Below are 127,383 nucleotides of genomic sequence, written 5' to 3' on the forward strand. Positions count from 1 at the left end.
CCTGGGACATCTTTTCCCATCCATTTACTCTCAAACTTTCCATATCCTTTTATATTCATGTGTATCCCGTAGTGCATACGTGGTTTTGTTTTCTGATACAATATAATAGTCTATCTTTTAACTGGTAAGTTCTGTCCATTAACAGTTACTGTGACTAACTCACACTTCTGAGCTTCCTCCTACCATGTAGTACTTTAATTTTTTTCCTTACCTTTTCTTTTTCTCTTGTGTGCTTTGTGTTGAATGGAGTGTTTTTGTTTCTGTTTTAATCTCACATTTTACCCACCTCTATTCATTCAGAAATTATACGTTCAATTTCTAACTCTTGTAGTTTACCATTCACACGTAAAATCTAAAATTACTCAATTTGTTTTTTTTATAGAATTTTTAAAAATTAATTTATTTTTGGCTGTATTGGGTCTTCATTGCCGTGCGCAGGCTTTCTCTAGTTGTGGTGAGTGGGGGCTACTCTTCGGTGTGGCACACGGGCTTCTCATTGCTGTGGCTTCTCTTATTGCAGAGCATGGGCTCTAGGCGCACGGGCTTCAGTAGTTGTGGCATGCGGGCTCAGTAATTGTGGCTCACAGTCTCTAGAGCACAGGCTGAGCAGTTGGGGCACACGGGCTTAGTTGCTCCATGGCGTGTGGGATCTTCCCAGACCAGGGTTCGAACCCATGTCCCCTGCACTGACAGGCGGATTCTTAACCACTGTACCACCAGGGAAGTCCTCAATTTCATTTTGAACAGCTTTGCTTTGAACACTCTGATTCCAATCATCCCTTTCTAGTCATTTTATATATACATTCCAGTGTATACATATATACACTATTATTATCCATTATTTCTGGCTTTAATCCCTAAAGTTAGACACTATTATTATTGTAATGATATATACAGACAGTTGATAATTTACTTATGTATTTGCCAATTTCTGCACTCAGAACATACTCCTTTTTGGATCTTAGACCATCCTTCTGGCATCCTTTTCCTTCTTCCTGAAATAACATCCCTTAAAAGTTCTTTTGGTAGTAAACTCTATTTTCACTTATCAGAAATTGTCCTTATTTGCCTTTTATCTTGAAAGATCATTTTCTGAGTTGATATTTTTTTCTCAGCAGTTCAAACATATGCCTCCACTGATGCTGTTAAGAAGTCTGCTTATTGTTGCTTCATAGGCAGTTTATTAAATTGTAGTTCATTTTTTTTTTTTTTTTTCAGTATGTGGGCCTCTCACTGTTGTTGCCTCTCCCGTTGTGGAGCACAGGCTCCGGACACGCAGGCTCAGCGGCCATGGCTCACGGGCCCAGCCGCTCCGTGGCACGTGGGATCTTCCCGGACCGGGGCACGAACCCGTGTCCCCTGCATCGGCAGGCGGACTCTCAACCACTGCGCCACCAGGGAAGCCCCTGTAGTTCATTTTTATATGATCTGAATATTCTGTCTTGCTACTATGTTTTTTAGTGTTCTGTAGTTTCATTCCAGTGAGTCTAGGTGTGGATTCTTTTTATTTGTCCCCTTTGGTTCTTCATATATCTGTAGATTCAATTGTTTCATAGAAACAAATTTTATGGAAAATTCTTAGCTATTCTCTCTTCATTCTATCTAGGACTCTAATTAAATTATATGAGATCTTATTACATCCACAATATCTGTAAACTTCTCTCAATTATCTGTTACTACATAGTAAACCACCCTAAAGCTTAGTGGCTAAAAGCCAACACCATTTTATTTGTTCACAATTTTATGGGTCACTGCTTTGGGCTGATCTCACCTGTAACTCATGTGGTAGCAATCATCTGGCAGGTCTATGAGGACTAGATGATCTAATATGTCTTTGCTTACATGTTTGGGGATATGCAGGCTATTGGCTACTGTGCTTCAGTTCTCCTCTAAGTGGGCTCTCCAAGAGGCTGTCTCAGGCCCATTCACAATAAGGTTTCAAGGTTCCAACTGAAGCCAAAAGAGGGTAAGCCCAAAGTACAAACAGTTTTTAAACCTCTGCATGTGATGTGTTCCATGTGCCAAAGCTATTCAAATAGCAAAGCCAGCTTTAAAGACTGGAGAAATAAATTCCAGTAAATTGATGGGAGGAACAGCATAGTCACAGTGCAAAAGTCTGTGCATACAGGGACAGGAGGGATTATTGTGGCCATCTTTACAAATAAGGTATCACAAATCTCTTTCATGGGAATTCCCTAGTGGTCCAGTGGTTAGGACTCCGTGCTTTCACTGCTGAGGGTCCGGGTTCAGTCCCTCGTTGGAGAGCTAAGACCCTACAAGCCGCACAGTGCAGCCAAAAAAAAAAAAAAGAAACAAAGCCAAAACAAATCTCTTTCATATCTTGAACCTCCCTGTATTTCTGCTGAGATGTATTTATTTTTTATGTGAAATGCAGCCAAATGCAATTCTGAACAATATAGAGGTACATAACTGAAATTCATTTTTTTACCTAGCTTGCATTAGCTAAAATGGATTGTTACTGGGAGAAATCCAAGCATATATAATGACTCAAGAATTTTATTTCTTCTATAACAGTGCTGGGCAAGTGAATAGGTCCTTGGGCCAGTTTTCATCCATGTGGTCAGTCAGGGACCCAAGCTGATAGAAACTGCCATCTTCAACATGTGACTTCCAAGTTTGCCCTAGAGGTGGTGTCCATACTCTTTTCCCCTTCTAGCTGGTGGGGGTGGAGGTTTTTATGGGCTAGGCTTGGAAGATGTAAGCAGTTGACACATCATTTCTGCTCACATTTTATTGGTTAGAACTTAGTCACCTGGTCACACCTAACAGTCAGGAAGACTGGCAAATGTTGCCAAGCTGAGGGCCCAGGAAGAGAAGAACGGGGAGTTAGGTGAGTAGCTAGCAGTCACTGCTTCCTACCAAGAAGATTTCCAAAAAGAATCTTAGAAGTTAAGTATAATACTACCCAAGGAGAAACTCATTCAAATGGTTTAAAATGTGACATGGGGGCTTCCCTGGTGGCGCAGTGGTTGAGAGTCCACCTGCTGATGCTGGGGACACGGGTTCGTGCCCCGGTCCGGGAAGATCCCAAATGCCACGGAGCGGCTGGGCCCGTGAGCCATGGCCGCTGAGCCTGCGCATCCAGAGCCTGTGCTCCGCAACGGGAGAGGCCACAAGAGTGAGAGGCCCGCATACCGCAAAAAAAAAAAAAAAAAAAAAAAAGTGACATGAAAATCTAGGACAAAATTAAATTTGGCTCTGCCACTTATTAACTATAAGAACTTGGTTAAATGACTTGAGTTCTCTAAGCCTCCACTTTCTTCACTAACATAATGGCCATAATAATAGTATTTATCTCAGAATTTTTTTCTCTTAGAAAAGTGAAATAAATGCGTAAAAACTCTTAGTTAGGTACTCAACAGCATATATCCAAGGACTCAGTAGATATAAGCTATCGACATTGATAATATTATAATGGGTACTTGTTGAGTCACTGGTGTAGTATTTCCTGAATATCAAACATATGAATGCCTACCAACACCAGACATATTTAACATAAAAAATAAAAATTTTATATTGAAACTTAGAAGTAATATTTTATCAACAAGTGTATTTTAGATGGAAATATAAGAGTTCTTTCAAATAGAAGAGTTACTTAGGTTATGTAGAAAGCATCTGAGTCTTTAAGGAAGTATTTCCAAAAGAAGATCTAAGGGGACTTCCCTGGCAGTCCAGTGGTTAAGACTTCACACTTCCACTGCAGGGGGCACGGGTTCAATCCCTGGGCAGGGAACTGAGATCCGGCATGCTGTGCAGTGCAGCCAAAAAAAAAAAAGGATCTAAGAAGTTGACAGGTATTTAATCAAAAGGAAAACTGTTTGTATAGACTGGTTTAGAAGGACTCTATGGTAGTCACTGCTTTCACAATCTTAAGGCCAGTTTCATTCCTTACCCCATCCAATTCTGCCTATAATTGGCAAATTATATTGATTTTTATTAAGTTTAGTGAACTGACACTTTGCACATCAAAGAGAGCAACTTCCTAGACATCCCTTTAACCAGGGAGCCCTTTCCCTCCAAGACCCTATAGGAGAGCTTCATGGCAGCTGCCGGTCCCTCCCCCTGTGTCTCCTACTTGCTCGCCTCCCCACGACACCTTTATTTTTCCTTTTTCCTGTTACCCTGGATCTTCCCTTTTGTGTTCCTCTATCATTTTCTCTTGTAAACAAGATAACTTTCTCATGCTTTTGTTGCATCCCCTCTATTACTCCATTCACCAACACAAAGGAGCCTCCTAAGAAGGTCTGAAAAGGACAAGCTTATATGTAACTATTGATATTTTTGGAACCATAGTTAAAAAGAAAGCTTAATGTGGAAAGTTAATCTTCTCGGCAGACGTCCCCAGCAGCCTTGATGTGAACCTCTTGGTCACTCCTGTTCGCTCACTGAGCACTATGGCATCTGCCACAATCTTCTCATGTTGACTCCTGCCGCCCTCGTCCTTTGGCCTCTCCGTTCCTTAAGATTCTTGTCTAAAATGACCTGCCCCTGCACTCCATGCAATGTCCTCCAACTCCTATGGCCATACCTGAAGCTGTTCCACCTTCAGAATTCCTCTTTCAGAAATCCTACCCTCAAACCAATTCCTCCTACCTTTCTAGCTCAGTCTCATCTGTTCCCACTATAACCATTTGCCAGGCTCATAAGAACTTCCAATGCTTTACCTTTTTATATACATTTCCTCTCTCCATGAGCCCCACTCTTGTTGTCTTAGACTCAGATTCCATCATTTCACTCAGTCTCTTGCAAATAACAACCTGTGCTTCCACTGCATTTGTCTGGCAAAGTGTTACTCCTGCAAAAATCCAACTGTCTTTCTCTGTGCCTACCCCAGCTCTGGTGCCTCTGAAAAAAATTACCCAATGGGGCAAATGTGTAACATTTAAATTAATGAGTTCTGGCTTCATTTGGGCCCTCAACATTGCCCCCGATTCTCCCATTTCCCTCTAGCCAATTCATTCTCTCCAGTAAGCCTTTTCTCCTCTAGTCAACCTTTAACCCTACCACCTCCCTTCATGCTTAGTATTTGTTCCTCTTCCTATTTTTTTCTGAGGAAATGTTGAGAGTGAAACCGCCAAAACTCCTGCCCTCCAACCTACAACCTACCTGCATCTGTGTCCATCCTCTCTTCCTCTTAGACTAAGGAAGATGTCCCTCCTCCTGAGATCTAACTTCTATGGCCTCTTGTCTTCCAAGATTCTTATATTAGCCATTATTTCTCTCTTTCTGTGCTCAGTCCCTCCCATTAACATTTACAAATACTCTCTCAGCTTAATTCCTGAGCCTTATTTCCAAACAAACTGCTACTGTCCTGTCTCTTCCTCTTAGCAGCCAAAGTTCTAGAAAGAATTATCTAAGTTTGTTGCCTCAATTTCTTCTCTTCCATGTGTGCTTTAAGCTACTTTATTTTTATTTTTGTTTACATCTTTATTAGAGTATAATTGCTTTACAATGGTGTGCTAGTTTCTGCTTTATAACAAAATGAATCAGTTATACATATAGATATGTTCCCATATCTCTTCCCTCTTGCGTCTCCCTCCCTCCCACCCTCTCTATCCCACCCCTCTAGGTGGTCACAAAGCACCGCACTTATCTCCCTGTGCTTTGCGGCTGCTTCCCACAGCTATCTATTTTATGTTTTGTAGTCTATATATGTCCATGCCACTCTCTCGCTTTGTCACAGCTTACCCTTCCCCCTCCCCATATTCTCAAGTCCATTCTCTAGTAGGTCTGTGTCTTTATTCCTGTCTTACCCCTAGGTTCTTCATGATATTTTTTTTCTTAAATTCCATATATATGTGTTAGCATACGGTATTTGTCTTTCTCTTTCTGACTTACTTCACTCTGTATGACAGACTCTAGGTCCATCTACCTCATTACAAATAGCTCAATTTCGTTTCTTTTTATGGCTGAGTAATATTCCATTGTATATATGTGCCACATCTTCTTTATCCATTCATCCGATGATGGACACTTAGGTTGTTTCCATCTCCTGGCTATTGTAAATAGAGCTGCAATGAACATTTTGGTACATGATTCTTTTTGAATTATGGTTTTCTCAGGGTATATGCCCAGTAGTGGGATTACTGGGTCATACGGTAGTTCTATTTGTAGTTTTTTAAGGAACCTCCATACTGTTCTCTATAGTGGCTTTACCAATTCACATTCCCACCAGCAGTGCAAGAGTGTTCCCTTTTCTCCACAGCCTCTCCAGCATTTATTGTTTCTAGATTTTTTGATGATGGCCATTCTGACTGGTGTGAGATGATATCTCATTGTAGTTTTGATTTGCATTTCTCTAATGATTAATGATGTTGAGCATTCTTTCATGTGTTTGTTGGCAGTCTGTATATCTTCTGTGGAGAAATGTCTATTTAGGTCTTCTGCCCAGTTTTAGATTGGGTTGTTTGGTTTTTTGTTATTGAGCTGCATGAGCTGCTTGTAAATTGTGGAGATTAATCCTTTGTCAGTTGCTTCATTTGCAAATATTTTCTCCCATTCTGAGGGTTGTCTTTTGGTCTTGTTTATGGTTTCCTTTGCTGTGCAAAAGCTTTGAAGGTTCATTAGGTCCCATTTGTTTATTTTTGTTTTTATTTCCATTTTTCTGGGAGGTGGGTCAAAAACGATCTTGCTGTGATTTATTTCATAGAGTGTTCTGCCTATGTTTTCCTCTAAGAGTTTGATAGTTTCTGGCCTTACATTTAGACCTTTAATCCATTTTGAGCTTATTTTTGTGTATGGTGTTAGGGAGTGATCTAATCTCATACTTTTACATGTCTGTGTCCAGTTTTCCCAGCACCACTTATTGAAGAGGCTGTCCTTTCTCCACTATACATTCCTGCCTCCTTTATCAAAGAGAAGGTGACCATATGTGCGTGGGTTTATCTCTGGGCTTTCTATCCTGTTCCATTGATCTATATTTCTGTTTTTGTGCCAGTACCATACTGTCTTGATTACTGTAGCTTTGTAGTATAGTCTGAAATCAGGGAGCCTGATTCCTCCAGCTTCATTTTTTGTTCTCAAGATTACTTTGACTATTCGGGGTCTTTCATGTTTCCATACAAATTGTGAAATTTTTTGTTCTAGTGCTGTGAAAAATGCCAGTGGTAGTTTGATAGGGATTGCATTGAATCTGTAGATTGCTTTGGGTAGTAGAGTCATTTTCACAATGTTGATTCTTGCAATCCAAGAACATGGTATATCTCTCCATCTATTTGTATCATCTTTAATTTCTTTCATCAGTGTCTTATAATTTTCTGCATACAGGTCTTTTGTCTCCTTAGGTAGGTTTATTCCTAGATATTTTATTCTTTTTGTTGCAATGGTAAATGGGAGTGTTTTCTTGATTTCACTTTCAGATTTTTCATCATTAGTATATAGGAATGCCAGAGATTTCTGTGCATTAATTTTGTATCCTGCTACTTTACCAAATTCATTGATTAGCTCTAGTAGTTTTCTGGTAGCATCTTTAGGATTCTCTCTATATAGTATCATGTCATCTGCAAACAGTGACAGCTTTACTTCTTCTTTTCCAATTTGGATTCCTTTTATTTCCTTTTCTTCTCTGATTGCTGTGGCTATAACTTCCAGAACTATGTTGAATACGAGTGGTGAGAGTGGGCAACCTTGTCTTGTTCCTGATCTTAGTGGAAATGGTTTCAGTTTTTCACCATTGAGGACGATGTTGGCTGTGGGCTTCTCATATATGGCCTTTATTATGTTGAGGAAAGTTCCCTCTATGCCTACTTTCTGCAGGGTTTTTATCATAAATGGGTGTTGAATTTTGTCAAAAGCTATCTCTGCATCTATTGAGATGCTCATATTGTTTTTGTCCTCCAATTTGTTAATATGGTGTATCACGTTGATTGATTTGCGTGTATTGAAGAATACTTGCATTCCTGGAATAAAGCCCACTTGATCATGGTGTATGATCCTTTTAATGTGCTGTTGGATTCTGTTTGCTAGTATTTTGTTGAGGATTTTTGCATCTATGTTCATTAGTAATATTGGCCTGTAGTTTTCTTTCTTTGTGACATCCTTGTCTGGTTTTGGTATCAGGGTGATGGTGTCCTCGTTGAATGAGTTTGGGAGTGTTCCTCCCTCTGCTATATTTTGGAAGAGTTTGAGAAGGATAGGTGTTAGCCCTTCTCTAAATGTTTGATAGAATTCACCTGTGAATCCATCTGGTCCTGGACTTCTGTTTGTTGGAAGATATTTAATTACAGTTTCAATTTCAGTGCTTGTGATTGATCTGTTCATATTATCTATTTCTTTCTGATTCAGTCTTGGCAGGTTGTGTTTTTCTAAGAATTTGTCCATTTTTTCCATGTTGTCCATTTTATTGGCATAGAGTTGCTTGTAGTAATCTCTCATGATCCTTTGTATTTCTGCAGTGTCAGTTGTTACTTCTCCTTTTTCATTTCTAATTCTATTGATTTGAGTCTTCTCCCTTTTTTTCTTGATGAGTCTGGCTAATGGTTTATCAATTTTGTTTATCTTCTCAAAGAACCAGCTTTTAGTTTTATTGATCTTTGCTATCGTTTCCTTCATTTCTTTTTCATTTATTTCTGATCTGATCTTTATGATTTCTTTCCTTCTGCTAACTTTGGGGTTTTTTTCTTTTTCTTTCTCTAATTGATTTAGGTGCAGGGTAAGGTTGTTTACTCGAGATGTTTCCTGTTTCTTAAGGTGGGATTGTATTGCTATAAACTTCCCCCTTAGAATTGCTTTTGCTGCGTCCCATAGGTTTTGGGTTGTCGTGTCTCCATTGTCATTTGTTTGTAGGTATTTTTTGATTTCCTCTTTGAGTTCTTCAGTGATTACTTCGTTATTGAGTAGTGTATTGTTTAGCCTCCATGTGTTTGTATTTTTTACAGATCTTTTCCTGTAATTGATATCTAGTCTCATAGCATTGTGGTCGGAAAAGATACTTGATGCAATTTCAATTTTCTTAAATTTACCAAGGCTTGATTTGTGACCCAAGATATGATCTATCCTGGAGAATGTTCCATGAGCACTTGAGAAAAATGTGTATTCTGTTGTTTTTGGATGGAATGTTCTATAAATATTAATTAAGTCCATCTTGTTTAATGTATCATTTAAAGCTTGTGTTTCCTTATTTATTTTCATTTTGGATGATCTGTCCATTGGTGAAAGTGGGGTGTTAAAGTCGCCTACTATGATTGTGTTACTGTCGATTTCCCCTTTTATGGCTGTTAGTATTTGCCTTATGTATTGAGGTGCTCCTGTGTTGGCTGCACAAATATTTACAATTGTTATATCTTCTGGGATCGATCCCTTGATCATTATGTAGTGTCCTTCTTTGTCTCTTCTAGTAGTCTTTATTTTAAAGTCTATTTTGTCTGATATGAGAATTGCTACTCCAGCTTTCTTTTGGTTTCCATTTGCATGGAATATCTTTTTCCTTCCCCTCACTTTCAGTCTGTATGTGTCTCTAGGTCTAAAGTGGGTCTCTTGTAGACAGCATATATATGGGTCTTGTTTTTGTATCCATTCAGCCAGTCTGTGTCTTTTGGTGGGAGCATTTAATCCATTTACATTTAAGCTAATTATCTATATGTATGTTCCTATTCCCATTTTCTTAATTGTTTTGGTTTGTTATTGTAGGTCTTTTCCTTCTCTTGTGTTTCTTGCCTGGAGAAGGTCCTTTAGCATTTGTTGTAATGCTGGTTTGGTGGTGCTGAACTCTCTCAGCTTTTGCTTGTCTGTAAAATTTTTAATTTCTCCATCAAATCTGAATGAGATCCTTGCTGGGTAGAATAATCTTGGTTGTAGGTTTTTCTCCTTCATCACTTTAAATATGTCCTGCCAGTCCCTTCTGCCTTGCAGAGTTTTTGCTGAAAGATCAGCTGTGAACCTTATGGGGATTTCCTTGTATGTTATTTGTTTTTTTTCCCTTGCTGCTTTTTTTTTTTTTTTTGCGGTACGCAGGCCTCTCACTGTTGTGGCCTCTCCTGCTGTGGAGCACAGGCTCCAGACGTGCAGGCTCAGCGGCCATGGCACACGGGCCCAGCCACTCCGCGGCATGTGGGATCTTCCCAGACCGGGGCACGAACCCGCATCCCCTGCATCGGCAGGTGGACTCTCAACCACTGTGCCACCAGGGAAGCCCCCCTTGCTGCTTTTAATATGTTTTCTTTGTATTTAGTTTTTGACAGTTTGATTAATATGTGTCTTGGTGTGTTTCTCCTTGGATTTATCCTGTATGGGACTCTCTGTGCTTCCTAGATTTGATTAACTATTTCCTTTCCCATATTAGGGAAGTTTTCAACTATAATCTCTTCAAATATTTTCTCAATTCCTTTCTTTTTCTTTTCTTCTTCTGGAACCCCTATAATTCGAATGTTGGTGCATTTAATGTTGTCCCAGAGGTCTCTGAGACTGTCCTCAATTCTTTTCATTCTTTTTTCTTTATTCTGCTCTGCAGTAGTTATTTCCACTATTTTATCTTCCAGGTCACTTATATCCGTTCTTCTGCCTCAGTTATTCTGCTATCGATCCCATGTAGATTATTTTTAATTCCATTTATTGTGTTGTTCATCATTGCTTGTTTCATCTTTAGTTCTTCTAGGTCCTTGTTAAATGTTTCTTGCATTTTCTCTATTCTATTTCCAAGATTTTGGATCATCTTTACTATCATTATTCTGAATTCTTTTTCAGGTAGACTGCCTATTTCCTCTTCATTTGTTAGTTCTGTTGGGTTTTTATCTTGCTCCTTCTCCTGCTGTGTGTTTTTCTGTCTTCTCATTTTGCTTATCTTACTGTGTTTGGGGTCTGCTTTTGCAGGCCGCAGGTTCGTAGTTCCTGTTGTTTTTGGTGTCTGTCCCCAGTGGCTAAAGTTTTTTCTGTGGGTTGTGTAGGCTTCTTGGTGGAGGGGACTAGTGCCTGTGTTCTGGTAGATGAGGCTGGATCTTGTCTTTCTGGTGGGCAGGTCCACGTCCGGTGGTGTGTTTTTGGGTGGACTTATTATGATTTTAGGCAGCCTCTCTGCTAATGTGTGGTGTTGTGTTCCTGTCTTGCTAGTTGTTTGGTATAGGGTGTCCAGCACTGTAGCTTGCTGTCGTTGAGTGAAGTTGGGTGCTGGTGTTGAGATGGAGTTCTCTGGGAGATTTTCGCTGTTTGATATTATGTGGAGCTGGGTGGTCTCTTGTGGACCAGTGTCCTGAAGTTGGCTCTCCCACCTCAGAGGCACAGCCCTGACTCCTGGCTGCAGCACCAAGAGCCTTTCATCTACATGGTAATGTGGCTTCAGTTGGAGGCCTCAGTTTCTTGCCACGTGGATCTCTCCTTAGGGTTGCTTGAGTGTCCTCATGATATGGCAGCTGGCTTACCCCCGGATGAGTGATCCAGTCCACGGTCCCCAGGACTGTCGCGGCTTCGGACGCTGGGGCCCCTCCAAAGCCGGCAGCCTCAGTGAGGCCGCCCTCCCCTTGGGCTCCAGGGCAGTTCTGTAACGGCAGAGGGAAGAGACCCTGAGCCGGGAGTTGCAGCTCTGTGGAAACGCGATCTCCGTTCTCTGAGCCACTTTAAAACAACTTTGGCCCCTCCCACTAATTCAAAATGGTGATTGCTCTGAAGTGACCAGTGACTTCCATGTTGCTGAATTGAATGGACGTCCTCTGGTCCTCACCTCACTTGACTCTCAGCAACAGTCAAAACTATTGCCCACTCTTTCTTCCCTCATTCTGTCTTCCTTGGGCTTCTTCCACAGCTACACATTGTCTTGTTCCTCTTATCGTGGCAGCTTCTCAGTACTTTGGTAGCTCTTCCTCCTCTAATGGACCTTTAGATGCTGGAGTTCCCCAGGAATTGGTTTCACTCGTTTTTTGTTTTCTTTTTCTCGGTTTGCACTCTTTCTCTAAATGTTTTCATATACACAAATGGTTTCAAATATCAGTTTTGCAGTGTGGCTCATGGTCCAGCCTGTACCAGGATCACTTGCAGAGGGTGAAGTGGGGCATGAGGCGGAGTGGGAGAAATGCGTGTTAAAATTCAGATTCCCTGGCCCCATTCAGGGCCTACCAAATTAACTTTGTGGGCGGAGACTGGGAATCTGCATTTTAAATTCATTCTCCAGGTTATTCCCATACCAACTAAAGTATGGAACCACTAATTTGATTTGTCACATTAACAAGGACAGCACAATATCTCCATCTGCTGACTTATTAAAATCATTGCCTTATTTTCTCAAATGTTAGGAAACAAAAGTCAGAAAAACAGGAACAAAGTAAGGAACAAAAGAGATGAAAGAATTATCTGCCTCATGAATAACCAAGATTGGATTATGTCAGCTTTTGACTTTCCTAGCTCCAAATGAGAACTGTTCTATATTTGGGTTTCAATTTTGAATCCTTATCCAACTGAATAAAAATGTAAGAATTGGAATGACTATTTCATCACACACAGCCTCTTAAAATGCAGCATTTTATTTTTTTTAGTTATTTCTGAGATATACATTTTAAAGTAATAATTAGAATTATGACTTATAACAAAATACCAGAACATAGAAGATTTTTAGAAATTTCATGTAATGTCTGAAACATTTATATTAACATATTTCTATACAAATAACTCAAAGAAAGTTTAGTATTAGTTGTTTTTTGTGTGTTTGCTTTATACTGCAGGATCTTATTAGTAATCAATTTTATACACATCAGTGTATACATGTCAATCCCAATTGCCCAATTCAGCACACCACCATCCCCACCCCACTACGGTTTTCCCCCCTTGGTGTCCATACGTTTGTTCTCTACATGTGTCTCTCAACTTCTGCCCTGCAAACCGGTTCATCTGTACCATTTTTCTAGGTTCCACATACATGCGTTAATATACGATATTTGTTTTTCTCTTGCTGACTTACTTCACTCTGTATGACAGTCCCTAGATCCATCCACGTCTAACAGATGACTCAATTTCATTCTTTTTTATGGCTGAGTAATATTCCATTGTATATATGTACCACATCTTCTTTATCCATTCATCTGTCGATGGGCATTTAGGTTGCTCCATGAACTGGCTATTGTAAATAGTGCTGCAATGAACATTGGGGTGCATGTGTCTTTTTGAATTATGGTTTTCTCTGGATATATGCCCAGGAGTGGGATTGCTTGATCATATAGTAATTCTATTTTTCGTTTTTTAAGGAACCTCCATACTGTTCTCCATAGTGGCTGTACCAATTTACATTCCCACCAACAGTGCAAGAGGGTTCCCTTTTCTCCACAGCCTCTCCAGCATTTGTTGTTTGCATATTTTCTGATGATGCGCATTCTAACTGGTGTGAGGTGATACCTCATTGTAGTTTTGATTTGCATTTCTCTAATAATTAGTGATGTTGAGCAGCTTTTCATGTGCTTCTTGGCCATCTGTATGTCTTCTTTGGAGAAATGTCTGTTCAGGTCTTCTGCCCATTTTTGCATTGGTTTGTTTGTTTTTGTAATATCGAGCTGCATGAGCTGTTCATATATTTTGTAGATTAACCCTTTGTCCGTTGATTCATTTGCAAATATTTTCTCCCATTCAGATGGTTGTCTTTTCGTCTTGTTTATGGTTTCCTTTGCTGTGCAAAAGCTTTGAAGTTTCATTAGGTCCCATTTGTTTATTTTTTTCTATTTCCGTTACTCTAGGGGGTGCATCAAAAAAGATCTTGCCATGATTTATTTCAAAGAATGTTCTTCCTATGTTTTCCTCTAAGAGATTTATAGTATCCAGTCTTACATTTAGGTCTCGAATCCATTTTGAGTTTATTTTTGTATATGGTGTTAGGGACTGTTCTAATTTCATTCTTTTTTTTTTTTTTTTTTTTTTTTTTTTTGTGGTATGTGGGCCTCTCACTGTTGTGGCCTTTCCCGTTGCGGAGCACAGGCTCCGGATGCGCAGGCTCAGCGGCCATAGCTCACGGGCCCAGCCGCTCCGCGGCACGTGGGATCCTCCCAGACCGGGGTACGAACCCGCGTCCCCTGCATCGGCAGGCGGACTCTCAACCTCTGCGCCACCAGGGAAGCCCTAATTTCATTCTTTTACATGTAGCTTTCCAGTTTTCCCAGCACCACTTATTGAAGAGACTATCTTTTTCCATTGTATATCCCTGCCTCCTTTGTCATAGATTAGTTGACCATAGGTGCATGGTTTTATCTCTGGGATTTCTATCTTGTTCCATTGATCTATGTTTGTGTTTTTGTGCCAGTACCATATTGTCTTGATTACTGTAGCTACATAATATAGTCTGAAGTCAGGGAGTCTGATTCCTGAAGGTCCATTTTTTCCTTCAAGTCTGCTTTGGCTTTTCGCGGTCTTTTGTGTCCCCATACAAATTTTAAGATGATTTGTTCTAGTTCCGTAAAAAATGCCATTGGTAATTTGATAGGGATTGCATTGAATCTGTAGATTGCTTTGGGTAGTATAGTCATTTTCACAATTTTGATTCTTCCAATCCAACAACATGGTATATCTCTCTATCTGTTGGTATCATCTTTAATTTCTTTCATCAGTGTCTTATAGTTTTCTGCATAAAGGTCTTTTGTCTCCCTAGGTAGGTTTATTCCTAGGTATTTTATTCTTTTTGTTGCAGTGGTAAATGGGAGTGTTTCCATAATTTCTCTTTCAGATTTTTCATCATTAGTGTATAGGAATGCAAGAGATTTCTGTGCATTAATTTTGTATCCTGCAACTTTACCGAATTCATTGATGAGCTCTAGTAGTTTTCTGGTGGCATTTTTAGGATTCTCTATGTATAGTATCATGTCATCTGCAAACAGTGACAGTTTTACTTCTTCTTTTCCAATTTGTATTCCTTTTATTTCTTTTTCTTCTCTGATTGCCGTGGCTAGGACTTCCAAAACTATGTTGAATAATAGTGGTGAGAGTGGGCATCCTTGTCTCATTCCTGATCTTAGAGGAAATGCTTTCAGTGTTTCACCATTGAGAATGATGTTTGCTGTGGGTTTGTCGTATATGGCCTTTATTATGTTGAGGTAGGTTCCCTCTATGCCCACTTTCTGGAGAGTTTTTATCATAAATGGGTGTTGAATTTTGTCAAAAGCTTTTTCTGCATGTATTGAGATGATCATATAGTTTTTATTCTTCAATTTGTTAATATGGTGTATCACATTGATTGATTTGCATATATTGAAGAATCCTTGCATCCCTGGGATAAATCCCACTTGATTGTGGTGTATGATCCTTTTAATGTGTTGTTGGATCCTGTTTGGTAGTATTTTGTTGAGGATTTTTGCATCTATATTCATCAGTGATATTGGTCTGTAATTTTCTTATCTTGTAGTATCTTTGTCTGGTTTTGGTATCAGGGTGATGGTGGCCTCATAGAATGAGTTTGGGAGTGTTCCTTCCTCTGCAATTTTTTGGAAGAGTTTGAGAAGGATGGGTGTTAGCTCTTCTCTAAATGTTTCGTAGAATTCCCCTGTGAAGCCATCTGGTCCTGGACTTTGTTGGAAGATTTTTAATCACAGTTTCCATTTCATTACTTGTGATTGGTCTGTTCACATTTTCTGTTTGTTCCTGGTTCAGACTTGGAAGGTTATACCTTTCTAAGAATTTGTCCATTTCTTCCAGGTTGTCCATTTTATTGGCATCGAGTTGCTTGTAGTAGTCTCTTAGGATGCTTTGTATTTCTGTGGTGTCTGTTGTAACTTCTCCTTTTTCATTTCTAATTTTATTGATTTGAGTCCTCTCCCTCTTTTTCTTGATGAGTCTGGCTAATGGTTTATCGATTTTGTTTATCTTCTCAAAGAAACAGCTTTTAGTTTTATTGATCTTTGCTATTGTTTTCTTTCTATTTCATTTATTTCTGCTCTGACCTTTATGATTTCTTTCCTTCTGCTAACTTTGGGTTTTGTTTGTTCTTCTTTCTCTAGTTCCTTTAGGTGTAAGTTTAGATTGTTTACTTGAGATTGTTCTTGTTTCTTAAGGTAGGCTTGTATAGTTATAACCTTCCCTTTTAGAACTGCTTTTGCTGCATCCCATAGGTTTTGGGTCGTCGTGTTTTCATTGTCATTTGTCTCTAGGTATTTTTTGATTTCCTCTTTCATTTCTTCAGTGATCTCATGGTTATTTAGTAACGTATTGTCTAGCCTCCATGTGTTTGTGTTTTTTATGTTTTTTTCCCTGTAATTCATTTCTAATCTCATAGCATTGTGGTCAGAAAAGATACTTGATATGATTTCAATTTTCTAAAATTTACTGAGGCTTGATGTGTGACCCAAGATGTGATCTATCCTGGAGAATGTCCCGTGCGCTGTTGGGAAGAACGTGTAATCTGCTGTTTTGGATGGAGTGTCCTATCAATATCAATTAAATCTGTCTGGTCTATTGTGTCATTTAGTGCTTCTGTTTCCTTATTTATTTTCATTTTGGATGATCTGTCCATTGATGTAAGTGAGGTGTTAAAGTCCCCCACTTTTATTGTGTTACTGTCGATTTCCTCTTTTATAGCTGTTAGCAGTTGCCTTATGTATAGAGGTGCTCCTATGTTGGGTGCATATATATTTATAATTGTTATATCTTCTTCTTGGATTGTTCCCTTGATCATTATGTAGTGTCCTTCCTTTGTCTCCTGTAACATTCTTTATTTTAAAGTCTATTTTATCTGATATGAGAATAGCTACTCCAGCTTTCTTTTGAGTTCCATTTGCATGGAGTGTCTTTTTCCATCCCCTCACTTGCAGTCTGTATGTGTCCCTTGGTCTGTAGTGGGTCTCTTGTAGACAGCATATATATGGGTCTTGTTTTTGTGTCCATTCAGCAAGCCTGTATCTTTTGGTTGGAGCATTTAATCCATTCATGTTTAAGGTGATTATCGATATGTGTGTTCCTATGACTATTTTCTTAATTGTTTTGGGGTTTTTTTTGTAGGTCCTTTTCTTCTCTTGTGTTTCCCACTTAGAGAACTTCCTTTAGCATTTGTTGTAGAGCTGGTTTGGTGGTGCTGAATTCTCTTAGCTTTTGCTTGTCTGTAAAGCTTTTGATTTCTCCATTGAATCTGAATGAGATCCTTGCTGGGTAGAGTAATGTTGGTTGTGGGTTCTTCCCTTTCATCACTTTAAGTATATTATGCCACTCCCTTCTGGCTTGCAGAGTTTCTGCTGAGAAATAAGCTGTTAACCTTATGGTAGTTCCCTTGTATGTTATTTGTCGTTTTTCCCTTGCTGCTTTCAATAATTTTTCTTGGTCTTTAATTTTTGCCAATTTGATTACTATGTGTCTCGGTGTGTTTCTCCTTGGGTTTATCCTGTATGGGACTCGCTGTGCTTCCTGGACTTGGGTGGCTATTTCCTTTCCCATGTTAGGGAAATTTTCGACTATAATCTCTTCAAGTATTTTCTCTGGTCCTTTTTCTCTCTCTTCTGCTTCTGGTACCCCGATAATGCGAATGTTGTTGTGTTTAATGTTGTTCCAGAGGTCTCTTTGGCTGTGTTCATTTCATTCTTTTTTCTTTATTCTGTTCTGCAGAAGTGAATTCCACCATTCTGTCTTTCAGGTCACTTATCCATTCTTCTGCCTCAGTTATTCTGCTATTGATTCCTTCTAGTGTAGTTTTCATTTCAGTTATTGTATTGTTCATCTTTGTTTGTTCTTTAATTCTTCTAGGTCTTTTTTTTTTTTTTTTGCGGTACTCTGGCCTCTCACTGTTGTGGCCTCTCCCGTTGCAGAGCACAGGCTCCCGACGCGCAGGCTCAGCGGCCATGGCTCACGGGCCCAGCTGCTCCGCAGCATGTGGGATCTTCCTGGACCGGGGCACGAACACTCGTCCCCTGCATCGGCAGGCGGACTCTCAACCACTGCGCCACCAGGGAAGCCCATCTTCTAGGTCTTTGTTAAACATTTCTTGCATCTTCTCGATCTTTGCCTCCATTGTTTTTCCGAGGTCCTGGATCATCTTCACTATCATTATTCTGAATTCTTTTTCTGGAAGTTTGCCTATCTCCACTTCATTTAGTTGTTTGTTTGGGGTTTATCTTGTTCCTTCATCTGGTACATAGCCCTCTGCCTTTTCATCTTGTCTGTCTTTCTGTGAATGTGTTTTTTGTTCCACAGGCTGCAGGATTTTAGTTCTTCTTGCTTCTGCTGTCTGCTCTCTGGTGGATGAGGCTATCTAAGAGGCTTGATGGGAGGGACTGGTGGTGGGTAGAGCTGACTGTTGCTCTGGTGGGCAGAGCTCAGTAAAACTTTAATCCACTTGACTGTTGATGGGTGGGGCTGGGTTCCCTCCCTGTTGGTTATTTGGCCTGAGGCAACCCAACACTGGAGCCTACCTGGGCTCTTTGGTGGGGCTAATGACAGACTCTGGGAGGGTTCACGCCAAGGAGTACTTCCCAGAACTTCTTCTTCCAGTGTCCTTGTCCCCACGGTGAAACAGAGCCACCCCCCACCTCTGTAGGAGACCCTCCAACACTAGCAGGTGGGTCTGATTCAGTCTCCCCTAGGGTCACTGCTCCTTCCCCTGGGTCCCAATGCACACACTACTTTGTGTGTACCCTCCAAGAGTGGAGTCTCTGTTTCCCCCAGTCCTGTCGAAGTCGTGCAATCAATTCCCACTAGGCTTCAAAGTCTGATTCTCTAGGAATTCCTCCTCCTATTGCTGGACCCCCAGGTTGGGAAGCCTGACGTGGGGCTCAGAACCTTCACTCCAGTGGGTAGACTTCTGTGGTATAAGTGTTCACCAGTCTGTGAGTCAACCACCCAGCAGTTATGAGATTTGATTTTACTGTGATTGTGCCCCTCCTACTGTCTCATTGTGGCTCCTCCTTTGTCTTTGGTTGTGGGGTATCTTTTTTGGTGAGTTCCAGTGTCTTCCTGTCGATGATTGTGCAGCAGCTAGTTGTGATTGTGGTGTTCTCGCAAGAGGGAGTGAGAGCACATCCTTCTACTCCGCCATCTTGGTTCCTCAAAATGCAGCATGTTATGGATTTTCGAAGTTAGCTTTCCTGGGGTTGGCTAATAAAAACCACTCTACTTTCCATTAAAAATTTAACATGTCATTATAATTCTACCTAATATTTATCATTCTTGTTATAAAAATATTCATTCTAAAACAATTTTTAGAAGATAAATAATTTATGAAGAAATGAAATTCACTCATAATCTCATTACCAAGAGACAATACACAATTTTAAATTTGGGATATTATTTCCTTTCTTCTGTAGATAAATGTATTTCCCCCCAGATAATGTAAAAGTATATCTTGACTTTTGTACCTGCCTTAGTTTACTACCAGTTCTGCAATTTATTTGTCTGTTTTTAATTATATATTTTTACCTCTTTAAAATTTGGCAAAGGCTTCAGGATCTTATTGACTTTGATCATACTTAAGAGACTGCCTAATTCAAGTCTCAGGGCTAATTCTTAGAAGACCACATCGTTAATACTCCTCCATATATGTCATTTGCGCATTTATTCCCTCTAATTACCTGGATTCCTGACAAAATGTTTTCTTATTTTCTTTTTTTTTAATTGTTGCAACATTGAAGTATAGGTGATTTGTAATATTGTTTTAGTTTCAGGTGTACAGCATAGTGATTTGGTATTTTTGCAGATTATATTCCATTATAGGTTATTACAAGATAATGGGTATAATTCCCTGTGCTATCCAGTATATCCTTGTTGCTTATTTACTTTATATGTAGTAGTTTTTATCTGTTAATCTCATACCCCTAATTTGTCCCTCCCCACTTTCCTCTCCCATTTGGTAACCACAAGATTGTTTTCTGTATCTGTGAGTCTGTTTCTGTTTTGCATATACATTCATTTGTATTATTTTTTAGATTCTACATACAAGTGATATCATTATAGTATTTGTTTTTCTGTCTGATTTATTCTCTAGGTCCATCCACGTTGTTGCAAGTGGCAGTATTTCATTTTTTTTAAGCTGAGTAATATTCCATTATATATATATATATATGTATATATACACCACAACTTCTTTATCCAGTTGTCTGTTGATGGGCACTTGGGTTGCTCCCATGTCTTGGCTATTGTAAATAGTGCTGCTATGAACATTTTGGTGTATATATCTTTTTCAGTTAGTGTTTTCATTTTTTTCTGGATATATACCCAGGAGTAGAATTGCTGGATCATATGGCATTTCTATTTTTAGATTTTTTTTTCTTTTTTTTAGGCCACACCGTGTGGCATGAATAGTCTTAGTTCCCCGACCGGGGATCAAACCCATGCCCCCTGCATTGGGAGCGTGGAGTCGTAACCACTGAACTGCCAGGCAAGTCCCTATTTGTAGATTTTTGAGGAAACTCCATACGGTTTTCCATAGGGTCTGCACCAATTTACATTCCTACCAACAGTATATGAGGGTTCCCTTTTCTCCAAATCCAATATTTGTTTTTGTAGACTTTTTGATAGCTATTCTGACAACTATGAGGTGATATCTCATGGTGCTTTTGATATGCATTTCTCTAATAAGTAGTGATTAGCATTTTTTCATGTGCCTTTTGGCAATCTGTATGTCTTCTTTGGAAAAATGACTATTCATGTCTTCCCATTTTTTGATTGGATTTTTTTATATTGAATTGTATGAACTGTTTGTATATTTTAGATACTAACCCCTTGTCAGTCACATCATTTACAAATATTCTCTCCTATTCTGTAGGTTGTCTTTTCAATTTGTCAATGGTTTCCTTTGCTGTGCAAAAGTTTAATTAAGTCCCATTTGTTTTTGCTTTCATTTCTTTTGTCTTAGGAGACTGATCTAAGAAAATACTGCTACAATTTATGTCAAAGAGTGTTCTGCCTGTGTTGTCTTCTACGAGTTTTATGGTTTGAGGTCTGGCATTTAGGTCTTTAAACCATTTCAGTTTATTTTTGTATATGGTGTAAGAGAATGTTCTAATCTCATTGTTTTACATGTGGCTGTCCAGTTTTCCCAGCACCACTTGTTGAAGAGACTGTCTTTTCTGCATTGTATCAATATACTTGCCTCCTTTTGTCATAGATTAATCGACCGTAGGTGCATGGTTTTATTTCTCGGCTTTCTATTCTGTTGCATTGATCTATGTGTCTGTTTTTGTGCCAATACCATGCTGTTTTGATTACTGTAGCTTTGGAGTATAGTCTGAAGTCTGGGAGGGTTATATCTCCAGCTTTGTTCTTTTTTTCTCAGGATTGCTTTGGCAGTTCAGGGTCTTTTGTGGTTACATACAAATTTTAGGATTATTTGCTTTATTTGTTTGGAAAATGTGCTGGGAATTTTGATAGAGACTGCATTAAATCTGTAGATTGCTTTGGGTAGTATCGCCATGTTAGTAATATTGATCCTTCCAATCCAAGAGCATGAGATATGTCTCCATTTCTTTGAATCATCTTCAGTTTCCTTAATCAATGTTTTATAGTTTTCAGAGTATATGTATTTCACCTCCTTGGTTAAGTTTACTCCTAAGTATTTTTTTTTTGCGGAACGCGGGCCTCTCACTGTTGTGGCCTCTCGCACTGCAGAACACAGGCTCTGGACGCGCAGGCTCAGCGGCCATGGCTCACGGGCCCAGCTGCTCTGCGGCATGTGGGATCTTCCCGGACCAGGGCACGAACCCGTGTCCCCTGCATCAGCAGGAGGACTCTCAACCACTGCGCCACCAGGGAAGCCCACTCCTAAATATTTTTTTATGCAAGTTTAAATGGGATTTTTAAAAATTTATATTTCATTATTAGTGTATAGAAATGAAGCAGTTACTGTATAGTAATCTTATATCCTGCAACCTTGCTGAATTCATTTATCCTAATTGTTTTGGTGTGGAGAATTTAAGGTTCTCTGTAAAAGTATCATTTCATCTGCAAGCAGTGACAGTTTTACCTCTTCCCTTCCAATTTGGATACCTTTTATTTCTTGTCTGACTGCTGTGGCTAGGGCTTCCAATACTATGGTAAATAGAGGTGGTAAGAAGGGTATCCTTGTTTTGTTCCTGAATTTGGCAGGAAGGCTTTCAGCTTTTCATCCTTGGGTATTATGTTGGCTATGGGTTTGTTGTAAATGGCCTTTATTATGTTATGTTGCCTCTATACTCACTTTGATGGGAGTTTTTATCATGAATTGATGTTGAATTTTGTCAGATGCTTTTAGAGATGCATCTGAGATGATCATGTGATTTCTGTCTTTTGTTAATGTGGTGTATCACATTGATTTGCATATGTTGAACCATCCTTGTTACTCTGGAATAAATCCAACTTGATCATGGTAATGATCTTTTTATGTATTGGTTGGATTCAGTTTGCTAGTATGTTGTTGAGGATTTTTGCATCTATATTCAAGATATTGGCCTGTAATTTCCTTTTTCTGTAGTATCTTTGGTTTTAGTATCAGAGTGATGGTGGCCTTGTAGAATAAATTTAGGAGTGTTCCCTCCTCAATTCTTTTGGAATAATTTGAGGATAGGTATTAGTTCTTTTTTATATGTTTGGTAGAATTCCCCTGTGAAGCTGTCCAGTCCTGGACTTTTGTTTGCTGAGAGGTTTTTTTTTTTTTTCTTTTTTTAACAGATTCAATTTCACTTCTAGTGATTGGTCTGTTCAAATTATCTGATTCTTCTTGACTCAGTCTTGGCAAGCTGTACATTTCTAGAAATTTGTCCATTTCTTCTAGGTTGTCCAATTTGTTGGCATATAAGTGTTCATAGTATATCATCTTATGATTTTTTTTCTCTTTGGTATGGGTTGTTATTTCTCCTCTTTCATTTCTTATTTTATTTGGGTCCTCTCTCTCTTCTTCTTGGTGAAACTGGCTAAAGTTTATCAGTTTTATTTATTTTTTCAAAAAAACAGCTCTTGGTTTCATATTTTCTAATTGCTTTTTTGATCCCTATTTTATTTCTTCTCTGATCTTTATTTCCTTCCTTCTGCTGACTTTGGGCTTTTTTTGTTCTTCTTTTTCTAATTCTAGGTTGTTTGAGATTTTTCTTGCTTCTTGAGGAAGGCCTGTATCACTATGAACTTCCCTCTTAATATATAGATATGACTTTTGCTATATCCCAGAGATTTTGGAAAGTTGTGTTTTCATTTTCATTTGTCTTGAGGTATTTTCTGATTTCCTCTTTGATTTCATTATTGACCCATTGGTTTTTTTAGTAGCATGTCATTTAGTTTGCACGTGTTCCCCGCCACCTTTTTTTCTGTAATTGATTTCTGTCATCCCATTGTGATCCAAAAAAAAGCTTGATATAATTTCTATGCTCTTTAATTTGTTGAGGCTTGTTTTGTGACCTATTATGTGATCTATCCTGGAGAACATTCCATGTGCACTTGAAAAGAATGTGCATTCTGCTTTTTTTTGGATGTAATGTCCTTGAGATATCAATTAAGTCCAACTGGTCTATTGTGTTATTTAAGACCTCTGGGTTGCCTTATTCATTTTCTGTCTGGATGACCTGTCCACTGATGTCAGTAGGGTGTTAAAGTCTCCTACTATTATTGTATTACTCTGAATTTCTCCCTTTATGTATGTTAGCATTTGCTTCATCTATTTAAGGTGCTCCTGTATTGGATGTGTATATGTTAACAAGTATAATATCCTCTTCTTGTATTGATCCCTTTATCATTAATGTAACGCTCTTTTTTTGTCTTTCATTACAGCTTTTGTTTTAAAGTCTATTTTGTTTGATATGATTATTGCTACTCCCACTTTCTTGTCATTTCCGTTTGCATAAAATATCTTTTTACTATCCCCTCACTCTCAGTCTGTATGTCTTTTGCCCTGAAGTGAGTCTCTCCTGGGCAGCACATTGAAGGGTCTTGTTTATTTATCCAATTAGCCACCTATGTCTTTTGATTGGATCATTTAGTTCATTGACATTTAAAGTGATAATTGATAGGTATGCATTTATTGCCATTTTATTCCTTGTTTTCCAGTTGTTTTTGTAGTTCTTCTCTGTTCATTTCTTCTTTTTGTTTCTCCCATTGTGCTCTGATGGTTTTCTTTTGTAGTATGCTTAAGTTCCTTTCTTCTCGGTTTTTGTGTATCTACTGTAGGTTTTTGATTTGTGGTTACCATAGGGTTCATATATATTGACCCACAATTATATCTACTTGCTTTAAACTGATAATCATTTAAGTTCAAACACATTCTAAAAGATCTACATTTAAATTTTTAACTTTTTAATTGAAGTATAGTTGATTTGTGTTAATTTCTGCTGTATAGCAAAGTGATTCAGAAACACACACACACACACACACACACATTCTTTTAAAAATTCTTTTCCTCTATGGTTTATCACAGTATATTGACTATAATTCCCTGTGCTTACAGTAGGACCTTGTTGTTTATCCATTCTATACATAATGGTTTGCATCTACTAACCCCAAACTCCCAATCCTTCCCTCCCCAACACCCCCACCCCCTGCCTTGGCAACCACAAGTCTGTTCTCTGTGTCTGTGAGTCTGCTTCTGTTTCATAGGTAGGTTCATTTGTGTCATATTTTAGATTCCACATATAAGTGCTATCATATGGTGTTTGTCCTTCTCTTTCTGACTTACTGTGATCATCTCTAAGTCCATAAAAGGTCTACATTTTTTATTCCCCTCTACCGTGTTTTTTCATGTCATATTTTATATCTTCATGCTTACCCCTTTACTGTTTATTGTAGTTATAGTTGCTTTTCAATTAAAAAAAAATTTAAATCTATCTACTGGCTTACTTAAGTGATCTACAATCCTTACTACATATTTGCCTTTTCTACTGGGATTTTTCCCTTTCAGAGAAGACCCTTCAACACTTCTTTCAAGGTAGGTTTAATATTGCTGATTTCTTTATTTTTGCTTATCTGAGGGATTCTTTCTCTCTCCTTCTATCCTAAAAGATAATCTTGTTGGGTAGAGTATCCTAGGTTGCAGGTTTTTCCCTTTTAGGACTTTGAATATATCAAGTCACTCCCTTCTGGCCTTGAAAGTTTCTGCAGAGAAATCAGCTGATAACCTTATGGGGATTCCCTTGTATATGACTCTTTTTTTTCTCTTGATGCCTTTAGAATTCTCTTTTGCCATTTTAATTATGATATGTCTTGGTGTGGGTCTGTTTGGGTTCATCTTCTTGGGGACTTTCTGTGCTTTCTGTACCTGGATATCTGTTTCCTTCTTTAGGTTTGGGAATTTTTCAGCCATAATTTCTTCAAATACATTTTCAATCCCCGTCTCTCTCTCTTCTCCTTCTGGAATCCCTATAATGTGAAAGTTGGCATGTTTTGTACTATCCCATAGATCTTGTATGTTGCTTTCATTGTTTTTGTTTGTTTTGTCTGTCTGCTCTTCCGACTGGGTGATTTCCATTATTCAGTCTTTCAGATCACTTATGTGTTCTTCTGTGTCAGTTGGTTGTCTATTCACTGCTTCTAGAGTGCTTTTTATCTCGGAAATTGAATTATCTATTTTTTTTTAATTAAGTCCTAAGTTTCTAGTTCCTTGTTAAAATGATCTGTGCTTAGATTGATTCTCTTAATTTAGTTAGCATTTTTGTTACCAACTTCTTGAATTCATTGTCTGGTAGACTGATGATCTCTGTTGCATTATTTTTTCAGGGGTTTTCTCTTGCTCTTTCAATTGAGAGTAGTTCCTCTGCCTTTTCATTTTACTTGACTTTCTCTAGTCTCTATGAATTTAGGTTTAACAGTTATCTACTGTCCCGAAGGGGTGTTTTTATGTAGGAGCATCCCTGTGTAGACTTCATGTGCCCAATGTCTTTGATGGGAGGGCTGGATTTGATGTGGATGCCAGCCACATCTTTCCTCAGGGTGTGCTGTCCACTACCACTTTGATAGGGGCTGTGGCTGGTGTTGCTAGAGCTAGAGTCTGCACAGGGTGTGAGGCGGACTTCCTCTTGCTCAGTGGCAGGGGCAGGGCCTGCTCCCAAGTGGCCGGAGTGGATGCCCTGAGGGTCAGGCTTGAGCTGGCTCTGCGCCCTTTGTGTTTTTTCCCTTCTCCCTGCATCGGGGCCTTTGCCCCAAGGAGGGCAGTGCAGAAGTAAGTGGGGCTCGTGCACTTACAGAGGTTCCATGCATTGCCTATACAGGCGTCTGCAGCTCCACTCAGACGTAGCCTAAGGTCGCATCTTTTCCCTTGTTGTGGTTGTCCCACATCTAGTGCAATGTTGTGGTGTGGAATGAGCAGGGCTCAAGCGTTTGCTTGGCTGGGGCTCATGGCATTCTGGTTGTGGGCACTGAAGCAGCTGGGCTGCTGTCAGAAGTCTGGGCTGCTTCTGTGACACTGTCTGAGTAAATGCCAGTGGCCTCTGCCACCCCACCTGGATCATACCCCAGGCCTCCCAGCCACTTCTGCATCCTAAATCAAGTCTTTTCCCAGGACCTGGCTGCCCCAGATCCAGTACCAAGCTGTGGTGTGGAGTGAGGGGAGTGGGGTGTTCATTCAGCTCAAATGGGGTGTGCAGTAAGGTAGCAGCCACTAGGGCAGACCTCTCTCCACCCTCTGGGGATGAGCCAGCACCTGTGTACTTCTCACGAGTGGGGTCTAGGCTTCTCTCCTCTGCGTGGGAGGCCCAGTCTGTGGCTCAAGCCACTCACTCCTCAGGGCAAGTCTCTGCCCTTGCGATTTCCCCTCCCCTCCCCTGTGAGTCCCCTCTCAGGGGCACAGGTCTCGACCCAATGCTGTTTTTTTTTTTTTTTTGACTCTGCTGTGCAGCTTGTGAGATCCTAGTTCCCTGACCAGGGATTGAACCCGGGCCCTTGGCAGCGAAAGCGTGGAGTCCTAACCACTGGACCACCAGGGAATTCTGGGGTCTTGTTCTGTTTTGTTTCCGAGCCGATGTTTTTCTTCCTATCCTACCCAACCACGTGGGAATCCTTCTTGCAGCCTTGATGTACAGGAATTATTCTGCAAGTTTCCAGTTAGTTTTCTATGAGAACTGGTCCACATGTAGATTCATTTTTGATGCGTTTGTGGGGGGAGGTGAGCTCCACATCTTCTTACTCCACCTCGATCCCCCTCCCTCTCATTTTCTTTAGTCGGCAGTGCTGTAGAATCTTGTCAAGGTCCTTTGAAAGCTTAAATATTATATCCCTTATTTCCTTAGTCATAGTCTCAAAGGACTCAAGGTGACATAGCCAGTCTTTTAGAAAATTGTCAGTAGAGCAACTATTGGTGATGGATCTGGAGGAATGAGCAGGAGTTTAACAGATATGGAAAACACAGGTCAAGCAATAAGAACAGCATTTGCAAGGGAATAGAGGCATAAAAGTGCAGAGCATGTTTGGAAAAATGTGATGTGGCTGGCACAGTGTGTGTCCAGGGCAAGACTGGCAAGGGAGGAAAAGCAGAAGGAAGAGCAGAAAGAACTTGGGACTAACTGTGAACCACTTCTGGAGCACTTATCATGTGACAGGTACTGTACTGATGCTCTCCATACATTTCTTTGAATCCTTTCAATAATGAAAAAAATTATAAGGTTCACTGTATTCTAATCAACAGATTTGATTTTTCCAGTTGCTCTCAAATATGGCAGCTTGCCTTCAACCTGAGTAATTAATCCAGAAACTTGGACGTCCATGTGCACCCAATCTTTGTTCTATGAAGCTGGAGTGGTGTTTTTATCAGCCCAGCACCCCTTCCCTTCTTTTGGTAAAAAGTCTCCATCCCCTGGCCACAGAAATGGGGACAGAACCTAGACTGAGCCAATCGTAGTAACTCATCTCCACCAAGGTTTTCAGTATTAGAGCCAGAGAGGAAGCTTCCTGCCTCTCTGCGGAATGTGAGCCAGGAACTGCCACAAGCCCACCATGGAGAGAAAGCTGACATGCAGAGAGGGGCAAGGATGGGCAGTGCTGAGCCCCGGTCCTGGCAGAGTGTCTCCTGTACCCCTCTTTCTTTTTCCTTAAGCGAGTGTTAATTTGTGCATTTAGCACATAACATGTGCCCAGTAAGATGCAGACAGCTGTTCTCATGGCGGATGGAAGGGTGAGCAATTAGACTGACAGGAAGCCCCTCCCCCGTCTCCCTGTCTCCAGGAAGTCTAGGACTTACTGTAAAGTATATCAACAAAGAAAAATAACGCAGCAAACAAATGTGGCAAAATGATGGTAACTGTTGATGGATGGGAAGTTATTATGCTAGACTCTACTTTACATTTTTTCTTAATCTCGATGAACCTTGCTTCCTGTAAAAAAGATTAACATGCAGTTTCCCTTTTTGGTCCTCCTGATGTGATTTGCACTGCTTTTCAAGCGCTGGGCCAACCTGCAATCCTGGAATGGGCCCAGCCTGATCATAAAGTGTTGCTCCTTTGGAGAATGAACTAACCTGGCTTGCTAGTGTTTCGTTTGGGATTCTCCTGAGGTAGACTGGCCTATGGTTTTTCCTTTCTTGTGGCAACTGAACCAGGCTTTGGTGTGGGGTTGTGTTGACCTTGACGGAAAAATTAGACAATGTTTTCCTTCTCTTTTCCACACTCTGGAAGAATTTTGGGGGATTAGTTCTATTCCTTCCTTAAATGTTCTGACCTAAGCTGCAATCACATTTTACTTTTAAACCCTTGATCATTATTTGTATGCTTTTTGGTGTATGTAGAAACAGTTTTAAAAATAAACACTTTAAGTAGGCAAAAAATATTTTTAATTAGAAAATGTGTCACTTTCTTAGCTAAGGGCAATGTAATAATTTCACCCTAAAGACTACACTGGAAACCTCACCCCTGACCTGGATAACAATCCTTTACATACTTTCCTCACGATCATCCTCACCACTTACATTTATCAGGCAGGAGTATTTGCCAGGCACTGTGCTGTGTATGTTGCATATGACATTTCTTCCATCCTCACCAGAAGCCTATGAGGTACGCAGACAGCAGTACTGCCTCCTACATTTTAGAAGAGAAAGCTGAATCTTGGCAATCAATGTCTAGGAGCGAGGACTCAAACCCCTAAGTTGGACCGCAGAGAGTGTGCTTTTCACCTGCACATGCCACTGTGTCCTGGGGAGGCGGCATGGCCTGGAGGGGACTAGAGAAAGAGACAAGCTGGGCTCCAGCCCACCTCTGCTCCCAACTGGCTGTGAGACCTTGGACAAGTCACGTAATCTTCCTGACCCTAGTGTCCTCGATGATCACATACAAGATGTGGGGCTTTGAAACTCTGCCTGTGAAGCCTGGGAGTTTTGGAGGCACCGCCTTGGGGTCAGGTAGGATGAGCAGCTTTCCCTCTTCTGTGTTATGTACTGGTCTTCCAGAGGGTTTCATTTGGACTATTGGTTCTGAGGCTTTAAAATTCTGGAAGACCATTTGATGACTCATCAACTTCTGAGGTTCTTTTGTTCTAATGATTCTACTGAATCATTAGATAAATGATTCTATGAACATTCTGATTCTGTTATCCATCTCATTATCTATTAAGCTCTGAATAAGGTGTGGATTATATTCACCTGACCAGAAATCTCCATCACACCCAAATATTCATTTCTCTAACTTTTCTAGAATTCTTCACGTTAAGAATGATACCCAGATAATCCCTAAATTTTTACCACATAAATCCCATTTAGAACTGATTTTCCCCCATATAATGACATTCTCCAGGTTGTAATACTACCACCCTCTCCTTACACTGCTTTCCACTTAATTTCAGTTGTGTTAAGGACAGATCCTGACATGCCACATAAGAACTCAAAATGATTTCTGGATCTGGATAATGAACTCACTCCTCAAAGATTAAAAATCAAAGCAGCAGATAAAATGTAAGTTTTTATGAGACTTCAATTTTTGAAATACATAACTCTTACAGCACAAACACAGTTATTTACAAGATCTTCTTACAAAATATGTATGCCATTTTGAAAGAATACTGTTAAGATCATGATCTAAAATACCTGTCAGAGTTCAAAAAGGACACATAAAATCCACAGTACGATGACATAAATAAAACACGGCTGAACATCAGGGCTTAGCCACACATAAAGATACTAATTCTCTATCCCAGTGGTCACACACCATGGCCTATGGCCCAAATCCAGCTGGTGGCCTGTTTTGTTACAGCTGCGAGTTAGACATGGTTTAACTCGAATGTGATTTGCACTGCTTTTCAAGTGTTGGGCCAACCTGCAATCCTGGAATGGGCCCAGCCTGATCATAAAGTGTTGCTCCTTTGGAGAATGAACTAACCTGGCTTGCTAGTGTTTCGTTTGGGATTGTTAAAAACAAAAGGATTGTTAAAAACAAAAGCTAAACTAAACAAAGAATATGCAACATAGACACATGTGGCCTGCAAATATTTACCATGTGGCTTTTTACAGAAAAAGTTTCCTGACCCTTCATTATGTGAAACTGATTGAGAGCCAGCTACTGGCATATACTGATGAGTATTAAAGAAGATACCACTGTTACGGGCCACTACCATCAGCACTGCTCATTTCTAAAATGAGGCACTTCTTTTTGAATATGTACATCTTCAAAACATAATTACACCTGGCAAGTAGCTCAGCTACGTAACTCTAGCCCTTTGTAATCAGGCCTCCACATGAAATCACAGTATTCTTAGGGGCTGAAGAAAACAAGCACAAAGTATCAGATGTCAGTCACTGAGCTCATAAATAATGGTAAGTGGGTTAACATTGTTTTAAATGTTAATAAAATCCATAATTTAGATACTGCCAACAGGACATGATATTGCTGCATTAGTTAAATAACATCTATAAAAACATGTTTACACATCCCAATTCATTGTTTTCAAAAGCAAGGATAACTTAGTTAACTTAGTATCTACTTACTTTAAAAATGAGAAATGGAAGAAAGAAACAAACAAAAAAACCCCAAAATGTAAAACCACAGCAAAAAGCTTTGGAATGCAAAAGACTGGGGACTCTTAGCAATAGCACTCAAGCTGGCTTAGGCTTCTCATATTAGTTAGCTGCTCAGTTCCCATAGCAACAACCATTGCTGTCTCTCATCAGTGAGGCTTTTCATTAAAAGAAAGACCGGTCCATGAGCAGATGCTTTAAAAGTAAAACCAGAGCTGCTCAACACACAAATTTTCCGTGCGTTGGTTAAGCAATTCCTGGTCAGTGGGCTATATTCATTCCAGGAAACAAGTATTATACTGGATGTTATTCTTTCTTCAGGCCAAGCTGGCTAAGCATTACATCATGAAGACATCTCTGATGTCGAGTTTTAAAATGCTCAGTGAATGCTGAGGTAGATTTTCAGATGAAGATCCTTTATACCTTGATTCGATCAGGACTAGCTTCTTTGTGTATCCTCCTTCTGGGAAATATCTTCCGCTTAAGTGCAATTAACTAAAGGATGAAAGACAGAAAATAAATTTTAATTCTCCAGGTTGACAAACTTTAACTTTCTTTCTGAGGGTCCTATGACCTTAATCTTTTCCACAGTCCTATACATAAAAAACAGCAAACAAGTCTCCATCGTTCCTCCCCTCAAAACGAAACCAACCGCTGATTTTGTTTGGCTTTGTAGGGTTAAAGTTACTTTGGTCCAAGTTTCGTTTTTTTAAGACCTATAAAAACTACAGATTTTTACATAGCAATTACCACGTATATTTATTTTCACAATGTCTGCTTGTCGAGTCTTTCTACTGAAGGAAACGGACTCTTCAGCCATTAAGATATTGTCTCTGGGTTTGAAAATGACTACGTGTAAGTTGGAATTTTAATTTTTTTTAAGAATTTTCTATCACCACTTTTTTTCCTATATTTAGTAACCACAGCAATAATCATTGGGCATTGCCTGTATTTTCAAGTTCATGAATGGGTTGAAATACAGAAGTTCATTTATAACTTAGTAGCTTAGAACTTGGATAAATACTTCCAATAGAAACAGTTTATCCATGATACGTCTGAAATAGAAAACCTGACCACCTTTATAAGAAAGTTTCAATGAGAAAACGTTCTTTACAGTTTCAGTTTCTACGGCTCCGTCTTGAGGTGAAAGCAGAACTTTGCCCAAGCATGGACCACCACGGTCTGGATGACGAGCTGGGATTCTGGGGCCGGGGAAGAGGCAGCACTGGCTCGTCTGTGAGTGTGCAGGAGTTAAGGAATTCGATTCAGGTAGGTGAAGAGCAGGGTGGCGGGGGCGGGGGGGGAGGGGGTTTACTCTTCCCTTCCTCCCCGCCTCCTCCCGCCCCTCTGGTCCCCTGTTCTCTGCAGGTATAAACGAGAGCGAAGAAAGACCCTCCTGTTCCTTCCATGGCCGCCAGCTGCTCCTTTCAGCCAGTGTCCCTCTCCTCCCCATCGCAGGCCAGCACACAGCTGACTCAGGTTCCTCGCTGGACCTCCGTTCTAAAAGCAGGTACAATCTGTTTTAAGATTTTTTTCTAAGATTTTTACTTGCCAACAAGATCAAGCGGAAGGTTTCTATCCTGTGGGAAGTGGATGGAGGTTAAACTGCAGTCCTGCTCGCCGGCCAGACCTTGATTTCCTGAGTTTCCTTCCATCTGCAGCACGAAGCCCAGGGCTATTTATCCTAAAGTTCTCAGGCCTTCGCCCCACGCCGAGGCCTCCTCATTGTAAGTAAACTCAGTGTAAGCTTCCCATCCTGACAGCCAGCAAAGCTCCACTTGAGAGTCACCTGGAATGAGGCTGAGGCAGGTTCGCCTGCCTGGCACAAGGCGGGTCAGCCACCCGTCCCTTCCTTCCGAATCCTTTCTTTTCAGCGCATTTCACACCTGCTGTGGCCTAATGAGGATTCGCTTATCCCTTTCTTTTGACCTCACAAATCTCCCTCTAACTAACTTCTGGGAGGTGGCTGTGTGTGCGCCTGTGTGGAGATGAACTCCCAGCAGCTCAAAGGAAATGTAAGTGGGAGAGAGACGGGCCGTGTGCCCGAGCCAGGCACCATCAGCAGAACAGGGGGAGCCCTGAAGGTAAGACACTGTGGCCACTAGTTTGGAAAGATTAAAAGAAAGAAAATTGGAGACCCACAGAAAATTAGTATCAGATGCAGATTCGAGGTGGTTTCTTTGGTTTAAAATAGTTTGACTTGCAGACTTCAGGATAAAACTGAAAAGCTCTATTTATTGAGCTCCAGGTACAAAGAATACTGGTTATAGATTTAGAAGATAAATGGAAAAAAAAAGGCGATTATGACTGTTGCCTGAATATTATGAAATATTTAACATGAGTATAAGCCAACAGGAGAACTAAACATTTTTTTCTTATGAATTTATATCATTTTCTTTAAAAACAAACCAGATTAATATATCAAGAAATACTGTTTGACATCCACATAAATATAAAACTTACCTGTTCAGCAAAAAATGAGAATACAGTAAACATAATCAATGTTGCTAGCACACAATGAGTCCAAAACTTCAATTTGTCTCGATACACCCTCCTGTTCAGAGAGAAAAGAAGGAAAATATGTAGTTCTGTGTAGGGTTTAACTATCATTACTTAGTAAAACTAAGTAAAATTATATACTATTTACTAGTTTAGCAATTATACTAGTTTAGCAAAAACAATGTTGTGAAACACAAAAACAATGTCTGGAGGCAATTCTAAAATGTTAACATAATTATACATTTCCCAACTGAGTTCAGATTTTCATTGTTATAGTAAATATTTGAATTAGTAAAAGTTACCCAGGCAGGGGAGAGGACTTCAAAAGAAAATGAGAATTTTTAACAAATTAAACCCCCTCTTTCATTCATTTGTATTCGCTCAGTCACCCAATCAACACCTCCTGTGGATACAGCAAGGTGACAAGGAGAAGTCCCTGCTCTAAAGTATCTGCAAACCTGGGGAGGCGCTGACGTGCAGACAACTAGCCATCACACAGGTGGACAGAAATATCTATTATCAAAAGCAGCATCTTGTGGAAAAACAGCAAAATGAGGAAAGCACCACAGAGATGGTGACACTCCATTTGAGCCTTGAAGTGGGGAAGGAGAGCCTGTGGCTGAGAAACGGGATCAGCAGTCGCTGCAAGCTGGGTCCTGCTGAACTGAGCCAAGTCTGGCATGGAGGCACGAGGGACACTCGGCCAAGGAGAAGCAGGTAGGTGTGAACCGCAGTTGTTCTGGAAAACCATGCAATAGCGTTTGGACATAATACTCTGTGGGGAGGGGGGTGATATATAGCATGTGCGTGTGTGTATGTCACAATCGGGGTGCAAATGGTGGCCGTCTGAAGGACGGATGTCAAAGCAGGTGGCTAGAGGCAGGCAATCCGGTTAGTCTGGGCAGAGAAAAGAATGAGGGCTGTGCTAGGGCCGTGAGACTGGAAGGAAGGAAGCAACAGAAGAGATATTCTGAGGGTGGAATCAACTGGCCTAGGAGAGGGAGAGGATATTGGGGATAAATGGGAGTACAGCAGTTTCATCACCTGTAATTTGGAAATAATAATTTGTTATGAAGATTAAATAAATGCTTAACATAAGGCTTAGAAGGTATGCTAACAACTGCCAGGTTTAGGCCTCTGTGCTGAGTTCCAGGCTTATTCACACCTGCCTGGTAGTGGGTGTCTCTACTCGGAGTCACATATTCCAAATGGTACCCTGCCCTGTTCTTCCTCCTGTGTTTCCTACGTTAAGAGGATCAAAAACCAGCTCACTGAGTTCTACGTTAAGAGGATCAAAAACCAGCTCACTGAGTTCTAACGTCTACAGTATCATTCAGAATCTATGTGTAATTTGAAGAGCTAAGAAGCCACAGGCTGTGACACAGCTAATGAGTTGCCCCAGTGACCAGAGAACCCTGTAACAGCCCAAGGGGAGCTGAGCTCCCCTCAGCCAGCCACGCACTGAGCACCTGCTATGCACCAGGGATGCAAGTGGACTCGGACAGGGAGAGCCAGTCTCTGCCCTGACGAGGGCTCACAGTCTACAAGGAGCGACAAGCACACCACATGGACTGCTCTAAGTGCAGAAGCTGCTATTCCTGAGAAAGGGACAGGAAGAAAGCCACTGCAGGAAACCAGGGGAAGATGACGGGGACTCAGGAGTGCAGGATCACGAAAGGAAAGCGAAGGAAAAAGTTTCTATCGGGTTGGCCAAAAAGCTCGTTCAGGTTTTCTTCCGTAATGTGGAAAAACCAGAAGGAACTCTTTGGCCAACCCAGCAGAGAGCAGGGCGGTGTTGGTGGGTCAGCAGTGAGAGATGACACAGAAGCGGTGTGGGCTGAGGGAAAGGAAGCCCCCAGATCAGCAACCTGCACCTGATTCACGTCATCTGTACAACACAGAAATCAAAGCCCTCTCCAGCTACTCTTAAACCCACTCCTTTCTTATTCAGTAGGGCCCTTGAAGGTGAATTTAGTCACGAACTGGATTTGTGGGGATTGACAGCTGGAACCGTCCAAAGATCTTTTTCCTCTGAGCTAAAGCAAAGTGAAAATGGTGAGAAGCCGTTCCTTGCCATTGCTAGAAGACAAGTTATTTAGTAACAACTTCTCCTTATGAAAATAAAAATATGTACATAGTAGCAATACACATGCTAATTGTCTCACTTACCCAACTGCAAGACACCAAAGAGCTCTAGCTGCCAAGGTCTGCTAATTTCCTCTCTCAAATCTCTGCCAATTGTATCTACTGCTTTCTCTCTATTCCCTGGGCCATGTCCTTGGTTCACACCTTGACTGTCTGTTTCCAGGACAAGTGAAATGCTTACTGCTTGTCTCTCTGCCTCAAGTTCCCAGACAACACTGCCTTACTCACCAGTCCAACCCCCCAACCACTGTTAGTTATCTTTCCAAATCGTGAAGTCTGATGAGACAGACATCTAAAAAAATCTCTCCTGGGAACCCCTATTCTCTAAAGAAAGATGTCTAATTCAGATACAGCCCTTCACAATTTCTCCTTTCCCTCTCCACAGCACTGTCTTCTGTAGCTCGGTGTCTTTGCAGGTACAAAGGAACTCTTCCTACCTGGAAAAGTCCTTTTCATAATTCAAAACCAAGTCCAAATGTCACCGTCCTGTCATGGAACTAGCTGCTTCCTCCTCTGTACTCTGAGAGCACTGAAGCCTATAGTCCTTCGTGTCACGGCTGGTTAGCTGGCTTCTGGTGAAGGCCGGCGCAGTGTCCCTTCTGTCTTGCACAGGCAATACCGCATCTAACTGGCCTCACTTTACTGCGCTCCACAGCCCTGTGTCAAGCAAGTCTATCAGCATCATTTTCCCAACAGCATTTGCTCACTTCGTATTTCTGTATCACATCTTGGCAATTCTTGCAGTATTTCAAATTTCTTCATTATTATGTTTGTCACGGTGATCTATGATCAATGACCTTTGATATTACTACAACTTGCTGAAGGCTCAGATGATGGTTAGCATTTTTAGCAAATATTTTAAAAATAAGGAATGTACTTTTTTTTAGATATAATGCTATTGCACATTTAATAGACTACAATACAGTCTGAACATAACTTTTATATGAACTGGGAAAGGCAGTGGCCTGGAACCCGCGACATCTCCGAGGCTCGCCCCTATTTCTAGTGCCTGGCATGGTGGGCAGGCAAGGGGTCAAAAATTTCCCTAAATTGAAAGATAAAATTATCTTTCTAATTAAGTGTTGGTAGTAAATGGTAGTAAAAGTCAAAGAAGGAAACATTCTAAAGCAGCTTTGGAATACAGTGGAACGAACGTGTGGAGGGTCAGGAATCAGGCTGGACTTGCCACCTGTCAGCTACTCCACCTTGAGCAAATCACTCACTTCTGTTACTGTGCTCTCACCTGTAACGTGGCAACAAGAGTAGCACCTTTCCTTGTAAAGAGTAAATATACTGCCCTGCAGGTACTCAAGAAACGGGGCAGCCACTCTGATGGCAGTGATGACGAATAAGGCTCAGAAAGTGTGCTCAGCCAGTGAGCTCAATATAAACTATACGTGTATTTTACAAAGAAAGCAAATAACACAGTAAAGAAATTTTATCACTCTAAAAAAAAAATACACATGTACGTATATGAAACAGGAAAACTTACCATTCCTGCAGCTCATGCATATGAAGGAAACGGTTTCGATACTCCCGTGGCAGCTCAAACTGGGATGGGATGGGGAACATGGATTCGTAGAAGTCCCTGAGAACAGCCTTCACTGTCTGGGCATCTTTATGATTGTGGTCAATGTTGTCATTCAGGCAAACAAACTTCCTGGAAACAAGAGAGACCCAGGGTTATTACTGGTTATCATAAGGATGATCCTTACCTAACAAAAGAAGTGTGGATTCCAAATATATTTCAAATGGACTTATGTCCCAAGCTGTTGCATTTACTGATATGATTCTCTAGGGGAATAATATGTTCTGTAAAATTTTTCTTTAAATATTCCTCTCCTGTAAAACAAAAAGAACTAGGGTAGATAATTTTGAATGTGCCTTCTAGCTATGGGAGTAAATTATTTTAATTTCTATTTGGCATGTCCCTGACTGAAGCATTCTGTTAGCATCCAGGGGAAAACTACTAAATGCCTACCACTGAGTTCTCTGAACTGATACAGTTACATTACTAAGAACAGTCCTGTAGATCACTGCATTAGAGATGGTTCCTTAGAGCTATAGATTTTATGAGATTGATGACGACTTCTTAACCTGTCTCCAGCCAGGCTGTAAGATGCTAGAGTTCCAGCAAAAAGTAGTTTACAGTGGTGCTTCCCTACTTGTTTCAGGTTCCCTTCCCGGCAAAAGTCACTAAACTGAGGGCCCATTAAAACAGTAGGTAGGGATAACACCACTTTTGAAGTACATTTAATTTTAATTTTTTTTTTTTTTTTTACAATTTTATCAAGTCTAATAAAGCCCTCAGATCCTACTAGCAACGTACAGGAAAGACAGGGGACAGAGGAACACGTTAAACGACCGGGAGACGATCAGAAAAGCCCAAAGTTCAGGACATCTACAGAATATATAATCTGATTTCTTCACATACACATGCCAACATTTATCTGGTTTAAAAAAAGAGAGATGGGGAACCTATGGACTTAATTGCAACGAATTAACTTGATACCATTTCAAACCAACAAAGTGAAAAACATAAATGCTTATAAAAGACAACGCAGGAGAAAAGTCTCTGCTATTGAAGATGAGTGATGAGTAAGTGAGAGTTCATTATCCTGTCTCTTCTCTAAAGTTGGGGAAGTTTAAATTAAAGGATATTAAAGAGTTATGTCAACCAAATACAGTGCATGAGGCTTGACTGTTTCCTAGATTAAAAACAAATAACAGCTGTAAAGGGCATCTGGATGCAACTGGTGAAGTTTGAATATAGACCATCTATTAGATGGTATTATTTTAGTCAGTGTTAAGGTTCTTAGATATGTGTTAGTGGTCCTGTGGTATAAAGGAGAATGACTCTGTTTAGAAGATGTGCTAAACACTACTGAGCCTGTGCTCTAGAACCCGTGAGCCACAACTACTGAGCCTGTGCCACAACTACTGAGCCCACCCACCACAACTACTGAAGCCCACGTGCTCTTGGGCCCACATGCCACAACTACTGAAGCCCACACGCCTAGAGCCCGTGCTCCGCAACAAAAGAAGCCACCGCAATGAGAAGCCCACGCACCGCAACGAAGAGTAGCCCCCGCTCACCACAACTAGAGAAAGCCTGCGCCCAGCAACAAAGACCCAATGCAGCCAAAAAAAGAAGAAGATGTGCTAAAATAATGAGAGGTAAAGGGTCTGGATGTTTGCAACTGCTTTTCAAATGGTTTAGCAAACAAAACAGACACCAAACCTGTGTGTTTTTGTGTTCATGCAGAGAGATGAAGAGAGAGAGCAGACAGACATGACAAAATGCTGAAAATTTAAAAGTCTGAGCTAAGGGTTTATTGTACTATTTTTTCAGTTTTTCTGTATCTTCAAAATTTTTCAATAAGTTGGGAAAAGTTAAAGAAGCAAGTATGTGTATGAGACAGAGTATGTGTAGACACAGGGTAACTAAAGCAGACCTTGCTGGGTGCCCAGCAAACACTCCCTCTCCTTCCTATGAGAACTTGCATTTTGCTCCGTAGTTCTCCCCCATGAGCTGACTCAAAGGTAGGCAACCGCACCCCAACCCAGAGTCAGCTTCTGACTAGCGTTAAGTGAATCCCTCCCCTTCACGGCGACTGGTATAGAAATGGGGGAGGGAACAACACGCGACACACAGGAAGGGACAGTCCCCTGTAGCCTCAGAACATGGCTATGTCTGCAGGGACACTGGAACTGCTGAGGTGCCCTGTCTCCAGCCTGAGGATGAAGCCAACACAAGCAGGAAGGGAGAAGGGAAGCAGAGCCCAGATCCTGCCTCTCCTAGGTTCCCTGTTCATGCGATAAACCTGTCCTTCAAGTGCAAGTCAGAAGGCTGGTTTTCCACTCCTGACTTAAAAATGATACAATCTGTTCAGGGTTATAGGACGTGTCTGGGCCCGGCAGACACTGCTGGAAAAGCCTGTCCTGCCTTGGGTCTTTTCAGCAAAACCCTGTCCCTTTAAGTATCATGAAGATGTCTGTGAATCCTCCCGCCCAACAACTTTCAAACTGGCACAGACATAAAAGTATAGGGTACAACTAAAAACTCTAAATTCTCAATTGGTCTCACTACAGATCACCAAGGACTGAGCAAGCACGTCGATAGAATGGGGGAAGCAACAAGCAAGTACTGAAATTGGCTCTTAAGGTTGTTTTTGTTTTTTTAAATTTGAGCAGGGCATTCCAAGAAGGGAACAGCATGTACAAAAAGAGCTGCAAGCTGGGTGGTTCTGAATTATTATGGCTTGTTTGCTTAGCTTGTGGGAAATATTTGTTATTTTGTAGGAAATATTTTATGAATATACTACGTAAGTATTAAAAATATTTTCATTTCTCTTAAAATTCCATATTCCCCCCTGCCCAAAAATCAAGAATGGGATTTTAAGAAAAAATACCATGGCTTTAAAATGCCCGGAAATTTTACACCTCTGATCATGTATAATTAAGATCATAATTTAAATGAGATAAAACTGAAAACTTCCAAAAGCATTTGAAAAACTCAGATGAAAACATTCAATTTCATATGCCAAGGTCTTTTTTCTGAGAAACTACTGAAACACCTATTTCCCACTAAAGTTCAAAACTCAAAAATGCAGATTTTAACCAATTTTATCGAACTAGGGCAACTGTTTAGGGGGCCAGGCTGGAAATTTTCAAGGTTTATGTAAACCTGAACATTGAATTTATCCCCAAAGAATGACTGCAGTTTACTAGATTAATTTTCACATTTATGGTAGCATTCCTTTTTCCTCAGAAGCTAACTGGAACTTTACTTTGAATTGCAAAGATAGGTCTAACCACCAAAACAACTTCTCTGGGAGCTCCGAGTGCTAGCCGTCTGGCCTCACCTCCCGGACGATGCTGTCCGCCCAGCCCTCAGCCTCACTGAACAGTCCTGTCACTGGACTCTGAGATGTCCATGCACGCAGGGCCCGATCTCAACTCACAACTCCCATCTCTCGGTTCAAACACTGCCTCTACCGTTAGACATTTCCGTCTGCTCCAAGCAGAAATAAGCCACTCCCGTCTCTCTAGTCCTACTGCTTTTTTTTCTCCATACTTTCTATTCAATTGCACTGAGAACCTAAAATGTTCTAAATTAAAAACAACGACAACAAACAACAACAGTACCTGGGGTTTTTTCTTATATCATCCAACTGGCCAACCACATGAGAAACATTGGTACGAATCATCTTAAAAGCAATTTCTTCTTCTCCCATGATTTCAAATCTAATATCAAAACATATTTAAAGAGTTAAAAATTCATGTGGATATGTAAAATAGAATTTCAATAAGAAAAGCATTTCATAAAAACTTAAAAAATCAGCATCCTTGGAATGACTTAATTTTTCCATATTACTAAAGAAAATAATCTCACATAAATTTCAAAGAATGCTTAATAAACTATGGTAAAATTATGAAAATACCACTCATAATTATCATTAAACAAAGAGAAAATGTATGTAGTACTTACCTATATTTGTTTTTGTCCTTATACGCTTTGTGGATTTTATCAGTTACTGGTTTACAGTTGGTTACTAGACTTTTAGTGACTGGTGGCTGCGAGAAAATACAGACATTACATTAGGGCAAAGACTAGGGTGAGGCAACTGAAGCATTCATCTCAGGTGCAAAATTTAAGGGGGCACAGAAAGACTCAGTAATTAAGATGACTTTTAATGTAATATTTTTAAAAATCAACTTGGCATACTATGGCCCACATGCTAATTGCCTGTTATTGTGAATAAAGTTTTATTTTAATCACACATTACTACACACTATCTGTTAAAACAGTCTTATAAGTGATTGCTATAATTTTTTATTTCGAAGATAAACTGTAATGAAGTGGTCTATATGATACTCATAAGCTAAGCTGTCATTCTTATAGTCTAATTAGAAAATATCCTGTGTGTAATCACAGTTAATTACAGTAATGAAGCCAACACCTTGGCTAAGAGTTCACTCGAGTAATGTTAACTAACGCTGTCTGTATAATTAGTACTTATGCTCTGAACAGCTTTATTTGCATAAGCCTCAAGACTAACTTATAACCATTAGCAAAGCAGCCCCTACTTACTTAATCCGTAGCATTCAAAGGATATTTGCTGATTCTAAACCTCATGCCAGATATTTGGTAAAAACAATAAAATGCTCTAATAGATGAATATGTGTTCATTTCTTTAAAAAAAGCCCTAAAATTCCTCAAGAACCTTTCATCATGCCTGTAAAAGGGAAAGATGAATAACTGTTTTCTACACATAGATCATCTTCCTTAGAAAAGAACACTCTTCTCTAAGTTCTATGCAAGTGCAAGGGGTTGGTAATTGTAAAATCTTACTAGGAAACCAAAGTTTATAGAGAAGGAAAGACAGACAAGTGAAAGGACGGATGTGGAAATACAGATGGTGAAAGACAAGTCTGGAGCGAGCACCGAAACAGGCTGAGCCACTCGCAAAGCTCCCTGGATCTGGGGTGACATCAGTAGCCTCTAAGGCAACCTGTCAGCACGATCACAATGTGGTCCCGAAGACAGTGAAGACCAGAGAGGCCTGGTCCAGGGGAGAGGCTGAGTGGAGATGGTTTGGGAGCCCAGCACACTTTCTCCTTTCTTCCTCCTCTGTCCAATGCTCTGGGTTTGCCCACCAAGAAGATACCAGAAAAGACAAGTCAGGGCAGCCTGGAACCCTCGGCTCACTGGCCCCCTCCTGGAGAAAGGGTGTACCCAGATCTCCGATAACTGGTAGAACTTTATTTTGACAAATACATTAAAAAAATATTTAAACCAGGACACTGACCTCTGGATGATTTAGAGTTGATTATATTAGCTTTGTTGGGGTAACTCCAAATTCGGGGAAAACAGAAAAGAGCTTTATCATTGTTTGAAAAGTCCTAAAACTGAGAATGTCTTTTAGCCTATGCAATCTACTTTCTTTTTTTTTTTTTTTTTTTTTTTAACTTTGATTCTATTCTCTCTGGAGGCAGGGAACACACCTACAGTGATTACAAATGTGCCTTTTCTTTTTTTTTGCGGTACGCGGGCCTCTCACTGCTGTGGCCGCGGAGCACAGGCTCCGGACGCACAGGCTCAGCGGCCATGGCTCATGGGCCCAGCCTCTCCGCAGCATGTGGGATCTTCCCGGACCGGGGCACGAACCCGTGTCCCCTGCATCGGCAGGCGGACTCAACCACTGGGCCACCAGGGAAGCCCCAAATGTGCCTTTTTAATCATTAAGAACGCACTTGTAAAGAACTACTAACATCTCTGTATAACAGCCTGGGTCTGACAAGGCACTTTTACTGGATTGTGCCAAAGACCCAGAAGAAGCTGCTGCAGCTCACAAGACAAGCTGCCGTTCTCTTATCAGCCTGACTGTACATCGGCTCCATGCGAGGCCTCCCGAGAACCCACAACCCGGAACTAGTCTCCACCTGCTGATTCACGCCTGTTTACCCCACTAGAGTAAACTCCCTTAGGGCTGACACCAGGTCTTATACCTCTACCTCAGTTTTGTTGATTTCATAGTTTTAAGTTTTAGAATATTTAGGGAACTGGCTTTAAGTGACACATTTGTATACAAACCCATGTCATATGCTAAACTAACCAACGCATGATCAGCAATACTTAATAGTTTGTCTACAGGTTCCTAAAGCTGCTGGGCTGCCCCTCACAGTCTCCTCATGAGGGAGCTTCCTGGACCCTCCGAGAACACAAGTGAGAAATACCATCCCTGCCGTGTGCAATGAATGCCAAACGAATGACTGCCTTCTTTCAGGAATCAGATTTTTAACTGATTCATTACTCTTCTCTACATTCATTTACAAACATCTGCAGTTAATTATAGGGCTTGAGCATTTGCAAGATGGTCAGTTTTTTAAAAATACATGTTATTATGATTATGAAAGTGTAGTCTATTCATTATAGAAAATATGGAAAATACTAGTGTGAAAAAACGATATTAAGAACTACCTATGGGGCTTCCCATGGTGGCACAGTGGTTAAGAATCTGCCTGCCAATGCAGGGGACACGGGTTCGAGCCCTGGTCCAGGAAGATCCCACATGCCGCGGAACAGCTAAGCCCATGGGCCACAACTACTGAGCCTGTGCTCTAGAGCCCGTGAGCCACAACTACTGAGCCCAAGTGGCACAACTACTGAGCTCGAGTGGCACAACTACTGAAGCCCACGCACCTAGAGCTCATGCTCTGCAACAAGAGAAGCTACCCAATGAGAAGCCTGCGCACTGCAACAAAGAGTAGCCCCTGCTGGCTGCAACTAGAGAAAAGCCCGTGCACAGCAACAAAGACCCAAATGCAGCCAAAAATAAAAATAAATAAATTTATATTAAAAAAACTACCTATGTTCAAAAAAACAAAGAAGCCGGACACAAGACTGCACACTGCATGATCTAAAAAAAACCACATATATATATACACACACACACACAATGGAATATTACTCAGGCATAAAAAGAAACGAAATTGAGTTATCTGTAGCTAGGTGGATGGACACAGTCTGCCATACAGAGTGAAGTAAGTCAGAAAGAGAAAAACAAATACCATATGCTAACCCATAGATACGGAATCTAAAAAAAAAAAAGGTCTGAAGAACCTAGGGGCAGGACAGGAATAAAGACGCAGAGAATGGACTTGAGGACACAGGGAGGGGGAAGGGTAAGCTGGGACAAAGTGAGAGAGTGGCATGGACATATATATACTACCAAATGTAAAATAGATAGCTAGTGGGAAGCAGCCACATAGCACAGGGAGATCAGCTCAGTGCTCTGTGACCACCTAGAGGGGTGGGTTATGGAGGGTGCGAAGGAGATGCAAGAGGGAGGGGATATGGGGATATATGTATGTGTATAGCTGATTCACTTTGTTATAAAGCAGAAACTAACACACCATTGTAAAGCAATTATACTCCAATAAAGATGTTAAAAAAAAAACTACCTATGATTTAACCTACTGTCATTTTCATTAATTCTGGGGATGTGTGAAGGTATCAGTTTTCCATAGTTCAAACCATATTCTGTATATGGCAGTACCCATTTTCCCCCCACCTAATTTTATTTTATAAACATTCTTCCATATATATCAGTAAAAATTAACTGTAAGCATCACATAATGGCTGTATTATATCCTTGGTCCATCAATTCTAAATGCACTTTTTTTTTCCACATTATCATTTCTCTGAAGCTGGGATGCATCTTACAATCAACAAAGTCTTCCAATCATTTCAGCCAAATGCTACTCTGATATACTTGTGTATAGACCATCCACTGCCCCTAGTGGTAAGATCCAGAAAGTGCCAGCATCAAAGCAACTGAGCTTTGATGAAAGATGGGATTCCATCTGATGCTTAACCTCAGGATTGTTCTCCCAAGCCAGTGAGTATACTCTGGTGCTATCCTTAGTGAATAGGATGTCTGCTTATAGAATATAAGCAACTAATCTCAGTATTAGCTTAACATCCATTAGGGAGGAAAAAAAGATATTCCAAAGAAAAATACGAATGATTCTGGATGATCTGTGCTACTGATTTCCACCAAAGACCTATAACCAGAGCCTGCTTCTAGTGTTTGAAGTGCTCTACGGAAATGATGTAACTAACACCCGATAAGGATATACTTTCTACTTTACATAAAAGAACCCACGGCACTCACCAGATTGGGATCATAGTATGCTTCCTGAGTTGGCGGGATGTTGTTTAGCTGAGTGATGTTAGCAGGAAGCATTTTCGAACAATTTATTAACACGTGTTCCAGACCTGTTAAGTCCTAACAAAGCAAAAATAAAAGGATAAACCTATATACATTACAAGTAACAATTGTGGTTTTAAAAATAAAAATGTTAAAGTCACCAAAACTTAAGCATTATCGTCAAAGAGGGTTTGACTATATGATTCTTAAAGACACCCTAAAAAGAGCAGAATGAAACAATACAAATAACCCATCTTTGTCTCAAAGTAGAACATACGGGCCTGCGAGGCACCGTTTTACACAAGGTGGTCCACGGGATCACCAGATGGGTGTCCTGCAGCTGGATTCATCTTGGAGCTCTCCATTAGTGAGTGTCCTACTCCTGGGACTAAAGGATGCCATGACAGAAGGGGCTCTGCAACACCGTGGGCCTGGCTAAGATCTCCACTCGGCCACACCTGAAGCCCCTGAATGAGCTTGTCACGAGAATCTTATCTTCAGGTATGGTCTGCCTTGTCTCCAGACAATACAATTACAATCCCTACTGAAAGCCTAAAAAAAGTAATCTTATAAAATATGAACTTCAAATTTGATTTTAATCCTGGCATTTAAAATGGACTAGATGTGAACCCCCTCATTAAATATGAAGAATTACTTGTACTTGCATTCCATTCAAGTATGTAGGGGAAAGAGAGAAAGTGTCAAATATAAAAGTTTCATTCAAAATGTCATTAAATTTAGGGGAAAAAAAATTACAATACCTGCAAACTTAAAGGCAGGTCGTGAATTCTGGTAGCCAGCGTGCGGATTTCTCTGTCAGATAAGACACCAGATTGGTCTGTGTCAACTTCATCAAAAACTTGAGATATGTTCAGTGGCTGAACTGCACTCATGAGATAATAAAAATAAGAGAAGGCAAACTGCATGTCCTCAGAGTGGCGCACTTTGTGAAATGACGTCTTGTCAAATTCTTCAGGGAACCTGTCCAAATGTAGCATACCATAAGATCTGGATTTTTTTTTTTTTTTTTTTTTTTTTTTTTGCGGTACGCGGGCCTCTCACTGTTGTGGCCTCTCCCGTTGTGGAGCACAGGCTCCGGACGCACAGGCTCAGCAGCCATGGCTCACGGGCCCAGCCGCTCCGCAGCATGTGGGATCCTCCCGGACCGGGGCACGAACCCGTGTCCCCTGCATCGGCAGGCGGACTCTCAACCACTGCGCCACCAGGGAAGCCCAGATCTGGATATTTAAAATATATACAGTACCTAACGCTTGTGGAGTCAGAATCTTCCTTCCCACTTATTTAGATAATACCTTCGATATACTAGTCATGAAGTGTTAAAGCCATAAACGCAGCATAGCAAGGATGTAAACTTCAAGCAGCCTTGGCTCTGAGCACACACAAACAACTCAAACACAAGCAAGACTTACATGTCTTGCAGTTCTTGCATAACTATTCGGTCGATCATGTGAGGCATGTGTGCAGGGACTTTCCGAGACGTGAATCCAAACTTGCTATTTAAAATTTTGTTTACATATCGGAGGGAATCTGCGAACGTATCTTTTAGTTGCCTCCCTGTGTGTTTGCTCTCAGTAAAGTATGCCAGTTGTGTCTTCAGTGACTCTTCTTCCTGAAAAGAGAATTCCACACAACACAGCATTGTGTTTAGTGCACAGGTGCCCTGTGCTAACAAGAGACAGAGGTACTACTTTATGTGACGTGGTAATAACTAGTCACTAACTGTCCTGAGGGGCAAATGAAATGAGCACTAACAGGTCTCCTCAAGCATCCTAACAGCAGGACAAAACTGGATTTCAGTGAAAGTATCGCCAACATCGACTTGAGAACAACAGCTGTGGGGTGGAGGTCTGCTTTTAGGGTACTCTTTAAGGACTAGTCACTGATCATGAGATTTCATAGCCAATTTCAATGCAATATTTAATTGATTTACAATAAAGTTGATAGTGCTTTCAGTATCAAGTTATTTCTACTGGTGACATCAAAGCAAGTCCTTGAGTTCTGAACACAGAGACTAGAATACAAAATTGGTTTCACCATGTAACAGTGTTAATATTATGAAATGTAAAGAACCCTATCAAAACCAGTAAGAGGCGAAACTGAATGGGCAAAGAATATTGGCAAAGAACCTGAACACACTTTACAGAAGATGAAATATTTTTGCTTCTCAAACTGATGAAAATATAGATGCTATTAACTGCTGTTGGTTAGTCCTGTGGAGAAACAAGCACGCTTGCATACTGTTTGTGGAAGGAGGAAGGGGAGCAATATTTAAGAAAGACACAGTTAAATTTTATACGCAATAGACCCTTTAACCTAGCAATTCTACCTACAGAAATAAAACTTCCTCAAGAGTAAGATATATGTACGAGAATATTTATTGCAACATTAGGTATCTGTACTTGCAAAAACACTGGACACAACTTAAGCTGTTTAAAAAAAAAACAATGGCAATTTGCCCACGTACTACCACATCAAAGGCAACTGCAGAGCAGTATATGTAACTTCACTGCTGCAAAACAAACTATACAGTTTGTACGTCTGCATATCTATAGAAAAATACTGGAAGAATACCCACCGAACTACATATTCATAGTGACTGTCTCAAGTAAGGAGATGACGGAAGGAAGGAGACAGACCTTTCCTTTTTCTGCTTTTTTTGTTTTTTGCATTCTTGCGATTTTTACCATTAGCCTATAGTGCTTCTGCAATTTAAAAAGCGGGGAGCGGGGGAGGATGAGGAAATCAATGTAGGCAAGAACGCTGCAGCCCCTCACTTAACAATTAGTAAATGCTACCATGGCAGGGACAAGATACTTCCTGAACACCGTGAGAGGAATGAGACAACGCCCCTCTTCATCACTTTCCCCCAGCCTGACATCCACTCACGGCTGTGCTTCGGTCCCCAGCCAGCCCCACCCTTCCAAGGTCAGCTCACAGGGCATGTCCTCCTGGATGCCTCCCCCAATACCTCCAAGCAGAGTTAAGGAATCTTCCCTTCGGACTCCTTGTCCGTACTTCAGCAGACACTTATCACACCGCCACAATTATTTGCCCACACATCTGTCCTCCCAGCTTGCCCTTTGAGTCTCCAAGAGCAGCGACTGTTCTCACCATCTTGCACTCCGCGGCAGTCAGCACAGTGACGGCGCTTGTGAGGTGTACAAAGGACCCCAGGGCACCGTGGAGGCCGTGGTACAGGAGGGAGAGCGCTTGGCTCACCCTCGCCTGCTGTTGTGATGTCGGGAAGGCTAACGAATTTATCTGCCTCTCGGGGTTTTCATTAGTAAAGTTGGAAAAACATGAGATCTGACTGCACGAGGTATGCAAAAGCGTTTTCTGATATCACAACATGCCAAGTAAAGATACCATCCCTGTTCTACTATGGACTCAGGGTATGCCCCTGGCTAAATCCCTTACTCAGCCACATGACGGCTGCTTCCTAAACTGCAAAATGGGGACAATGAGAGCAGACCCTTACGAGGTAGTTTTATTGTTAGAATTATTGGGACAATTAAATGAAACCACATAAGAAAAGTACTGAGTCCAGTGGCGGGCACAGGGAAGTACTGAATAAGTGGTAGCTATTATTGTATCACTACCACTTACAAGGTTATTTACTTTTCCTGAGCATGGGAAAGAGTAAGGCTGGATGTAACTTACATCAAGAAGATCTTGGAAATACTTTTTCTTCTCCCATGGCAAAAAGCCCAGGTAACTCTCTGTGTAATGTTGCAGTTTTCTTCCAGGTAATACTTCATTACCACCTAGGTAACTGTTAGCATTTTCCTCCATTCTGTTCTTCTCTTGTTCTTTCCCTGTGATTACCTTTTGTGTCTCCCTGTTTTCCACTGGGAAAATCAGAGATGAGAGCTTTTCTTTTGACACACCTCCACCTCCTACTTTTGGGGTCACAGTTTTGGACCTGAATTTTGCTTTGGTTTCTAAGTCCAGGGGTGGAGTCTGGCTCTGGGAGTGGCCATTCACTGTCATTGTCACTGCTGGGAAAGGCGATAACCCCTGGAATCTTTCAGATGTTTCTAAGCTGCTGGGTAAGATGCTTTTGTGAACCTGTTTTTCCAGTGGGGCCTCCAAACTGTCATTTCTTTGCTCTGTCATCAGAGGGTGATTTATTGTTAACTTTGCGTCCTGTGGGTTCATCAGAAACGACCTCAGCAGGGCTGACTTGGACAGATTGTAGCCTTTCATGGTGATGTCTCCGTGTTCTAGCTGCAAATCCAAGTTATTAAGGCTCAACTGGGTCTCTTTTGGAAGGAGTGAAATATTGACCAGCGGAATTTGCACCTCCATTTGGAAACTTCCTGTTGTGTTAACATCGTGTCTCTTGACCTTGGGAAAGCGTTTTTCTTCGGGGATGTCCTCAAACAGGATTTCCACCTCTGGAAGAAGAGCTGAGGGGCTAACCAAACTTTGGTAAGACTTCTGGGTCGTAGAATTCCGTTTGGGCTCCTCCCTTGTGTCAACCTCTACTGCTATCTGGATTCTGAACTCTTCATCATTTGTACTTTGAAATGTGAGATTAAAATGTATTGTGGTCGCATTCATTCCACTGTGCATTAAGAGGTGGATGGTTTTCCACTTATTGGCGATAGAAGCATGTCGGATTATTGGGTTGTCACTATAGGCGCCTTCGATTCCCCTTTTGGCTATTTCTGCAAAGCTGAAATAAGGCAGGCATTCACCTTTTGGAATAACATAGTGAGTCTGGTTTGGGAGAAGAGTTACTTTATACAGTTCATGAAAATGATCTAGAGGAAAAAACACAAACATGATTTTTAAAAAACTACGCATTTTCTCCCTTTTCCTTTAATTCTTAGGGTTTGAGTTTTCACTTTCTAAGAGTGACTTTAAATGGACTTTAAAATCATCAGAAGTTCTAACACAAAAGCTACTGGTATAGGGCTCATTTTTACTTTCTGAAGCAATCACTATTATCGATGTGGAATGCTGAGGCTGACTCACTACAGAGACAAGGCATGATTCAGGACAGCGAATTCCAATGGTCAACTTCCATCTTTTTGTCCATTTGAAAAAAAGACAACTTTCTGACCAAAAGGACCGCCATTAATAAGCTATCAACAAGATCCAGTATTCAAACCAAGCTTATTTAATGAATTATTGGTCTCCTTTCACTGTTCCCAAATTAAACCTTCACCATGTAAGATAAATCTAAGATAAATCTGCTTACTAAAAAAAAGAAAAAAAAAATCAGACTAGAGCAATAACAGGAAAAGATGCAGCTTCAGTGTCTCCTGTTGTCTAAAGATCTGTGCCCTCTTATAACTCACAACTAGTTTGGATGCAAGGCTGGGAAAGGGATACCTAGAGAATTATTACTTTAAATAACAAAAACAATCCAAACCCCTCTATTTATGAAAGATTGTTATCCCCTTATCCTAAATACGTTTTTATGGCAATAAATATACCTTGCCCACAGTCACCAGCATCAAACCCACAGGATAAGACATTGCAGGCTTGGTCACAGAACTTATCAGCGAGCCAGGAATTTGCACATCCTTGATTACAGTAAGTGACGCCGCTTATTCCTCCACCGAAATGCCAGGGCTGTCCGACTCCAATGCCCCCGGTGCCCCCACCTCCTCCTACATAGCGACCTGTACCACTGTTACCTGGAGGGAGAGGAGGAAAACAGAATCCTGCTGTGCTTACAGTCTTGGAAAAAAGCCAGTTCCTTATTTCTCAGCTGTGTTTTCAAGACCAATGCATGTACTTCAGTCAGGAAAGGCTCACCCCATTCTTTAACAGAAGATTTTACGTAGCTTAAAAAGAGACAAACTGAAAAGGGGCATCAGTTGCCAGTGGACTGGGTGTGGGATGACCAGGCCTCGGCACTTACCATCTGCGCAACCCAGAAGTACAGGCCTCAGATGTGCTCAAGGGGGGCACATGCAGATGTGTATGGAGAATCAGATTATTCTGAAGACCGTGACTCTGGGGACTGACAAGAACATGTCCCAACACCGGCAGTAAGCCCGTGACCAAGTGTCACTGCTCTGTCCCCGAGCTCTCCGCGTTGCAGAGACTCTCCTGCACGTCTACGTTTTCTCCCTGCAGCGGTTCGTATTTTTCAAAAGTGCCTCTGATAGAGCTGACTGAAACACAAGCTTTGCTTCTTCCAACACCTTCCCAAACCTGCTTCCTCAAATGGAGTAGGAGGATAATATCTGTGTACCTACTCTCCTTTCTTTGGTGACTGAGAAATTCAAGTGGATAATGGATGATGCTTTATAAGCTGAAAGGCAATAAAGAAATGTAAAAACTTGTTATCCTCACCAAGTCTAAATGTAAGTGTACAAGAAAGGGAGAAGAGATGCCGAGGAGAGGAGATGTTTACTTCTTCTGCATCTCTTTAGTCCCTCACTGACCTGGAGCAGTGTGCTGCTAGGGGCCACTGGCCATGACCTCCGACAGGAACCAGTGAGAGCGATTCTTGCTCTCCAGCTCACATAATTAAGGGTATAACTGATTTTCATATTTTGAATAATAAAAGACACTTTCAAGTGCAGGGTCATGTGGGAAAATGCCCACAACAAGAACAATATGAATAAACTGGGCCACATGGGGACACCAGTCATCACCTCCAAAGAGTCTATGGATGATTGTTTCAATATGCGAGGAATGTTTAAGTCACTGTACATGGTTGATAATGACGACAAATGAAAAAAATTCTGTCAACATGGACAAGTTACATTTGAACACACCCTCACCGGAGCAATCACCGCCATCCCAATCACAGGCCGAATTATTACAAGCCTTGTCACAATAGCCGTCTTTAATCCAGGATCCCGGGCAGCCCTCAGCACAGTTTGGCACAGGCCATGTCAAATAAACCTACAATAAAACCAGAGGGAAAATAAAGTGGTTTCTGGTTTCTGACACCTTTTTAAAAAATATATTTATTTATTTATTTGGTTGCACGCCAGGTCTTAGTTGCAGAAGACGGGCTCCTTAGTTGCAGTTTGCTGGCTCCTTAGTTGTGGCAGGCATGTGGGATCTAGTTCCCTGACCAGGGATCGAACCTGGGCCCCCTGAATTGGGAGCTCAGAGCCTTATCCTCTGCGCCACCAGGGAAGTCCCCTGACACTTTTTATTCTTAAATTAGGATTCCTTTAACAGAAAAACAAAACAAATTGAGCCTCTAGAAAAGGTCTGCATTCAGGGCCATCCTGTGGTAGTTTCTCAGTCCTGCCCTGCTGATGGGTCTTACCCGGCACATTTACTCTTTTCCGTTGCTCAAGGAAAGGAGACAAGGACTCAACTTACGGGTCAGTCTTACAACATGGTCTTATAAATGATCTATTTTGAAATAAAGCAGCAACATGCCAGACTTAAATGCGAGTTCAAGAGCATGCAGGTGGAAAGTGTGCACACAAGTCACTGCTTTTCTGTGACACTGTTGTCAACTCCTAAGCAGATTCATGCACCGTCTCGTCTCAAGGCTGAAAAGGGGGGCAGATGAACTCTCAATATCCTTATATGTGAGGTCCTGTGATGAATTATCCAGCACAGCATTCTGAGCTGTGAACCTGTCTGCTTTCAAAACAACTGACATGGTACGTGGTTGCTTTCTAAATTAAAATCATTTTTGAAAAATGCATTCCCCTTTAAAATCTCCATATCTTTGCATGGTCCAACTATCTGGAAGGTCCTTCTTTATCTGGTTAACTCTTGTTCTTCCAAGCTCATTTCAATCCCTATCCCAGTGTGATTTCACTCTCTGGCACTCAAACTCCTCGCACCCAGGACACACCTACTGGCACGGAAATCGCTGTACATAGTCACTGATTTTGTCTGTCTCCCCTGTCAAGCAAGCCATAGCTTGACAGAGTTTTAGAACTTACAAGCTCATGGTGATAAGTCTCCAACTGATCACTGAACCCTTCTAACAACACTACCAGGGTCTTCCTGTTCCCCCCAATACACAGACAGGAAACCTAGAGGCCAGGTCATCACCCAGGACAGTGCTACACAGCTGGCACCTATATCTGTGCTCATGACCACTTTCCCATCCTGCCCCTCAAAGCCAGAGTGAGACCGGCTGCCTTCAATGAAACTTCAGCCCTGTCTTTAAGCACTACTTTGAGCTTTCTATCTTGGGCATTTTGCTGACATGGTAAACACGATTTTGTGTTTCACAGTTATTTGCTTCTTCTGCTGTTGTAGTAGCAGCAAATGTAGAGGGTGGGTCCTGGGTGAGAATATAGGGAAGCAAAGTTCCCACTGTAGTTTTCTCACTCCCTGCTTGTTAACTTTCCTGAGCTTAACACTCAAAAATGCTTGTTTGATCAAATTTGAATATGGTATATGTACTGATTTCCTTATTTCCTGTCTGTAACTTCTAAGCGACTTCTAAGCCAGGCATCTCTTAGCTACTCACCTTCTGACCTTTGGAGTGACTGTAAAAGTCATCCGGCCAGACATCCTTTCCAAACATGACATCATCATTCAGGTAAATGAACTTCTGGGACAGCCCTTCGATGCGATGGATGTGACTTTCAATAGCAGGTGAACTGAAGGTAGGCAAGTGGCTCAGATTTCGAAAAACATCCTTTTAACAGAAAAAAAAAGAGAGAGAGAAGGCGGATGAGAGGTTTTTGTTTTGTTTTGTTTTTGGAAAGAAGGGAGGGAGGGAGGCGAATGGAAGGATTAAAGGAAGGTGGAAATGGAGGTGAGATGGGTAAGAGGATGAAATCAGGAGCAAGACAAAGAACAGCAAAAGACAGAACAGGAAACTGCAGCCTTGTGACATGTGGCGAGTCACTACCTGGTGTGTGACTATTGTCACTCGAGGATTATCAAGGTTCAGCCAGGATGGGATCTGTCCATTGGTGACAATGAAAATATTCCGAACCCACGGCGCGTGCCTCTCGATAGATCGCAGTGAGTACCTCAGCTCTTCATTATCTTCAAAACGGCTGGCAGAAACGTCTTCATCCTGCTTAGACTGAGAAAAGCATGGGGCACAGAAAGATGTAAAATGCCCCTAAGTCACACCTGCCCCTCCCAACTGTCCCTTCTGCACTCAGGGAGCACCAGCAAACTTCCAAAGACCGTGTCCAGCTTTTACACATTACAAAAAATGCAAAACACTCAGCATATTTAAAACAACAAAACAAAAACAGCATTTCCTTCACACAATTTCTGAAGAAAAATTTCTTGGATCTGATCCTAGGTCACTTCAATTAGTATAAACCAATAGCGGTGACTGGAAAATGAGAGAAGGGCCAATCAAGTCACCTCTCTGTAAGCCCTCTTCCTTCTTCTAATATAGTGACTCATAAATCTTTAATAATCAAAGCCCTCAATTCGGGTTCTAAAACAATCTCTGCATCCCTTACCTGGCTGATGGCACTCAGATCCCATAATAAATATGCAGGACTTATGGTCAGTTCCTTTCCATTGATGGTCATATTCTTCTTCGTCTGCTTATTCAGTTCTTGGAAATCTTTGGGGTTATTCAACTTTAGAAGTGCTACACTGGCCTCTGAATACAACTGCAACTATAAAATAACAAGAGGGTTACATGTGGAAAAAGTGAACAACAAAGAAGAGACACCTTAAACTTCCCAGTTTGATCCTCGATCTTTAAATACCTACAATACATATATATATATACTACATATTGTGTACTCTACTATATGCTATATATTGTACATATTAAATGTATATTACATATATTTAAAAGATTAAAAGTTTCACATACATGTATGAAATAGTAAGCCAGTATCACCAAAAACAGAAGACCTGAACAGGCCAGACACATTTCCCAAATGATGCAATGGGCCAAGTATTTAGAAACAAGAGGGAGTCAGGGGCTTTGGCAAATGGGACATCTCAGGCCCCATCTGAAAACTGCAGCCACTAGTCAATAGTGACAAAGGCTGCCAGATCTCTGGAGATCAGAATCCCCAGTGTTACATGAAATCTCCCGGTTTTCAATGGTAGCACAAATATTTTTGATTGGCATGCATTCAAACAAAACACATCTGGTCACCAGTTTGTGACCTCTGTTCTAGAATATTACCCATCTGCCTACACTGGGGAAAGCCCTGCAAGGTAACTTCGCTGAACACTGGTGGAGAGCACACCTGCCAGCAGGTGTCTAACAGCTCTCGTGCCCACACCTACGACGGGTGTCCTGGCAGGGCTGCTTGAAGTGCTTCCACAGGAAAACCACCTTGAGAGGCAACGTTTTCAAAGGAACCATAAATCCAGGAGGGAACACCACAAGCACCAACATGTTTTACAGGCAGGCTTCCCCACCTTGACCAGAGCCCACACTACCCTTGATACATTTTTTGTTTTAAACTCTGTATCATACAATTTCCTGTGAAAAGAAGCTTTCAGAGCTTAAAAAGCAGGGAGAGAGTTGAAAACCAGTCATCTAGGACAGCAACATCCTTCTGCTGAACTGGCTCTTCTAATAGGGCCAATTTCTTAGCCTTCTTTCTTAATTTATAAAACAGAGCAAACAAATTACTTTGGGCTCATTCTGATCTCTTGTATAGGCTACTTGACTATATTTAGCTCATCTTGCAAAGCTTCCTGAGTTTATATAGGCCAAAAGTAGAGTTTATGTAGGCCCTTTTTATTATGTAGGCATTAACTCTTACTGCAAATTGTGTGTGTGTGCGCACGCGTGCGTGCACGTGCACACGTGTGTTGTCTTCCTGATTACTTTCTCTCACCTTAACAGTGGCTGGTACACAAAGCACTCACCCAAGGTCAGCTCTCACCGCAGTCACTATTCGGCCTCGCTATGTAGGGGATGGAGGGGAGGCGGCCCACGCAGGGCGAACATTCTGTCTGTTCTATCTGGGTACCTAACAGTCTCGCTGCCCTCCCCCAGCCTCTCCTCCCACAGTGGCTCCCACAGAACCCTGGAGGGGCTCCCTGGAGTGCAAAAATCACTACTCTAGGATAAATAAATGTAGTACTTTAATATCCTAATTTTAAATTTATTTGGAAAATACCCTTATCTTAATTAATCTCTTCTATCCAAGCTGCTTTTATTCTAGAAAACTATTCTGAAATTTCAGACATTTTCCTAAGGTGATCACTAGCACAAGATGAGTAGGCAGTACCTGTCCTGAGATGCTCACAGCCCGGCCAGGGTCTCTGGGACAGAACTGAGTGCTAGGTGGCTTGGGGTCCACAGGCCTTGGCAAAGGCCCCCTGGAGGAGCCTGGGAGGGCACAGAGGTTCAGCTGCTCAGGTCCTGAAGCCCAGTGTCTAATGGCCCTCCCTCCCACATGCCACAAGGCACCTCCCACGTAACACCCCAAACCGAGCTCTCAGTGACCTTCTGAAAATCTCGCTTCTCCCATGAAACTCTGAGTGTGGTTAATGCCACAACATCCATCTTCACTGGTCACATCCACATCCCCTTTCATTTCCCCTTCCATCTCCTCCAGTAGCTAGTAAGTCACCAGGTCGTGCTGAAGGTTTCTCTCAGATGGTTCTGGAAGCACTCTCATCACTGGCACCACTGCCAAGGCACGTGTGGAACCTGAGTGTCTTGCTGGGCTACGGCAGCAGTGGCTGAACTGGCTTGCCTGCCTCCGGCTTCCTGTTTAATGTCTACCTGCTACACCTTCGCCTCCCGTGTTCTGCAGAACTGAACGGGGTCCTCCTCCTCAAGATGCTCTCTGCCTCCAGGATAAAGTCCGAGCTCCTCACCAGGGGATCTTTCTCAATCTGGCCTGCCTAACCTCCCAGTCTCAGCATCAGGAAAATCCCCACCTGGGCTCTGGTCTCTGGAACAGCTGCCTTGGTTCTCTGAAAAGACCACTTACTTGCAAGCCCCTAGCCCTCTGCTCAAGCTGTTCCCTCCTCTCAGAAAGGTCTTTCCCACTGGCTTCTCTGCTGGAAGAACGGCTGTTCTGTGCACGGCCCCAGCCAAAATGTTTCCTATTCTGCAAAGCCGTCTTTGCCTGCAGTACAACCGAAGCCCACATGTTCTCCCAGCACTTTGTATAAACACTCTGTTTGGAAGCAATCACACCCAAACACTAAGTGATTTTAGTCACTCAGTTATCCTTAGTACAGTTCCCAGCACAACAGCAGGTGTTTAATCAACGCTCACTAAAGGGACTGGGAACCCAGTGACTGGAAACTTCGTTCTCAGGGTGCCCATAATAGAACCAGGAAGTGGGACCCAAGGAAAGAGAGTCCCTTGGAGAACCAGGCTTGAATACTGACACTCTCCTTCTGTGCTTCCTCTTTCTCATTTTCTCTCTAGCCTCCAAAAAATCAGAAGTCCTCATCCCTGAAGCCAATCGCAGGTGCTGGCATTGTGACAATGAGCTGCAATGCACACTGTGAATAATTGGCTGTACCCCACCAGGAGGCGCTGGCCTCCACAAAGACAAGTCTGGGGAATCCAGATCAACCTCCAACTGGGTGAATGCTGGAGGAGGGGGTGTCCCCATGTACCGAGCCTGGTGGTGCTACTGCCCAATTCAAGTTCCTGCGCCCCCAGCGTCTCCTGGCACACACCACTCCACACTGCCCAGAAACTAGTTTGCTGCGGGGTGACCACGACTTGGGCTGGTGATCTTTGGCAGGACACGCCCACCTAGCAGCAGATATGCTGATCAAAAGTACAGATATGCATATGTCTGTAACTGTAGAACCAACAGCTAGGAGGCCAAGAAGGCAAATAAACATTGGCTGAAATGAATGCTAATCTATGGTTTTATCTGTCCAAATCCATACTAAAAATAATTCAGGGAAGGAGGAATATAATATCTATTTTTAAATAACTGCAGATTAAGAAATAACTCGGGCCTCCCTGGTGGCGCAGTGGTTGAGAGTCCGCCTGCCGATGCAGGGGATACGGGTTCGTGCCCCGGTCTGGGAGGATCCCATATGCCGCGGAGCGGCTGGGCCCGTGAGCCATGGCTGCTGAGCCTGCGCATCCGGAGCCTGTGCTCCGCAACGGGAGAGGCCACAACAGTGAGAGGCCCGCATACCACAAAAAAAAAAAAAAAAAAAAAAAAGAAATAACTCAACCCTAATCTAGCTGGGCATCACCATACTTCCAGGTACCATAAAGAAAGTTATGGAGGAAAATATGAAGAAAAGAAAAAGCATAGATGTCATTCATATTACCATGGTATTTACAAAGGTAATACAATGTATCTTAAAACAGTGAAACACTTAAGGGGAAAAGGAAACAAGTTAAAGGGAACTTTGACCGGCAGAGAGAAAACATGGTCCAGACATGAACTAAATAACCACCCCTCCCTGAGTCACAGCTCTCCCTGCCACTACCTCCACCCTTTCACCTCCCAACTGTTAAATGACATCAAGAAGAGCAGGGACTGAGAAGCAGGAAGCTAAACACAGTGGCAGAATGTAAAGAACATTTTTTTGTAAAATCAAGAGAAGCAGAGCCTAACAAATTCTGAGCCAAGAACTTTATGCCCTCTAGTCTGAGAGAAGAAACATTCACGTTTTACAACCTGGACTGTTTCTGACAGAAGAGCAGGCATCTTGGCATAAGGTCAAAAGGAAAGTACACCCACATGGACTGTGCCCTACATGAATCAGACAGATGGCTCTGAGAACAAGAAATGTTATGGAAAGACATGTCACCATCTCCAACGTCAACTCACGAATGGCCTCGGTGGTCAAGTGTGAAGAGTTAGTAAGTATAAATACTAAATACGTTAGTGGCTCAACTAGCTATTAATGAATGAAGGTTTCACATTATCAAATGTTCCAGAAATCTGAAGCATCCCCCCTCTGTGAGTGGAAGCTCTTCATAGATCCACAGGAGCCTGTGTGTACCTACCACCACACGTCTGATTTCCCCCCATCCCCTCCTTCCGTGCTTCCACTGCCATCAGGGCTTTTGTCTGCTTTGTCCACTGCTACATTCTCAGCAGCTAGAACAGCACCTGACACACAGTAGAAGCTCATTTGTTAAACAAATGAATCCTGCTTCTGTCTGGGAAACCAACAAACCAAGTTAAGACTCAGAATTTTGCCCAAATAAAGAGTAAAAAGGGAGGATCTTCTACAAATAAAGAGCTTCTTCATGACAACACTGTGACAGAATTGAGACCCTCTTTGCTTCTTATGATTGTCGGCTATACTATAACAAAGGGGGCCACAGAGAAGAGGCACGCATGAAATGGGATGTGCTATACTAATTGCTCTATTTTCTATGCTCTTACCAGTTTTATTTTAGAAGAAAGATTTTCTGGCAATTTTGTTTTCAGTTGATTTGTTTCCTTGAATGTAGGTGGAAATCCACTCAGGAAAGCCAAATCTTGCATTAGCACTAACCCAGGGACTTCCTTATCTGTTGTCTAAAATAAAAAGAGGAAAAACACAACTCACATTCCACATAAGGCTGGTGAAAACTTACGGCTGAGAAAACTAGTAAATATCTATTGCATCGCACAAGCTTCAAAATAAGAATATTACAATTACTTAAATTGATATTCACTAGTACTAGAAAGCTAGGCTTAGAGGAAAAGTAAACATTAAAAAGCCTCTCAAAGTAAAACAGTTTTATTTCTCATATTTCTATTCTAATCTACTGCAAAAATACAGTTAATTTAAAGTAACATACCAAATAGCCCCTCCAAACTGTCTGTCTGCTGTTTCCTTTAAAAATTCCAGTGTGGGCATCTTCAACTACAATAGAGAATACAATAAACAAGCATGTTTTTAATGAATACTTAACTATGATGTCTGGCAGGACACGGTACAAGGCATTTTGAGAGCTGTTCAACCAGTATAATACATGGTCTCAAAGAAAAGGTAGTTGGGGGAGACAAAATTAACCCATCTAACAAAAGGGGAACAAATGTAAATAGTTGTACAATTAAACGTTAAATTTTGCAATACTGAAGGAGAGACTCGTGTGGGCAGAAGAAACGTAGAAGTGACAGACGGACAGAAATCACAGAGGTAGAAGCAAACATCAAACATCGACATGTTTAATTTAAAAAACAAAATTGTTTGACCAGAGTAAAACGTCTGGGAGTGGTGGGTACTAGGAAAAAAAGGGCAACCAGAAGGGGGCTTTGAAAGCAAGGCCAGTGGCATTTAGATGAACTGCGGGGAGCCACTTAGGACTCTCCTAAGGTTCCTCCAGAGTCACAGTGAATTCCTAAGATTCATCAGGTAATGTGATTAGAGCAGATTCAGTTGGGGGTGAGGAGGGTAATGACACAGCCCTACTGGGAGAGAGTTCTAAAGTGACGGGAACAAATGAGATCAGCAAACCTGCTGACATTCGGGGACCATGGAAAACAGGAGAGGTTGGAAGGCTGCAATTCTGATCCTCAAAATGGGCACAGAAAGTAGGGTCTGCAGATTATAGCCTGCAAGATGGGTGTGGAACCTGAGCAAGAGTCTCAAATGTATCAGAAAAATACAGTTGGTGAGCACTGGAGAAAAGAAAGTCTTCACAATATACTGTTTATCTTTAAAGAAAGTACTGAGCGCTAAGAGCATGAGTTCACTGTGGGTAAATTTATCAGATACACACCTCACTCTGCCTCCGTCTGTCTGTCTGTCTGTCTCTCCCCATTGATATGGTGGATTCTATACTGGTAAATCAGACAATTCGAATAGATGAGCAATATGTATTTGTACATAATCTCAGGAAGGCAGCTAAACAACACATGGCATCTTTGTGGATTTAACAGAGACCAGATCTCAAGTTAGGCTGATTATAACCAATTCTGATCAGAGAGTGTAAAATTGTAAAAGCCACAATCAACCTAGAGGGGGGTTCTGGAGGTCTGCTATAGGTCTGCTCAACAATCCATCAAAGTTTTGGAAGATACAGAAGGCATGCTTGTGAAATGTGTGGGCTTACACGGAGCCGACAAAGAAGCTACTATCCTGGATAACAGACTAAGGGTTCCCCAAAGTCCTTGACTGTTTGGAGCAATCAGTCAAATCTAGCAAAATAAAATCTCCTATAAATGAAGGTAAGATCTTTAACTTGGCAACAAACCAAGTAAAAATTAAAAGGAGTACTTGAAAAAAAATTTAAAAAATAAATAAAAGGGGTATTTGAGCATTAGCACATGTAAGATTTTAAAAAAGACTTAGGAGTTTTAGCGGACAGTGAGTTCAGTATGAGTCAGTAATGCTCAGGCCACACTGAGTTTCCATCCCAACTTTGTGCTTTTAAGCAGAAGAAGAGGGCTTAGAGTAAGAAGGGTGACACTCCCCAATACCAACCCATCAGGAAACCCTGTTGAGCGGACCTTCAAAATGTCCAGAGTCCAACCACTTCTCACCACCACTCTGATCCAAGCCCCCTTCCTCCCTGCCTGAATTATTACAAGCTTTGCCCCTCCTCAGTCTATTCCCACCACAGCAGCCAGACTGATCCTTCTGGAACGTAAGTCAGATCACATAACTCCTCTACTCAAACCCTCCAATGATTGATTCCTCACCGCACTGTGATTGCAAGCTGAAGCCCGTTGTGGTTACTGAGGCCTATACCATTTGGTCCCTGTGACCTCTCTGGGCTCATCTCTTGCCCTCTCCCCCTTGGTTCACTCTACTCCAGCCACACTGGCCTCCCTGCTCTTCTTCAAACATGTCCGACACCCTCCTGCCTCAGGGCCTTTGCACTGGCTATTCCACTTACCTTATATATAGGGAATATATGGAGAATCACTCCTTCCCCACATATTCATGTTGCTGGCTCTCTCAACTCCTTTAAATTTTCACTCAAAAATCACCTTCTTGGGGAGTCTGCCCTAGCACTCAATTTCCCCTGCTCAATTTTTCTCTACAGCATTTATCTTCTACAAACCATATAATTTACTCGTATGTTGTATCAATTGTCTGGCTCCCTCTGCCAAGATGTAAATTTTTTTTAATTAATTTATTTTTTTAATTTTGGGCTGTGTTGGGTCTTTGTTGCTGTGCGTGGGCTTTCTCTGGTTGCAGCGAGCAGAGGCTACTCTTCATTGTGGTGCACGGGCTTCTCATTGCAGTGGCTTCTCTTGTTGTGGAGCACAGGCTCTAGGCATGTGGGCTTCAGCAGTTGTGGCACGCGAGCTCAGTAATTGTGGCACACGAGCTCTGGAGTGCAGGCTCAGTAGTTGTGGCACACGGGCTTAGTTGCTCCACAGCATGTGGGATCTTCCCAGGCCAGGGCTTCAACCCGTGTCCCCTGCATTGGCAGGTGGATTCTTAACCACTGTGCCACCAGGGAAGCCCCTCCAAGATGTAAATTTGATGAGGGCCGAGATTTCTGTCCATCTGCTCACTGCTGCATCTTCAGCACTGAGAATAGTACCTGGCACATAGTATGCACTCAATAAACACTTCACAAATGAAGAGTCCTGATCTCTTTGAAGACTGAACCACACTGAAACAGAATGTTCAATTCCAGTTGAAACACTTTTAAAGGAATAGAAACTAAAGCTCATTCTGAGAAGAGCAAACTAGGGTGCAGACAAGCCCCTAAGAGACAGTTAAAGGAAGAAGAAGAAACGTCACACAGGAAACGGATTACATTAGTTCTGTAGGATCCCAATGGGTATAAATTTAATCAGTGTGAGAGAGCTATAAGGAGGTACTTTGTAATTCCTTGTAAAAGTCAATGTAGTCCAGAGGTAAAATCAAGTGTCACAGGAGGAAATTCATTTCCTAAACATCAAAGGGATAAGCTTGACTGGAAAAACCATTTTGCTGAGGAGACACAGGCCCCGGCCGCAGGGCAGGATGGTTGACTGCAGGAGGACTGTCCAATCGGTGGACACAAGGGAAGTGGCATGGTAACCAGGAGAGGGGCAGAAATGACACATTTGAGAAAGGAAAAAAATCAACAGATCTCAATGATTAACTGGAAAGATGCTAAATGAGATTTTTTTTTAAATGCCAAACATGGCTAAAATTTTTTAATCTAGATCAGGGTTTGGCAGTCCATGGTCCAAAATCTAGCCACTGCTGAATTTAGTATGGCCCCAAGCTAAACACAATTTTGACATTTTAAAATGGTTAACCGTTTATACAAATACCTACATAATATCTGCCATTTTGCCTCTTGGCCCACAAGGCCTAAAATACTTACTACCTGGTCCTTTAACAAAGAATTCTGTGGGCTTCCCTGGTGGCGCAGTGGTTAAGAATCTGCCCACCAATGCAGCGGACACGGGTTCGAGCCCTGGTCCAGGAAGATCCCACATGCCACGGAGCAACTAAGCCCACGCGCCACAACTACTGAGCCTGTGTGCGCGCTAGAGCCCGTGAGCCACAACTACTGAGCACATGTGCCACAACTACCAAAGCTCACGCGCCTAGAGCCCGTGCTCCGCAACAAGAGAAGCCACTGCAGTGAGAAGCCCACACACCGCAACTAAGAGCAGCCCCCACTCGACGAAACTAGAGAAAGCCCGTGCACAGCAACGAAGACCCAACACAGACAAAAATAAATTTAAAAAAACAACACCAACTCAGCTTTAAAAAAAAAAAAAAAGAAAGAATTTTGTGATCCTGGATCTCAATAACTAAGGATGATAAAGAGTGAGTTTGTGGGGCTTCCCTGGTGGTGCAGTGGTTGGGAATCTGCCTGCCAATGCAGGGGACACGGGTTCGAGCCCTGGTCTGGGAAGATCCCACACGCCGCGGAGCAACAAGGCCCATGAGCCACAACTACTGAGCCTGCGCGTCTGGAGCTTGTGCTCTGCAACAAGAGAGGCCGCGACACTGAGAGGCCCGTGCACCGCGATGAAGAGTGGCCCCCGCTCGCCACAACTAGAGAAAGCCCTCGCACAGAAACGAAGACCCAACACAGCCAAAAATAAATAAAAAATTTTAAGAAAAAGAGTGAGTTTGTGGCCCACTAAAAATGGAAGCTCCACGAAGGCAGGAACGTGCCTTTTTCTTCTCTGCTGTTTGCCTACAACAACAACCAACTACAGAGCAGTGGCTCGACAAATCTTTACTGAATGAATCAATATAGTAGTAGGATAGTCAAATAAAAACCCAAGTGGAAATTCAAAAACAGTGTTTAGAAGACTGTCATTTAACACAGATTTTACTTATACCAAAATTTATAATCTTTTATGTCTCTGATATGTTATAAGATTAGTGGAAATAAACCCAAGATTCTCTCCATAGACGTCATAACTGAGTTATAACTGCTAACACAATATCATTCTTTTTTCTCTTCAGATGAAGTGTTATCAGAGTACCTTAATTTAAGGAAACCTCAATTTCAAAAAAAAAGCTAGTGGGAGAGGAACCAAGATGGCAGAGTAGAAGGACATGCTCTCACTCCCTCTTGTGAGAACACCACAATCACAACTAGCTGCTGCACAATCATCGACAGGAAGACACTGGAACTCACCAAAAAAGATACCCCACAACCAAAGACAAAGGAGAAGCCACAATGAGATGGTAGGAGGGGCGCAATCACAGTAAAAATCAAATCCCATAACTGCTGGGTGGGTGACTCACAGACTGGAGAACACTTATACCACAGAAGTCCACCCACTGGAGTGAAGATTCTGAGCCCCACGACAGGCTTCCCAACCTGGGGGTCCGGCAATGAGAGGAGGAATTCCTAGAGAATCAGACTTTGAAGGCTAGTGGGATTTGACTGCAGGACTTCAACAGGACTGGGGGAAACACAGACTCCACTCTTGGAGGGCACACACAGGGTAGTGTGTGCATCGGGACCCAGGGCAAGGAGCACTGACCCCAGGGGAAGAGGCAGTGACCCCAGGGGAGACTGAACCAGGCCTACCTGCTAGTGTTGGAGGGTCTCGTGCAGAGGCAGGGGTGGCTGTGGCTCACTGTGGGGACAAGGACACCGGAAGCAGAAGTTCTGTGAAGTGCTTGGTGTGAGCCCTCCCAGAGTCTGTCATCAGCCCCACCAAACAGCCCAGGTAGGCTCCAGTGTTGGGTTGCCTCAGCCAAACAACCAACAGGGAGGGAACCCAGCCCTACCCATCCAAAGTCAATCAGATTAAAGTTTTACTGAGCTCTGCCCACCAGAGCAACAGTCAGCTCTACCCACCACCAGTCCCTCCCATCAGGAAACTTACACAAGCCTCTTAGATAGCCTCATCCACCAGAGGGCAGAGAGCAGAAGCAAGAATAACTAAAATCCTGCAGCCTGTCGAACAAAAACCACATTCACAGAAAGACAGACAAGATGAAAAGGCAGAGGGCTATGCACCAGATGAAGGAATAAGATAAAACCCCAGAAAAACAACTAAATGAAGTGGAGATAGGCAACCTTCCAGAAAAAGAATTCAGAATAACGATAGTGAGGATGATCCAGGACCTCGGAAAAAGAATGGAGGCAGAGATCAAGAAGATGCAAGAAATGTTTAACAAAGACCTAGAAGAATTAAAGAACAAACAAACAGAGATGAACAATATAATAACTGCAATGAAAACTACACTAGAAAGACTCAATAGCAGAATAACTGAGGCAGAAAAACGGATAAGTGACCTGGAAGACAGAATGGAGGAATTCACTGCTGCAGAACAGAATAATGAAAAAAGAATGAAAAGAAATGAAGACAGCCTAAGAGGCCTCTGGGACAACATTAAACGCAACAACATTCGCATTACAGGGGTCCCAGAAGGAGAAGAGAGAGAGAAAGGACCCGAGAAAATACTTGAAGAGATTATAGTCGAAAACTTCCCTAACATGGGAAAGGAAATAGTCACCCAAGCCCAGGAAGCACAGCGAGTCCCATACAGGATAAACCCAAGGAGAAACACACCGAGACACACAGTAATCAAATTGGCAAAAATTAAAGACAAAGAAAAATTGTTGAAAGCAGCAAGGGAAAAATGACAAATAACATACAAGGAAACTCCCATAAGGTTAATATTTCTCAGCAGAAACTCTACAAGCCAGAAGGGAGTGGAATGATATACTTAAAGTGATGAAACGGAAGAACCTACAACCAAGATTACTCTACCCGGCAAGGATCTCATTCAGATTCCATAGAGAAATCAAAAGCTTTACAGAAAGCAAAAGCTAAGAGAATTCAGCACCACCAAACCAGCTCTACAACAAATGCTAAAGGAACTAATCTAAGTGGGAAACACAAGAGAAGAAAAGGACCTACAAAAAAAACCCCAAAACAATTAAGAAAATGGTCATAGGAACATACATATCGATAATTACCTTAAACATGAATGGATTAAATGCTCCAACCAAAAGACACAGACTTGCTGAATGGATACAAAAACAAGATCCATATATATGCTGTCTACAAGAGATCCACTTCAGACCTAGGGACACATACAGACTGAAAGTGAGGGGATGGAAAAAGATATTCCATGCAAATGGAAGCCAAAAGAAACCTGGAACAGCAATACTCATATCAGATAAAACAGACTTTAAAATAAAGAGTGTTACAAGAGACAAGGAAGGACACTACATAATGATCAAGGGAACAATCCCAGAAGAAGATGTAACAATTATAAATATATATGCACCCAACACAGGAGCACCTCAATACATAAGGCAAGTGCTAACAGCTATAAAAGAGGAAATCGACAGTAACACAATAATAGTGGGGACTTTAACACCTCACTTACACCAATGGACAGATCATCGAAAATGAAAATAAATAAGGAAACAGAAGCTTTAAATGACACAAGAGACCAGATAGATTTAATTGATATTTATAGGATGTTCCATCCAAAAAAAGCAGATTATACTTTCTTCTCAACTGCGCATGGAACATTCTCCAGGATAGATCACTTCTTGGGTCACACATCACACCTCGGTAAATTTAAGAAAATTGAAATCATATCAAGTATCTTTTCTGACGACAGCACTAAGAGATTAGAAATGAATTACAGGGGGAAAAAACGTAAAAAACAAGAACACATGGAGACTAAACAATACGTTACTAAATAACCAAGAGATCACTGAAGAAATGAAAGAGGAAATCAAAAAATACCTAGAGACAAATGACAAAGAAAACACGATGATCCAAAACCTATGGGATGCAGCAAAAGCAGTCCTAAGAGGGAAGTTTAAAGCTATATAAGCGTACCTAAAGAAACAAGAAAAATCTCAAATAAACAATCTAACCTTACACCTAAAGGAACTAGAGAAAGAAGAACAAACAAAACCCAAAGTTAGCAGAAGGAAAGAAATCATAAAGATCAGAGCAGAAATAAATGAAAAAGAAACAAAGAAAACAATAGCAAAGATCAATAAAACTAAAAGCTGGTTCTTTGAGAAGATAAACAAAATTGATAAACCATTAGCCAGACTCATCAAGAAAAAGAGGGAGAGGACTCAAATGAATACAATTAGAAATGAAAAAGGAGAAGTTACAACAGACACTGCAGAAATACAAAGCATCCCGAGAGACTACTACAAGCAACTCTATGCCAATAAAATGGGCAACCTGGAAGAAATGGACAAATTCTTAGAAAAGTAAAATCTTCCAAGACTGAACCAGGAAGAAATAGAAAATATGAACAGACCAATCACAAGTAATGAAATTGAAACTGTGATTAAAAATCTTCCAACAAACAAAAGTCCAGGACCAGATGGCTTCACAGGTGAATTCTATGAAACATTTAGAGAAGAGCTAACACCCATCCTTCTCAAACTCGTCCCAAAAAGTACAGAGGAAGGAACACTCCCAAACTCATTCTATGAGGCCACCATCACCCTGATACCAAAACCAGACAAAGATACTAGAAGAAAAGAAAATTACAGACCAATTTATCACTGATGAATATAGATGCAAAAATCCTCAACAAAATACTAGCATACAAAATCCAACAACACATTAAAAGGATCATATACCCTGATCAAGTGGGATTTATCCCAGGGATGCAAGGATTCTTCAATATATGCAAATCAATCAATGTGATAAACCATATTAACAAACTGAAGAAGAAAAACCATATGATCATCTCAATAGATGCAGAAAAAGCTTTTGACAAAATTCAACATCCATTTATGATAAAAACTCTCCAGAAAGTGGGCATAGAGGGAACCTACCTCAACATAATAAAGGCCACATATGACAAACCCACAGCAAACATCATCCTCAATGGTGAAACACTGAAACCATTTCCTCTAAGGTCAGGAACGAGACAAGGATGTCCACTCTCACCACTAGTATTCAACATAGTTTTGGAAGTCCTAGCCACGGCAATCAGAGAAGAAAAAGAAATAAAAGGAATACAAATTGGAAAAGAAGAAGTAAAACTGTCACTGTGAAAAGAAGAAGTAAAACTGTCACTGTTTGCAGATGACATGATACTATACATAGAGAATCCTAAAAATGCCACCAGAAAACTACTAGAGCTAATCAATGAATTTGGTAAAGTTGCAGGATACAAAATTAATGCACAGAAATCTCTTGCATTCCTATAACTAATGATGAAAAATCTGAAAGAGAAATTAAGGAAACACTCCCGTTTACCATTCCAACAAAAAGAATAAACCTACCTAGGGAGACAAAAGACCTGTATGCAGAAAACTACAAGACACTGATGAAAGAAATTAAAGATGATACCAACAGATGGAGAGATATACCATGTTTTTGGATTGGAGGAATCAATATTGTGAAAATGACTATACTACCCAAAGCAATCTACAGATTCAATGCAATCCCTATCAAATTACCAATGGCATTTTTTAGGGAACTAGAACAAAAAATCTTAAAATTTGTATGGAGACAAAAAGACCCCGAATAGCCAAAGCAGTCTTGAGGGAAAAAAACGGAGCTGGAGGAATCAGACTCCCTGATTTCAGACTATACTATGTGGCTACAGTAATCAAGACAATATGGTACTGGTACAAAAACAGAAATATAGATCAATGGAACAAGATAGAAAGCCCAGAGATAAAACCATGCACCTAAGGTCAACTAATCTATGACAAAGGAGGCAGGGATATACAATGGAAAAAGACAGTCTCTTCAATAAGTGGTGCTGGGAAACTGGACAGCTACATGTAAACGAATGAAATGAGAACACTCCCTAACACCATACTCAAAAGTAAACTCAAAATGGATTCGAGACCTAAATGTAAGACCAGACACTATAAAACTCTTAGAGGAAAATAGAGGAAGAACACTCTTTGACATAAATCACAGCAAGATCTTTTTTGATCCACCTCCTAGAGTAATGGAAATAAAAACAAAAATAAACAAATGGGACCTAATGAAACTTCAAGGCTTTTGCACAGCAAAGGAAACCATAAACAAGACGAAAAGACAACCCTCAGAATGGGAGAAAATATTTGCAAACGAAGCAACGGACAAAGGATTAATATCCAAAATATATAAACAGCTCATGCAGCTCAATATTAAACAAACAAACAACCCAATCCAAAAATGGGCAGATGACCTAAACAGACATTTCTCCAAAGACATACAGATGGCCAAGAAGCACATGAAAAGCTGCTGAACATCACTAATTATTAGAGAAATGCAATCAAAACTTCAATGAGGTATCACCTCACACCAGTTAGAATGGGCATCATCAGAAAATCTACAAACAACAAATGCTGGAGAGGGTGTGGAGAAAAGGGAACCCTCTTGCACTGTTGGTGGGAATGTAAGTTGATACAGTCACTATGGAGAACAGTATGGAGGTTCCTTAAAAAACTAAAAATAAAATTACAGTATGATCCAGCAATCCCACTACTGGGCATATACCCAGAGAAAACCATAATTCAAAAAGACACATGCACCCCAATGTTCACTGCAGCACTATTTACAATAGCCAGGTCATGGAAGCAACCTAAATGCCCATCAACAGACAAATGGAAAAAGAAGTTGTGGTACATATATACAATGGAATATTACTGAGCCATAAAAAAGAACAAAATTGAGTCATTTGTTGAGACGTGGATGGATCTAGAGACTGTCACACTGAGTGAAGCAAGTCAGAAAGAGAAAAACAAATATCATATATTAACGCATGTATGTGGAACCTAGAAAAATGGTACAGATGAACCGGTTTGCAGGGCAAAAGTTGAGATACAGATGTAGAGAACAAACGTGGACACCAAGGGGGGAAGCCGCAGGGGGGTGGGGATGGTGGTGTGATGAATTGGGCGATTGGGACTGATATGTATACACTGATGTGTATAAAATTGATAACTAATAAGAACCTGCTGTATAAAAAAATAAATAAAATTCAAAACTTAAAAAAAAAAGAAAAAAACAAAAGAAAGCTAGTGCTTACTTTGGCAGCACATATACTAAGATTGGAACAATACAGAGAAGATCAGCATGCCCCTGTGCAAGTATGACACGCAAATTCGTGAAGCGTTCCATATTTTTTAAACATAAAGAAGACGAAAAGACAACCCTCAGAATGGGAGAAAATATTTGTAAATGAAGCAACTGACAAAAGATTAATCTCCAAAATTTACAAGCAGCTCATGCAGCTCAATATCATAAAAACAAACAACCCAATCCCAAAATGGGCAGAAGACCTAAAGAGACATTTCTCCAAAGAAGATATACAGATTGCCAACAAACACATGAAAGGATGCTCAACATCACTAATCGTTAGAGAAATGCACATCAAAACTGCAATGAGGTATCACCTCACACCGGTCAGAATGGCCATCTCAAAAAATCTGCAAACAATAAATGTTGGAGAGGGTGTGGAGAAAAGGGAACCCTCTCGCACTGTTGGTGGGAATGTAAATTGATACAGCCACTATGGAGAACAGTATGGAGGTTCCTTAAAAAACTAAAAATAGAACTTCCATACGACCCAGCAATCCCACTACTGGGCATATACCCTGAGAAAACCATAATTCAAAAAGAGTCATGTACCACAATGTTCATTGCAGCTCTACAACAGGCAGCACATGGAAGCAACCTAAGTTTCCACCGACAGATGAAAAGATAAAGATGTGGCACATATATACAATGGAATATTACTCAGCCATAAAAAGAAACGAAATTGAGTTATTTGTAGTGAGGTGGATGGGCCCAGAGACTGTAAGACAGAGTGAAGTAAGTCAGAAAAACAAATACCGTATGCTAACACATATATATGGAATCTAAAGAAAAAAAAAGGTTCTGAAGAACCTAGGGGCAGGACAGGAATAAAGACACAGACCTAGAGAATGGACTTGAGGACACAGGGAGGGGGAAGGGTAAGCTGGGACGAAGTGAGAGAGTGGCATGGACATATATACACTACCAAATGTAAAACAGATAGCTAGTGGGAAGCAGCCGCATAGCACAGGGAGATCAGCTCTGTGCTTTGTGACCACCTACAGGGGTGGGATAGGGAGGGTGGGAGGGAGATGCAAGAGGGAGGAGATATGGTGATATATGTATATGTAAAGCTGACTCACTGTGTTATAAAGCAGAAACTAACACACCATTGTAAAGCAATTATAGTCCGATAAAGATGTTAAAAATAAAGAGAAAGAAAATAATTAAAAAATTAAAAACAAAGCTAAATTTAGCAAAACAATAAATCATATAACTTGTTAAATTTGTCAAAAATAACCCCTGTACTTCCCTATATATTTTAAAATATAACCTAAATTTTAAAAATAAGTTAGTTAGTGCTTGCTTCAGCAGCACATATACTAAAATTGGAATGATACAGAGATCAGCATGGCCCCTGCACAAGGATGACATGCAAATTCGTGAAGCGTTCCATATTTTTCACTTTGTTATAAAGCAGAAACTAACACGCCACTGTAAAGCAATTATACTCCAATACAGATGTTTAAAAAAAATTACTCGCTGTAAATAATAATGATAATAAAAATAAACAGTAATTATAAGTTAAAAAAAAAAGTCATACAAAATAGTTCAGAAACAGGTCTATAGTGTGAAGGGGAGATATCTGTGCTTAGAAACGTTATAGTTTCCTTTCAAATCACAAATAATAAGTACCAAGAAATGAGCACTGTGTTAGACACTGTTCAGGACACCAAATGGTGAGGATAAGGTTTCTGTCCTAAAGAAATTAGATGAGGGACTTCCCTGGTGGTCCAGTGTGTAAGACTCAGCGTTCCCAAGGCAGGGGGCCCAGGTTCGATCCCTGGTCGGGGAACTAGATCCCACATGCATGCTGCAACTAAGAGCTCGCGTGCTGCAACTAAGAAGTCTGCATGCCACAACTAAAGACCCCACATGCCACAACAAAGATCCAACGTGCCGCAACAAAGACGCAGTACAGCCAAAATAAATAAATAAATAAATAAATAATAAATAAAATAAAATGTTAAAAATAAATGATGAATTAAAAAAAGAAATTAGATGAGAACACCATAAACTCCTGTGCACTCAAAAACTAAGTTGTGAGTTAGGTTACAAGTACTACAGGGATACAGAAAAATAAAATCATTGTGAATGTACTAGTCCAGGAACTGGAGAGGGGGCTGGAAAGAATAGGAGATGGGCTGGGAGAGGTAGAGGCTCAGGACAGGCAGCCCCACATCTGTGAGAAGACGCCGACGGCTCTGAGGAGATGCGAGGGCCGATGGGCAGGACCAAGGCAATTAAAACTCCATCTGGAACACCAGCAAGAGGAATTTGTATCCATGTGAAAAACAAATATATACTACTATCATTCACTCCAAAGAGATAGCAACTGTAAACAAATTGGAAAACTCTGATTTTATCAGTTTCATGCTAGACAGATCAGAGAAGAACTTTAGAGGCCGGCAGAGCAGATAGGCATCTATTATTGGGGCCTGGGTGAAGAAACTCAGTCTGGTGTAGAAGAAATCTGATGAGTATGAAAGGTAAGAATCTAAGATTCTTGCAAAAAAGCAAGTCATAGGATGAGGCGGATTACTGGTTAGAGTAAGAACGAGTCAAAGATGGTTCCAAAGATTTAGGCTGGGAGGTACGGCATTGAAAGAATGGGAACTTGAGAACAGGGCTGTAAAGAGAATGCGACAGTTTTCATTTTACACAAGTGAAAACAGAGCTTCCTGGGAGAGTCACTCAGTGCAGAGGAAGGATGAGACAAAAGGAAGGATGATTGAAGGAGACGCAGGCGTGGGGCTCAGCGGCTCAGTGGCTGAGGAGAGGACGGGATCTCTAAGGATGCGGGTGCAGTTCTATGTCAAGAATTACAAATTTAATTCTATTATCGGGCCAAATCAACTGCATAACCAGATGTTTCAGAACTTAAAGTATGAATGCTCCAAGTATGGTCAGTCCAAGCTGCAGAAAACAACCTTGCTGAGGAATTTTGCAAGAAAAAAGAAAAAAAAATAAAGCCTCCTGAATAACTCCCAGCCAAGAGAATACAGTAAATTTGAGTACCAGGTTTAAGGTTCTGACCACAGCACAGGAAGGCATGTGTATTACACAGAGTAAAACGGATGCAATCCCTTTCTGACAGCAGGGCTGAAATAATGGCAGGGCTGAAAAAAACAATGGCAGCTCCCCTTTTTACATTTTTAGTTTATCAGGCATTTCTTTAAAAGTGAACCAATTCTGTTCCATTCAAAATTTTGTTATTCCAACATCCAATGGTAACATGATTTTAAAATACCCACAAGAAGATCTTACCATTCTTTGTACTGTCGAAAACAACAACTGAGACATTAGTGGAAGGGTTTTTTGGTTTTGCAACGTTGAATATGTCACTGGCAGAATGAAAAGAAGGATAAAGAGATGGCACGTCCTTCAGTGTGATGTTGGTCGGCAGAGCTGGGTCCAGGACGAGCATTGGCACCTTAATGCAGTGTGTCAGCAAACACTCCAACTGCTTCTCACTGGAAAGAGACATGAACATGCTCACAGCTACATGCTTGAAAATTTAATCAACACTGAAAAGCTTGTTGGTACTACTAAATTTCACAGGTGTTTCTTCTATATTTTATTTAAAAATCATAATCTTTCAATAAACAAGGAATTTTATCTCAAGAATAAAAAAATTTAGTAAGTTAGCAAGTATGGCATAAAATTATCAAACAAGTGCAACTCGGAAGATAGAGCTTTCAAACTCGTGTTAATAATACTGTAGACCTCCCTGGTGGCGCAGTGGTTGAGAATCCGCCTGCCAGTGCAGGGGACACAGGTTCGAGCCCTGGTCCGGGAAGATCCCACATGCCGTAGAGCAACTAAGCCCGTGCGCCACAACTACTGAGCCTGCTCTCTAGAGCCCACAAGCCACAACTACTGAAGCCAGTGCACCTAGAGCCTGTGCTCTGCAACAAGAGAAGCCACCGCAATGAGAAGCCCACGCACAACGAAGAGTAGCCCCCGCTCGACGCAACTAGAGAAAGCCCATGCACAGCAACGAAGACCCAATGCAGCCAAAAATAAATTAATGAAAAAATAAACAATAAAAATAACAGTATTAGCAATAGATATTTATAAATAAATATGCATAATTAACATTAACAGATGATTCAGAAGGCACTTTTGGATCATTTCTATGAATAACTCTTCTATTTTAAGTCTAATGGTTCACTGGGGAAGTGGCAGTTAACAGAGTTTTCCGCTTGTTAGTGAGACAGTCTTGTTTTAAGGACCTATCAGAGTCAGGTATGATTCAAATCAAGAGAGATCATCTGATTCTTGTCATTGGGTTAAAACTCCTTCCCAAGTGCTTAAATATAAGACATACAACTATGACAGCTTTTAAAGATAAGAAAATATACACTGAACACATAAACAATGGACATAGATTCTATAAATGAAAACACTGGTGTAAGTTAGACTTAAGTGAACCAAGAGAACAGCACATCAAGACAGATTAATGGAAACGACAAAGAAGAAAAACCTTACTTAATGTATCTAGAAACGATAAAGCTTTGGTTAGCTGCAACCAGAATAACCAGAGTTCTCAATCAGCTGTGCCTCTGTTTTGTCATCTAATGGATGCACTTAATTTGGGGGTCAAAAACCAAAAGAAGAGGGACTGAACAGGAGCAACAGAGTAAGTAAAAAATACTTACTCCGTTTTGTTGTGTACTCAACAAAAGCAAGGGATAAGAACCTAGACGTTTCACCTCACTCCTTTCTTTGATTTTCACTACTGAAAGGAAAATCAAAATGTTTACCTCTTCTTAGTTGGTTCCGTTGTGTTCTTCCCAAGGATTTCTCTAGTGAAAGCAAATAGATTTCATTATATATGCATGGACTAGTGCTAGACTTACATGTGAATGAGGGAACTTAACAACATTGATTTTCCTGGTTACTCCATGAGAACCAACCAGTAAGTTAAGAAGTACTGTACTGTGTATAACGTTTAAGATGCATAATAAATTATCCATTTTAATACGCTATGATCAACAAATATTATCATGTACCACCCACAGTAACCACAAAAGTTTACTTAAAATATAAGCTTTTACATTTTACTAGTAAAACATAGTTACGAGGCTATCAAAGTGATTTTCATGCACTGGGGAGGAACACAGAGAGAGAGACAAATGTGTTGCAGTATAACATGGCCAAAGACCTGCAACTGGGGTGCACCCATAACATTTACAAGGAAATTAATGGGGAAATTCTCAGTAAATACTCCTGAGGAATCAGAGGGAAGTTACATCAGCCAGATCTCCAGCTCAGAAGGCTCTCCAGAAGCCCACTGTACTTTTCCCAGATAAAGTAAATAAGATAATCAAAATTCCGTATTTAAAAAAATTATTAAGGTTTCTAGTTCCATAGTATACTATTTGATATTAAAAAGGGTAACAAATATACTTTTTACTGCCTTTATCAAATGGAAAAAAACGTATGTCTGTAGGCCTGTTTTATTTTCAAGGGACTAATCCATCTTACTGTGTAGCAATTTTGCATAATAAAACCTTACTTCATGAAGCTATCACATCTGGGACTCAGACTGAATGAGCAGGAAGCCCAGGGCTCCCTTAGGTGGCTCCTCCACCTTTAGGCCCTTTGGAGACCAAGGCGTCACTAGAACACCACATTCATGAAATGGCCACCTGACAAAGTGAGGCCAAGATCTCACCGAAGTGGCCGAGTCCTCCTTGGGCGCCAAGAAACAAGGGTCGGCTGCATGACTGCCAGAATCTTGTAACAGCATGAATTTGAGATGCAGGTTCTTGTTTGAACAGCAGTGTAAGCATCATCTTACCTTCTGAAATGTACCATTAGTTACAATTGTAGAGCTTTGTGTGTCTTGTTTTCTGACGATCAGTTTTACCTCATTGCTTTCTGCTCCTCCTCCATCTGTTCTCTGACTTGCTGCAGTTCCTTCAGTAGCTCAAGATCCGTGCCATTCACCCAGGTGTAAACCACATCGATCGGCATGGGCAGACAGAGCCTAGGGTAAACCCACAAGTCCTCCAGGTTATGTGCATGTTGCCAACATACTTGGGGATAAGAGCATTAACAGGGTTTAAACTCAGAGGTTATGAAAAAATCAGCGAAAAGGTGATCCAACCATGGCGTATATCACAGACTTGCATGCTTTCAAACTGGGGCTGGGGCACTAATATTTACTGAGCACCGTCTCTGTGAGTTGCATTCTGCTAGACACTCTATGCGGTTCTGCATCGTCTGATCATCACAGTTACCCGGTAGAGGCTGCTGTCCCTTCAGTTTTAAGGCTGTGGGGGAGGTCTTAGAAGCTCACTTTAAACTGCTACGTTCTCAGTTTAGCAAGTGAGAAAGCTGGGATACAAATGCAGCCAAACATAGAAAAGAAATTAGAAGCTTCAACAAAATGACCAAAAAAAGAGTTAGCCAGCAGTCCACAATGAAGACCTGGCCCTCTTTAATGCTACAGCCTTCCCATTCCCAGCTGCCCCCAAGCCCGGCCCCTCCCCATCCTGTTTGCCCTACTCTGTCTTTTTGGGTTTTTTTTCATAGCAATGATCACCTATTAAATAATTAACATGTTACATACACTGGTAATTCATGTGTCCCTCCCCTAGAATGTAAGCTCCAAGGTGGCAGGAAACATACCTGTTTTGTTCCCTACCCAGCGGATTAGGATTTGTGCCTGCAACGTGAGGAACTCAATGATTTACTTGAACACTACTAGCATAGAAGACCTTCCCGAACCTGCTTGATTTTTCCCTTACTATCTTACCCCTAAGGAGTCAGGCAGGCTTTTAATTCTTGAGTATCCTGTCTAAGCTTCATCCCAGTGTTTTTGTTCAGGTTTTACCCCTGCTGAAAGCTTTCTTCTCCTTTCCTTCATCAACTTACCATAATCCTACCCATCTTTCAGAGCCTGCTCCAGACCTATAACATGGGAGTTCATAGTGACACAGACATAATTCAGATAATTCTGTTTCAGGTTTGATCTTTTCCAATAAACAGTTTTTTTGTTTTTGGGGGGGTTTTTTTTGGGGGGGGGTTGTTTTTTTTGGTTGCTGGTTTTTTTTTTTTTAGGCCAAGGACCTAAAGCTTACCCTCCTTTTGTCTTTCTCACAGGCCAGGCACAGGATCGGGCCCCTGGCAGCACGAAGGGCTCCAAAGACTAACCAAAACCTGACTTTTGGCCACAGGGTTAATTATCTCAGGGGAAAACAAATGCAGTTTGGTGGATAAATCTTTCAAGTTATGGAAGGAAAAAAATAGAGTGACAAACACTTATAGCTTAAAAGAAGCAAGTGAGATGACTGGATGAAAGGAATGCTTATCCATCTGTTGAATAAATATTTACTGAGCACTCAGTATGTGCTAGGCACTGTTCTAGGTGCTGGGGACTCAGTAGTAAACAAAAAAACAAAATCTATGCCTTCATGAAGCTTACATTCTAGAAAGGTGAAGACAGGAAATAAACCAAATAAGTGAAGTCAGATGATGTTCCATGTTATAAAGAAAATAAAGCAGAAAATGAGGATACACAGTATGTCTAAGTGGAGGGTCAGTTTTAAACAGGGAGAGCAGAGATGGCCTTACTGGAAGGTGGCATTTCAGCAAAGAGATGAAGGAAGTGAGGAAGCAGGCCATGTGGGCAACTGGGGAAGAAGAGCCCAGAGAACGGAAACATCATGTGCAAATGCCCTGAGGCAGCTGCCTATCTGGCATGGTTAAGGAACTAGAGGCCAGTGTGGCAGAGCCAACAGGAACAAAGGGAAGAGCATAAGAGGAGATGAAGGTCAAAGAGGTTCCAGGGGACCCAGAGCTTCATGGGGAAAATGCGGAATCGATCAGCTCATACTCAGACACAAGTGACAGCTGAGCATCTACCAACCCTCCCGTAAAGGTGCACCACTGCCTGTAGAATAAAATCTAAACTCCTTCATAATCTATACCCTGTGCTCTAGATGCTCCATGTGTATGCCCTTACCCAAACAGGATAAGAACTTGCAGGCTTCTGTGTCTTTAAACAAGCTTCTCCCTCTGCCTAGAATATCGTTTCTTTCATGCTTCTTTTTAACCACTTCCTCATTCCCCAAATGCCCTCCTCCCTCACCTCCCACAAAGAAAATATACTGCTTAAGAAGCAACTTCCACTGTACTTTGTACTCTAAAGAATCCTTAGCATACTGGTTGTACTATTTTTTTTGACGTCTGTCTTCCACTAGATCAACTATCTCTAAGGCAAAAATGGTGTCATGCATTCTGTGCCCCTCTTCATTAATTATTTCCTCTCTTTCCTGTACAGGCTCAGGCTCTCTCTTCCTACCGTAACGATATGCAAATGCTTCCTCATCTAGGTTTTCTTCTGCATGTGTCTATATGGATGGTTCCCAAATGTTAGCAGACATCAGAATCACCTGTAGGACTTTCAAAACACATGGCTGGGCTCCATCCCCAGAGTCTCTGATTCATTTGGTCTGGAGTGGGGCCCCAGAATCTGCATTTCTAACAAGTTCCCAAGTAATGCCAATGCTGCTGGTCCAAAAACTCACATTGAGAACTACTGATTTATAGGTAGATTATAGTTCATGTTTTTAAGTTTAAAACGAAAAAAGCCTTCCCCACTAAAATATCAGTTCTAGATGAGGTCAATGAGCTCCTCTTGTTCATCACTACATGCCTAGGAATAGTGCCTGGGACATAGTGGGGTTTAATATGTATTTACTGTCCAAATAACTATTAGTTCATTCCCACAACATAAACATTAGTCTTTTCTATTAAAAAAAAATGCCTCACATTACCCACAAGTAAATTACCCAGAGTCATCTCACTCCCAAGTTCACAGGTGATCTATCTATGCTCAGACTAAAAATTAATTTGGAAAAAAAAAAAAAAGCTTAAGTGACATATTTTAGAAAGAAAATGTTTTTAAAAAGGAGGCAAAAATTTGCACATTCCAAAGCTTTTCTGTAAGAGTAATTATCTGCTATTAAAGATTGTTTTAATAGAGTCAAGAGATATCCATGCAAGTTCAACTGAGGAAAACAGCATAAGTATATAATAATGCATTTATGTCCTGGTGCTTCTAGTAAGGCTGTATTACATGATCAATCCAATTCTCTGGTGTTAAACTGACAACCCTGAGGAGATCGTGTGATCTGCCCCTGGTCAGTGAGTCAGTTGTTTTTCTACTTATTAGACATGGTCACAGTGAGTGTGAGTCTTTTGTTCTAACCACAGACCACTATCTTAGTTTCCAAATGAGAAGGAAGCCTTTATCTTAAAGCTGAAGACTAAGAAGGTTACCTATGATTCAGAACCAAAGCCGTGGTGATACCTTTTATTTTAATTAGTTTAGTTTAAGTGTGAAGGCACTTAATAGTTCCTTGGTTCTACATCACATAAAGCAGAGAAGAAAACTTAGAACATGAGTAGTATCTTAGAAACAAAGTTGGAAGAGATTTTACACTTAATCTAATATCTACATTTTAGAGATGACAAAATTGAGCCCCAGACTGACTTAAGGCCTCACAATTAGCAGCAGTAGACAGTTCACATATTCATTTGTTACTGGCATATAGAATGGGATTTTTTTTTCATTCAGGGCAAACAACATTAAAAAGACATGTAGAAACACTAGCAAAACAATGAAAACTTCCTATAAACATTATGGTTTTTAAAAATATATTCGAACATATTAAATATTACATATGATCCATTTTCTTGTCATCATCGAAATTAGATAATTTTGAAATATCCCTACATAAAAATCAAACTATATATACATATATATATATATATTTTTTTTTTTTGGTATGCGGGCCTCTCACTGTTGTGGCCTCTCCCATTGCGGAGCACAGGCTCCGGACACGCAGGCTCAGCGGCCATGGCTCACGGGCCCAGCTGCTCCGCGGCATGTGGGATCTTCCCGGACCGGGGCACGAACCCATGTCCCCTGCATCGGCAGGCGGATTCTCAACCACTGCGCCACCCGGGAAGCCCAATCAAACTATATTTTAATGCAATCTAAAATTAAGAGAAGAAATATTTAAAACACACACAAACACCCTTCAGAAAGAGAACAAGAGTGTTTTATTAAAACTGCTGACCTCAGTATCTAGATTTTCTGAGCTAGTTTTCCTTCTAAAAGTTTTGAGGCTCCGTTGAGGCAGAGATTTATGCATCTGTGCACCATCAGCACACAGTACAGCATCAGACACAGTAAGCTGAGTGAGTACTCAATAAATGTTGGGAGTAAAAGAAGGCCATTTTGAGCTTTTCTTAGGAAAATCAGCATCGTTAAAATAAAAGTTGGAGAAGGAGGAAAATTATGTTTCATTAAGAACCCGTTAATACAATAGTTGTCAAAGTGTGGTCACCAGACCAGTGGTTTCAGTATCACCAGTGAACTTGTTAGAAATGAAAATTCTCTGCATCCCTCTGAGACCTACAGATGCAGAAACTCTGGAGGTGGGGAGAAACTGTATTTTCTCAAGACCTCTGTGGAATTCTGCTGCACACTGAAGCTTGAGAACTGCTACATTAAGAAATTATTCTCGGGCCTCCCTGGTGGCGCAGTGGTTGAGAGTCCGCCTGCTGATGCAGGGGATACGGGTTCGTGCCCCGGTCTGGGAGGATCCCATATGCCGCGGAGCGGCTGGGCCCGTGAGCCATGGCCGCTGAGCCTGCGCATCCAGAGCCTGTGCTCCGCAACGGGAGAGGCCACAACAGTGAGAGGCCCGCGTACCGCCAAAAAAAAAAAAAAAAAACAAAAAAAAAAAAAAAAAAAAAGAAATTATTCTCAAACTTTTTAGGGTCCAGACACTTCATACTCTTAAAAATTCTTAAGGAACCCCAAAAGCTTTTGTTTTTAGGTTATAACTATCTACACTTGCCATTTTCTTTTTGTGTGTGTGTGTGGTTGGATATAATTTACTTCCTGTTTTTTTTTTAACAGCTTTATCGGAGTATAATTGCTTTACAATGGTGTGTTAGTTTCTGCTTTATAACAAAGTGAATCAGCTATACATATACATATATCCCCATATCCCCTCCCTCTTGCGTCTCCCTCCCACCCTCCCTATCCCACCCCTCTAGGTGGTCACAAAACAGAGCTGATCTCCCTGTGCTATGCGGCTGCTTCCCACTAGCTATCTATTTTACATTTGGTAGTGTATATATGTCCATGCCACTCTCTCACTTCGTCCCAGCTTACCCTTCCCTTCCCCGTGTCCTCAAGTCCATTCTCTACGTCTGTGTCTTTATTCCTGTCCTGCCCCTAGGTTCATCAGAGCCTTTTTTTTTTTTTTTAGATTCCATATCTATGTGTTAGCATACGGTATTTGTTTTTCTATTTCTGACTTACTTCACTCTGTATGACAGACTCTAGGTCCATCCACCTCACTACAAATAACTCAATTTCGTTTCTTTTTATGGCTGAGTAATATTCCATTGTATATATGTGCCACATCTTCTTTAGCTATTCATCTGTCGATGGACACTTAGGTTGCTTCCATGTCCTGGCTATCGTAAATAGTGCTGCAATGAACATTGTGATACATGACTTTTTTTGAATTATGGTTTTCTCAGGGTATACGCCCAGTAGTAGGATTGCTGGGTCATATGGTAGTTCTATTTTTAGTTTTTTAAGGAACCTCCATACTGTTCTCCATAGTGGCTGTATCAATTTACATTCCCACCAACATGGCAAGAGGGTTCCCCTTTCTCCACACCCTCTCTAACATTTATTGTTTCTAGATATTTTGATGATGGCCATTCTGACCGGTGTGAGATGATACCTCATTGTAGTTTTGATTTGCATTTCTCTAATGATTCACGCTTGCCATTTTTGAAAATAAATCAGACATTCAAAAATTCATTTTAAAACATTAATAAACCCCTTCATGGGTTAACATAAATAACTTTTTAAATGAAAAGAGCAGGGACTTCCCTGGTGGCGCAGTGGTTAAGACTCTGTGCTCCCAATGCAGGGGGCCCGGGTTCGATCCCTGGTCAGGGAGCTAGATCCCACATGCATGCCACAACTAAGAATTCACATGCCACAACTAAGGAGCCCGCCTGCCGCAACTAAGAAGCCAGCAAGCCACAACTAAGACCCGGTGCAACCAAATAAATAAATAAATATTTTAAAAAAATAAAATAGGACTTCCCTGGTGACACAGTGGTTAAGAATCTGCCTGCCAATGCAATGACCAGGGTTCAAGCCCTGGTCAGGGAAGATCCCACATGCCGTGGAGCAACTAAGCCTGTATGCCACAACTACTGAGCCTGCGCTCTAGAGCCCAAGAGCCACAACTACTGAGCCTGCGTGCCACAACAAGAGAAGCCACCGTAATGAGAAGCCCGTGCAGCGTAATGATGAGTAGCCCCTGCTCACCGCAACTAGAGAAAGCCCATGTGTAGCAACAAAGACACAAAGCAGCAAAAATAAGGAAATTAAAAAGAAATAAAATAGAATAAAAACTAAATGAAAATAGCAGTATTTTCTGAAACAACAAAATAATTTAGTGAGAAGAGAGGCATTGCTTTACATTTCTCCAAATCTCTTTAATGACTTAGCAGAAGCAAGCAAGCAAGCATCTCAAATCATCTGAATTCAATCTGTTCTCATGTGCTCTTTTGGTTGAAGAAAACCCAGGCCCACAGGTTCGTACTTGGAAAGGGGAGGCGTATTTTAATAGACTTTTCAAATAATAGTGGATATTCTTCTTTGATACTACACCAAAATAAGTGGAAGTTTCTTAAAATTTAGCTGCAATGTATAATCTGAAACTACATTAATGAACTTTTTGTGCTTTTACATTAAAATCCATTGTTCTTTCTTGCACTTTGAATGGCTTTCACCCATGTGAAATTCTGTAACATCAATGCATTGGTTATCTGGAAAACAACAGCTTACTGAGTTATGCAGCTCTGCCAAATGGTGACATATTTCCTTACTTTTCTTACATAATATTAACAAATGCAATTTTCTTGGATAATGCTGCAAATCTAATCAGAGAAGTCTTCACAGTATTGTGAAACTGTTAGGCTTACAGTGGTGGAAACAAGTTTTCCAAAATTCTAATTTTCACTTCAAAGCTCAAATTTTATCTTTGGCCGCAAATACTATCATTTCTTTCCTTTCAAACACAGGATCGCTTTGTTCACTGTCAAGAAAATACCTGCCAAATATAACCAAGTCTGAGTAATGACACTGTCATCTGTCAAGTTATAACAATGGTGATCCATGAAACAGAACAGTGAGTTCAGGTTGCAACTCAAACAACCACAAGAGGGCTTTTCCTCAAGACAATCACCATGCAGTCAAGTGCCTAAGGTGTGCTTCCCGTTGCATCACACAGAACATTAAGAAAATGTGTACTCACGGGGTCAGGGTAGAATCAAATCAACGATTCTTCCTGCTTCCTCAGGAACATTCTTAAGCGAACCGGCTTTTTTTCTGCCCCGTGCAGATATGTGGTGGTGGTGAATACAGTGGCTTGTGCTAAGGTGTGGCAATTTTACCCACCATGGCTTTTACACAATTCGTGCAAATGTCAACGCAGTAAAAAAGGCAAATAACACCTCAGCGCTGTTATAAATATAGCTCTGATTTCGCAGATCCCCCAGGTTCTTTGGAAACTGCTGTTTTAAGAGATCCTAAGAGAAAGATCTAGAGTTTCCCTACTTCGCCATTCACTTGCTTAAAGTAAAGCTTAGGCTAACTCAAGGAATCCCACAGCCCTTCTTCGCTGAGAGGTTCAGGACTATAATAGTGCATACATCTATGTCTAACTAGCACAGCTTTTTAAAAAAACTACTTATTTGATAGGGACCGTATAGGCACTCATAACAAGTGGATGGAGGCGCAGCAAAGTGCTTCTAAGCGGGGACAAGGGCTCCAGCAGAATTGCCGATGCAGTCTAGAGGCTCCCAGAAAATGGTCCAGGTGCACCAATTGACACCAATTACTAGTTATACTTTCACTAGGTTTTCTGGTTCAGTGAAGGTAGAGAGGAGGACTTATGGTGTCTATCCTCAAGGGAAAATGGACAGTCAGGATCTAGGGAAGTTTCTGATTATGGCCTCTGGCAGTTAGACCAAGGTTTATCTGTGAGGTTAACTACCTTTGTTAGCTACCTCACATTTGTTTTTGGTCACCCCGTGCTCCTTGCCCTACAGTGATTAGCTGTGCGCCATTACAGTGGAAAGCAGTTAATAGATACTGCATAAAGTGAGTAAATCAAAAAGGAGAGAACTCTGTTTTTTTGTTTTTGCTTTTTTTTTTTAAGTTAAAAGGATGGTCACCAGAAGAATCCAAAACAAAAATTCATTAACCATGGTTCCTCTGGGTCAGGGGAAATTCAGAATGGAACAGAGAGAGGCTTTACTTTTTCTTTTTCTATAATGTTTGAACTGTTTTCAACCATAGACATATACTGCTTTTATGATATAAAACCACACAAGTAACAGTTTTACAGACAAAAAAAATGAAAAGACCGTGTGTGACTTATTTTAGCTGTGAGAAGGGAAGGAGGATGTTGGAAAAGATTGCTTTCATTTTGAGGTCTGTCTTGTGAGGGAGGGAAAAATCTCCAAGGAAAAGGGCAAAGGCAGCATTCAGGAGTGGCTACACCAAGAAGCTTGGCTTTAAGGAGAAAAAGACCCAACCTGTGAGGTTGTTTGCTCCTCCCCACAGCGAGGCAGCCAGATGTGGTGACCACAGGGGCACGTGGGTGTCCAGTCCTGGTGGATACCACAGCAGATGCCCTGGTTAACACAGTGATGTCAACAGGAGAACAGTGGCCGGGGCTTGGAACTGGCTGCAGAGTAGCCTCCTGGCTTCCTCATCCTACAGGGGGATGGAATTACCTTGACCTCACAGAACTGGGACAAGGACAAAGCGAGATCGTGTAACTTAAAGTACTCAATATACTGCAAAGCAGGATTGCTCTTTGGCAATCAAATTTTTCATCCATAAAACATGAGGATGGACTACAAGGTTCCTTCACATGGGAGTAGTCTTGAACAAGCTAAACCATACCTACAAATTGGAAAGACCCCTTCAACTGTTCTATTTAAAGCATGGGTGATTTCATGGCTTATTTAAGCCCAAATAAGCTACTCTCCAAAACTGATCTCTTCTCACCGATTCTGAAAGGACTTCCCAGCAATATTGTCTCTGTAGGAATCAAACAAAACATGGTATTGATCCCGGCTCCATTCCAGAACCACCTAGGGAAAAAAAGAAAAGAAAAACAAATATTTTCTTTGCATCAAATACTGAGAGTATGTAACTTTCATTTCACTTTAATTTCATTAAGAATTGCTAAAGGACTCCCAAGGCAATAGAAATAAAAGCAAAAATAAACAAATGGGACCTAATCAAACTTATTACAAGCTTTTGCACATCAAAGGAAACCAAAAACAAAATGAAAAGACAACCTACAGACTAGGAGACAATATTTGCAAATGACGCAACCAACAAGGGCTTAATTTTCAAAATATATAAACAGCTCATGCAACTCAACAACAACAAACTCAATCAAGGACTTCCCTGGTGGCACAGTAGTTAAGAATCCGCCTGCCAACGAAGGGGACACGGGTTCGAGCCCTGGTCCGGGAAGATCCCACATGCCGCGGAGCAACTAAGCCCGTGTGCCACGACTACTGAGCCTGCGCTCTAGAGCCTGCGAGCCACAACTACTGAGCCTGCACACCACAACTACTGAAGCCCATGCACCTAGAGCCCGCGCTCCACAACAGAAGCCACCGCAATGAGAAGCCCGTGCACCACAACGAAGAGTAGCCCTCGCTGGCTGCAACTAGAGAAAGCCCCTGCGCAGCAACAAATACCCAACACAGCCAAAAATAAATAAATTTATTTAAAAATAAATAAATAAATAAATAAAATAAAGCTCAATATAACTGTCCTTGGCTAGTAGGGCTACCTGGAAGGTGGGGAGAAAACATCAGAGAGAGTGCGCTTCACAAACGGCTGAGAAATGCTGACGTGCTGTATGTTAATACAACATGCCTTCCTTCATCAGATAAATTAATCTTGGCATCTCCAAACCGCTCCGGTGTATGAGAAACAACGGCAATAGCAAAAGGTCCTTAAATACCACATTTAGGAATATTCCTCTAGTTCAGAGTTCTGCACTCTTAGATCTTGGGGGAAGTGTGGTAGGAGTGCTGGCTTCTTACTTGGGATGTGGGTTTTCATCCTAGCTCTGTCACTTTTATGAGTGACCTTGAGCAAGTTACTTAGCTTCTTCAGGCTATTTCTTCATCTGTAAAATGAAGCGGGTCTTTGAAATCCCTGCCAGTCCTAAAAGTCTATGGCTTAAGAGGGGCTCCCAGCTGCAGGGCTGACACTGTGTTTCTCACCTGTATCCTCCATGTCCCCACATCAACTCCATAAGGACACCGTGTCTCGTCCTGTCTTCACCTCCTCTGGGTCTTTTGTCCCTGCTCCTAAGCCCATCAACATTTGAACTTGATTCTCTTCCATCAGAACCATTTCCCTTTTCTGCTATTCCTGTCAACTAAACCCTATTATGAAAATCTTTCCAAACTTTTCTAGATGAATGAGTAATATGCTCTATGAGGAATGAAAAAGGAAACTTGTAAATCAAATAAAATTCATCTAAGGGTTAGTATCAGATCATTTCCTTAATACTATCAAGGACGGAAAAGAGTAGAAAAAACTTGTGCAATTAAAAAATTGTTTATTCTAGGGTAAACTGTAAAAATACGAACACCTTCCAAACAACAAAGAAGCCAAAAAAGACTTAAACTTGCAATTAGATACTTTTCAGCCATTATCAGCAGTAAACAAAAGACCAGAGGAACAGGTGAGAGAAACACTGACTACTGTAAAATCGAGTCTCTGTTCTTGCACAAAGCCTTTCCATATTCTTCAGCCCAGTCTGAATGCTTCCTTCTCAGAACTCTGGATAACTTCTACCTCTATCACTTATTTGATGGCTTGCATCACTTAGTTTTGTTATTTACCTTTTACCCCATGTTAGCATCTTGACAGACCAATCAAACTGCTCAAAGGGTAGAGAACTACTTACAATTCTGTTTATTATCAACTCATACCCAGCACATTACATACCATCTTCTTCTTAGTAAATATTACCTAACTACTGTAGGAGTGACCTAAGAGAAGGCTGGATTTGGGAACTTGGGATGCCTTCTAAGAGAACCTCCCAGTTCTCCTGCTTCGCAGCTGTGTAACCCTGGGTAAACTACAATGTGTGGGCCTCAATCTCCTCAACTATGAAGTAAGTACTAAATCTATTTCATCAGTCTGCTGTGCTGCTGTAGTAGGATGGTGATTCTCCCATGACGTGGGCGAGTAAAGGGTACGGGGAATGTGCCAGGCATACTGGAAGCCGAGGGTAAACAAGCTTAACTTCCTGAAATGCCATCATTTTTATAATGGCAAGACATTTAAAACATTCTATTGGTAGTAGTGCAAATTTCTTATGGAGAAAAATGGAATATTGATGTGATAAAAATACAAGATATAATGTAGACCTTCAAAAAATGTCCTATTTGCCATTTTGAGCTATTCTACACACACACACACACACACACACACACACACACACACACACACACCCCTCTCTACATTATTCTCCTCCGTTTCTCTGTTACTAAGGGTAGTTTGTTGGTAAAAATTTAAGACACAATGAACTAAAATACTATTTACTAAAATACTACATGAGCTCTCAAATACCACATAAACAATGTATTATTAATAAAGAATTATAAAAATCATCTAAAGGTAGTTTATTCTACTAGTTAAAGATGTTTATCACTTTTGGACTTCCCTGGTGGCACAGTGGTTGAGAATCCGCTTGCCATTGCTGGGGACACGGGTTCGAGCCCTGATCCGAGAAGATCCCACATCCTGCGGAGCAACTAAGCCCGTGCGTCACAACTACTGAGCCCACATGCTGCAACTACTGAAGCCCACGCACCTAGAGCCCGTGCTCTGCAACAAGAGAAGCCACCGCAATGAGAAGCCCGCTCGCCGCAACTAGGGAAAGCCCGCACACGGCGACGAAGACCCAGTGCGACCAAAAATAAATAAATTAAAAAAAAAATTTTTTTTAATGTGTATCACTTTTAAGACTCCATCTTAGTAATCATGGCGTCCAAGGTATTCAAGATCAATTGTTGGTTAGTTTTACAAAATTGCAGCCAAAGTCAGTCTTAATGTGCTGATCACAGGAGAAGGGATTCAAACACACACTCACTAAGCACCACTGTGCCAGGCACACCCCCCCCCCATTGAATCCCCACAATAAGGCACCACTTTGAGGCATGTACTACGATGGCACAAAAAGAAGCTCCAGGCCAAGTTGCAGTGTGTATGATGGAGCTGAGGTTTGAATCAACCGAACTCCGTAGCCCATGTTCCTGTTTAGCTTGGCCCGGGCTCTCTCAGCTTCACCTGGCCTGCTCTTCTGATGCTTATTTACACAGAGCCAGCTTTGTCAAATACACATTCATGAATGTGGTCATTCAACCAATTGAAACTGGTATGTTTATCACCCTTAATTCAATGGCCCAGCATTTTTAGAATGTCTGATAGTCCTTCAGCTGGTTTGTGCACACAAATGCTAAAATTTTCAGTTGATAAACTTTTTCAATTATGAAACCGGCACACACTTTTGTTGATGACCTTGATGGTCCCGAAACAGGACCAAATGCATGCCTGTGGTAGAGTAACAGTGAATGAGGTGCAAGCCCCATAATCCTTTGGGGATTCCCCAGCTAAGGAAAGGAGGAAGGTAATTATTAAGAAGCGAACTGGTCAACAGTGCAAGGATCATAAGATTATAATCAGAAGTTTAAGTCTGGCACTTATCAATAATAAAATCTAGGGCACTTCTCCATTTCCAATTTCTTCTTCTGTAGAATGAGGATATTAATACCACCTATTTCACAAGATTGTTTTGATAAGATATGCAAATCCTATACGGCTGTACAATACTCACTGCAAACTGCTCACAGGTCTCTTAAAGACAGCATTTACATGCTACAATACAATTAATTCACCTGTTTAAATATCATCTACACCTCTGCGAGCAACTCAAAGCCAGGAACTTAATCTCTCTCATTTTCAGTCCTAGAACCTTGCACACTGCCTGGCACAAAATCAATAAACTTTCTAGAATGAGTGAATACGGCTACTAGTTTTACAAGACAAACACCTTGGAACAGCTTACTGCTCTGTAGTTTCCCTCCAGAGCTTCCTGCTTTCAGATCCACTCCCAGATAGTCAATGTAAAGGCTAAAGGCTACAGGTATAGAGAGAACACAGCAGGCCTCAGCACACAAGGATGCAAAACTCTCTCTGTAAAAACACATGTCCCTTTCTCAAAGTTTCAAGTGTATAAATGTGAGGTGCTACCTTGTAAAACTTAAGATGCCAGGGCTCTCCAAACTCAAGCAGCAAGAACTCTTAAGTAACTCTGACAGAGCTTTTCATACATTGATAATCACATCAGTTTATAATATTCCCAAATTACAACAGGTTCTCCACAGTTTCTGAAAACAAAATATATTTTGCATTAAGAGCCACTAAATGGCAGACAAAGATAATCTAAGCTTTATCTTTTTCTGCTAATCCTCCTCCTCCTCTGATACCAATCAGGAAGTCAAATCTGCTCATAACCAGCAGCATTTTCTAATTACATTTGATTAAACATGTTTGTTTTCCTGCCTTAGTCCATTAGGGTTGCTCTGACAGAATACTACAGACCGGGTGGCTCATAAACAACAGAAATTTATTTCTCACAGTTCTGGAGACTGGGAAGACTAAGATCACGGTGCTGACAGACTTCCTGTTTGGTGAGGGCCTGCCTCCTGGTCCATAGATGGCTGTGTTCACGCTGTGTCACCTCACATGGTGGAAGGGGCAAGGGAGCTCTCTGGGGTCTGTTTTATAAAGGCACTAATCCCACTCATGGGGGTTCCACCCTCATGACCTAATCATCTACCAAAGAGCTCACCTCCTAATAGCATCATACTGGAATAGTTTCAGCATATAAATTTTGGGAGGACACAAACAGCTCACAGCATTTCCCAACACGAAGTGGCTAAAATAAAAGATTAACCCTTTTCTTATTAGGTATTGAATGGTTACCCAAAGCGGGCTGATCTCTCCTCTTCATACACAGGAAATGACCCAAACCCAAGATGCACGACCACTATTTACTTGAACGTTAATTAAACTCAAAGATACTTTTCTAGACCACTTCTACCCTCTTTGAATTCTTCACAGAATTAGATACACAACATACATTTGTTGACCATTTTAAAGGGCACAAAATGGGAACCAGGGCTTTGTCCTCAGGGAGCTGACATCCTGTTAAGGACTAATCATGTACTTGCATGAAATGATTTAGAAATACTTACTGTTCAGCTTTTACATGAGTACAGATTAAAATAGATTACTGTTGGAGAAAAGGAATAATCCAGGATAGGGTTAATCATAATAACTTAACAAAATCTCTCTCCTTTTCCTAGGAGAGAAAGCTGAGATCTTTAAAGTAGAGGAGCAAAGAGAGGGAATTCCCTGGCAGTCCAGTGGTTAGAACTCCGCTCTTTTACTGCTGAGGGCCCGGGTTCGATCCCCAGTTGGGGAACTAAGATCCCCGCATGCCACACAACGCAGCCAAAAAAAAAAAAAAAAGTCTCTTCAACCACACTTGAATAAAAGGAAAAGGGGTGGCAGGGGGGAAACTACCAAAGATGGTTTCCAAATGTATTCAAACTGACTTTCTGGGTACATATATGTAGATTTACTTGTTTTACAGTTCAGAGTTTACAGAATCACAGAATTACACAGGGAGTACTTTAAATCCAGTGCCAATGTGTGAGCACTGCTAGAACATCCTTGCAAACAGTTACTCTACCTATGAATTTAGATCTGCACTGTCCAAAAACGTGGTATTCCCCACTAGGCACGTGTGGTTATTTAAATTAAGACTAAATAAGTTAAATTTAAAACTTAGTACCCTAGTCACACTAGCCACATGTCAAGTGCCCAACAGCCACATGTAGCTAGTGACTACGGTACTGGACAGCTCATCATTATAGGCCATTTCCAACACTGCACAAAGTTCTCCTGGACAGTGCTGCAGCTATTCCATGCCTAAAGATTAACTACGTGTCACAAAAGCAGGCCCTGACCTCAGCCCCAGTTTTGTGATTTTATTTATTTTTTTAATATAAACTCTTTATTGTACAGATGAGAATCTGAGACTCAAAGAGTTTAAGTGACTTATCTAAAGTCACACAAAAAGAAGAGTTCTGGGCCTCCCTGGTGGAGCACTGGTTCAGAATCCACCTGCCAACGCAGGAGACATGGGTTCAATCCCTGGTCCAGAAAGATTCCACATGCCGTGGAGCAACTAAGCCCGTGTGGCACAACTACTGAGCCTGCACTCTAGAGCCCACAAGCCACAACTACTGAGCCCACGTACCACAACTACTGAAGCCCGTGCGCTAGAGCCCATGCTCCACAAAAAGAGAAGCCACTGCAATGAGAAGCCCGAGCACCGCAACAAAGAGTAGCCCCAGTTCTCTGCAACTAGAGAAAGGCTGTGTGCAGCAACGAAGACCCAACACAGCCAAAAATAAATAAAAATAAAATAAATAAATTTATTTTAAAAAAAAAGAAGAGTTCTGACTCCCCCTCCCCTCCCAAATTTTTGTCAACAGGCTGCTGGCTCCTCTTAGCAGACGGATGTTTCCTCGGATCTCAGACAGCTTCTTTCCCGCGTGGGATCTGGCACAGATATCTTTCACCATCTTCTCCCATCAGAACATGCATTTCTGGCAAGAGAGCAGCTCTGATTCCCTGGCTTTTCTTCCTATTTCCCCTGGATAAGGTCTCTATAGTTTTATTTTTTGTTTTTGTTATTTTTTTAATGGAAGAAGCCAAAGTACTGTAGTGAGGATATGTATCTTTGAGATTCATTTAGGGGAACCTGGTTTCCTTGGCCAAATGCTGTAGCGAGCTAACCCTAGGTAGAAAGCATGGGCAGGATGAGGATGGGCAAATGTAATAGTTTTGTGATTTTAGACAAGTCACTTAAAGCTCTCTAAGTTTCAAAATAATTCCTTATCCCATAAGGGGCTGTTATAAAAGAAATCAAGTGAGCTGATATATATCCATCTATTCTAATAACTACAAAGTACTACAGGAAATATAAGGTATTAAGACTATGAAAGAACACTGAACTTATTTAGTCCTTCAAGGGGCTCACAGCCTACTGGGGAGACAAATATGAAACAAACAGTTATAACGTGAAAAATATACCCAAAATATAAATAAAAGTGTAGTTGGTAAACATTTGTTATAAGTATTAAACCAGAAGCCAAAACTAATCAAACTAAGTTTTTTGTTTTTTCTCTTTATTTTGGTAAAATTTAATTGCCATAAAAATGTTTAGTGAAATGAGAGAAAATTTTACAAAATATCTGCTTGTGGTGCTTACTATACTTACCTCCATCAACAAATGAATTTTATCTCATACTGTTACTTAGACAAAAATTTTTTTTTAAATTCACCAAGGACAGTTCTCTTTTTAGGAGTGTCAAATGCAGAGAAATAATAAATTAGGCAAAAAGAACGTTATATATTTTTAAATAGCTGTAAAGCCATTAAAAAACCCCTTTCCTGAGGGGCAATTAGCAATATGTATCAAAGGACCAAAGAAATGGTCATGTCTTTGTTCTAATTCCACCTCTAGAAATACATGCCAAGAAAATCATCATAGGTGCACCCAAACACTTCTGTATAAATATGATAATAACCATTATTACTTATACAAATAAAATCTGAAGATAGTTTAAAAATTAAACAATAGGTAATCAGGTAAATAAATTAAGGTACAGTCACACAAATATTATGAAGCTATTAAAAATTATGCAGTTTTTAAGCAACTATTAAAAATTAATAACTTCAGTTAGCCAACAAATACGTGGCACCATTCTAGACTCTGAGGACATAGTAATGGACAAAACAAAATGTCTTCCTTCTGAAGCATACAGACTAGTCAAAGGGTAAAGTGTTTGGTAAAATATTACATGAAAAAAGTAACAATCAAAACTATCAGTCTGGAACGTAACCTCAGCAAAATGGCAGAGTAAGCAACTCCAATCTCTCATCTCCTCAGAAACACTGAAAAACAAGCAGAAACTGCCAGAAAAATAAAAGACAAATATTGTAAGAAATATACATTATACGAAATGTCCAGAATCAGCAAATCCATAAAGACAGGAAGTTATTAGAGGTTACCAGGGCCCAAGGGGAGAATGGAGAGTTACTGCTTAATACCAAGTTTCTGTTTGGGGTGATGAAAAAGTTTTGGAGACAGTGGTAATGGTTGCACAACAACGTAAATGTAATTAATGCCACTGAGTTATACACTTAAAAATCATTAAAATGGCAAATTTTGTTATTTGCGTTTTGCCATAAGATTTTGGAAGAGAAGTAAATCACTGTAATACTCCTCCCAAGAGTAATAAAGGAACATCCTCAACAATTCTGATCACAGATTGGATAACTGAGATGAAATGGACCAAATCCTTGAAAGATACAAACTACCAAAGCTCAAACAAGGAGAAATACATAATCTGAATAGCCTATACCTATTAAATAATTTGGATCAATAAGTAATAACCTTCCAAAACAGAAAGCAACTGGCCCAGATGGGTTCACTGGTGAATTCTACCAAATATTTAAGGAAGAAATGATACCAATTCTCTACAATTTCTTCCAGAAAATGGAAGCAAAGGGAATACTTTCTAACTCATTTTATGAGGAAAATTACAAACCAATAACTCTCATGAACATAGATGTGAAAATCCTCAATAAAGTGTTATCAAATAAAATCTAACAATGTATAAAAGGAATTATATAACATAACCATGTGGGATTTATTCTAGGTATGTAGTTTTGAAAACTGGTTCAGCATTCAAAAATTAATTAATGTAATCTACCATATCTCAAGGCAAAAGAAGAAAAATCATATGATCATATCAACCGATAAAGTATTTGACAAACTTCAACACCCATTTTTTCTTTTTTTGGCTGCACCATGTGGCTTGTGGGATCATAGTTCCCCAACCAGGGATAGAACCCTTGCCCTCGGCAGTGAAAGTGTGGAGTCCTAACCACTGGACCACCAGGGAATTCCCTTAACACTCATTTTTTATTTAAAAATAAAAAATAAAAACCTCTCAGCAAATTAGGAACAGAAGGGAACTTCCTCAACTAGGGTACTTCCAAGTGAAATTGACATTTGAATTGGGACTAGTAAAGCAGCTTGCCCTCCCTAATGTAGGTGGGCCTCATCTAATCAGTTGATGGCCTAAATAGAACAAAAAGGCTGAGTAAGGGAGAATATCCTCTGATCTGACTGCCTTGAGCCATAACATCAGTCTTTCCTGCCTTCTAAATTGAACTGAAACATCAGCTCTTCCTGGGTCTCTAGGCTGCCAACCTTCAGACAGGAACTACAGCATCAGCTTTCCTGCTTCTCAGGACTTTGGACTTGGACTAGAGCTACATCATTGGCTCTCCTGGGTCGCCAGCCTTGCTAAATGCAGATCTTGGAGACTTGTAAGCTTCCACAATCCTGTAAGTCAATTCCATATAATCAGTCTATTTCCATGCACACACACACACACACGTGTGCACATGCATGTATGCACACATACACATATATCCTATTGGCTTTGTTTCTCTGAAGAACCCTAATATAATTATATATCAACTGATATCAACTAAACCTGTATACTTTTCTATTAAGGTTCAATTTAGAAACTGATCACTCAGGTGACCTTTCCATATTTAGATACTAGGGAAAATGTATCTCTGCACTCCACCTCTTGGTGCCAGGCTCTATTCTAGGGGCTGAGGATACAGTAGTGAATAAGACAGAAAGGCTGAATAAGACAGAAACGCTCCTCCCACGGAGCTTACATTTTGAGGGAGAGAGAAATGAGACATTAAGTACACACATACACATTTTTAGACTGAAACTATGTACTACTTTTAAAAAGAAGGGGAATAGAAAAAGGAATGACATGGTGAAAGAGGCTGCTTTAGGTTGGGTGGTGGGGAAGGCCCACCTGAGAAGGCATTACTGAGCTGAGACCTGTATGACCAGGAGCACATCACATGGTGGTCTGCGGGCAGTGCTCTCCAGCCTGATGGAACAACAGCGCAAAGGTCCTAAGGCGGACACAAACCTAATGTGTCAAGGAACAAAAAGAAGGTGGGTGCACCAATTCTGAGCCTAAACCTCAGGCAGGTTTGCAAGTATCCGCTTTCTTTCTGTGCCTTTACCACTGCTTGAGAAGAACATGTTCAGGCTGGTCTGCTGGTCTCAGGAGGATGAAAGATATGTGGTCCAAGTCCAACCCAGATGAGCCAGCTCCCACCTGACCTGCACATCCCAAAGAAATAATTGTCATTTTAAGCCAGGGACTGACAAACCTCTTCTGTAAAGGGCCAAACAGTAAACATCTTAGGCTTTTCAGGCCATATGGTTCCTGCCACAGCTATTCAATGCTGCTGTTGTACTGAGAAAACAGCCATAGACAACAGTAAATGAATGGACATGGCTATGTTCCAATAAAACATTTATTTATGGACACCGATATTTACAATTCATATAATTTTCATGTGTTATAAATTCTTCTTCTTCTTTTAGTTTTTTAAAGCCACTTAAAAATGTAAATTCCATTCTTAGATTGCAGGCCATACAAAAACAGGCATAGTTTGCTGCTCCTGCTTTAAGCCAGCAAACTTGAAGGTAGTCTGTTAGGGAACATTTTTGTAGAAATAGTTACAGGGCACACAGTGGATACGTGACACACCTGCTCAAAGAAGTGGTGCATTTAGGATCTTACATACAGACCATTAGAAGGAGTCTGGATTTTCTACTGTGTACAGTGGGCATGATGTAACCTGATTCACATTTTTTAAAAGGTAGCCTGGTTGCAATGTGGAGAATGGATTGTAATGGAGCAAGAGTGGTGAGAGATGATGGTGGTTTATATTTAAATTTCCATAACACAGGTACCACATCTTTTTGGGTGGGGGGACACATGGCACGTGGGATCTTATTTCCCCAACCAGGGATTGAACCTGCGCCCCCTCCAGTGGAAGTGTGAAGTTTTAATCACTGGACTGCCAGGGAAGTCCCACCACATATTTATTCTTAAATGCTTGGAGCAGAGGTTCTCAGCTTTTTCAGTCTTAGGACCCCTCTTAAAAATTATTTAAGGGCTTCCCTGGTGGCGCAGTGGTTGGGAGTCCGCCTGCTGATGCAGGGGACACGGGTTCGTGCCCCGGTCTGGGAAGATCCCACATGCCACAGAGTGGCTGGGCCTGTGAGCCATGGCTGCTGAGCCTGCACGTCCAGAGCCTGTGCTCCACAACGGGAGAGGCCACAACAGTGAGAGGCCCGTGAACCGCAAAGAAAAAAAAAATTATTTAAGATTCCAAAGAGTTTTAAAATTTTTAAATTTTATGTGGGTTATGTCTACTGAAATTCACCATATTAAAATTAAAACTGAGGAAATTTTAAAATATTTGTTCATTTAAGAAATAAACCCATTACAGGGCAACATAAAGATTTTCATGAAAAATAACTGTTTTCCTAAACAAAAAAGTTTAGTGAGAAGAGTAGCATTGTTTTGAATTTTCACAAATTTCTTTAATGCATGGTTTCATAGAAGACAACTGGAATATCTTTGTGTTCTGCATTCAGTCTGCTGCAATGTCACATGTCTGTTAAGCCTCTGGGAAACTCCACTGTACTCTAATAAGAGAATGAGGGAAAAAAGGTAAATAATGTCTTAGTATTATCATGTAAACAGTTTGAACTTGTGGATCACTGGATAGGGTCCCCAGACTACCTGTGGAAAACTGCTGGCTTGGGGTAATAGCTTACTTTTAAATGCTAGAATCTCAGTGACTTTGAAGTACAGCTGTCCTTTGGTATCCTTAGGGACACCTACCCCCCTCCCAACCCACAGATACCAAAATCCACAGATGCTCAAGTCCCTTATATAAAATGGCATAGTATGTGCATGTAAATTAAGCACATCCTCCCATATACTTTAAATCATCTCTAGATTATTTATAATACCTAATACAATGTAAATGCTATGTAAATAGTTGCTGGCGCACTTCCAAGTTTTGCCTTTTGGAACTTTTTAGAATTCCCCCTTTTTTTTTTGGCTGCGTTGGGTCTTCGTTGCTGTGCGCAGGCTTTCTCTAGTTGCGGTGAGCGGGGGCTACTCTTCATTGCGATGCGCAGGCTTCTCACTGCAGTGGCTTCTCTTGTTGTGGAGCACGGGCTCTAGGCACACGGGCTTCAGTAGTTGTGGCACGTGGGCTCAGTAGTTGCAGCTCGTGGGCTCTAGAGCACAGGCTCAGTAGTTGTGGCGCACAGGCTTAGTTGCTCCATGGCATGTGGGATCTTCCCAGACCAGGGCTCAAACCCGTGTCCCCTGCATTGGCAGGCAGACTCTTAACCACTGCTCCACCAGGGAAGTACTCCCCAAATGTTTTCAATCCCTGGTTGGTTGAATCTGCAGATATGGAACCTGTGAATATGGAGGGCTGACTGTACTTTGATGTAAGTTATTCTACTTTACATACTATTCAGTACGGACAATTTTAAAATAAAGAGACTCGCCCAAAAAGTCAAGCAATTAATTAGATATAGATTATGCCAGTTTCCAAAAGCAAAGACATTGTTCTTTCGGGCCTTTGTACAATTACAAAAATCAACATGCAAAGCCTGCTCACTGTCCAGCACTGTACCCAGTGTGGCAGGTTCACCTGGACCCCTACTACGCCCCACAGTCTCCTGTTCCCAGTTATCCGACTGCAGTTCACTGTTCACATAACCTCAGAGCAACTGTTCTAAACACAGATTTGACTCAACACTCTCTTGCTTAAAACCATTTGAATGGTCCCCATTTTCTTCAGGAGGAATCCAAATTCCTTGGAGTCACTCCACAGGCGAGTCCTAAACTGGCCACCGCCTGCCTCTCCAGCTTCACTCCTGGGTACGCTGCTGTGGCCCTTCAGAACCACTTCTGTTCTAGAAGGTGAGAGCTACCTCTCATACCCATACCTTTACGCCTAGAGCATCCTTCACTTACAAGGGGGGAGGGGCTCCCGTTTCTTCCCTCAGCCATCTCCTTCAAGATCAAGCTCACATGTCACCCTGAGAAACTTTCCCGGACACCCAGGCCTAGCTCTTCAACTTAAGTTATCACAATGCATCTTAAGTTTGCCTATTTGCTGGTCTGTCTGGAGAGTGAGCTCCTCAATAGCAGAAAGATACAGAACCATCTTTGTGTCTCTAAGCAGTAGAGTACCTGGCCCAGAGTAAACACCTCCACTGATCTCTGCTGAGTGAACAATTTACGAAAATTTGGTAAAGAAACTTTATCCAATTTAGAATTCGTCAGAAACAGAAATGAAGTTAATGGAGAGAGGTAATGAAGGAGGGATAAACTAGAACCTAAAAGAAGAAACCATTTTAGGAAGCAATTTTAAAGGGCAATACAGGGCTTCCCTGGGGGCACAGTGCTTAAGAATCTGCCTGCCAATGCAGCGGACATGGGTTCGAGCCCTGGTCCGGGAAGATCCCACATGCCACAGAGCAAATAAGCCCGTGTGCCACAACTACTGAGCCTGCGCTCTACAGCCCGCGAGCCACAACTACTGAGTCCGCACACCACAACTACTGAAGCCTGTGCGCCTACAGGCCATGCTCCGCAACAAGAGAAGCCACCGCAATGAGAAGCCTGCGCGCCGCAACGAAGAGTAGCCCCCGCTCACTGCAACTAGAGAAAGCCTGCGCACAGCAAAGAAGACCCAACACCGCCAAAAATAAATAAATTAAAAATTAAAAAATAAAGGGCAATACAGTTTTTAGTCTGATTATACACAGAATGCATTTGACTCTCCCTGCACTAGTGTGACTTAGTCTGGAACATTTCTGAAAGATCACTTTTTTCCCTGCTTAATTTAGTGTATGTATGAATCACACGCAGGCTGACTAATCACCCGCTAAAGATACTGCATGTGGATCACAAGACTGAAACAATCTAAAGACAGTAAGAACTTAAAAAGATACATTGTGAATATACATAACCTATCACAGCTACAATTGTTTGTGACAGTTTAGAAGGAACTAGGATAACATATGTTATTGTAAAGTGCAGGCTGTATTGAATTAATAGGGCACTTGCCTCCTCTGCTTTCATATCAACCAAAATAAAGCACACTCAGATAAAGAAATCATTGTGAACTTTTCTACTCTGTCTCTAAGAAAAGATTAATATACTCTTTAGTGTGACCTTGGACATCAGGCCAGAAGGTAGGTGCCCTGTTATCTTCGTAAGTGTTGTGGTCAAGGGAAGATCAGGGCTGGCATGGGGTACTTGGCATTTAATTAGCATTTACTCAGCACCTTGCACCAGGCACTATGCAAGGTACCTTATATACTTTAGGCATCTTATTTAAACCACCTTTCCTCACAGGCTCAATCACAATCAGTGAGCAAAAATAAGTATTCGTAAGTATTCATTCAACAAATATTCACTGAGCACCTATAGTTAGGGTCTGGGAGGACAAATGAACCTGTCTATCTTGTTCACTTTTATATACCAAGATGTCAGTGGAGTGTCTGGCACATAATGGAACATGAAGGCCAGATGATTTTGCCTCCTAAATCTCTCCAATCTGCCCACTTCTCTTTATCTGCCCTCCACCGGCCTAGTGCAAGGCCCCTAAGTGCCCTGCAGCCATTATTGTTCCCTCTAATTCAGGGTTTCCCATCTTTGGCACTACTGGCATTCAGGGCCTGACAACTCTTCGTTGTGGGAACTGTTCTGGGCACTGTAGATATTTAGCAGAATCCCTAATGCCAGCAGCACCAACCCCATGCCCCAGTCATGCCAATCCAAAATGTCTCCAGGGGCTTCCCTGGTGGCGCAGTGGTTGAGAGACTGCCTGCCGATGCAGGGGACGTGGGTTCGTGCCCCAGTCCGGGAAGATCCCACATGCAGCGGAGCGGCTGAGCCTGTGAGCCATGGCCGCTGAGCCTGCACGTCCGGAGCCTTTGCAACGGGAGAGGCCACAACAGTGAGAGGCCCGCATACCGCAAAAGAAAAAAAAAAATGTCTCCAGACCCTGCCAAACGCCTCAGGGCTGGAGCGGCAACATCACTCCCAGTTGAGAACCAATGGTCTAGAGCAGACTTGCTCTCCCTCTGCCCTCTGCCTCAGTAGTTCTGACCGTTCAAAGCTGAGCTCGAACTGCATCAAGAAAGCCTCTCCTGACCCAGCCACTACAGGATGGGTTCCCACTGCTGGTCTCTCCCACAGCACTCTCCCCTTTTAGCATTATTCACAATTGTAATTAAGTAGCATTTAATGTCTGACTGCACAACCAGGATATAAACGCTCAGTCTGCAGGAACCAGTGGGCTTCAGTTCACTGCTCTAAGCCCAGGGGCGGCGCTACAACAGAAATTTTACTAGTTTAATGAACGATTTAAGTGCTCTGCTGGGGCACAGGGATTCCAAGGGAAGAAAGACAACATCTTTGTGTTCAGAGAGCTGAGTACAGAAATGGCAAATAAGTTTCATCTCCTGGGCAAGCTCAATTAATTTGTACCTGCTTTGAGAAGCTGTACATCTAGACATGTTGCTTCTAAAGCACCAATATACCAGATACCACATTCCAAAGCAATATGTAGGACCAAGATGCAACATTTCCTAAGGAGGTGGTTGAAAACTCATCCAAATCATGGCAGAAAGGGTCAGAGGAGAGCTTTGGGAAGCTGCTGGCACTCTGTTAATCCTGTTCCACCTCATCTAAAGGAGAGGGGTAGAAATCTCTCTCCCACGCCAGGAAACCTCAAGTCCAGGAAAAGGACTCAACTAGGATCACTGAGAGAGCCAACCTTGGGTTCATGCAGTTGTGTGCATGCAACATCCACCTCGTACCTGAGAAACAGAAAGGGCTGGCTGGCTATCGGCTCCGGGGACAGGGAGACATTACTGCCAGGCTGGAGTCAGCCCACAGCCCCCCACTTTGAGCTGATGGGGTTCAGGACATGCTACCTCAAAATATGGCACCTTGGCAAACTGAATATTTCAAGCTGAATGAATTTGAGAAACACCACATAAAAAGGATTTTCTGAAACAGGTCATAAGACTTTCTGTGAGACGGGCCCTCTCTATGCTCGGAAGAAAGGAGAAATCCTCATCTCTAAAGACAGAGGAATGCTGCAAGAAATCTGAATGAACAGACCTCGTGTCTCCCCCAGCTTACTCCCCAGAGCTCACACCCTTTTTTGTCCTATCACATTTTTTCCGCTATTCTCCATGCTCCATCAAGCCCAGCATTACAAGCCCAGCATTACAACCCTCAGGTTTAACTGCTTCTTTGGTCTTCATTTCCTTATGAAGGCCCCAGGGTCATGTAAAACTTACATTATTTATTTGTATTTTTTGGCTGCACTGGGTCTTCATTGCTGCACACGAGCTTTCTCTAGGGGCGGTGAGCAGGGGCTACTCTTCGTTGTGCCGCGCAGGTTTCTCATTGCGGTGGCTTCTCTTGATGTGGAGCACGGGCTCTAGGTGCGCGGTCTTCAGTAGTTGTGGTGTGCGGGCTCAGTGGTTGGAGCATGCAGACTCAGTAGCTGTGGCGCACGGGCTTAGCTTCTCCACGGCATGTGGGATCTTCCCGGGCCAGGATCGAACCCATATCCCCTGCATTGGCAGGTGGATTCTTAACCACTGCTCCACCAGGGAAGTCCCTAAAACTTACATTAAATAAATGTATGCTTTTCTCTTGCTAATCTGTCTTCTGTTACAGGGGCCCTAGCTGAGAACTAAGGAGAGTAGAGGAAAAGGGTATCTTTCCTCTCTTGCAGAGCAAAGGATTGCAGGTCACCTGTGCAAGAGATGAGATGTGGGTCATGCACAAGAGAGCACCGCAGAGGGTCACCTCAGACCAGGTCCGTGGTCCCCCAGAAGAGCAGACACTTAGGGGCTAAGGAAGGAGCAAGCAACCAGCCCAGAGGAAGAGGCATTCGCTCTCAGCAGAGTAAAAGCAAGTGACAGCGCTCAGGGTGGGGTCTCTGAAGGATGCCCTTTGAAAGCACTCAGAAGAGAACGAGCTTTGACACCAGCAAATCCCAGAGCTCCAGCACCTATTTAGGAAGGACTTTCCTGCCCTCATTTCCTTTCCTTCTTCCCAGTCCTACAACCCAGGAGGGGTCAGAAACAGGCTCCGTGGCAGAAAGAGAGAAGCAGCCCACCATACCCAAGCTCCCTTCCTCAATCGCAGGCTTTCTGCTTGGAGCAGGCCTGGGCTGGAGAGCCAAGAAGCTTCAACTTCAACAGGCTCAAAGTTCTGTTTTGACATGAGACTGAAGGCTTTCATGGCTGAACTGACGTTATGTTTTGTAATCTGAAGCAACCACGGGACTTTTTCTTACCCAGGAGTGACAAGAGCAGGCTGAGTTAGGCCCACAAGAGTGTCTCATCCAGGGGCAGAGGCAGAGCTAACCCTACAAGCTGACGTCAAGGGTCAGTGGGAGAAAAAGACACCTGCTACATGTCCTCCCGGCTGTGCTCACCAACACGACCGTACAGCTACTACGACCGTACAGCGAGTAGCCGCCAGTGACACCGACCTATTCTTTCCTAGCGGAACACCACCTCCATATAACACAAATGTTCAGGACAGGGGCCCCAACTTCACGGGGGCATCAGACTGGTCAAAAAGCAAACCTCTTCCTCCTTTTAAGGTGTCTACTAGGGGTGGCTCTATGATCCAGCTGGGGCCAGTTCCAGGAAAGGTTTGATGAGGTCTTGGGGCAAACTCTTTCTGTATCTTCTGGGAGAGTTCAGGAGCTGGAAGAACGCTGAACTGTTACAGAATTATTCTGCAGTCACATCTGTGCGTGGTGAGGAGAGAGCACCGTGATGAGAGAGGTCCCTGCGTCACAGGGCGGCACAGTGGCAGGGACGTGCTGCAGGCAGCCAGCAGGAGGTGCGCATCCAGGACCTGTTGGCAAGGCACTGGAAACGGGGAGTCACAAGCATCCGGCTGGGGTCTGAAACCTGACATCCCCTCTAAGAGGAGACAGCCAGGGAGCAAAGCCTGGAGAATCCCAGCGTTTAAGACAGAGAAGGAATGGTGAGTGTACAAGGAGAACAAAGAGGGTGTCTTCCTGAAGAAAGAGGGAGTGAGCATTCCCACATGCATGGGGTGACAGATGCTGCAAAAAGGTCAGGTTAAGCTTTCTCTCTTAATTTTCTGCTTAATTTCATTAACAAGATCAACATTATTTAGACCTCAGGAGTAAGTCAAATGAAATGCAACTATCAAATCACCCATTAAAGATATATATTGAATCGTTACTGAAAGATTTATGAGTGCACACTAGCACCGTGTTTAACAAAATTCCGTATTAATACGCCCACTCAAGAATACAAGTTTCGGGGGCTTCCCTGGCGGTGCGGTGGTTGAGAATCCACCTGCCAGGGCAGGGGACATGGGTTCGAGCCCTGGTCCAGGAAGATCCCACATGCCGCGGAGCAACTAAGCCCGTGCACCACAACTACTGAGCCTGCGCTCTAGAGCCCACAAGCCACAACTACTGAAGTCCACACGCCTAGAGCCCGTGCTCCGCAACAAGAGAAGCCACCGCAATGAGAAGCCCGAGCACTGCAACAAAGAGTAGCCCCCACTCGCCACAACTAGAGAAAGCCCACACACAGCAACGAAGACCCAATGCAGCCAAAAAAAATTTTTAATAAAATAAATAAATTAATAAATAAAAATTTAAAAAAAGAATACAAGTTTCACAGATTAGAGTACTTAACAACACGGTATCAAAACTGGAAAATGGAAACAACACACTTTCACATCTTCTAGAACAAGGTAAAGGGCTAACAGCTATCACAGTCACAATGTCAATGTGTCAATGTTAAGGCCAAGGCAAAGATGGGTTTTGACTCAAGCCAGTGTCTAGGACATCTGTTGCTCTGGCTCTTTGTTTGATAACAGCCTCCTGAGCTCCCTCTGGAGAACCCCTCTCAGTTCATGTGGTTCAGTGGAGGCTGACAGTCCCACCCATAACCCTAGCTCTGGAAATGATCAAGGTGGTTAATGAAGGCACAAGGGCACTCACTCCCCAGCTAGGCAGGCCGCCCTGGGTCTAGCTGGCACTAATGAGGAAGAGAAGGTTACTAAACTGGGAGACCGGCTGCTGGAGTTGCTGCCACCAATCCTGGCTCCCATATGGCGAGAGCTTGTCTGAGAACTAAACCCATGGAGCTGGAGAACAGGGACAAAGAGTCCTGATGACACCATGTGAGCACCTCGATCTGATCCTGCCAGAAATTTCACCCTATTATTTTTCAACTACATGAGTCAAAAAACTGCCTTTTTTTCTTAACCCAGGTCCGAAGTGGAATTCTATCACTTGCAACCACTGGCTAATACCAGCAACAATTTTAAACCACTAATAATTCAAAAAGAAAAAGCTCCCGTCTCCTTGTAAAAGGCTCAACTTCTCTTAGGATGTTTCAACCCATAATTTTCTTCCCTTCCTCTGATCTTCTAAGTCATTATTGTGTACCTACTCAGGCATTCAATTACTTACTTGCTTGTATTGTTACTCATATGTATATCATGGCCTCATCTCAACTAGCCAAAGATGGCCAAGGATGAGCTGTACATAATTCTTTGTATCTGACAGTACTCTCCACCATACAGGGTACAATCTGACCAATCATGTCTGAGAAATAAAAGGTAAGTACAGATGGGCTGCATCAGAGTAGAAAACTTATCTTTACTGCAAATGAGCTTAACGGGAGGTTCGTTAAGATCACCCCCAATTCATTCATTCATTCACACATCAAGTATTTATTTGGCACCTACTGGGCACCTACTGGGTATGAAGCACTTTAGAGGTGCTAAGAATAGCAGGGAAAATGACAATGTCTCTGATTTGACACTTAGCTGGGCTGTGTATCTCTCCCAAACCCCACAAAAGAAAGATACCATTTAAAGAGGCTCAGTGAGAGAATTCCCTGGCGGTCCAGTGGTTAGGACTCTGTGCTTTCACTGCCAAGGGCACGGGTTCAATCCCTAGTCGGGGAACTGAGATCCCGCTAGCCACGCAGCGCGGCCCAAAAAAAGAGGCTCAGCGCAGCCACTGGCATTTTCTCTGTAGCAGAAACTCCATTACATTATAGTTCATGCTTTCCCATGTGAAACATCCAATAAATGTATATTCACAGAACATTAAAGCTAAAATGGGGGTGTTAGAAATCCAGTCTGGAAGTTTTAAAACATTTTTCATAATGAAAGTTTTCTCCACCCCCAAAAGAAATCTACACAAACAGGTAAGAGTGGCTGCCCCAACCCAGGAGGCAGCTGGGAGTAACACAGTCTGGAAACCACTGAGGATACAGTTTATGGTGGGGCTAGAGCCAGGCCAGAGGCTGCCTCCCAGCTCTCAGGCCAGGTTCCTTTAATGTCAACTATTTGTTGCCTTTGGCAAAGAACACACTCAAAATGTATCTGTTTAATGAGCGAAATAATCAAATATAAGCATAACTAATTTCTTTCTTGAAACTGGGCCAGTCTGAGAAACTGGAGCTGGACCCAGTTTTCAATCTTCTTTTTCACTGAATATCTAACTAATCCAAAATGGCGATAGAAGACAGGTGAGCAAAAGAGAGGAGGGAGGCCAGGGTTACTGCCCAGTATGGGTAGATTCTATCTGAACTTGTCTGACTCCCTCATTGAAGTTAATTTTTGGACACCTCTTTGTTTCCATACTTGGTATATGTAAGGAAGTGATATATTGTATTTTATACACACACATGCACACAGATACACACATACCCAGTAATGATCTACAGTCCTTTATTCACAATCCTAAAATCCAAAAAGCTCTCAACACTGAAGATCTTTTTTGGCAGGAAAACCTGACCTGACCTGAACTCATCTGGTGGCAAAACTTGACCTAAACTGACTTGAAGTTATTTATGGTCTTTATTCTCCTGAGTGTAAATACTCACACGTTTCACTCACACAGTCACTCACTACAAGATACCGATGTTTAATTCCAAGGTTCAGTAGAATTTTCAGATAAGGGATTGTGGATTTCCATATAAAATGTACTAAATAATGAGGACCCTGAAATAACAGATTTTTACTTCAAAAGCACATTTTAAGGTCTATACAATATTAACAGAAGACAAGCATTTAAAATCAGAAATTTCTGAGCTAAAAGGGATAATCATTCATTTATAGATGAGGAAACTGAGGCTCCCAGAGGCCACATGACTTGCCCAAATCAACTAGTTTACCTGCTACCCTCACCCAAGGCGACGCACTTCAGTGGCCATTAGTCAGTCCCCATCCAGAGGGCCCTCCCTGTGGGTTTGGATCAGGTTCTGCTTTTGTTTAATCCGAGTTCCCAAGGGTTCTTCAAAAAGACCTGGCTCAACTTAAGGGGAAAATAAAAAAAATTTTTTTAGTACTTCCCTCTCTCAATTCCACTTTTCTTTCTCAATATTTGGATGAGTATACAAATAGCTTATGAAAAGGTAGCAGCCAATACCACTTATCCTAAGAGAGGGAAAAAAGATAGTGATGAATCCACAATTAACAATGATCTTAGTCCTTCTACCCAGTACAATCAGTGAAGTTATTAACAAGTTGGTCATATTAACTGTGTGATGAGCATATTCTATTTCAAAGGTTTGTTTCAAAATAAGTACTAAGGGCATAAGACAGTTGATGACAATAATAATAGCAGCTGTATTCTACCACTTAATGAGAGCCTATTATGTGCCAGGAACTAATAGGCTCAACCCTGCAAAGAAGGTATTCTTGCCTCCTTTTTAAAGATGAGGAGGCTGAAGTTTAGAGAGGTTAAGTGTCCTTTTGAAGATCATATAAGGGACAGCCCAGACTATCTGAGAAGCCATAGAGATATGCTTAAGAGTACAGCTTTGGAGCCGTACACTGCCTTGGTTTGAAGCCCTGCTCTGCCATGAACTAGCTGGATTAATTTGTGCAGGTGCCTCAGTTTCATCACCTATAAAACGGGTATACAGTCAGCCCTCCAGTATCGCTGATGCGGAACAGGAGGATACGGTGGGCTGAGTGTAAGGGTCTTGATCACCCTCAGACTTTGGTATTGGATGCAGGTGTGGGGGGTGGTTAACACTAGTACCCATCTCACAGGTGTGATGTTGTGAGGATTAAATGAGTTTAATATATGTAAAGCAGTCAAGAGAGTGCCTAACATCTGATAAGCCCTATGTATTAGCCATGATCACGATCATTAACACTGGCACCAGCATTCAAAACCAGATCTGCCTAATCCTGCAGCTCCTCTTTTCAGCTGCACTGTAGAAATTAACTACAGGCAATATAGTAGGGGTATTGAGCCAGCTGTTTCCATTTCCCATGCCACCTGTTGGCATTCTTTGCCTCATTTCTTTTGTCTGTTCCAAATGTTAAGATGTGTGGCCATTTCAAGACTTTCTTTCAGTAACTAAATAACCAGACGTGGAATACATAAAAAGAAAAATTCTTTTTTTTTCTTCAGGTGAATGACCTTTAATCCAGTCCCTGCCTCACCAGTGAGGCGTCCGGAGTGATGGCAGAGACCTAGGGGACAGGGCAGGCTAACAACTGATGCCTTTGAGTCACCTTCACACTGCAGGGGAGTTAATAAACAGCTAACTTAAAATTACTCAGGGCCAAAAAAATCTTTTATCAGCAATCTTTTATCACCACTTAACTATGTATAGATACAATCACTACATTAAGGTGCAATACATGAAACAAAGACAGAACAGCAGGTAGTATAATATTAGGTACATATTCCACATTTACAAGTCTGGGGCACTTTCTCAACCCTTACTTATAAGACTTATTTTCATCAGCCCCTAGACCAAGAACTACTAAAAGTGTAAACCTAAAAATCATGCCATATATTCATTAGACAAATATTTAGACTGTATACTCTGGCAGTACCTGGCACAGCTCCTGGACACAGTGGTTAAAGGTAGCACCCTCTCTTATGGAGCCCACAATCCAGCATGGGTACAGACTTCAAGCAAATGTATACTGTGGCATTTCTGAAAAATATTCTGTTAATTTTTAAACCTTTTACAACCTCCTACCCCCCAAAAAGAAAAAAATAATAAAATAAAACAGAAACGAATTTCTAACAACTTGAAAATACAACTGTCTTCCAATTCCTAGACACATTTTAAAAGGGGATGTTCTCTAAAATCACATACGCGTACTCCTCCAGTTCTCACCTATTCAGTCTCTTGTACATTTGTTTATGACAAAGAATACTGTATTAGACTGTCAGTCATGAAATAGCCAAGCAACCTAAATCAAAAGGCTGTTTCATTCAAGAAAATGTTTAAAGTCCATACCCAGAGAGCCACAAAATCTATTAAACCTGGGTGTTTCCACCTGCCAAACCTGTTGCTTGGACCCTCTGGGGTTTACAATCTTATCGAATTACTTTATGCTTATACATATGCTTTATGCTTTAACTAACAGCAGATCAAGACAGGCTGGGTTTGTGTGATCTGGAATCTAAATGATTAGCATATCCCATGACCCGAGAGCTTGTGCTGATTCCCAAGAGATTGGGTGCTGGAGTCCCAAGACGGTTATGGGCATCTTGGTCACAGGAAGGGGCCCTAGGCTCAGCTGACCTCGGGATAGAGAAAAGTGTTTGGAGATGCCACACATCTGTGTTTGCGCATCTACCAGTACAGCCTCTTAAGGGCTCACTGATGATATTCAGCTGTCTCAAATAAGAGACCGAAAAACAAAAAAAAAACACCTTTTCACGTGTAAGTCCTTTAAATTTGGGGCCCGTACACTCTCCCCACTGCAAATTCACGTGCCAAGAAAACACCCCTCTTGGACAAAGTTTTGAGATCCGGGAAGAAACGGGATTAAGAATATAAAGTGCCTCTGTCAAAGGGAGAAGATTAGAAGGGTGACACCTGAGGAGGAAACCGCAGGAGGGGCAAGGACTGAGAAATCAGTGCAATTTAGGAACTCTGGGTCCCGGGAGAGGGGTGCGTGCAGAACAAGGCCTGAGGGACAAAGTCAAATGACTTGGGGACCCTGAAGAAGGCACCTGGAAGGAAAGGGACTCGGCAGAAGGAGCGCGTATCCCCCAAACCGTCGGGAGGGCGAGGTCTGGACCCCGGATGCTAAAACCGCAGCCCGGAGAGGAGCTCAGAGTTCGCGGCGCCCCCGGGGAAAGGGCAGGTTCTGGAGCTCGTCCCCGGAGCCGCAGGGAGGATGGCGAGGCAAGAGTGGAGCGTGCCGGCGCTGGGGCGCCGCGGCGTCGTGCGGGTTCAGCGCGCCCCGACCAGGGCTCCCGCGCCTCTACTCACCTCTCCGAACTGGAAGGCCGAGACGATGGTGACAACGACGCCCACGAAACAGACGTAGAGCCCATACCTGTGGGACAGGCAGGTATAGGTCTGTCTCTGCAAGAGCTTGAGCAGCATCACCCCGGCCGCCGACACGCCGCGCCGCGCCCGAAGGGCCGGAGACGTCGCCGCCGCCGCCGCCTCCTCAACGAGCCGCCATTCCGCGGCCCCCACCGGGCTGCCGCGCTCAGGTCACAGGCTCCGGCCGCCGCGCATTGCCGCTCCGGGGATCGACGCCCGCTCGGCTCCACGCCGCGGCCGCCGCTTCCGGGAGCCGGGAGCCCACGCCCTCGGTGCGGCGGAGGCGGTCGCGCGGCCCGCTAGGCGGCCGGCGCCGCCCCGGTCTGGCCCAACTAGAGACAGGGTCGGCGGCGGCGGCGGTGGGAACAGCAGCGCCACCTGCAGGGCGGAGGGGCGGAGGGCAGCCGCGTGCCCTCCCCGACTGCGCGTGCGCCGCGGGCTCTCCCGGCCTGGCTGGGATCCTCGAAACCGGATTGGGCGGGCGACCCGGCCGGGGCTGGCCTCGTCAAGGAGGCCGCGCCCCAGACGGTGCTATATTGACACAAATGTTTTTGTGCACAAAACCCTTCCTGCATTTACAATAATTGGGAAATCATGGTTTTTCACAGCCCTAAGAGGAGATGCTGTTATGGGCCTCCTTTCCTCTCTGGCTGTGTAACCATATTGTTTGAAAGAGGAAATTTGGGGGCTAAATGTGCCAAAACCTAAATTCATTCATTCATTTATTAATTAAATATGTATTTAGTGTCCGGTGCCTGGCATGGTGCTTGATGTTGGATATTCAAAAATGAGCTAGGGCTTCCCTGGTGGCACAGTGTTTAGGAATCCGCCTGCCGATGCAGGGGACACGGGTTCCAGCCCTGGTCCGGGAGGATCCCACATGCCGCGGAGCAACTAAGCCTGTGCGCCACAACTACTGAGGCTGTGAGCCACAACTACTGAAGACCGCACGCCTAGAGCCCATGTTCTGCAACAAGAGAAGCCACCGCAATGAGAAGCCCGCGCACCGCAACGAAGGGTAGCCCCCGCTTGCCGCAACTAGGGAAAGCCTGTGCACAGCAACGAAGACCCAACACAGCCAAAAATAAATACATAAAGTAAATTGAAAAAAAAAAAAAGAACTAGAACTGGCCGCTGTTCCCAGAGAGTCTAGTTGGGAAGATAAACACATAAACCACTAAATACAAAAAAAGTTATGATAGAAGTCATGCGATGTACTGTAAGTCATGCGATGTACTGGACAGGAACCCATGCAAAGGAGGTCAGTTATTTCTACTTTGGCACCAGGTGATTTCTAGCAGGGCCTTCAGGTAGAAGAGGGGGTTTAGACAGTACCACATAATGGAATGGAATAAAACCAGAGGACTTAAGTCTCAAGGGGTTTGCAATGACAATATTTCATTTCAAGATACACTTTTTTCTTTCAACATTTTATTAACACTCCTGTTGTCTCTTTCCACCCCTCATCCCAGGAGAAGAGGGAGGTACCTGACTGGTGAGGGTGCAAGGAATTGAGCTTGTCTGCCAGAGACAGGAGTTCTGATCCACTATCTGCCAAGTACAGGAGCACCTGTGTCCCAGCCTGGGCCTGGGCCTAGAAAGTCTGTCTCATTCAGGGAGAAAATATTGGCTGCCCACTTGTCTGAAGAGGTGAACAACATTCTCCAATTAACTCTATCAGTAGTAAAGCTGACACTTTGATCTCCATCTCTCTGTACCTATACCACATTCTCAGTGGTTTTGAAACTTAGGAGACGAGAATGCTTTAAGTGTTGCGCTCCAAAACACCATCCATCTCTGAGTCACCTTTTGCTCAGTCTTGATGAAAAATGAGCAACCAAAATAAACAATCCTACACAAAGAAGAGCCTCTTGCCCTGGGCCTGCAAAACGTAAATGTTGAATATAGAGATGGTGTATTTGGAAGGCCTTACCTTGAGTTTGATAAGAAAACTGAACCTAAACAAAGAGCTTGAACTAGCTGATTAAGCAAAGTTGAAATAACTCCTGATACATCTATATTTAGCTGAGTCTTGCTTACTCAAGGTAAAAAGTTGTTAAAATAAATTAAATAAATAAATAAATAAAATAAAATAAAGTGTTCACATTATGAAATGCCTTTACTTTTCAGCTTTAGGTTTGAAATACTTGCTTGTTGTCAGAAAACATACTTTAATTTTGTTCCCTGCCTCCTTTCAGGATATACAGTGTGTGTTCATAAAACACAGGTCAGTTGTAAGTGACCTCATGCCTTTCTTTTTTTATCCTAAAAAAGAAAGCCAGGGCAGCTTTTAATTTTTTTGCAAAATATCAAATAAAACAAAATTATTAAGAAATTTTATTGCTTCTGATAGAATTCCAAGAGCCAAAACATAACATGGCCCACTGTTTATTTTTGTGAATGCAAATATATCATGTACACATAAACAAATATACGTGTTTTTCTCATTAGTGTGACCATACATTATTCTATTTACTTGATTTTTACTTGTGGATTTTTGGTAGCTTTCATCTATGCCATACAGGCATCATAAAGGCAAGAGACTTGCCCATCTTATTCATAACTATATCCCTACCCTTGGTATTGTGCCTTGCCTATAGTAGCCAATTGATAAAAATTATTGGATGAATGTATATATTTTGAACTGATAAAAGTATCAAGTACACAGTTGGAATTATTGAAGTTTTGGTGAGTTGAATTTCAAAATGTTGTTAATGGAAACAAGAATATTATGAAGAACACACCAAAATTTTGAGGTAGGACTCACTTTGAAAACTGTCTGGACCTAGATCATTTTGGCTGGAGGATTTCCAGAAATGTACTCAAGTCATCTAGGTTTTTAAATTTCTGTTATGTTTATTGTTATTTACTCTCCGTTTGTTTCATTTTTTATAGTACTTCTTCGTCTGTCTCAATTTTTTCCAAGTTTTTTTTTTTTTTTTTTTTGGCCGCACCCAGGGCGGGCATTTTTGTTCCCGGACCAGGAACTTCAGAAGTGAAAGGAAGGAGTCCTAACCACTGGACGGCCAGGGATTTCCCTTCTCTGTTGCTCTTGAGCTAGTTTTTTTAGTGTTTATTGTTTTTCATAAATGTTCCAAAACTATAAGCTTCCCTCTAGGTACTAATTTTATTGCATCGCATGAATGTCAATATGGAATTCAGGTGCACTCTGGGAGGTGGGGCTCCACTGCATGTGCCCTGCCTGGGGCACACAGTGTCCACATCAGGGGAACCGAGGCAAGATGGTTCCAGACCTAGGCTAAGGTGGTAACTTGGGCTCTCTGGATGTTCATGGATGGGTTAGAGCACCACTGTGTGCCCACACACTGGTACACTAACCCACCAGGCAGCACGTGAAAGAAAAACCGAAAACCACCCTCTGGAATCAGGAAGCGCCCCCTTCCTCCTGCAATATGCCTCCAGCGCCCTCTACTGGCAAAGTTTAGCATCATAATCACTACACAGGAGAAATGCTTAGAGTCCAAGTCCAGTATTACGGAGCCCGTTCTGAACGGTTGAATTCGGAGCTGAGAGGCAACAACTGATAACTGGCACATCCCTGAAACTAGGGTTCCAGGTGTAATTTAGATTCTCCTAATAAGATGAATTCACAGAAGATTTTAATCCGGGAGTGACATGGGGTGAGAAGCTGGGCAAAGGGCACCTGTTTTTTGCCAGTGAGTCAGTGCAGGTGTGATTTTGTTCTGAAGCCAGCACTGCTGGAAGTGGCTTCCTGCCTCTGTAGCAGATGTCCTGGTCTGCTCTTCCCCGACCGTGGCAGAGTCCACAGCTCCCTTGGAGCTCAGTTCAGCTGAGGTTTGGGGAGCACTTCCTACGAATTCAATCTAAAATCTTTGTTCATCCCTCCTAAGGGTTCATGGATGAACCAACTGAATCTTTTTCTGTTTAAATCAATGAGTAGATGTTTTAGTCTACAAATAACGATCTGACCAAAACAAGGTAAAAGAATGTATTTCATATGATATTGACACTTTGGAATTCATAGAGGCTTCCTTTGTTGCCTAGTACATGGTCAATTTTTGTGAAAGTTTCAGGTTTGCTCAAAAAGAATATATACCCTCTTTCTCCCTCTGCCCACCTTGCTCCAGCTCCTATACTTCCCCATTTAAGTTCTCACAAGCTATCCATTTAACTACAGGTTCCAACCATTTCCCAGGATCAATATCAAGCCCACCATGATATACTTTGCAAAATCTACCTACCTGCAAAAGCTAACTCCTACCCTTCTGTTTGACAGTTGTATCAATTTCCTGATTGTCACACCTTTGGAACTTTCTGATCTCCATGATTTTTTTTATTGGTTTTTAGTTTTCTGCTCCTTAGAGCCAAAGTAATGAGCACTCAACATACATATTTTATTTATTTACTTATTTACTTATTTATTTATTTTTGGCTGCGTTGGGTCTTCGTTGCTGTGCGCGGGCTTTCTCTAGTTGTGGTGAGCGGGGACTACTCTTCATTGTGGTGATCGGGCTTCTCTTTGCAGTGGCTTCTCTTGTTGCAGAGCATGGGCTCTAGGCGTGCGGGCTTCAGTAGTTGTGGCATGCGTGCTCAGTAGTTGTGGCGCACGGGCTTAGTTGCTCTGCGGCATGTGGGATCTTCCTGGACCAGGGATCCAACCTGTGTCCCCTGCATTGGCAGGCGATTCTTAACCACTGCGCCACCAAGGAAGTCCCTCAACATAGGTATTTGATTATCCATAAACACTGATTATCCAACTCATTGCAAAGTTAAGTGCATAATTAAATAGGAAGACTTTTGTATCTTACACAGTCTGCCTTCTAGAAGATAGGCAGGGGTTACTCCGATATTTTGCTACAATGCTTTGGCAATGCTCTAAATTTATTATAGTGACTGTTACCAATCTTCAGGAAACAGTATAAATCCAAGTGATACCAACTATATAGTTAAGGGCACCAAATTCCAGAGTTAGTTTATCTGAAGTGCAAATATCACAGTAGAAGGCAATATAACTGATGCCTCTGACATTTCAGGCCAAAAGGGTTAGGAAATGATTATTGTAAGAATCTCTAGGGGGTACCAAGGGAAAGGGTTAATAATGATTAGTATTAAGTGTGAATAGAGAGGGAAGCAAATGAAAAAGAAGTCTATTTTCTTTTGTCTTTTCTTCTATCATCAAGTACAGACTTAGCTGCCGGTTTCTCTCTATTGCCCCATCGTGAGGTGCATGTGAAACAAACAAAATTCTAAAAGCTACATTCTAAGTTCCCTCCCTTGCAATGTGGACAGTTCTATTCCTTCCTAGGGCTGATATTTTCTTTGAGTCCTCAATTTAAAGCAGTTTTAATTGCATTAAAGTTTCCGTGAGCTGCCAGCAGTGCTTGCAGAACCCCAGCCCATCCTCTCCCGGCGACTCCCCACACACCCGAGGCCACGTAGGACCCCCCAAAGCTCCAGCTGTGCCCTGTTTGCCCTCCTGGGGAACCCCGCTTCGCGCACCCAGGCCAAGCCCCATCCGGGGCCTGCTCACTACCCGGCGGGAAAGGAATCAATAAATGCTTTTGCTGGTTTCCGGGAGAAGTGGGCTGGATGTCGGAGAGTTGTTACTTTTGGTCCTCTGCAGTTTGGGAGCTTCTGACCTGTATTCAAGCTCGCTGACTCAGCTGTGACCAGCGGTGAGTGGCCTCAGCTGTGACCAGTCTACGGTTGAGCTCCTCCAAGATACACCAGAAATAGAGCTACACGTGGAACAACTCCTACAGAACACCTACTGAACGCTGGCAGAAGACCTCAGACATCCCAAAAGCCTCAGAAGCAGCGGATTAAAGCTCCACAATCAACTTGATGTACCCTACATCTGTGGAATACATGAATAGACAATGAATCATCCCAAATTGAGGAGCCGTGTGGATGAAAGATTCTTGGCGCTGCAGCCAGGAGTCAGTGCTGTGCCTCTGAGGTGGGAGAGCCAACTTCAGGACCCTGGTCCACAAGAGACCTCCCAGCTCCACATAATATCAAACGGCAAAAATCTTCCAGAGATCTTCATCTCCACACCAGCACCCAGCTTCACTCAACGACCAGCAAGCTACAGTGCTGGACACCCTATGCCAAACAACTAGCAACACAGGAACACAACCCCACCCATTAGCAGAGAGGCTGCCTAAAATCATAAAAAGTCCACAGACACCCCAAAACACACCACCAGATGTGGACCTGCCCACCAGAAAGACAAGATCTAGCCTCATCCACCAGAACACAGGCACTAGTCCCCTCCACCAGGAAGCCTACACAACCCACTGAACCAACCTTAGCCACTGGGGACAGACACCAAAAACAACAGGAACTATGAACCTGCAGCCTGCAAAAAGGAGACCCCAAACACCGTAACATAAGCAAAATGAGAAGACAGAAAAACACACAGCAGGAGAAGGAACAAGATAAAAACCCAGCAGAACTAACAAATGAAGAGGAAATAGGCAGTCTACCTGAAAAAGAATTCAGAATAATGATAGTAAAGATGATCCAAAATCTTGGAAATAGAATAGACAAAATGCAAGAAACAGTTAACAAGGGCCTAGAAGAACTAAAGGTGAATCAAGCAATGATTAGAAACACAATAAATGAAATTAAAAATACTCTAGATGGGATCAATAGCAGAATAACTGAGGCAGAAGAACGGATAAGTGACGTGGAAGATAAAATAGTGGAAATAATTACTGCAGAGCAGAAGAAAGAAAAAAGAATGAAAAGAACTGAGGACAGTCTCAGAGACCTCTGGGACAACATTAAACACACCAACATTCGAATTATAGGGGTTCCAGAAGAAGAAGAGAAAAAGAAAGGGACTAAGAAAATATTTGAAGAGATTATAGTTGAAAACTTCATTAATATGGGAAAGGAAACAGTTAATCAAGTCCAGGAGGCACAGAGAGTCCCATAGAGGATAAATCCAAGGAGAAATACGCCAAGACACATATTAATCAAACTGTCAAAAATTAAATACAAAGAAAACATATTAAAAGCAGCAAGGGAAAAACAACAAATAACACACAAGGGAATCCCCATCAGGTTAACAGCTGATCTTTCAGCAGAAACTCTGCAAGCCAGAAGGGACTGGCAGGACATATTTAAAGTGATGAAGGAGAAAACCCTGCAACCAAGATTACTCTACCCAGCAAGGATCTCATTCAGATTTGATGGAGAAATTAAAAGGTTTACAGACAAGCAAAAGCTGAGAGAGTTCAGCACCACCAAACCAGCTTTACAACAAATGCAAAAGGAACTTCTCTAGGCAAGAAACACAACAGAAGGAAAAGACCTACAACAACGAACCCAAAACAATTAAGAAAATGTGAATAGGAACATACATATCAATAATTACCTTAAATGTAAATGGACTAAATGCTCCCACCAAAAGACACAGATTGGCTGAATGGATACAAAAACAAGACCCATATATATGCTGCCTACAAGAGACCTACTTCAGACCTAGAGACACATACAGACTGAAAGTACGAGGATGGAAAAAGATATTCCATGCAAATGGAAACCAAAAGAAAGCTGGTGTAGCAATTCTCATATCAGAAAAAATAGACTTTAAAATAAAGACTACTAGAAGAGACAAAGAAGGACACTACATAATGATCAAGGGATCGATCCAAGAAGAAGATATAACAATTGTAAATATTTATGCACCCAACATAGGAGCACCTCAATACATAAGGCAAATACTAACAGCCATAAAAGGGGAAATCGACAGTAACACATTCATAGTAGGGGACTTTAACACCCCACTTTCACCAATGGACAGATCATACAAAATGAAAATAAGGAAACACAAGTTTTAAATGATACATTAAACAAGATGGACTTAATTGATATTTATAGGACATTCCATCCAAAAACAGCAGAATACACATTTTTCTCAAGTGCTCATGGAACATTCACCAGGATAGATCATATCTTGGGTCACAAATCAAGGCTTGGTAAATTTAAGAAAATTGAAATTGTATCAAGTATCTTTTCCGACCACAATGCTATGAGACTAGATATCAATTACAGGAAAAGATCTGTAAAAAATACAAACACATGGAGGCTAAACAATACACTACTCAATAACGAAGTGATCACTGAAGAAATCAAAGAGGAAATCAAAAAATACCTAGAAACAAATGACAATGGAGACACGACGACCCAAAACCTATGGGATGCAGCAAAAGCAGTTCTAAGAGGGAAGTTTATAGCAATACAATCCCACCTTAAGAAACAGGAAATATCTCAAATAAACAACCTAACCTTGCACCTAAAGCAATTAGAGAAAGAAGAAAAAAAACACCCCAAAGTTAGCAGAAGGAAAGATATCATAAAAATCAGATCAGAAATAAATGAAAAAGAAATGAAGGAAACGATAATAAAGATCAATAAAACTAAAAGCTGGTTCTTTGAGAAGATAAACAAAATTGATAAACCATTAGCCAGACTCATCATGAAAAAAAGGGAGAAGACTCAAATCAATAGAATTAGAAATGAAAAAGGAGAAGTAACAACTGACACTGCAGAAATACAAAAGATCATGAGAGATTACTACAAGCAGCTCTATGCCAATAAAATGGACAACCTGGAAGAAACGGACAAATTCTTAGAAATGCACAACCTGCCAAGACTGAATCAGGAAGAAATAGAAAATATGAACAGACCAATCACAAGCACTGAAATTGAAACTGTGATAAAAAATCTTCCAACAAACAAAAGCCCAGGACCAGATGGCTTCACAGGCGAATTCTATCAAACATTTAGAGAAGAGCTAACACCTATCCTTCTCAAACTCTTCCAAAGTATAGCAGAGGGAGGAACACTCCCAAACTCATTCTATGAGGCCACCATCACCTTGATACCAAAACCAGACAAGGATGTCACAAAGAAAGAAAACTACAGGCCAATATCACTGATGAACATAGATGCAAAAATCCTCAACAAAATACTAGCAAACAGAATCCAACAGCACATTAAAAAGATCATACCCCATGATCAAGTGGGGTTTATTCCAGGAATGCAAGGATTCTTCAATATATGCAAATCAATCAACGTGATATACCATATTAACAAATTGAAGGAGAAAAACCATATGATCATCTCAATAGATGCAGAGAAAGCTTTCGACAAAATTCAACATCCATTTATGATAAAAACCCTGCAGAAAGTAGGCATAGAGGGAACTTTCCTCAACATAATAAAGGCCATATATGACAAGCCCACAGCCAACATCATCCTCAATGGTGAAAAACTGAAACCATTTCCACTAAGATCAGGAACAAGACAAGGTTGCCCACTCTCACCACTCTTATTCAACATAGTTTTGGAACTTTTAGCCACAGCAATCAGAGAAGAAAAGGAAATAAAAGGAATCCAAATCAGAAAAGAAGAAGTAAAGCTGTTACTGTTTGCAGATGACATGATACTATACATAGAGAATCCTCAAGATGCTACCAGAAAACTACTAGAGCTAATCAATGAATTTGGTAAAGTAGCAGGATACAAAATTAATGCACAGAAATCTCTGGCATTCCTATATACTAATGATGAAAAATCTGAAAGTGAAATCAAGAAAACACTCCCATTTACCATTGCAACAAAAAGAATAAAACATCTAGGAATAAACCTACCTAAGGAGAGAAAAGACCTGTATGCAGAAAATTATAAGATACTGATGAAAGAAATTAAAGATGATACAAATAGATGGAGAGATATACCATGGTCTTGGATTGGAAGAATCAACATTGTGAAAACAACTCTACTACCCAAAGCAATCTACAGATTCAGTGCAATCCCTATCAAACTACCACTGGCATTTTTCACAGAACTAGAACAAAAAATTTCACAATTTGTATGGAAACACAAAAGACCCCGAATAGCCAAAGCAATCTTGAGAACAAAAAATGGAGCTGGAGGAATCAGGCTCCCTGACTTCAGACTATACTACAAAGCTACAGTAATCAAGACAGTATGGTACTGGCACAAAAACAGAAAGATAGATCAATGGAACAGGATAGAAAGCTCAGAGATAAACCCACGCACATATGGTCACCTTATCTTTGATAAAGGAGGCAGGAATGTACAGTGGAGAAAGGGCAGCCTATTCAATAAGTGGTGCTGGGAAAACTGGACAGGGATATGTAAAAGTATGAGATTAGATCACTCCCTAACACCATACACAAAAATAAGCTCAAAATGGATTAAAGACCTAAATGTAAGGCCAGACACTATCAAACTCTTAGAGGAAAACATAGGCAGAACACTCTATGGCATAAATCACAGCAAGATCCTTTTTGACCCACCTCCTAGAGAAATGGAAATAAAGACAAAAATAAACACATGGGACCTAATGAAACTTCAAAGCTCTTGCACAGCAAAGGAAACCATAAACAAGACCAAAAGACAACCCTTAGAATGGGAGAAAATATTTGCAAATGAAGCAACTGACAAAGGATTAATCTCCAAAATTTACAAGCAGCTCATGTAGCTCAATAACAAAAAAACAAACAACCCAATCCAAAAATGGGCAGAAGACCTAAACAGACATTTCTCCAAAGAAGATATACAGACTGCCAACAAACACATGAAAGAATGCTCAACATCTTTAATCATTAGAGAAATGCAAATCAAAACTGCAATGAGATATCATCTCACACCAGTCAGATTGGCCATCATCAAAAAATCTAGAAACAATAAATGCTGGAGAGGGTGTGGAGAAAAGGGAACACTCTTGCACTGTTGGTGGGAATATGAATTGGTACAGCCACTATGGAGAACGGTATGGAGGTTCCTTAAAAAACTACAAATAGAACTACCATATGACCCAACAATCCCACTACTGGGCATATACCCTGAGAAAACCATAATTCAAAAAGAGTCATGTACCAAAATGTTCATAGCAGCCCTATTTACAATAGCCCGGAGGTGGAAACAACCTAAGTGTCCATCATCGGATGAATGGATAAAGAAGATGTGGCGCATATATACAATGGAATATTACTCAGCCATAAAAAGAAATGAAATTGAGCTATTTGTAATCAGGTGGATAGACCTAGAGTCTGTCATACAGAGTGATATAAGTCAGAAAGAGAAAGACAAATACCGTATGCTAACACATATATATGGAATTTAAGAAGAAAAATAATGTCATGAAGAACCTAGGGGTAAGACAGGAATAAAGACACAGACGTACTAGAGAATGGACTTGAGGATATGGGGAGGGGGAAGGGTAAGCTGTGACAAAGCGAAAGAGAGGCATGGACATATATACATTACCAAATGTAAGGTAGATAGCTAGTGGGAAGCAGCCGCATAGCACAGGGAGATCAGCTCGGTGCTTTGTGACCGCTTGGAGGGGTGGGATAGGGAGGGTGGGAGGGAGACGCAAGAGGGAGGGGATATGGGAACATATGTATATGTATAACTGATTCATTTTGTTATAAAGCAGAAACTAACACACCATTGCTAAGCAATTATACTCCAATAAAGATGTAAAAAAAAAAAGATCTTAACCTTAATTGCATTAAAAGTGCAATTGAGATGAGACAGAACTAGTTTTGCTCATGTTTCCCAATCCACTTCATACTTGTCTAGACTCAACGGGTAAAGTCATTCTTCTTGACTTTATTTTCACTTCACAATGTGCAGATTTACTGCTAATTAATTCTGAGAAGTTCCTCTAGATAAGCTAGAAATATTCCTTTTTTAAAAAAATGAAACATTCTTTTATATTGAGATAAATTCCTCTCTAATAATATTAAATAAGAAGTTATGGGTCAAAGCCTCAGTGTCTGTTGAGCAAACATGAAACAATATTTTGGCTTCTGTATCCATTTACCGCCCTAATTCTTTTACCTCAATTTCCTAGAGTATTATCTAGTTAACATTTTTTTTAAAAACCAACTTTATCGAGAGATAATTTACATACCATAAAATTGAGACATTGTAGTTCAAGAATGTTCTTAGTAAATTTATAGTTGTTCAACCATCACTGTAATCCAGACTTAGAATTTAGAATATTTTCATAACCCTACAAGTTCTCTTTGGAATTCCCTGGCAGTCCACTGGTTAGGACTCTGAGCTTTCACTGCCGAGGGCATGGTCAGGGAACTAAGATCCCGCAAGCCACACAGAGCAGCCAAAAAAAAAAAAAAAAAAAAGTTCTCTTGGACTTGTTTGCTATTCTGAGTAGCATTCCATTGTATTCCTACCATGTTTTGTTTATCCAGTCACTGGACGTTTGAATCATTTCCAGATTGGGTCCATTAATGTGTAATGCTGCTGTGAACAATCACGTACATGTCTTCAGGTGGACCTATGTTTTCGTTTTCATTTCTCTTGGGTAAATATGAAGGAATGGAATTGCTGAGTTCTGTGGTAAGTTTACATTAACACTTGAAAAAACTGCCAAACCATTTTCCAAAGTGGCTACACAATTTTACCTTCCCAGGAGCAATGCAAGAGGATTCCAGTTTTCTCTCATTCTCTCCAGCACTCGGCACCGTCTCTCATTTTTTTTTGTTGTTTTGAATTTTATTTTATTTTTTTATAAGCAAGTTCTTAGTAGTTATCCATTTTATACATATTAGTGTATACATGTCAATCCCAATCTCCCAATTCATCCCACCACCACCACCACCCCTGACCTCTCATTTTATTTATAGTCACTCAGCAGAGTTTTGATTTGTACTTCCTTGCCTTTCCCTAATGACTAATGATGTTAGCATCTTTTCAGATGCTTATTAGTCATTTGTATGTCTTCTTGGATGAAATGTCAATTCAAATCCCTTGCCAAATCTTAAATTGAGTTCCCTCTTTAACCTTTGACAACCTGATTTCTACCCTCGCTGCTATTAAAAACTGCCCTCTCTGATGAGACAACTACCCTCAACTCTAAACCAAGTGCTAAAAAAAAAAACAAAAAAACCCTGCCCTGTGAAATAATAAAACACCACTGAAATAATGAATCCTACACTTTTTGGGATTATTTTCAATAACCCCCTTCTTTGGCCGTGCCATGCAGCATGGGGTATATCAGTTCCCTGACCAGGGATTGAACCCAGGCCCTCAGCAGTGAAAGCACTGAGTCCTAACCACTGGACCGCCAGGGAAGTCCCAAATAACCCCCTGCTTGAAATGTTGTCTTACTTTGGTGTTCAGAACAGAATACTTCCCTGATTCTTCTCAAGTATCTTTTTTAATTTTTATTTTGGCAGCCCCCGAGGCTTGTGGGATCCTAGTTCCCTGACCAGGGATCAAACCCAGGTCCCCTGCAGTGGAAGCACAGAGTCCTAACTGGACCACCAGGGAATTCCCCTTAAGTATCTTTGATAAATTCCTTTTTTGGGTTGTGTCCTCCTGTCCTCTCTAGGTGGTCCAGACCACATGAGCTAGACCTCTGCCCTCCGCTCTTCTCCATTTCCATTTTATTCCATGGCAAAATTATAATATCTCTAAGGAAATGTCTAAAAGGAAATGGTATATTTAACAATATCTTCAAGGAAATGGTGTTATCAGAATGTGATGAGAGCTGGAGCTGTGGAAAAGGAGCTGCCCAACAGGAGTTGCAGTCATGGATTAGAAATGCAGGCATTATCAGAAGGGATGAAGCCAGCCACGCAGAAGCTACAAGAGGCTGGGAAAAGCCATTTATGGGGTCAGCAAAGGGTATGGGAATGAATCTGGGAGCAAATGGAGAATAGTCAATATAAGGTCCTATTCCTTCAAATTCAGTGTCTAAAACAGATCTCATCATCTTGGTGCCCAAATCACCTCCCTGTTTTACCTTCTGTGCCTCTATCAATGGTACCATTACTCTCACAGACTCTTAGGCTGGAACCTCAGAAATCACTCTGACCCTCAGTCAGTGATCTCTTCTGCTTGTAAATTCTCTATCCCTTATTTGACATTAACCATCTCATGAGGTTGAACCAAATAATGGTTAAGATCCTCTATATAAGAACCTGCTGTATAAAAAATTTTTTAATTAAAAAATAAAAAAAGATCCTCCATAAATGTGAGATGCCATGGTTTTACGGTATGCAACACTGCCATCATGCTTTTATTGAAATTCTCAAGTGTGTACTTGTATTTTGAACAAGACTGTAAGCCTTTTTTAGGGCAGGGTCTACTCCTCATACTTCTTCAAATCTTCTTCATGCCCATCAGGTTTCTGTTAGGGTAGGGACTCAGAAAATGTTTGTAAAATGAATAAATGAATGATTCAGACATGGGCCTAAAACTTGCTTAAATCCCTTGTCCAAATTACAGATTTTGACAACAAATACTCAACACATTTTGTTACCTAATAGAACTCAGTTTCACTCACTCAACATGCAGCAAAGCCAATCTACTGACGCTGGGTTGTAGTGAATGAAATTACAGCGTTTATTTGCAGGGCACCAAGCAAGAAGAACAGGCAGCTAATGCTAAAAAGACCTGAACTCCCTGATGGCAAGGGTTTTTAAAGGCAACATTAGGGGTGAGGGTTGCAGGGTGTGTGATCAGCTTGTGGACATTCATCTGATTGGTTGGTGGTGAGGTAACAAGGTGATTATTTCAGAAATCTCAATCCTCAACCTTCTGGTTCCAACAAGTCTGATTAGCAGTTTCTATCCAGCAGGGGTCCTGGTTTCTATAAAACAACTCAAGGATATGCATCCAATTGTTATCTATATCCTTCCAGGAGGAACTAGGAGTCCTGTGACTCTATTGTTCAAGTTATTAGTACTTTTCTTGCTTGATTACTTTTCCTTTTTTTCTTCATTTTCTCGATCATTAACTGAGTCTGCCCTTTGGAACTCAGGGAAGGCCTAGAAGTCTAAAGCTTTTTCTACAGACAAGAAGCTAGAGACATGGAGAGACTTGTACCTGGGAAGGGCCTTCAGGGTCTTGCTTGGTTTCAACTTCACCTCTAAGTGGCAGGACCCACAATGATAATTTCCAGAGAAGATCCAATTCCAGCAAGCACATCCTTGAGGCTTCAAAGATCATAGTAACAAGAGTGTAATAAGAACAGAACCTATTAGTCAAACTATTCTCTTTTTGGTGAAATTTACCAATGAATTACTTTCTGTGCAAATAATTTCTAATAAATGTGGGTAAGAATAAAAAATGTCTGTCTGCTTAGCAAATATTTACTTTTGTGCATTATTTCTATGAATTTTAATATCTTTTTGTTTTTAACTAAATCTTAGTTTGGTTTTCTTATTATGAAAGTATTATGTTCTTAGTAGGTCAAAGAAGACAAAATCTCCTATAGCTCTTGTCCTGTTTCTTTTTTCTGTGAATGTTTCCTCTTGCTTTTTCTTTTGCATATTGACCTTTATTTATTTATTTATGTTTTGGCCATGCCACACAGCTTGTGGGATCTTAGTTCCCTGACCAGGGATCAAACCCGGGTCCTTGGCAGTGAAAGCACAGAGTCCTAACCACTGGACCACCAGGGAATTCCCACAAATTGACCTTTAAATTTTAATGTTCCAAAACAATTCACACTCATAAAAACAATAAAAGCATATAAGGTAAAAAGTTAATGACTTCCTTCCCTCCAAGGCCCTGTTGCCAATCCCAAGGGGTAACCATTGTTAACAACAGGATGCATATTCTTCCAGACAATTGTTTTTGCAGATTTAATTATTTTTTTAAAAAGTTGAAGCATTTTTTATTGAAAGTACAATACCCACCCCACACCTTCTCATCTACTACCTAGATTCTACTATTAGCACATTGCCTTATTTGCTTTTTCACATATCTATTCAAACAGCTATGCCAATTCCCATTCATCAGTCCATTTTTTTGGATTTCAAAATAAGTTGCAGAGATCAGTACACATCATCCTTAAACACTTCACCATTAAATTGCATTTAAAATATCATCTCATATATATTGATCCACAACTTGCTCTATATGTATGTTTCAAGAAGGGGGACCCCTTCCAGGGCCCAAGAGTGGGCTCTTGTCTAGTACTCAGAAATGAATTGTCTGGGGAGACACACATGCTGACAAAGCAAGAGACTTTATTGGGAAGAGGCACCCAGGTGGTAAGGAAATCCAGGAGAACTGCTCTGCCACGTGGCTCACAGTCTCGGGTTTTATGGTAATGGGGTTAGTTTCTGGGTTGTCTCTGGCCAATCATTCTGACTCAGGGTCCATCCTGGTGGCGCACGCATCACTCAGCCAAGATGGATTCCAGTGAGAAGGATTCTGGGAGGTTGGTAGGACGTATGGACTGGTGTCTCCTCTCTCCTTTTGACCTTTCCCAAATTCTTCGGGTTGGTGGTAGCTTGTTCTTTCTGCATTCCTTACCAGGACCTCCTGTTGTAAGATAACTCATGAAAGTTGTTACTATTGGGCCTGGCCAGGGTGGGTGGTTTCGGTCAGTGGTTCCCCTAACATATAGATTCAACAAGTTAATATTTTTTTATCAAGGGGTTTACTATGTGCCAGGTACTTTGCTAAGGCCTTAGGGTTATATTTACAAGGGAAAGAAATGCCATTCCTGAATCATGGAGCTTACTCTAAAGGAGACTTTGAAACTCTTTCCACAGTAATAATGTCACCCCAAAACTGGGTTCACCTCTTGGTAGGTATCAAGCCAATAGACACAACCAAGCCAAAGATCAGGAGAAGGAAGGATTTATTACTTGCAGCAAGTAAGGAGAACAGCAGGGATCTTTCCCGAAGCAGAGTCTCCCTGAACAGCAACACTGGGGGAAGTTTTAAGCTAGGGTACCTGCGTATTCATGAGGCGGCTTGAGCAGAGGAGAGTTCAGCATAGAACTGGGGCAAAGGTTGACAGAGTCCAAGCTTTAGTTGATTGAATTCAGAAGGGTCAACATCATCATTCCCTCCTCCACCTGAGTGGGGGCCTTAGTTCCTGCAGAACTCAAAGATATATTATTACGTATATCCCTTGAGGAGGAACTAGGACTCTGCTTTATCGCTGCACTATTGTTTGAGTGCCTTTTACCGGTTCCTCCATTCCTTTGTTCCCTAAGATAATTGATTACCGAGACCTGATCATGCAAGCATTGTGGCCAGGGTTAAATCACAAAATGGGCTTAGGCCAGGACTTCCCTGGCGGTCCAGTGATTAAGGCTCTGTGCTTCCACTGCAGGGGGCACAGATTCCATCCCTGATTGAGGAACTGTGATCCCGCATGCCACGTGCACGGCCAAAATGGCTTCTCTAACATCAAGAAAGCCATTCCCGGTTCTCTTTCCTCTAGGGATCCCCTAACCTATCTGCTTACAGTAATGATAATAACAAAGATAGTAATAATAATTAGTAGTAGTATGACAATATTATAACAAAATAATAATTATTATAACAATATA

The 127,383-nt window shown here is 41.6% G+C and overlaps 1 protein-coding gene across 3 annotated transcripts; it reads right to left on the bottom strand.

The window, feature by feature from the left end:
• Positions 1–31,198: 31,198 nt before the first annotated feature.
• On the bottom strand, positions 31,199–110,254 carry GNPTAB (N-acetylglucosamine-1-phosphate transferase subunits alpha and beta; the record flags this gene model as incomplete). Of its 3 annotated transcripts, none has more annotated exons than XM_079715346.1 (21): positions 109,970–110,254; positions 85,573–85,658; positions 76,309–76,428; positions 75,200–75,241; positions 73,701–73,906; positions 59,786–59,850; positions 59,385–59,519; positions 54,540–54,701; positions 53,966–54,145; positions 53,579–53,749; positions 51,909–52,032; positions 50,607–50,810; positions 48,823–49,928; positions 46,572–46,771; positions 46,086–46,122; positions 45,106–45,219; positions 40,917–41,002; positions 40,574–40,672; positions 36,918–37,085; positions 33,245–33,335; positions 31,199–31,276 (listed from the first exon to the last, which is right to left on the bottom strand). In XM_079715346.1, exons 1-21 carry the CDS (start codon positions 110,084–110,086, stop codon positions 31,199–31,201), a joined length of 3,591 nt encoding a protein of 1,196 aa, XP_079571472.1. In that variant the 5' UTR covers positions 110,087–110,254. The 3 variants fall into 3 exon arrangements, with proteins under 3 accessions (XP_079571472.1, XP_079571470.1, XP_079571471.1); XM_079715344.1 differs by having other exon boundaries at positions 45,903–46,122; XM_079715345.1 differs by lacking the exon at positions 85,573–85,658 and having other exon boundaries at positions 45,903–46,122.
• Between the last annotated feature and the right edge of the window lie 17,129 nt (positions 110,255–127,383).

The sequence above is a fragment of the Hyperoodon ampullatus genome (genome assembly GCF_949752795.1).
Source record: "Hyperoodon ampullatus genome assembly, chromosome: 11".
NCBI lineage: Eukaryota > Metazoa > Chordata > Mammalia > Artiodactyla > Ziphiidae > Hyperoodon > Hyperoodon ampullatus.